Genomic DNA, 144,179 nt, shown 5'->3' with positions numbered 1-144,179 from the left:
AAGACAATACTTGGTTAATATATATGCATTAACTAAAGAGTGGTGGAGGTTGTATTTAACCCAGTAAAATACATTGTGAAAGTGTTTTTAAAAAGCATTTTAGAAACTTTTATTCAAAATTCTATCAGTATCCCTTACTGAAGTGATAACATCTTCTGACTTATGCACAATTAAGCTATCTCTTTTTCACACTCATATTTTTTCTGTGTTCATTAAGGTGCGTTGTTTAGTCACCATGTCTGACTCTTTGCGACTCCATGAACTGTAGCCTTTCATGCTCCTCTGTCCGTGGGATTTGCCAGGCAAGAATATTGGAGTGGGTTGCCATTTCCTTCGCTGTGTGCTCATTAAACATCACCTCTATTCACCTAGTTGCCTAAGGAAGTAGAATTTGTATACAACTGTTATGAAGACAAATGTAGTTGTGTGTGTGATTTGGCATCAGCGATAATCCAGGCCTTTAAATAATTTTAGTTTTCTAGATTATCATTAAGTAATTTATCCAAACCACAATAGTTTAATCTCTTATTCAATCTCTAATGTAACTATTTTTGAGATATTTTCTTAGTTTAATGTTTTCTGAAAGTGAAAGTCACTCAGTCTTGTCTGACTCTTTGTGACCCCATGGACTGTAGCCAATTCTCCAGGCAAGAATACCAGAGTGGGTAGCCATCCCCTTCTCCAAGGGATCTTCCTAACCCAGGGATCAAACACAGATCTCCTGCATTGCTGTCAGATTCTTTACCATAAGAGCCACCAGGGAAGCCCTTAATGTTGCCTAGGATAGTCTGTTAATTCATATCACTGCAATATAAAAAAAGAACCATATATATTAGAATGGAAGGATGCCTAAAATAATTTATGCCCAGATATTAAGAAATGATACACACAAACATACACACACATATGTTTTTCTCACAGGGATTTTACTGAAATACTGAAAAATACTGAAAAGTGAAGTTGAGGAGGAGTAGTTAATCTTTTTTGTTGTTGTTGAAGTATAATTGATTTACAATATTATAGTAGTTTCATGTGTAGAACATAATATTCAATGTTGTTACAGATTGCATTTCATCAAAATTCATTAGAAGATAATGGCAATAATTCTCTGTACTATAAATTTAATATTATTATTTGTCTATTTTATACATATTAGTTTGCATCTCTTAATCTCATACTCTTAATTTCCCCCTCCCTCTTTTGTTAACCAATATTTTTTTTTCTATTTCTGTGAGTCTGTTTCTGTTTTGCAAATATACTCATTTGTATTATATTTTAGATTCCATATATAAATAATATCATGTAGTATTTGCATTTCTCTGACTTAACTAAGCATAATACCCTCTAGGTCCAGTCACATTGATGTAAATAGTAAATTTTTGTTCTTTTTTATGGCTGAGTAGTATTCCTGTGTGTGTGTGTGTGTCAGTTCTTTCCTATTCATTCATCTGTTGATGGGCATTTGGGTTGCTTCCATAACTTGGCTTTTGAGAACATTGGCTGTTTTCAACATTGGGATACATAAATCTTTTCAAATAAGTGTTTCTGTGGATTTTTGAAATGTATATACCTGAAATTGGAATTGCTGTATCATATGGTTGTTCTATTTTTAGATTTTTGAGGAACCGCCATACTGTTTTCCAAAACGGCTGCAACAATTTACAATCCTATTAAAAATGTATAATTATTTTCTTTTTTTTTTTTTTTTTTTTCTTCCAATTTTATTTTATTTTTAAACTTTACATAATTGTATTAGTTTTGCCAAATATCAAAATGAATCCTCCGCAGGTATACATGCGCTCCCCATCCCGAACCCTCCTCCCTCCTCCCTCCCCATACCATCCCTCTGGGCCGTCCCAGTGCACCAGCCCCAAACATCCAGCATCATGCATCGAACCTGGACTGGCAACTTGTTTCCTACATGATATTTTATATGTTTCATTGCCATTCTCCCAAATCTTCCCACCCTCTCCCTCTCACACAAAGTCCATAAGACTGTTCTATACATCAGTGTCTCTTTAGCTGTCTCGTACACCAGGTTATTGTTACCATCTTTCTAAATTCCATATATATGCGTTAGTATACTGTATTTATGTTTTTCCTTCTGGCTTACTTCACTCTGTACAATAGGCTCCAGTTTCATCCACCTCATTAGAACTGATTCAAATGTATTCTTTTTAATGGCTGAGTAATACTCCATTGTGTATATGTACCACAGCTTTCCTATCCATTCATCCGCTGATGGACATCTAGGTTGCTTCCATGTCTTGGCTATTATAAACAGTGCTGCGATGAACATTGGGGTACACGTGTCTCTTTCCCTTCTGGTTTCCTCAGTGTGTATGCCCAGCAGTGGGATTGCTGGATCATAAGGCAGTTCTATTTCCAGTTTTTTAAGGAATCTCCACACTGTTCTCCATAGTGGCTGTACTAGTTTGCATTCCCACCAACAGTGTAAGAGGGTTCCCTTTTCTCCACACCCATAATGCAATAAGTGAAATTAAAAACACTCTGGAGGCAACAAATAGTAGAATAACAGAGGCAGAAGACAGGATTAGTGAATTAGAAGATAGAATGGTAGAAATAAATGAATCAGAGAGGATAAAAGAAAAACGAATTAAAAGAAATGAGGACAATCTCAGAGACCTCCAGGACAATATTAAACGCTACAACATTCGAATCATAGGGGTTCCAGAAGAAGAAGACAAAAAGAAAGACCATGAGAAAATACTTGAGGAGATAATAGTGGAAAACTTCCCTAAAATGGGGAAGGAAATAATCACCCAAGTCCAAGAAACCCAGAGAGTCCCAAACAGGATAAACCCAAGGAGAAACACCCCAAGACACATATTAATCAAATTAACAAAGATCAAACACAAAGAACAAATATTAAAAGCAGCAAGGGAAAAACAACAAATAACACACAAGGGAATTCCCATAAGGATAACAGCTGATCTTTCAATAGAAACTCTTCAAGCGAGGAGGGAATGGCAAGACATACTTAAAATGATGAAAGAAAATAACCTACAGCCCAGATTATTGTACCCAGCAAGGATCTCATTCAAGTATGAAGGAGAAATCAAAAGCTTTTCAGACAAGCAAAGGCTGAGAGAATTCTGCACCACCAAACCAGCTCTCCAACAAATACTAAAGGATATTCTCTAGACAGGAAACACAAAAATGGTGTATAAACTCGAACCCAAAACAATAAAGTAAATGGCAACGGGAACATACTTATCAGTAATTACCTTAAATGTAAATGGGTTGAATGCCCCAACCAAAAGACAAAGACTGGCTGAATGGATACAAAAACAAGACCCCTACATATGTTGTCTACAAGAGACCCACCTCAAAACAGGGGACACATACAGACTAAAAGTGAAGGGCTGGAAAAAGATTTTCCATGCAAATAGGGACCAAAAGAAAGCAGGAGTAGCAATACTCATATCAGATAAAATAGACTTTAAAACAAAGGCTGTGAAAAGAGACAAGGAAGGTCACTACATAATGATCAAAGGATCAATCCAAGAAGAAGATATAACAATTATAAATATATATGCACCCAACACGGGAGCACCACAGTACGTAAGACAAATGCTAACAAGTATGAAAGGAGAAATTAACAATAACACAATAATAGTGGGAGACTTTAATACCCCACTTACACCTATGGATAGATCAACTAAACAGAAAATTAACAAGGAAACACAAACTTTAAACGATACAATAGACCAGTTAGACCTAATTGATATCTATAGGTCATTTCATCCCAAAACAATGAATTTCACCTTTTTCTCAAGCGCACATGGAACCTTCTCCAGGATAGATCACATCCTGGGCCATAAAGCTAGCCTTGGTAAATTCAAAAAAATAGAAATCATTCCAAGCATTTTTTCTGACCACAATGCAGTAAGATTAGATCTCAATTACAGGAGAAAAACTATTAAAAATGCCAACATATGGAGGCTGAACAACACGCTGCTGAATAACCAACAAATCACAGAAGAAATCAAAAAAGAAATCAAAATTTGCATAGAAACGAATGAAAATGAAAACACAACAACCCAAAACCTGTGGGACACGGTAATTATTTTCTTTTTTTCCACACCCTCACCAACATTAGTTCTTATGGACTTTTGATGATAGCCATTCTAACAGATGTGAGATGATACCTCATTGTGGTTTTGATTGGCTTTTCTCCAATGATTGGTGATGCTGAGCATTGTTTCATGTGCTTCTTTCTCATCTGTATGTCTTCTTTGAAAAAATGTCTTTTCAATTCTTCTTCCCATTTTTAATCTGGTTATTTTATTTTTTGATATTCAGTTGTATGAACTGTTTACAAATTTTGGGTATTATTCCCTTGCCAGTCACATTATTTACAAATATTTCTTCCATTGTCTATGTTGTCTTTTCATTTTGTTAATAGTTTCCCTTAGTATACAACTTTTTAAAATTTAGTTAATCCCATTTATTGACTTTTGTCATTTTTTCTTGTGATTTAAGAAATAGATGAAAAAATTAGTCGTAAAATGTATATCAAAATGTGTTCTGTCCATATTCTTTTCCAGGAGTTCATGGTTTCAGGGCTTATATCTGGTCCTTAATCCATTTTTGTGTTTATTTTTGTATATGGAGTGATGTAGAGTTCTAATCTCACTCTTTTACATGTAGCTGTCCAATTTTCCAAGCACCAGCCATTGAAGAGACTGTCTTTTCTCCATTGTATATTGTTGCCTCCTTTATTAATTTACCGTGTGTGTGTGTTTGTGTGTGTGTGTTTTCTGGGATCCCTGTTCTGTTCCATTGATTTGTGAGTCTCTTTTTAATGCCAGAACCATGCTGCCTTGATTACTGTAGCTTTGTAGTATAGTCCGAAATCTGGGATGATGATGTCTCCATCTTTGTTCTTTTTTTCAAGACTACTTTGGCAATCCTGGGTCTTATGTGGTCCCTTCTGAATTTTATGATTATTTTTTTCTAGTCCTGTGAATATGTCATGGGCATATTTTTGCTGCTATTTGTTATTATTTCTATTGTATATTGCAGAAGAGTGTTAATGCCATGTAATTCATTGGTTCATGTGCAAATGTTGGCATATCTTTGTGACACTGAAATAAATTCAAATTGATCATGGTCCTTTTTTATATATTATTAGGTACACTTTGCTAATGCTTTTTTTTTTTTTAATTTTGCCTCTTTAGTCACCCAAGTTATTGGCCTATAATTTTTTTTTCTTTCTTTCTTTTTGTTTGCAGTGTCTTTGAATGGTTTTTGTATCATGATAATGGTGGCCTCATACAATGAATTTGGGAATGTTCTGTCCTCTTTAGTTTTTGACCTAGTTTGAGAAGATAGTTTTGGCTATTCTTTATAAACTTGGTAGAATTCTCTTGTAAAGCTAAACAGTCCTATGGTACTTTTGTCTGCTGGGAGGGTTCTTTTAATTATAGATTATTTTACTACTAGTGGTGAATTTGTTTAGCTTATCTGTTTCTTTTTTATTCAATTTTGGCAGATTTTATCTTTCTAGAAACTTGTCCATTTCTTACAGGTTGTCCAATTTGTTGACATTTAATTGTTTGTTGTGTTTTTTTATGATTGTTTTTGTATCCTTGTGGCACTGTTTGTTATTTCTCCTCTTTCTTTTTTTTTCTTTTTTTTTTTTTTTTTTTTTGTGTGTGTGTGTATGTGTATGCATATGTGTGTATCTGTTCTCTTTTCTTCTTGGTGAACTTCTATAAATCATTATCAATTTTGCATTTTTTTTTTCAAAAAAAAAAAAAAACCTCTTGAATTTAATGATCTTCAATCTTTATTATACATTTGCTTTTCCTGGTAGAATTTTCCAATTCCTATACATTCTTATTTCTTTTCAATTTAGAGAAGACCCTTCAACATTTCCTTTAAGGTAGGCTTTGTATTGGTGAATTCTCTGTGTTAGTATTGATGAATTCTCTTATTTGTTGCATGTCTGAGAAGTTCTTTATCTTTCTTTGTATTCTAAATTATAATCTTGCTGGGTAGAGTATCCACGTTTATAGTCTTTTCCCATTTCACACTTTGGATATATCCTGCCAGTCCCTTCTGGCCTGCAAAATTTATGCAGAGAATTCAGCTGATAGCCTTGTAGGGATTCCCTTGTATACGACTCTTTGTTTTTCTCTTGCTGCCTATAGAATTCTTTCTTCATCTTTAACCTTTGCCATTTTAATTATGGTATATCTTGGTGTGGGTCTGTTTGGGTTCATCTTAGTAGGGACTCTCTGTCTGTACATGGATATCTGTTTCCTTCTTTAGGTTTTGGAATTTTCAGCCATAATTTCTTCAAGTACATTTTAATCTCCTTCTCTCTCTCTTCTTCTGGAACCCTTATAAAAATGAAGCTTATAATGTTTAATGTTATTCACATACCCTTAAATAGCTTTCATCTTTTTTTAAAAATTGTTATTTTCCCTGTTGTTCTGATTAGATAATTTCCATTTTTCTATTTTCCAGATCACTTATCTGGTCTTCTGTATCACTTAATCTACTATTCATTCCTTCCAGTGTGTGTGTGTGTGTGTGTGTTATTTCAAATCTTAAATTTATTTTTAATTGGGTGTTTATATTTTCTGATTCCCTATGAAAATGGTCAGTATTTAGATCAATCTTTTCTCCTAATTCAATTAACACTTTTATTACTAATGTTTTTAATTCTTTATCTGGTAAATTATTTCTATTTTATTGTTTTTTTCAGGGGTTTTCTCTTTCTCTTTCAATTGAGGGAAGTTCCTCTGCCTTTTTATTTTGATTAACCTTCTATGCCTCTGTCAGTTTAGGTGAAGCAGTTACCTACTGTGGTCTTCAAGGTATATTCTTATGTGGGAACATCAATATGCACACAGTGTGTGCCCAATGCCTTTGAAGGGAGGGCTGGATTTGACATGAAGTCCAATCATCTCTTTTCTCAGGGTGTGCTGGAAGGTATCACCTTGGTGGAGGGGGTAAGGGGACTTGAAATAAAGGAGCTAGAACTGATGCTTAGTGTTAGGCTCACTGGCCACCACTGCCCTATCAGGGAGGTGGGAAGTTGCTGAAGCAATAGGTCTAATGGTTAGGCTCAATTTGGCTCTGTTCCTTTTCAATGTATGTTTTGTTTTGTTTTCTCTCTCTCCTTGAACTAGGACTTTTGCCCCATAGGAAGCGAATGCTGAAACTAGGGTTCCATGTACATATAGAGGTCTGATGCACTGCCTATATAGGCATTTGTGGCTTCTCTCAGATTTAGCCCACTGTTTAGTCTTTTCCCCATCCTGGCCACCCTAGATCCAGCTTTGCACTATGACATGGACTAAGCAGAATGGGAGTGTTCACTCAGCTTCAGCTGGGGTGGTCTGGGAGGTAATCATTAGAACCCCAGCAGCTGCTAGAGCTGAATTCTCTCTGCCCTGCCTTGGGGAAAGACCCCTTTTCTCTCATAGCTGATCACTGTCACCAACTTCTGTTACTCCCAGCCTGATTTGAAACCACTCTGCAGGGGAGGTGGGGCTCTTGTGATCCCTCTGCATGTATTGAGGGGTGAATTGAGGCACAGTAGCTGGCACCAGGAATTTGGGCTTCTTCTGTGGCACCACTTGAGTAAGTGGCAGCAATGGCCACCCTCCACTCCTAGCTCCTTCCTGGGACCATGTGGCCCCTGTATCCCAAGGTTAAGCCTTTTCCTCTGTCTTGGCTACCCCAGTTCCAGTGCTGTGCTGTGAGTTGAGTCAGCAGACCAGGGTGCTAGTTTGGCTCAAGGTAAGACATGGCATGAGGTGGTCACTGGGGACCTCTAGGGCAGACCTCTCTCTTCCCTGCCTCAGGGTCAATCCAGCACTTGGGTGCTTCTCACAAGTTAAAAGCTTCTCTAGCCTTTCTGTCTGTCCCTATGGTCCTCCAACCGTCCAAGGGGACTTGTCTCCTCTATATCAGTCCCCAGGACTAGAATGCTTGTTGGTGGCTCTGTGCTCACTCCCCAGGGTGGGTGCCCACCCCTGAAATCTACCTTTTCCTTTGCATTCCCTCCCACAAGCAGAGGTCCTAACTCAATTGCTTTTCATTCTTTCCTACTTGATTATGTGTTTATCTTTCTTATAGCCTTGTTATGCAGGAGTTCTGTTGCTAGTTTCCAATTACTTTTCATTGAGAGTTGTTCCTCATGTAGTTTTTTGTTTGTTTGTTTTTTGTTGGTGAAGGTGAAGTTCACATCCTCTTACTTCCTTTTGAAATAGTTAATTTTATGACAAAAAAGTTAAAGAACTCTTTTTTTTAACAATAAAAAAATGATTGTCATGGTGTCCTTTTCTCTCAAAAGAAGTGCAATGAAATGAAAAATACTAGAGTATTTGGAAGAGCCACTCTTTTGAATTGTTCACAGAGACAGTTTTAATTTTCTTTTAAACGTGTTTTTGAAAACTTTTAGTATTTGCAAAGAGTTTTTGGCAATAAAATTTCTAATTCTTAATGAATTAAAAATTAGTAGTTAATATTTGAACTTTTCTTTGCTAGAATATGCACCCAACTTTATTTACACAAGACTCTTTTTCAGGGAAGATTTGCTTTTCCTAGCTGGGGCAGTTGTTATCAGAATTTCATATGTATTTTCTCTTAAAAAATGTTTTATTTCAAATCATTAAAAATAGGTAAAATATGAATCTTTTGTTGCACTGAACTGTGTAACTAGCTGGGGGAAAAAAAAAAAAAAACACAAAACAAAACCAAAGAACCCTCCTGGTGACAGAACTATGAGTAAGAAGGGATCAAAATAATAGGCCCATTGTTTCTTGTGTGCATGCTAATTCATTTCCGTTGTGTCCAACTCAGTGCAACCCCATGGAGTGTACTTTGCTGGGCTCCTCTGTCCATGGGATTTTCCGGGCAAGAATACTGGAGTGGGTTGCCATGCCCTCTTCCAAGGGATCTTCCCATCCCAGAGACTGAACCCACCTCTCTTATATTTCCTGAATTGACAGGCAGGTGCTTTACCACTAGTGTCACCTGGCAAACCCCAAATTATAGTGAATTAAACAAACCTAGACTAAAAAGTGAAAGTGTTAGTCACTCACTTGTGTCCAACTCTTTGCAACCCCATGGACCATAGCCCGCTAGGCTCCTCTGTCCATGGAATTCTCCAGGCAAGAATACTGGAGTGGGTTGCACTCCAGTTGCACACCTTCTCCAGGTGATCTTCCTGACCCACAGATCAGACCTGAGTATCCTGAATTGTCTGAGCTACCCGGGAAGCCCAAGGGGTAGATATATCTGAAAAATCAGGCTCATATGGGAAATTACATTTAGCTTTTATATAACATATCTTAGTCAACAATGAAATCCTAGGGCTCAAATTTTAAAAATCTGTAATGGTAAGAAAATATCATTTGGATTCAAATGCATTTTTAAAGGATAAATTTTCCAGAAAAATTATAAAACATAAATAAACTTGACTCCATGTATAATGGTCAAAATGGAATAAAGGTTAAAAGCATCTTCTTACCCTCATACTACAATTCTTATTGATATACTCGGGCCAGGATGCATCTCTGTCTTCACACTTGTAGTAAAACAAATCCATTGTGAAAGAACTAAGAGCAGAATATTTGTTGTAGGAGAAGGCCTGTTTCAAATTGTCACTCTGATTATGCAGATTCCCTAAATAGACCCTTTCTCCCCAAATATTGTTTAGCAAATATTTGATTGCAAGAAAAAGAACCCACCTGAGGTAAGGGTCAGTTCAGTTCAGTTCAGTCGCTCAGTCATGTCTAACTCTGTGACCCCATGGACTGCAGCACGTCAGGCTTCCCTGTCCATTACCAACTTCCAGAGCCTGCTCCAACTCATGTCCATCGAGTTGGTGATGCCATCCAACCATCTCATCCTCTGTCCTCACCTTCTCCTCCTGCCTTCAATCTTTCCCAGCATAGGGTCTTTTCCAGTGAGTCAGTTCTTCACATCAGGTGGCCAAAGTATTGGAGCTTCAGCTTCAGCATCAGTAGTTCCAGTAAATATTCAGGACTGATATCCTTTATGATTGACTAGTTGGATCTCCTTGCAGTCCAAGGGACTGTCAAGAATATTCTCCAACACCACAGTTCAAAAGCATAAATCCTTTCTTTATGGTTTAACTCTCACATCTATACATGACTACTGGAAAAATTATAGCTTTGACTAGATGGACCTTTGTCGGCAAAGTAATGTCTCTGCTTTTTGATATGCTGTCTAGATTTGTCATTGCTTTTCTTCCAAGGAGCAAACGTATTTTAATTTCATGACTGAAGTTACCATCTGCAGTGATTTTGGAGCCCAAGAAAATAAAGTCTGTCACTGTTCCCATTGTTTCCCCATCTATTTGCCATGAAGTGATGGGACAGGATATCATGATCTTAGTTTTTTTGAACGTTGAGTTTGAATCCAGCTTTTTCACTCTCCTCTTTCACCTTCATTAAGAGGCTTTTTAGTTCCTCTTCACTTTCTGCCATAAGGGTGGTGTCATCTGCATATCTGAGTCTATTTATACTTCTCCCAGCAATCTTGATTCCAGCTTGTGCTTCATCTAGCCTGGCATTTTGCATGATGTACTCTGCATATAATTTAAATAAGCAGGGTGACAATAGGCAGCCTTGTACATAAAATTAAACAGAGTGTGTTTCAAAACTAAAAGAAGACTATCATGCTTCTGTGTACATCAAGTGCTTAGGAGGAATTGAAGCCAACTGCACATCATTCTCTGTTGAACTTAAACAAAGACCCAGTATGGCCATTTCGGTCTCACTTTTAAAGTATGTCTCAGAATTTATTATTTAGAAATAAATGAAATTTTCTGTATCTCAAATTCAAATTTCTAAGACATAATCTTATTGGCTTGGCTTGGATCAGCAATTGATCTCTGGCCCAATCAGCTATAGGCTAAGCCAGAATTCAGAAAGAGTCAATGAGGGGAATCTTTCTGAGAGATAAGAAGAAGACAGAGTGGGTAGGGTAACAATTTGTCAGAGAAGTCAATATAAAAAATGGAATTCCCTACCAGGTAGAGAAGAAAGCTATTTTTTTGATGATAAGTGCTATTGATGTGGGAGAGAGGGAACCTTAGTTGATGTGGTAAAGAATCTTGACTCAGAAGAACTGTATCTATTCAGCTGACTCTTTATCTATTCATCCAAGAACACAGAGGTTCCTTTAAGAATGAAGGCACAGAGGATGTATCAGTACCTCTTTTCTTTTTTTTTTTTTCTTCCAATTTTATTTTATTTTTAAACTTTACATAATTGTATTAGTTTTGCCAAATATCAAAATGAATCCTCCACAGGTATACATGCGCTCCCCATCCCGAACCCTCCTCCCTCCTCCCTCCCCATACCATCCCTCTGGGCCGTCCCAGTGCACCAGCCCCAAGCATCCAGCATCATGCATCGAACCTGGACTGGCAACTCGTTTCCTACATGATATTTTATATGTTTCATTGCCATTCTCCCAAATCTTCCCACCCTCTCCCTCTCCCACAGAGTCCATAAGACTGTTCTATACATCAGTGTCTCTTTAGCTGTCTCGTACACCAGGTTATTGTTACCATCTTTCTAAATTCCATATATATGCGTTAGTATACTGTATTTATGTTTTTCCTTCTGGCTTACTTCACTCTGTACAATAGGCTCCAGTTTCATCCACCTCATTAGAACTGATTCAAATGTATTCTTTTTAATGGCTGAGTAATACTCCATTGTGTATATGTACCACAGCTTTCCTATCCATTCATCCGCTGATGGACATCTAGGTTGCTTCCATGTCTTGGCTATTATAAACAGTGCTGCGATGAACATTGGGGTACACGTGTCTCTTTCCCTTCTGGTTTCCTCAGTGTGTATGCCCAGCAGTGGGATTGCTGGATCATAAGGCAGTTCTATTTCCAGTTTTTTAAGGAATCTCCACACTGTTCTCCATAGTGGCTGTACTAGTTTGCATTCCCACCAACAGTGTAAGAGGATTCCCTTTTCTCCACACCCTCTCCAGCATTTATTATTTGTAGACTTTTGGATCGCAGCCATTCTGACTGGTGTGAAATGGTACCTCATAGTGGTTTTGATTTGCATTTCTCTGATAATGAGTGATGTTGAGCATCTTTTCATGTGTTTGTTAGCCATCTGTATGTCTTTTTTGGAGAAATGTCTATTTAGTTCTTTGGCCCATTTTTTGATTGGGTCGTTTATTTTTCTGGAGTTGAGCTGTAGGAGTTGCTTGTATATTTTTGAGATTAGTTGTTTGTCGGTTGCTTCATTTGCTATTATTTTCTCCCATTCTGAAGGCTGTCTTTTCACCTTGCTAATAGTTTCCTTTGATGTGCAGAAGCTTTTAAGGTTAATTAGGTCCCATTTGTTTATTTTTGCTTTTATTTCCAATATTCTGGGAGGTGGGTCATAGAGGATCCTGCTGTGATGTATGTCGGAGAGTGTTTTGCCTATGTTCTCCTCTAGGAGTTTTATAGTTTCTGGTCTTACGTTTAGATCTTTAATCCATTTTGAGTTTATTTTTGTGTATGGTGTTAGAAAGTGGTCCAGTTTCATTCTTTTACAAGTGGTTGACCAGATTTCCCAGCACCACTTGTTAAAGAGATTGTCTTTAATCCATTGTATTTTCTTGCCTCCTTTGTCGAAGATAAGGTGTCCATATGTGCGTGGATTTATCTCTGGGCTTTCTATTTTATTCCATTGATCAATATTTCTGTCTTTGTGCCAGTACCATACTGTCTTGATAACTGTGGCTTTGTAGTAGAGCCTGAAGTCAGGTAGGTTGATTCCTCCAGTTCCATTCTTCTTTCTCAAGATCGCTTTGGCTATTCGAGGTTTTTTGTATTTCCATACAAATTGTGAAATTATTTGTTCTAGCTCTGTGAAGAATACTGTTGGTAGCTTGATAGGGATTGCATTGAATCTATAAATTGCTTTGGGTAGTATACTCATTTTCACTATATTGATTCTTCCAATCCATGAACATGGTATATTTCTCCATCTATTAGTGTCCTCTTTGATTTCTTTCACCAGTGTTTTATAGTTTTCTATATATAGGTCTTTAGTTTCTTTAGGTAGATATATTCCTAAGTATTTTATTCTTTCCGTTGCAATGGTGAATGGAATTGTTTCCTTAATTTCTCTTTCTGTTTTCTCATTATTAGTGTATAGGAATGCAAGGGATTTCTGTGTGTTGATTTTATATCCTGCAACTTTACTGTAGTCATTGATTATTTCTAGTAATTTTCTGGTGGACTCTTTAGGGTTTTCTATGTAGAGGATCATGTCATCTGCAAATAGTGAGAGTTTTACTTCTTCTTTTCCAATTTGGATTCCTTTTATTTCTTTTTCTGCTCTGATTGCAGTACCTCTTTTCTAAGAGAAGACAAGGACCTCATGGTACCCTAGTGGTCTGGCTCTCAGGACTTAACATCTTTCACATATTTCATTTAACAAAACCATATGTCTATACTAGCATACAAAAATACAGAAAAACACCTTGCTGTTTTCACATCTTTCAAAATACCATAGGCTTCCCCTGCAGCACTGACAGCTCTGGCTGCTTCAGAGAAGCTAGTTAGGGACTCAAACCTCAGCAACTTCAGTATTGTGATTACATTTGACCTTGTCTCATCACCTGGGTATTGGTTAAAAGAATTCCCCAACCATTTGTCTTACATGCACAATAGTGTTATTAGAATGGTATTCATGGACTTTGAGGATGATAACTAAATCTAGGTTCCATATGCCAAATATAACCTGGCACCAGCTGGTTACAAATCTGTTCTCATCTCTCTGAGGAAGTCATTTTAAAATTCATGACTTAAAATAATTCCTTGTACACTGTGAATGTGTATTCATATACAGTTGTACTTAACCCACAGTGTTTATTCTACTAATCTAAATTATATTATTTTAAAAAGAAATAAAAATTATCAAGATAATATATATGCAGCAAAGGATATCTCTAGCTTTCATCCCTGATTTGTCATTACATTGCTTGAACTCAGACTCAGTTCCCAGAAGGATTAGACAGGTGGTCTATAGAATAATATATGGCATTTTTTTTCCATAATTAGTCCTCTGCTCTGAGTCCAAGATAACTGGTCTAAGCTTATTTGAGCTTAGCTTATTTGAGCTTCTTCTTTTAGCTGAGTTTTCTGCTAGGAGATTTATTGCATTATGAACAAAATATGAAGGCAGCATCATAATAAAATAAAACCCTTGTTGGATATTGAGACATAAGCAACACTACTTTGAAAACTTCCCTAAAGAACATAACCCACAGAGGATAATCATTCTTGTGTTCCTCACATCAGAACACCAGGATTTTTTTTTTTTTTTAAAGTGAACTTAATTTTAGTGAAATTAAAATGGAATCACAGATAAATAGCCTGGAGACAAGGATTGAGAAGATGCAAGAAAGGTTTAACAAGGACCTAGAAGAAATAAAAAAGAGTCAATATATAATGAATAATGCAATAAATGAAATTAAAAACACTCTGGAGGCAACAAATAGTAGAATAACAGAGGCAGAAGATAGGATTAGTGAATTAGAAGATAGAATGGTAGAAATAAATGAATCAGAGAGGATAAAAGAAAAACGAATTAAAAGAAATGAGGACAATCTCAGAGACCTCCAGGACAATATTAAACGCTACAACATTCGAATCATAGGGGTTCCAGAAGAAGAAGACAAAAAGAAAGACCATGAGAAAATACTTGAGGAGATAATAGTGGAAAACTTCCCTAAAATGGGGAAGGAAATAATCACCCAAGTCCAAGAAACCCAGAGAGTCCCAAACAGGATAAACCCTAGGAGAAACACCCCAAGACACATATTAATCAAATTAACAAAGATCAAACACAAAGAACAAATATTAAAAGCAGCAAGGGAAAAACAACAAATAACACACAAAGGAATTCCCATAAGGATAACAGCTGATCTTTCAATAGAAACTCTTCAAGCCAGGAAGGAATGGCAAGACATACTTAAAAAGATGAAAGAAAATAACCTACAGCCCAGATTATTGTACCCAGCAAGGATCTCATTTAAGTATGAAGGAGAAATCAAAAGCTTTTCAGACAAGCAAAAGCTGAGAGAATTCTGCACCACCAAACCAGCTCTCCAACAAATACTAAAGGATATTCTCTAGACAGGAAACACAAAAATGGTGTATAAACTCAAACCCAAAACAATGAAGTAAATGGCAACGGGATCATACTTATCAGTAATTACCTTAAACGTAAATGGGTTGAATGCCCCAACCAAAAGAACACCAGGATTATGTCTTCCTTTTTTTCATGAAAAATGACAATGTCTGATTGCAGGGCATCATTCATGATACATGCCCTGAAAATGAGATGGGCCCAATTCATAAGCAGTAACAGTGCCAAGAAGTGGCAGCACATTTGCTAATGGAAACAGGAACTAAGAATAGGGGGAACTGTCCTAGAAAATAATTGCCAAATTGGAAAAAGGAATATAAATCATAGAACCCCAACATACTGTAACTGAGTTCTTTATGAAACTACAACACACTGAGTGGAAAAAACAACACTGAAATGTCTTGGAGTCCTGATGTAACTGGAAACAAAAATAGATAGTGGAAAATAAATGAATTCTAAAATTAATTTTAAAACTTACATTATTTCAGTGAAATAATATAAAAGAAAAACAGACTCATTAGTAGTCAATAGAAACAAAGGTTAGGAATTTGATACAGTTAAGAGAGATTTTGTTATAGAAGCAGTCACTATATATAAATATATACATATCAGTTCAGTTCACTTCAGTCGCTCAGTCATGTCCAAATCTTTGCGACCCCATGAACCTCAGCATGCCAGGCCTCCCTATCCAACACCAATGACCAGAGTTTAGCCAAACTCATGTCCATTGAGTCAGTGATGCCATCCAACAGTCTCATCTTCTGTCATCCCCTTCTACCCCTGCCTTCAATCATTTCCAACATCAGGGTCTTTTCAAATGAGTCAGCTCTTTGCATCAGGTGGCCAAAATATTGGAGTTTCAGCTTCAATCAGTCCTACCAATGAACATACAGGACCAATTTCCTCTAAATGGACTGGTTGGATCTCCTTGCAGTTCAAGGGACTCTCAAGAGTGTTCTCCAACACCACAGTTCAAAAGCATCAATTCTTCGGCACTCAGCCTTCTTCACAGTCCAACTCTCACATCCATACGTGACGACTAGAAAAACCATAGCCTTGACTAGACGGACCGTTGGTGGCAAAGTAACGTTCCTCCTTTTTAATATGCTGTCTATGTTGGTCATAACTTTGCTTCCAAGGATTAAGCGTCTTCTAATTTCATGGCTGCAATCACCATCTGCAGTGATATTGGAGCCCCCCAAAATAAAATCAGCCACTGAATCCCCATTTATTTGCCATGAAGTGATGGGACCAGATGCCATGATCTTAGTATTTTGAATGTTGAGCTTTAAGCGAATTTTTCCATTCTCCTCTTTCACTTTCATCAAGAGAGTCTTTAGTTCTTCTTCACTTTCTGCCATAAGGGTGGTGTCATCTGTATAGCTGAGGTTATTGATATTTCTCCCGGCAATCTTGATTCTAGCTTGTGCTTCTTCCAGATCAGTGTTTCTCATGATGTACTCTGCATAGAAGTTAAATAAGCAGGGTGACAATATACAGCCTTGACGTACTCCTTTTCCTATTTGGAACCAGTCTGTTGTTCCATGTCCAGTTCTAACTGTTGCTTCCTGACCTGCATACAAATTTCTCAAGAGGCGGATCAGGTGGTCTGGTATTCCCATCTCTTTCAGAATTTTCCACAGTTTATTGTGATCCACACAGTCAAAGGCTTTGGCATAGTCAATAAAGCAGAAATAGATGTTTTTCTGGAACTCTCTTGCTTTTTCCATGATCCAGTGGATGTTGGCAATTTGATCTCTGGTTCCTCTGCCTTTTCTAAAACCAACTTGAACATCTGGAAATTCACGGTTCACGTATTGCTGAAGGCTGGCTTGGAGAATTTTGAGCATTACTTTACTAGCATGTGAGATGAGTGCAACTGTACGGTAGTTTGAGCATTCTTTGGGATTGCCTTTCTGTGGGATTGGAATGAAAACTGACCTTTTCCAGTCCTGTGGCCACTGCTGAGTTTTCCAAATTTGCTGGCATATTGAATGCAGCACTTTCAAGATCATCTTTTAGGATTTGAAATAGCTCAACTGGAATTCCATCACCTCCACTAGCTTTGTTCGTAGTGATGCATCCTAAGGTCCACTTGACTTCACATTCCAGGATGCCTGGTTCTAGGTGAGTGATCACACCATCATGATTATGATGGATAGTGAAGATCTTTTTTGTACAGTTCTTCTGTGTATTCTTGCCACTTCTTTTCAATAGCTTCTGTTTCTGTTAGGTCCATACCATTTCTGTCGTTTATTGAGCCCATCTTTTCAGGAAATTTTCCCTCGGTATCTCTAATTTTCTTGAATAGATCTCTAGTCTTTCCCATTCTATTGTTTTCCTCTATATCGTTGCATTGATCACTGAGGAAGGCTTTCTTATCTTTCCTTGCTATTCTTTGGAACTCTGCATTCAGATGGTATATCTTTCCTTTTCTCCTTTGCTTTCTTTTTTTTTTTTAGTAGTAGTTCACCTTACTTTATTTGGTTCCATTGCAAATTATGTCTGTAATGGAATAGTAAAAGTAATTTAAGTATAAGATATATACCTTTCCACATCTCCTTTGCTTTCACTTCTCTTCTTTTCACAGCTATTCGTAAGGCCTCACCAGACAGCCATTTTGCCTTTTTGCATTTCTTTTTCTTGGGGACGATCTTGATCCCTGTCTCCTGTACAATGTCATGAACCTCCATCCATAGTTCATCAGGCACTCTATCTATCAAATCTAGTCCCTTAAATCTATTTCTCACTTCTACTGTATAATCATAATGGATTTGATTTAGGTCATACCTGAATGGTCTAGCGGTTTTCCCCACTTTCTTCAATTTCAGTCTGAATTTGGCAATAAGGAGTTCATGATCTGAGCCACAGTCAGCTCCTGGTCTCATTTTTGCTGACTATATAGAGCTTCTCCATATTTGGCTGTAGATAATATAATCAATCTGATTTTGGTGTTGACCATCTGGTGATGTCCATGTGTAGAGTCTTCTCTTGTGTTGTTGGAAGAGGGTGTTTGCTATGACTAGTGTGTTCCCTTGGAAGAACTCTATTAGCCTTTGCCCTGCTTCATTCTGTACTCCAAGGCCAAATTTGCCTGTTGCTCCAGGTATTTCTTGGCTTCCTATTTTTGCATTCCAGTCCTCTATAATGAAAAGGACATCTTTTTGGGGTGTTAGTTCTAAACGTGAGGAGGTGCGGGAGGAGCTACCCCACATCCTACATGAGGTGTTAGTTCTAAGTGTGAGGACGTGAGGAGCTACCCCACATCCAAGGTAAGGCTCAGCGGCTGCACTTTACTGGAGCTGCCATGAAGAGATACCACACCTCCAAGGTAAAAGAAACCCAAGTAATGGTAGGCACTGAGAGAGGGCATCAGAAGGCAGACAGACTGAAACCACAATCACAGACAACTAGCCAATCAGATCACACGGACCACAGCTTGTCTAACTCAATGAAACTAAGCCATGCCGTGTAGGGCCACCAACACGGACAGGTCATGGTGGAGAGGTCTGACAGAATGTGGTCCACTGGAGAAGGGAATGCAAACCACTTCAGTATTATGCCTTGAGAACCCCATGAACAGTATGAAAAGGCAAAATGATAGGACAGTGAAAGATGAACTGCCCAGGTTGGGAGGTGCCCAATATGCTACTGGAGATTAGTGGAGCCATAATTCTAGAAAGAATGAAGGGATGGAGCCAAAGCAAAATCAATACCCAGGTGTGGATGGGACTGGTGATAGAAGCAAGGTCCGATGTTGTAAAGAGCACTATTGCATAGGAACCCGGAATGTTAGGTCCATGAATCAAGGCAAATTGGAAGTGCTCAAACAGGAGATGGCAAGAGTGAATGTCGACATTCTAGGAATCAGTGAACTAAAATGGACTGGAATGGGTGAATTTAACTCAGATGATCATTATATCTACTACTTTGGGCAGGAATCCCTTAGGAGAAATGGAGTAGCCATCATGGTCAACAAAAGAGTCTGAAATGCAGTACTTGGATGCAATCTCAAACATGACAGAATGATCTCTGTTTGTTTCCAAGGCAAACCATTCTCTCTCTCTCTCTCTCTCTCTCTCTCCCTATATATATATATATATATATATATATATATATGTATCAGTTCAGTTCAGTCGCTCATCGTGTCTGAACTCTTTGTGACCCCGTGAATTGCAGCATGCCAGGCCTCCCTGTCTATCACCAACTCCTGAAGGTCACTCAAACTCATGTCCATCGAGTCAGTGATGCCATCCAGCCATCTCATCCTCTGTCGTCCCTTTCTCCTCCTGTCCCCAACCCCTCCCAGCATCAGAGTCTTTTCCAATGAGTCAACTCTTCACATGAGGTGGCCAAAGTACTGGAGTTTCAGCTTTAGCATCAGTTCTTCCAAAGAACACCGAGGACTGATCTCCTTTAGAATGGACTGGTTGGACCTCCTTGCAGTCCAAGGGACTCTCAAGAGTCTTCTCCAACACCACAGTTCAAAAGCATCAATTCTTCGGTTCTCACCTTTCTTCACAGTCCAACTCTCACATCCATACATGACCACTGGAAAAACCATAGCCTTGACTAGACAGACCTTTGTTGGCAAGGTAATTTCTCTGCTTTTGAATATGCTATCTAGGTTGGTCATAACTTTCCTTCCAAGGAGTAAGCATCTTTTAATTTCATTGCCGCAATCACCATCTTCAGTATTACATTTTTTACATTTAAAAAATAGGATTCTTATTTTGAATTCTAGAAATTTCTAATAGAATTTAATATTCTCATAACAAATTTTAACAATATGGTCAATTCTGAAATATAAGATAGTTTACATTTTCTTATCCTAACTCTGGACTTTTCACATGGCTCAGTGGTAAAGAATCCACCTGCCAATACAGGAGACACAGGAAACACGGGCTTAATCCCTTGGCCAGGAATATCCCCTGGAAAAGAAAATGCCAACCCACTCCAGTATTCTTGACTGTAAAATCCCATGGACAGAGGAGCCTGGTGGGCTACAGTCCATGGGGTCACAAAGAGTAAGACACAACTGAGCACATGTGCATCCTGACTATACCCTTTTTATACTGTATGACCTGGTACAAATAATTTCATATGTACAAGACTTACAGGAGTGAATTCCCTTGTCTGTAAAGCTAGTGGGTGAGGTAGAATATTTAATGTTGGACTTTAAAAACTATTTCAACAAGATCTATTTCTCAACCAATGAATGATTTGTTTGAAATTTAATCCATGTGGTTCCAAAAGTCAGTCAATCAATTAGGTAAAATTCCATTCATAAAAAGAGTAGAACTTTTGATGCTATGATATGTATGTAAAAGTTTTGAGTGGTATTTTGTCAGGCTCCTCTGTGCATGTGATTTTCCAGGCAAGAATACTGGAGTGTGTATTTTGTAGGCTGATAGACAAATTATTAGATTTAAATATTGTATTAGCATTATAAGAGTAGATAATATATTTCAACTGCTATTCTTATCTTTTAATCTAAGACAGTAATGAACACTACTTAATTAATTTGGATCATGGTGGCTATATTTCTACTGATTATAAAATGGATTTTAATCTATAAGCTTTAAGAGCATCACCATGCCCCCTGAACAATGTAAGACAGTTAATTTTAAACTTGAAGAATAACCTCTTCTCAACCTGTATATGATCCATGAAAGCTTTTCATTACAAATACAAGACCTTGTGTTCTCAAGATACTCTTTTTGTTCATCAGTCAATCATGTCTGACTCTTTGTAACCCCATGACTGCAGCATGTCAGGTTTCCCTGTCATTCCAGTGAGTTGGCTCTTCACACCAGATGGCCAAAGTATTTAATACTAGGAGCAGACAGATATCCAAGAATAATTCTTTCTTCTCTTCTTTATGTTTTTTCCCTAAAGCAAAGAAAGAGAGGAAAACAATAGAATGGGAAAGACTAGAGATCTCTTCAAGAAAATTAGAGATTGCAAGGGAACACTTCACACAAAGATAGGCACAATTAAGGACAGAAACACTGTGGCCCTAGAGAAGCAAAAGATATTAAGAAGAGGTGGCAAGAATACACAGAAGAGCTATACAAAAAAGATCTTAATGACCCAGATAACCACGATGGTGTGATCACTCACCTGGAGCCAGATATCCTGGAGTGCAAAGTCAAGTGGACCTTAGGAAGCATCACTATGAACAAAGTTAGAGGAGGTGATGAAATTACAGCAGAGTAATTTCAAATCCTGGTCCTAAAGTGCTGCACTCAATATGCCAACAAATTTGGAAAATTCAGCAGAGGCCACAGGCCTGGAAAACGTCAGTTTTCATTCCAATCCCAAAGAAAGACAATGCCAAATTATTTCCAAACTGCCACACAATGCACTCATTTCACACACTAGTAAAGTAATGCTCAAAACCCTTCAAGCTAGGCTTCAACAGTATGTGAACCAAGAACTTCCAATGTACAAGCTGGATTTTAAAAAGCAGAGGAACCAGAGATCAAATTGCTAACATCCGTTGGATCATAGAAAAAGCAAGAGAGTTCAAGAAAAACATTTACTTCTGCTTCATTGACTATGCAAAAACTTGGACTGTGTAGAGTAGATCACAACAAACTGCAGACAGGGAAGCCTGGGGTGCTGGAGTCCATAGGGTCACAAAGAGTCGGACAGGACTGAACAACTAAACAAGAACAACAACAGTTCTTTTTAGTAAAGAGTGATGCATTTGTTGTTGTTGTTGTTGAGTCACTCAGTCATTTCTGACTCTTTGTGACCCCATGGACTCCAGCATGCCAGGCTTCCCTGTCCTTCACCATCTCCCAGAGCTTGTTCATACTCATGTCCATTGAATCAGGGATGCCAACCAATTATCTCATCCTCTATCATTCTCTTCTCTTCCTACCTTCAATCTCTCATAGCATCAGGGTCTTTTCTAATGAATTGGCTCTTTGCATCAGTTGGCCAAAGTATTGGAGGTTCAGCTTCAGCTTCAGTCCTTCTAATGAATATTCAGGATTGATTTCCTTTAGGACTGACTGGTTTGATCTCCTTGTAGTCTAAGGGACTCTCAAGAATCTACTCCAACATCACAGTTCAAAAGCATCAATTCTTCAGTGTTCAGCCTTCTTTATGGTTCAACTCTCATATCCATATGTGACTACTGGAAAAACCATAGCTTTAATTATATGGACCTTTGTTGGCAAAGTAATGTCTCTGCTTTTTAATATGCTGTCTAGGTTTATCACAGCTTTATTCCAAGGAGCAAACATCTTTTAATTTTGTGGCTGCAGTCACCATCTGCAGTGACTTTGGAGCCCAAGAAAATAAAGTTTGTCACTGTTTTCAATGATGGATTCTCTCTTATTTATTTCTCAGAAGTTCAAAGAAAGAGTATATTTGTCAAACATGGTTTATTGATGGTTACAATTAACATTAACAAGGCTCTGTTGTGTCAGAAGTTTATGTTCTTCTACATACACTTTTTAAGCCTGAAACATAGGTATTTAATAGTCTTATTTTGTATGAAAATATAATCAAAGAGTTTAACATAACACATAACAACTAATAAACACAGAAAATAAATAGAAGAATTAAACTTCAAAATATGGCTTGATAACTCTAAAAGCCATCCCACAATCAACAGGCACCAACAACTGTTTGTTAAACAGATATTTTTTCCTAGAAAGAATCAGAAGAAAATGTATTTGGTCACAGAGGTTGGTTTAAGTTTCAGCTCTAATATTTACTTGTGAGTAACCTTGGGCAAGTCTTTAAGCTATATTTTAGTTTCCTAATTTTCCAGTTAATTTCCCAACAGTTTTGAAATAATATAACACTGATATATTTCCTACATTTTAAATACTATCATTATCAATATAAATAGCAATGGATGTTGTTGTTGTTTATTTGCTAAGTTGTGTCCAAATCTTTTGTGATCTCATGGACTGTAGCCCACTAGCCTCCTCTGTCCATGGGATTCTCCAGGCAAGAATACTGGAGTGGGTTGCCATTTCCTTCTCCAGGGGCTCTTCCCAACCCAGGGATTGAACCTGCATTTCCTACATTGGCAGGCGGATTCTTTACCACTGAGCTACCTGGGAAGCCCCAAATAATAATGAGTGAAATCCAGACAAAGGCTATCAAATAGGAGTAATGGGCAGCAAGATGGTCCCTTGTGTGGGAAATTTTGTTAGGCATGTGCATGACTTTTAAGTGCATCATCTTTGAAAACTTCCCCCAAAAGGGATATTTGAGGACATTTGAGTCATCACAGACAAGTCTTATACTACATGTGGCCCTGTGATATACTGTGCTGCAGTCCAAAAAAAAAATATTTTTTGTATATTCAGGAAAGGAAGAAATATATGCTTATTTTTTAGAATTCACTTAATAATAAGTCTACTGTAAACAGAATCCAGGACATATCATTACATTTAAAAGCACAAATTTTAAAATAAACAGGCAACATTCAAATCCTAGCTACACTTCTCAATGATGGCATGAATTTGATAAATTACTTAATCTTAATTTTAATGTGTAAATTTTGAAGTTAATAGCTTCCATAACTATTAAATTAGCCAGATTTATAAATCAATTAGCACAGGACTTGGTTACTGTGCAGCAAAAATTTAAGTGCCTTTGCCATTACTATCTTTATTTTGAATTTCCATTGAATTAGAATAATATTTAAGTGTAATAGCAAGCAAAAGCTTTTGGTAACTGAGAAAAATAAACATTCCTCAGCCCTTATCTAGGCTACCATTTTTAAAAAGGCATTTAAAAAGTTAAGACCAAACTCTCAAAGATGTGAAAAGACTAATATTATTCTTCATCAAAGACCTTGTTACCAGCAATACTCTGCATAAAATGTCTATTTCTCTTTTAGAATGAACTTCATAATGATATTTAACATGTAGCACAAAACCTGATGCCATTGGAGAATGCTATAGTATCTTCCAATATCATAAGTGAACCAGTAACAAAATAAGACTGATTAATATCAATTGTACTGTTTTGCTTAATTCTTGGATTGTCTGCTTACCAATTGAATTTATTAGATTTCTTGAGGGAAATGAGTTAAATCAAGAAAACTATTTGCTTAAAGCTATTTTATTTCTTATAATTCTTCAATTTATAGATATTTCTTATTCCTCAGCTGCTATGTGGTTGATGATTCAAGAGGGTCTTGCTTATACATAACTGCAGGCAGATTGCTTGGTCTAGAAGAGTTCAGAAAGGAGAGCTTGTGTCTGTTCCATGTGGTTTCTAATTCTCCAAGAGGAAATCCTAGACTTTTTTTTTACATGAGCAAACCCAGGATTCCATACAGTAGTAGAAAAGCAAGACCCAATGCACAAACATTTTCTAACCTCTACTTGGTCTCATTTGCTAATGTCTGTTTGGATGAAAGCAAGGCAGATGGTGAAGCCCAGATACAAAGGGTGGAAAATTTGACTTTACTTCTTGATGGGACAGATGGCAAAGTGATAGTACAGCTGTGCATAAATAAAGGGATGTGAGGAATCTCTGGTAATTTCTGTATTCTCCCATAGTAACTGAGCCTGTTGAAATTGTGTATCTGAGTTATGCTGCATTTGTGTGCATGTTAAGTCTCATCAGTTATGTCCAACTATTTACGACCCTATGGACTATAGCCTGCCAAGCTCCTCTGTCCATGGGATTTTCCAGGCAAGAATACTGGAGTGGGTTGCCATGCCCTTCTCCAAGGGATCTTCCCAACCCAGGGACTGAACCCACATGTCTCACATCTCCCACATTGGCAAGCAGGTTTTTACTACTAGTGCTACCTGTGAGGCCCTGAGTTATGCAGCATATATTATTAATTTTGAGGTTTTGATAAAATATTTAAGGGGAAATACAGACTTATGCAAACTTGTACACAGACTAAAAAGCATATCATAGGCAATAATCTAGGAACAGAGAAAAATGAACCATACACTGATTGATGGTATATAATTGTGAAAGGAAAAATTATTTAAATAGGTGGTTTCTTAGTCACTTTATCTTCACTATTTTACCTTATATGTAACCTAACCCTATATATACTTGTTTCTTTCTTCACATTTTTTCCCATAGGACACGTGGCTTTGAATAGAGATTTCTGAGTATATGTAGTGCTATGTGCTAAATATCACTCTTATTCTGTGAAAATTAATTATGTATTAAGCCATTCTTCCAAATGACCTTTGTGGAACATGCCCTTGGAACTGTATATAAAAAGAAAAACATGGCTCCTTGACTTGCAGGTTTCACAGTCATGTGAAAAATATATATGCAAGCAAGTAGTTGTAGTAAAGCATGGCACACTTAACTTATCCATCTAACTAGAAAGGTTGAACATAGGAACTCAGTCAATGTTTGTAGAATTAATGGATGTTGTATGGATGGAAAGGCTCATTCATTTCAGAGAAGATAAGTAGACTATTGAATAGCTACTCCTGTGAGAGCAGAAAGTAAGCCAATCTGAAAGAGTATCCAGGGCACATGTGCTGAGTTCTTGAAACATGTCATTTTCAAGGTAATGATTTAATCAAAAAGAACTTTATTCCTGACAACAATGATTCATTCATCTTCAGGAAAAAATAAAATAAATTTACTACAAAGGAAAAGTTCTAAAAGTAAATATAAACCTGAAATGGAGTGGCATTAATGAAATATTTTTAAATGTATCAATGAACAGATGATCAAACCTGGGTTTTGGCAGGAGAGATAACAATTACAAAGAAAAGGATCAGAATTTCATTAATGAAGTTGTAGAAAATAGTCATGGGGTCCAGAAAAAGGAATATGACAAAAGAAATGATGATGAGGCAGTAGATAATATTTCAATATTTGCACACGTAAATCACAAATGAGACTGAAGATTTAACTAAATTTTAAAATATTTAGTTAAAGCTCATTATTTCCTTAAATTGCAGTTAAAATGTACTATCCACCTAAATTTAGTGCATGTACTGGATTACATGGATTAGGTTTGTAAGGAATGACATTAAGGAGAAGAAGAAACAGTATTATAAATTCAAAAGAATAAATGTCCCCATCTGCCATCAACAGCAGTTGCCCTGCGAATTTAATTTAAAAGTGAGCAATGACACAGGAAATCCAGCAGTTTGTGAAGTTACCTCTCTTGGAACTTTTCTGATTTGAAATAAAGTGGAGATATTTTTGGTTTGAAAATTTTAAATAGACTATACTACACTGTAAAGAGCTTCCACTCCTTTAAAAGGAGATTTAAAAAACATGTATAGTCTTCACCAAAACTAAATAATGTTATTTCTAATAATTTTAGATAATTGACATCCTTAAATAGTCCCCTGATATGAGAGCAAGTGTGTTTCTTTTTCTCGGCAAAATATTATGTAAGGTAGTAGATTTCTGTGATGCACAATTTGGTTCTTAGATGTATTTGTTCCTTAAAAAAGTACTCTGGTATTTGTATTTTGCTTACTGCTGTAGAAACACTGAAAAAAAAATGTGTTTACTTTGAAGTAATTCTGTTTTATTTGTGCATTAAAAATGTGGTGCATGCTAATGTGGAGAATTTAGTCTGTCACTTTAAATCAATAGTGATCTACAGAACTAAGCAGGTCAAGCATTGTTCAGGATAACTTCGCAACAAATCATAATGCCACGTTAAATACTTACAGGGTGTTATTAAGGAAAGAAAACCCCATAGGGAAAAGAGATTTGTTGAAGACAGTGGAAGGAAAGCTCCATGCTGCTGCTGCTGCTAAGTCGCTTCAGTCGTGTCCGACTCTGTGCGACCCCATGGACTGCAGCCTACCAGGCTTCCCCGTCCCTGGGATTCTCCAGGCAAGAACACTGGAGTGGGTTGCCATTTCCTTCTCCAATGCATCAAAGTGGAAAATGAAAGTGAAGTCGCTCAGTCGTGTCTGACTCTTAGCGACCCCATGGACTGCAGCCTACCAGGCTCCTCCATCCATGGGATTTTCCAGGCAACAGTACTGGAGTGGGGTGCCATTGCCTTCTCCCGGAAAGCCCCATAGGCAGATACTAAAAAAGCATTGTCTCAGAATTTAGAGCTAATGCAGCAGGACATGAAAAACTGAAATGATAAACAACACCAGGTGCTAATAGATGTTTTAATCATGTGCACATTTCTTTAGAAAGGCTTTCATTTTTATATAAAAAAAAAAGAAGAAGAAGAAGAGGGGAAAAGACAACTCCTGAAGAAGGAAGTTGCTAATCTGAATAACTAAATGTGTCTGACGTTCCTTAGCCAGCTATCAGAAATACTTTTATCATTTCAGATTGTAAAAATGAAAAGAACATGAGGTGGGTAATTGTGTGTGTGTGTGTGTGTGTGTGTGTGTGTGTGCATGCGTGCGCATGCACCTAGTACAAAATAAGATTGGACCTATTTGTAATCTACTTTTTGTAAATGTCATTTGCTGTCGGTTATATTTTAAGGTGAATTCATTTATTAATTATCACATATTTCAAAAAATGTTATCTACCATAAGCCACATATAGGGCCACAAATTGAATATGCAGTGCAGAAAAAAACAAAACAAAAAAGAACTAGATACAGTTTTGGTCTCTGTTCTCATGGACATTCATAAAACCTGTATTCTGGTAAGGGGGATTTCTAAAGGGATATTCCTGGATGCAAGGAAGGATAAATACCCATTTGGATGGAAACACAAAGGTCAGATGAAATAGAGTGGATGGTTGCTTGGCTAACAGGATTCGACAAAGAGCAGCTCTGGTGCGCCGCAGAAGCTCCTGTGGCTCCGCCATCTTGGTTGTACTTCAGAAGCCGATATCCTCTCTGCTTCTATTCAGTGGTTCTGCTCCACCAATTTTCCACCCTTGCTTCTGATTCTTCTGACTTCTGTTTCTGTATCATATTTTTAATTATACAAAAGAGAGACTTAGGTTAGTTAGTACCAACTGTGTCAATCAGGATTTTAATTTATGGCAACAATATCCACTGTAAATATTTTAATTTAAAATTATTGTGCAACTCACAGAAAATACAGTAGGAAGCAGAGACAGAAATGGAGTAATGCATACAAAAACAGTGCTCAAGTTACCTACACAGGGCACACTTGGCAAAGGGCACAAATACTACACAATCTAAACACTGGACATTGTTCTTACACAGATGGATGTATCTGCTAGTTCCCTCATAAGAACAGATTCTCTGCCCCACATGCTTCCTCACAAAATTCTCTAAACATAAGAGGGCTATTCAGATATGGTTAGAGATCAAAAATCCATTATTACATCCACTACCTTTTTCTAAATGGAAGACTCCAACTGGACCAAGTTTTGGTGCAGGTAAGTTGCAGGTCTCTTGACTCTATAAAAATGTATTAACTTTGTTGTTGTTTTGGAACCATTACTTCACCAACTTATGGGAAATGAATGTGGCATAGTCAAAACAAAAAGTTTGCTGAAATTTATCTGTATCTCTGGGGAAAAAATACTATAGATGGTTAGGATTTCTTGGATTTGGCTCCAGTAATAATTTGGAACTTAATAATTTCTCATTTTGCACCAGGCTTATGGAACAATGAGCCTCCCAGGTGGCCCAGTGGTTAAAAAAAAAAAAAAAAAAATATATATATATATATATACACTTGTCAATGCAGGAGACACAAGAGATCTGGGTTCAATCCCTGAGTCCAATCCCTGGGTCAGGAAGGTCCCCTGGAGTAGGAAATGGCAGCCCATTCCAGTGTTCTTGCCTGGTAAATTCCATGGACAGAAGCACGTGCCAGGCTAGAGTCCATGGGGTCATAAAGAGTCGAGCATGACTGAATACACACGCATGCAAATATAATATAATATATTTTTAAAAGTATATTCTATTGCATTCCATAAAGAATATATAGCAAATTGTGAAAAATACATTCCATGCAATGATGGGGGAAAAAAAAAAAGAAAGATCAAAGGAAAGCACAAGTTGTGAAAATAAAATAAGCCCCAAAGTGAATCAAGGTAGAAAAAAAAAATCTTTATATTTTACATATGTGCTATCTGTGATCCCCAAATTCTCAAAATTATATTCTGAATATTCTAGAATACATTGCAGAGAAGGAAGCCTGACAAGTTGCATTATCTACAATATTCATAAACCCAAACAAAACAATATGGATTAGTCACATAGCAGTTACTTTTAAAATTTAAAATTTTTAAAACTTTTGTTTCCAAAAAAAAAAAAATAGTTCCCCGTGAAACTTCATGAAAGAATTACTATGAAAACAATACAGTAGTGGCAATAAAAGTTTGTTTCACGTATGTATGGGTTTCCTACAAGCAATCCTTATACCATCTATAACTAAGTTATAGGAGGTGTCAGAGCATGAAGAAGTGAAGTGAAGGCGCTCAGTTGTCCAACTCTTTGTGACCCCATGGACTGTAGCCTACCAGGATTCTCGGTCCATGGGATTTTCCAGGCAAGAATACTGGAGTGGGTTGCCATTTCCTTCTCCAGGGGATCTTCCAACCCAGGGATCGAACCCAGGTCTCCTGCAATGCAAGCACACACTTTACCCTCTGAGCCACCAGGGAAGCCCCTGTGTCAGAGCATAGTTTCATTAAATAAAATTACAAGCAATCAATGCACACACCCTATATACACAATTAACTAATGGTCTTCCCCAACAAAAGGAGAGATTTCAATTGTTACATAGTTTTGATGTTCATAAGAAGATACTCCCTCAAAGGCTATCATGATCTCCAAAGGGTACAATGCATTTTGAAACCATATTTAATACTTATATTATTGAAAAAATAAATATTATACAAAGCAATAGTTGACAGGTCTTAGTCTGTAGATCTATACAGATTAGAGAATGAATAGCATTGAAGAGAGTTTGAAAGATACTGCTGTAGAGAAAGTGATTGACCACATACTTTCAGAACAGAGTTTTTAACTATGAACCTTTTCAACCAGTTGGCAGATATGAATCAGAAGTAATTTTGGGTTATATTCATCACCAATTATTTGGAGCACATGCTTCTTTAATGTTTTTTTATGTTCTAGCAACCTGATCTTGATTTGCCCAGCCTAAATAAGACAAGAAAACTGGAAGCAATTTTCACATTTAATACAGCACAATGTAAGAAGCTCTTACTATGCACACTCTATTCCTAATTCTTAAGTTACATAACTCCATATTAGAAGGCTCCTATCATAGTTAGAAGTTGATGATTAATAGAGTTATATTCTAATCATTCACCAAGAAGATACTTCATAATAGGTGACTTTGAAGAAGTTAATGTGTTCTTCAGCCAAGTATGTGGAGGGTGTAAAATGGTCAAGAGAATGAATATTTGAAGGAGAAAGTACAGATAACTACCAAAAAATCAGGAATATTTACCTGTCCTTACTTTGGCATTGGAAATGGAACTTCAACAAAATCATTACAGTTATGGGAAGAAAAAGGAATTTGTGTATCCAGCCTAAAAAATCCAAATATTGTTATGTAGGTAAGTGAATCACAGGTAGACCTGACAATGGATATTCTTAGAATAATGGATATATTGGTGATTCTTATGAGGCATATATAGTCAAGAATGAGGACAGCTTGCTGAAGCAGCAATGTTTCATCCCACAGAAGAGGACCACCTAAAGGAATAAAACAGGCTTGAGAGAAAAGTAAAGAATCCACCTAAAGTGCAGGAGCTGCAGGAAACATGGGTTCAATCCCTGGGTTGAATCCCTGGGTTGGAAGATCCCTTGGAGGAGGAAATGTCAACCCACTCCAGTATGCTTGCCTGGAGAATACCATGGACAGAGGAGCCTGGTGGGCTATAGTCCATGGGGTTACAAAGAGTTAGACATGACTGAAGCAACTTAGCACTCAAGCCCGAGAGAAATGTTATCTTTGGATTCCTGCATTCAGCAGGAGTAAGGAACCAGTGGGAGAGGGGATAAATACAGTGTCATCACAGATACAACTGGTAAAAAGCCCTAGTTATAGGGGGTGTAATTCAAACACAAAAACAGAAGAAACATCAAAAGTAATTATTGAGAGAATGAGTCAGTTTTTAGGTATGTGCCAGGTCAGAGACTACAAAACCAGTAAACGTAGAGTGATTTTGATCAAACTAAACTCTTGCCCCAGTCCTATCCTTAATAGGGATGGAGAAAGATCTGGTGTTAAAGAAGAAAAAGTCAATAAAGTCCTCTTTCATGCTGCAGGGTGTCATGCTTCCTGACTACAGAAGTTATTTGAAAGGAGAGGGAAGAAAAGTTTTTGTTTGAATAAAAAATGAAGTGATTATTTTATGAGTCTGGGCATTTATAATTGTTTAAATGTTAGACTGTGTTCTCGGACTTAAAGGATTACAGAGCTTTTAAATTACCTAACAATGAGCATAAAAATCATGAGGGCTATAAGAATTTTCATCTAGGGACAAGAGAAAGAACAAATGCATCAAAAAATGTTAAGGGGCAACTGGAATTAAAAATATAGTTTCATTTTTACTACATCCTATAAAACATGCTTGTTTATATATCTGAGGTGTGTGTATGTATGTTTCATTTTTTTTTAATATTGGAAACAAAAGATTACACATCACAATCATTTAAATGATGAACTTATCTATGAAGTAAAGAAATTTCAGTTTCATTCAGTTTTAAAATAAATTAGCAAATCACTAAAAGTGAATTCTGGAAGAGGGTTTGCATATGACCCAGTGAGTGACCATTTAGCAATCATATTACTTATGGATAAGAAAGAAAAGAGGCTGCATTCATATTTGTTTACAACATTACAAAGTAGTAGCAGTTCACTCTTATCAAATCCCAGACATCTGTACTTATTCAAGAATATCATCCCTGCAAACACACAGATAAGTGCACTTCTATTTTTTTAAGTATCATAAAACTATTGGTGTCACACCTGAGGTCAGGGAAAGTGTTCAAAAGATTGAATTCAGAAAGACTGAATAATAAATAAAAAGGTGTTTTGCCTCTATTATGTGTTCTCTTCACACCTGAATCCAACAAAGCATGCATAATTATCTATCTCAACCAAACAGGGCACAATTTATAAACAAAATGAATTTTGTTTTTTCATTCTGTGTCTACATCACTAATTATCTTTTACTTCCAGTGCATATAACACCAATGAAATAACCTCAGGAATGAAACTTGTTATAAAAGTGGGCTTTAGGGTGCATTAAAAAATGATTGTGTGTAGACAACAGCACATTAAAATGGGTTTTCTTAGGAACAGATGCCAGCTGGCAGGGAATCAAGCACTTTATTGAGTTTTGTAACCAAGACATTTTATGTGTGTACTACAAATACAGTATTACATATAGGAAAATTTATTACCAGTATTGTTATAGAAACAATTCAAAACTTCTTGTGTAAATACATTCTTCCTTTTGCATTTTTATTTGTATCTAGTAAGGAGAGTCTATTTCAGGGTTCCTATAGCAAAATAACGGTCATTAGTAGAACCAAAAGTAGATTGTTTATGTTGAAGGCAAAACTAAAAAAAAAAAAAAAGAAAACATAGTGAGAGAAATATTTGTATAATATACTCGGAGGTGAATGACTTATAAGTGAAAGCTAATTTTAAGTAATGTTTCTCAAGTGTAATACATTCTCTATATGCTTTACAAAGTTTCTGTATCATTACAAGTAATAAAAAATGTTGTATGTTGGAAACTTTGGTTCTATTAGTGGTCCAAGAGGCATGCCATTTAGAAAAGATGTAGAAACACAGAAACAGGACAAGTACCACCTTCTAAAATCACCATATCAAAAATTTAGATAGGCCTCCATGTTCCATTGAAGTTTACTCTTCCATATTGCTGCTGCTGCTGCTGCTAAGTTGCTTCAGTCGTGTCTGACTCTGTGCGACCCCATACATGACAGCCCACCAGGCTCCTCCATCCCTGGGATTCTCCAGGCAAGAACACTGGAGCTAACTCCTTAAGAAAGTCTAATCTAACATTGTAATTGGACCACAATACAATTTTGGCAATGATCTTAAAATAGGATGTTATCAGTGTATTATAGAATACTTGGCCCTTCCCATTCTTCTTGAAATGTAAAATTATTAGTTATGTTAGCAGATATGAGTTATCTCAATAAGATGAACGAAATATCCTGAAAAACATTTTCAGTTGAAAAGGAACAAAACCAAAATAAAATAAAATCTACCTCTTGAAAACACTGAATACATTATTTTGGAGTCTTTAAAAACGTATATGCAGATTTGTGGCCTTCTCAGGTGGTGCTAGTGGTAAAGAACCTGCCTGCCAATGCAGGAGACATAAGAGCTGCTGCTGCTAAGTCGCTTCGGTCGTGTCCGACTCTGTGCGACCCCATAGACGGCAGCCTACCAGGCTCCACCATCCCTGGATTCTCCAGGCAAGAACACTGGAGTGGGTTGCCATTTCCTTCTCCAATGCATGAAAGTGGAAAGTGAAAGTGAAGTCACTAAGCCGTGTCCGACTCTTTGCGACCCCATGGACTGCAGCCTACCAGGCTCCTCCATCCATGGGATTTTACAGGCAAGAGTACTGGCGTGGGGTGCCATTGCCTTCTCTGAGACATGAGAGGCATGTTCAATTCCTGGTTCAGGAAGATCCCCTGGAGGAGGAAGTGGCAACCCACTCCAGTATTCTTGCCTGGACAATCCCATGGACAGAGGAGCCTGACGGGCTACAGGCCAGGGGTCTCAAAGTGTCGGACACAACTGAAGCAACTTAGCACACTTGCAAGCATGAACACACGCATGGCACGCACACATGTAAGATATGCAGAAATGTGAACTCCACAGGAGCCCCAGTAAGCAGCAGTAGGATTCCACAATGGAAAGCTCTTGTTAAATTATGCATACCCTGAGGCACTGGTCAATCTTTCTAACCTTCAGTCTTGGGTAGTGATGTCTGCATTGATTGTATGGTCAGAGCATAAGGTTTTTCCAAGTCATTGCTGTTGCTGCTGTTGCTGTTGCGTCGCTTCAGTCGTGTCCAACTCTGTGGGACCCCATAGACGGCAGCCCACCAGGCTTCCCCGTCCTGGGATTCTCCAGGCAAGAACACTGGAGTGGGTTGCCATTTCATTCTCCAGTGCATGAAAGTGAAAAGTGAAAGTGAAGTCGCTCAGTTGAGTCAGACTCTTCACGACCCCATAGACTGCAGCCTTCCAGGCTCTTCCGTCCATGGGATTTTCCAGGCAACAGTACTGGAGTGGGGTGCCATTGCCTTCTCCGGTAACCCCATATTACTTTAGTCTAAATGTCTACTTGGCTAAACTAAACAAGTTTAGTCCCACTTCTCTTCTCAAGTGTAATACATTCTCTTCTTCCAACTCATTGCCCTTGGAAAAATGAGCACCGGTATCCCATGCTTCCTTATCAGAGGCTACATGCCCTGTAGTTATACCTGATACTCCCAGGAATTTGAGTCCTACTTGCCTCATGGATTGAAACTCACAAGTAGGTGCTTCAGTTCAGTTCAGTTCAGCAGCTCAGTCGAGTCCGACTCTTTGCTACTCCATGAACCGCAGCATGCCAGGCCTCCCTGCCCATCACCAACTCCCGGAGATTACCCAAACTCATGTCCATTGAATCAGTGATGCCATCTAACCCTCTCATCCTCTGTCGTCCCCTTCTCCTCCTGCCTTCAATCTTTCCCAACATCAGGGTCTTTTCAAATGAGTCAGCTGTTTGCATCAGGTGGCCAAAATATTGGAGTTTCATCTTCAACATCAGTCCTTCCTTAATCAGCTATAAATTGATTCCACAAGCAGACACTGGGTGATAAATTTTTTTTAAGATGTAAAGATTCTTTTGATAGAAAAATAGGACAGGGGCACTGAATAGATGAAAGACAGAACCTTTTGATACAGTTTCAAAGGAAAGAAAGCTGTCAAGCAGGGCCACAAGGCTTTCCAGGTGGGGCAGTGGTAAAAAAATCTGCCTGTCAATTCAGGAGACACAAGAGACGCAGGTTCAATCCTTGGGTGGAGAAGATCCCCTGGAATAGGAAAATGGCAACCCTCTCCAGAATTCTTGCCTGAAAAATCCCATGGACAGAGAAGCCTGGCCAGGTACAGTTCATGAAGTTGCAAAGAGTCAGACATGACTTAGCCACTAATCACACATACACACAAGCAGGGACACACAGTGGATTGCACCCAGGGATAGTGATAGTAGCTCAGCCAAGTCCAGCTCTCTGTGACCCCACGGACTGTATCCACCAGGCTCCTCTGTCCATGGAATTCTCCAGGCTAGAATACTGGAGAGGGTAGCCATTCATTTCCCCAGGGATCAAACCAGGACTCCTGCATTGCAGGCATAGGCTTCCCTATCCCTGGGAAGCACTCAGGGATGGGCTAACATCAAATGGCAACTGTGTGGGACAGTCTGTGTATGACAAGCAGTCTGGGGTTAGTTGGGTTTTGTGGGCTTCCTGTGGATGGACTAATTTGAATAATTTCTGGAGGAGGAAGATAGAAACTGCCTTTAGTTGTCGAGTACATGGCTCTGGGGCAATTGGCCTAGAGTATAAAAACCCTCATAACCAAAGTGGTTATGTTCCTGATGAATTATAGTTCTTTCTTCATTGTCAAAGACATCCAAGACAAAGCAAGGAGGTTAAGGAAATAAAGCGAGCATTTATTTAACAATAATATGCCCTCAGAGGGAGATAGGGTATACAGGTGAGAAGCTGCTGCCCTGGGTTTCTTTGGCAAGCCTGTTATGAGGAACATGCAAATGAAGGGGTGGAATACTTATTGGAGAAGGAGGAATTTGGGGATCAAATTCACAGCTCCATTTTCCTGAGGTGAGGTGGGATTTTTGTCCTTATTTAGCTTTTATTGGAAGTTATGGTGCTGGTTCATGGTGGGTACTTCTTTTCTGTTAGGCTAATTTTATTGTTATGAAGGCATAATGAGCAACAAATTACATTCAAACACAGGAGAGTCCTACTTTTCCCACACCTTTCTTTGTCTGCTTTCAGGACTCTTATCACCCAAAAGGTATGGTTTCCTGTCAGTCTGAAGGTTCCTATTCTTTGTCTGTTCCTGCTATTTGAAAGATACATATTTTCCTGCCACCTGGCCCCATCTTTATTTCTTTGCTCATACCTAGCTTGTGCTTCTGCCTACTCAGTCATGTCTAACTCTTTTGAAACCCCATGAATTGTAGACTGCCAAGCTCCTTTGTCCATGGAATTGTCCAGGCAAGGATACTAGATTGGGTTGCCATTTCCTCTTCCAGGGGATCTTCCCCACCCAGGGATTGAACTCACACCTCTTGAGTCTCATGCATTGGCAGGCAGATTTTTTTTTTACCGCCGAGCCAGCTAGCTATCTGCCCACTATAACAGCTGGAGTGTGCATATATTCTGATGCTCAAGAAAGGGAACTAATCTGTCTAGCTAGGGTCTCAATACTGGGTCAAGACAGCATTTAATAAAGCAAAACAAAACAAAACAAAAAACTGTATTACAGTACTTCCATAGTCTAAACAAAGGGATAAAATTAACAGAGCATTATGATACAGTATGAAATCAGGATTATAATTATTTTTTAATCTTGTAAGTAAATTCATAGAGGAGGAATGATGATATATTAAAAACTATGTTAGGAGGTCTGTAATATGATGACACAGTGTTCTTCTTTCCATTCATTTAAGAGTAATGGAATTCATAAGATCCAGCCATGGGCTTTTAAAGTAGAACATTTTGCAGTGACATGGCTGAACTTGCAATTCTGTCTTCCTGTCACCTTGCTAGTATGGGATCTTTAATTATGCTTTTGACTTTACTTCACATTATTTCTCATGATCAGTTCCAGAAGTTTGGCCTCAGTTCTTCTCTATGCCTACCTATATCACCATTCCCCCTGTAAATTATCCCAGAACTGATTGTCAACATCTATAATCCTAAGTGTATATAAAAGTTTTGAAGATATCCCTTTGTATACTCAGTAAAAGTATTGGCATATAGTGTTAAATCTAGACAATGGTCATAGCTTATAATATGAATATTCTCATTATTTTGTTACCACTAATTAATAGCCAGAATTATTGGTTTTATAGTAATATTTCCTTTCTAATCCTCACTGTATTTATTCAGTACATATATATGAAATTTAAATTCTTAAAATAAAATATTTTCTTTTTAGAATAAAACAGTGAAAAATATTTCAGTGTATGAGGAAGTTCATAGTCACTAGTTTTCCCTTTTATTTTTTAATTCATCTTTAGCTTTTCTCAGTAAGTCTTCTTTCATTGGTTTAATCTTCTTTGTAATGCAATAAGTTTTCTAGGAAGGTTGAATTTGCTAGTCTAAAAATATGTATGTAAGAAAAGGTGAATAAACAAGAATTTCTGAAGATTTAAAGAGATATGGACAATTCTAAGGCATATAGCAATTTCAAGCTATGTTAATAGCATGATAATCTATATTTCTGCATAATGATAAACATAACATCTAAGATGGTTACTAAACACTGGTCCAGTATATTGTTACCAAATGTGATCTTCAGGTATGGGGTGAAATCTGCCCGATTTGTCCAAGGTACTGATGTATATTCTTATATCACTAGCTTTCCCTGGAACACACCAAATGCATCTTTAGAGAAAGATCTACATTACCAGATAAGGCTTGTTGTTGTTGTTCAGTCCCTAAGTTATGTCTGACTCTTTTTGACCCGATGAACTGCAGTATGCCAGGCTTCCCTGTCCTTCACTATTTCCCTGAGTTTGCTCATACTCATGGCCATTGACTCAGTGAATCTATCCAACCATCTCATCCTCCGTCACCACCTCTTCTCACGCCCTCAATCTTTCTCAGCATCGGGATCTTTCCCAGTGAGTCAGTTCTTCACATCAGGTGGCCAAAGTAGTGGAGCTTCAGCTTCAGCATTAGTCCTTCCAATGAACACTCAAGACTGATCTCCGTTAGGATTAAATAGTTTGATCCCTTGCTATCCAAAGGACTCTTAAGAGTCTTCTCCAACACCACAATTCAAAAGCATCAATTCTTAGGGGATTAGCCTTATTTTGGTCCAGTTCTCACATCTATACTTGACTACTGGGAAAACCAGAGCTTTGACTAGATGGACCTTTGTCAGCAAAGTGATGTCTCTGCTTTTTAATATGATTTCTAGGTTTGTCATAGCTTTTCTTCCAAGGAACAAGCAGCTTTGTATTTCATGGCTGCAGTCACTGTCTTCAGTGATTTTGGAGCCCAAGAAAATAAAATCTGCCACTGTTTCCAATTTTTTCCCTTCTATTTGCCATTAAATCATGGGACCAGATACCATAATATTAATCTTTTGAATGTTGAGTTTGAAGCCAGCTTTTTCCACTCTCCTCTTTCACCCTCATCAAGAGGCTCTTTAGATTCTCTTCACTTTGTGCCATTAGAATGGTATCATCTGTATATCCATAAGTGCTTGTGGCTCAGATAGTAAAGAGTCTGCTTGCAGTGCAGGAGACCGAAGTTCTATCCCTGGGTCAGGAAGATCCCCTGGAGAAGGAAATGGCAACCCACTCCTGGAAAATTTGCCTGGAAAATTCCATGGACTGAGGAGCCAGGTCTGCCACAGTCCATGGGGTTGTAAAGAGTTGGACACGACTGAGCAGCTTAACTTATCTACATATCCTATTTCTGCTGGCAATCTTGATTTCAGCTTTTATTCATCCAGCCTGGCATTTCACATGATTGATATCATTCTTTAGGCAAATTGATAGTCCATTGGGCCCAGTCACGTCATCACCCATGTCTTGGAATTTATGGCTATTTGGAATTTATGAGCAGTTACCTAAAACAGAAGGGAGAGCTGGGAAACTGGTTTAATGGTAACAGAGGAGCCAAAGAAATAGGCTCCTTGATGTTATCAGGAGACCAACATTCATTACAAGATCTAAAAGAACTGACCTAATGTTAACTGTCCAATCCTATGCAAAAGCTATTTTTAGTAACAGGGCAAAAAGTATATAATGAGATGTCTTAAAGTCCTAAGTGAGTCTCTTCCTACCCTCTTCTGGTTTCTAAGCCATAAGATGTCTCTGTTTTTTTCTGACTTTAAATAAGATTGTTACACTGCTGTAAAGACTTTAGCAACTGCATTCCTTTTGTCCTGCAGTGAATTCTTTTCCTTCAGAGATCATGAACCCGTAGCTGACACCAAAAATCATGGGATATGATGTACTCTGAATATAAGCTAAATAAGCAGGTGACAATATACAGCCTTGACATACTCTTGTTGCAATTTTGAACCACTCCATTGTTCTATGTCTGGTTCTAACTTTTGCTTCTGGACCTGCATACAGGTTTATCAGGAGGCAGGTAAGGTGGTCTGATATTCCCATCTCTTTAAAAATTTTCCACAGTTTGTTGTGATCCACTCAGTCAAAGGCTTTTGCATAGTCAGTGAATACATAGATGTTTTTTTCTGGAATTCCCTTACTTTTTCTACGATACAAAAAATGTTGGCAATTTGTTCTCTGGTTCTTCTGCCTTTTCTAAATCCAGCTTGTACATCTGGAGGTTCTCAGTTTACATACTACTGAAGCCTAGCTTCAAGGATTTTGAGCAGAACCATGCTAGCATGTTAACTGAGTGCAATTATGCAGTAATTTGAACATTCTTTGGTGTTGCCTTTCTTTGGGATTGGAATGAAATCTGACTTTCTCCAGTCCTGTGGTCACTGCTGAGCTTTCCAAATTTGCTGGCATATTGAGTGCAGCACTTTCACAGCATCATCTTTTAGGATTTGAAATAGCTCAGCTGGAATTCCATCATCCATCTCCACTAGTTTTGTTCATAGTAATGCTTTCTATGGCCACCTTGACTTCACATTCCAGGATGTCTGGCTCCTGGTGAGTGACCACATCATCATGGTTATCCAGGTCATTAAGACCTTTTGTGTATGATTCTGTGCATTCTTGCCACCTCTTCTTAATCTCTCTGCTTCTGTTAGATCCTTGCCATTTCTGTCCTTAATTGTGCCTGTTTTTGTATGAAATATTCCATTGGCATCTCTAATTTTCTCAAAAGAGATCACTAATCTTTTCCATTATATTGTTTTCCTCTATTTCTTTATACTGTTCATTTAAGAAGGTTTTCTTATGTCTCCTTGCTATTCTCTGGAACTCTTCATTCAGTTGGGTATATATTTCCCTTTCTCCTTTGCCTTTCACTTCATTACTTTTCCCAGCTATTTATAAGGCCTCCTCAGACAACTACTATGCCTTCTTGCATTTCTCTTTCTCAGGGACAGTTCTGGTCACCACTTCCTATATGATGTTACAAACCTCCATCCATAGCTCTTAGGTACTCTGTCTACCAGATCTAATCCCTTCAATCTATTTGTCACCCCCAGTGTATAATCATAAGGGATTTGATTTAGGTTATTTCTGCATGGTCTAGTAGTTTTCCCTACTTTCTTCAATTTAAATATGAATTTTACAATAAAGAGTTCGTGATCTGAGCCCCAGTCAGCTCCAGGTCTTGTTTTTGCTGGCTATATAGACCTCATCATCGTCAGCTGCAAAGAATGTAATCAGTCTGATTTCAGTATTGACCATCTAGTGATGTCCATGTGTAGAGTTCTCTTTTGTGTTTTTGGAAGAGGATGTTTGCTATGACCAATGTGTTCTCTTGATAAATTAAGTAATGTCAATTTTATGGATTAGGGAATAAAGTACAAAAGAGATTTAATCACCTTGATTTGGTGATATAGTAAAACAGCATCTAAAATATATATTTTCTCAACATCAAATCCTATTCACTGAAACACTAAGCTTTCTTTATTTTAATAATGATACACTTCAAACTATTGTTTCTATATTTGAAGGTTTTTTTTTCTGTTTAGGAATAAGTTCCATTTTAAAAATATTGTATTTCTTTTTATTGTATTTAAAACTAAAGTCTATATTTTATACAACAGAATATTTTACTAAAGAATAAACATGTACCATCCCCTTTCCTTCCTTCTCCAAAAGTCATTAAGACAACTTCTTTTATGGAGCTATTATAGAAATGAAGAATACCTATATTTACAAAGAGATTTCATAATGGATTTCCAACATTAAACCCATTGCTTAGGATAAGCAATAGAATTAGCTATTTGGGTTTCAAGAGTTAAAAGTAAGGCCTCTTGATTTGTAGTTTAATATTAAGGACAAAGGTCCTAACTCCACTTAGGCTGGATGCCATGGTGGAATCTCAGGGCAAGAAATACTTGAGCAGCTCTCCATTGAAACAGTGGGGCAGCACAGAGCAAAGTGAACACTGGCCCAGCAGAACAGCATGAATCCAGGCTGTTGCAAATTGGAGCTAGAAGTCCAGAGGCAAGACCTTTGTTAACCATGTAAGTCTTTAGATTTTGATGGACTTTGCTGTAGTTTTTCATGTTTTTGCTTGCATGTGTTAGGTAGTTAGAATAGGGAAAAGGAGTTCAGAATCAGATCAGATCAGATCAGTCGCTCAGTCGTGTCCGACTCTTTGCGACCCCATGAATTGCAGCACGCCAGGCCTCTCTGTCCATCACCAACTCCCCGAGTTCACTCAGACTCATGTCCATCGAGTCAGTGATGCCATCCAGCCATCTCATCCTCTGTTGTCCCCTTCTCCTCCTGCCCCCGATCCCTCCCAGCATCAGAGTCTTTTCCAATGAGTCAACTCTTCGCATGAGGTGGCCAAAGTACTGGAGTTTCAGCTTTAGCATCATTCCTTCCAAAGAAATCCCAGGGCTGATCTCCTTCAGAATGGACTGGTGGTGGCTAAAAGACAAGGAAGGGGAAAGCCCATGAAAATAGAACCAGGGCAGGCCTAGAGGGAGAAGGAAAAAAAAAAAAAAACATATGAAAAGAGGAGCCAAAGGGCCAGGGGTCCCTCCCTCTCTTCTCTTTGAGTCTTTTGGGTCAGCATCCCCTCATGCCTCAAGGATGTATTTTCCTTTATTTTCTAAATAAAACTGAGCTGTAACACTGGTCTGTCCAAGGGCTGTAATGCTGGTCCATCGCTTCAAATTTTTGTTGTGATGAGACAGAACCAAGGAAATTACACACTCCCCCAACATTTATTTAGAATATTTAGAGCAGAATGTGATCTGAAGGATGTAATATTAAACCTCTTATCTATATGAAATTTAATTATTCCATGTTATTTTAATTTAATTCGGCAAAGGAAGAGAGATATGATCATGATATCACTCGGAGGGCAGATAAATGACATTCAATTTACATTTGTTCATTGGCAGAAGAAATCAAAAAGGGCTACAAGAAAGATTCCTATATCACAGTTGGTCCTGGTGGGGGAGCATGCCAATATACAGAGTTGAAAGTGACAGTAATAAAGAGGAAAGGAAGGAAAGTGAGCCCTAGGGGTCTTGGATTAGACAGAAAGAAGAACACAGAAGTTAACCAAGGTCAAAGAACCTGATGTAAGTACTTGATAATAGAAGGATCCACTTGTCATCCTCAAAAAAGAAGCTCAAGAAACCATTATTTGACTAAAGTTTGGGGTAAATGTCTAAAGCTCAAAATAAGCACAGAAGCAGTCATAGTGTCCACATATTTGATTTTATTTTTCTTGATAAAACAAGAGCATTTATTTCTTGATAAAACAGAGCAGAGTTGCCAGCAGTGACTTTTTACTGTTAAAAGACCCATTTACCTTACAAACCATATACTATGTTTTGAGTTTCTAGACTAATTCTGTTATACTATTTATATTAAAATATATATGACTGAAATGAGCTAATAGTCAAAATAGGAGAAAAACTTTATTCAACACTATGTTGAAATTTTAAACTAAGTAATGTAAAAGTTGCATATTAAATTACAGTATTTATTCACTTATTTAATGAAGAATGAAACTCAGTTCAAAACCAATTGAAAATGCTAATGTGAGTACAAAGTATAAAAATATAAATCTCCAACATCTAGCACATTGATAGGGCATGTAATAGTCACTCATTTATGCTTTTTGAATTTCTATTTGTGTTCAACAGGATACTTTGGTCCCATTTCCCAATGTTTTCAATGATTATATGAGAACATCTGAATACATTCAGAATAAGCAATTTCTAAAATCAAAATAAAATGTATGGTAACACAGAGATGAGGAAATAATCTGTATGGATTTTAAAGATTCATGGCTCTAAAAAATCTACTAGGTTCAATTCACAATTGTTTAAAATTGTTGGAAGAAATATAAAGAAATGAAAATTTAATGATCTGTAATATTTGCTTGGGGACTTGAGTCCCCAGGTGTACTTTGCAGGTTTGGTAAAATAAAAAGTTAATTAAACCAGTAAAACCTTATTAATGCAATGATTGCTTACAAGCAAATGAATATCATAATGTACCCATTGTTTGTTCACATATTCTGTTGAGAATGGAAAAAAATTCATTTTTAAATAGTCTTGGGACTTTAAACTATTTTTTTCCCTCAGCTATTCCAGTTAAATGATTCAATGGATTTTATATATAAATTAGATTATGTTATTCCTAAAACTTTCATGTTTTTTAAAAAAGATACATTTCAAAATCATACCTTGCCAATTTTGTATTCGTTTTTGCATTAATCTGAAAATAGTCACAAATCCATGCTTGAATATTGTTAATGACACTGTCAACTTAAAAAAAATTATATGCAACCTAAAGGTTGAGAGTTATATTTTATTTGGTGGAAATGTTTAGGACTTAAGGCTGAGAGGCAGCATCTCAGGTAACCCTGTGTGAACTCGTGTGAGGAGGTGAGTGGAGGATCAAGGTTATACAGAAGTTTTGCAACACATAATCTAAACATCAAAAGATTATTGTTAATTAAAGAAAACCAGATATCCCAAGTTGAGGAATTCAGTGCTTTTCTATGTATGGGAAGATGCAATAGTCAGCTCACTGAAGTCATTTCTTTCATATATATCTCAGTTACCCAGGGCCAGTACCCTGTGTTTTTCACATCCTGAATTCCCTTGAGGCTCACCTTAAAGAATGTTTGCAGTCTGATGGCTGCTAGATTGTAGGAATTCTTCTCCTTCCTGAGGGCCCTTAAGGCTCATCATCTCACAGTGGAGGGCTGCATTTGTTGATGACTGTGACGTTTTTGTTTACTGACTAATATGGTAGGAAATATTTCATTGTTCAACACTAATATGGATGATGATAGTAATACAGAAATTACAATGATGATCAGGGGGTTAGCTAATGTTTGTGGCATGCATATTTTATCTTGAGCTTCTCTGGTGGTTCAGAGAGTAAAGAATCTGCCTGCAGTACAGGAGACCCAAGTTCTATCCCTGAGTTGGGAAGATCCTCTAGAGGAAGGTAATGGTTACCTACTCCAGTATTCTTGCCTGGAGAATTCCATGAACAGAGGAGCCTGGTGTGGGCTACTGTCCACACTTTGTCTCACAACAAGTCATGATATAGTTGCTAGGATTTTCTCACTTCTCAAAAGAAGAGAGGAAGCTAAGATAAAATAAATAAAGTTTCCAATGTTACACATGAAATTATTGTCCACAGATGGAATTTATAACAATGCTTGACTCCTAAGCCCTTGTGCTTCCCTAAAACCAATTACAATTTCTGTGATAGCAGTTATATTCCTTTTTGCTCTGGTGATCCATGAAGAGAATTACTTTGCCGGTCTGGTTTTCAGTATTAATTCAGTAGCATTGGAATACCATGAAGTTAAGATATACAGTAAGTTACATATCAAATGAAAGACTCATAATGACTACACATAAAGCTTATATATTTCATTTTCAGATTATGAGCTTGTAAAGCTATTGAACTAAATTTACGTTGAATAAATATTAGTTAAATCTTGCTTATTTCCTAATCATACTATTTAATCATAGTTCTCTACAAATTTTACATAGGTAATGTTGTCATTGCTACTAGTTGAACTATTATTTACTATGTATGCATATGACCTAGCACTCTATTAGAGGCTCAAAAAACATTATCACTGTAACTAACCAGCACTTATTTCACTGAAGAGGAAATTAAAGCTCTGAATACTCAATATCCTTGAACTGGGGCTTCCCCGAAAGGTCAGTTTGTAAAGAATCTGCCTGCAATGCGGGAGACCTGGGTTTGATCCCTGGATTCGGAAGATCCCCTGGAGAAGGGAAAGGCTAGCCACTCCAGTTCTGGCCTGGAGAATTCCATGAACTGTATACTCCATGGAGTCACAAAGAATCCTTGAACTGGAACGTGGCAGAGGTAGGATTCAAAGACATGTATAATCAGATAATATTTACCTTTATTAGCTGGCTTATTTCACTTAGCATAATGCCTTCAAGATTTCACCCATGTTGTAGAATATGTCTGAATGTCCTTCTTTTACATAGCTGATTAATAATATAGGAATATGGTACAAGGTATATTCTTAATAGAGATAATTACATAAGTAAATAGTATCTGGCATGAAATCAGAAAAGTTACTAGTGATTCTATAGACTTTAAAGAAATAAGATGAGGAAACTATGATGATTTTTATGCCAATATATGCATCAGCTAGAAAGAAGTGAACATATATCTTGAAAAATAAACCATGAAAAATTACACAAAAATGAATATGCAATATGAATTATCCTACATCTATTAAAGAAAATGAATATGTAATTAAGGAGAAATTTAAAGAAATCTAAAAATGAATGATAATGCCTTGTAAATTAATTAAGCAAACTTACCTGGATACAGATGTATCAGCACAATTGATACAAAAATCACTTATATTTATTTATATTCTCAAAAATGCAATTACATAAACATTAGATATACATTAAAATACATAATAGAGAAAGCAATTAAATATCTATAAATAAGCCTGCAATTTAAAAAGAATTAAATAGATGCTTGATCATACCATGCCCATGTACTATAATACCCATTTCACCTGTTAACTGACCCATAGATGTACTAAAATCTTGAAGAAGGAAGAAAGGAAGGAAGATGGAAGGAAGAAAGCAAAGGGAGGGAAGGAGAGAGGAAAGAAAAAATAAACGAAGGAAAAATGGACAAATGAAAGTAGCCTTTGAGTTGTGTTCTGTTAAGGAAATATGGTCATATGATTTATTAGTAAAATTGATAAAAATCAAGAAATGAATATTAGTTAAATTCTATTTTGATGTTTTAAAACCCCAGTTGATAGATGTTAAACTGTTTTTCAAAAAGATCTCTTGGTTAATTTTTATATTTAGAAGAGGCAACAGGCTAAAATTTTGGTGTTCCTCAAACATAAATGACTCAGGTATATTCATGATTTCATGATTTAGTTGGATGACATCAATGACTCAGTGGACACGGCTTTGACCTAACTCCAGGAAATAATGAAGGACAGCGAATCCTGGCACACTGCAGTCCCTGGGGGCACAAAGAGTTGGGCATGACTTAGCGACTGAAAAACAAGTATTCATGATCAGCTACCTAAATCTGCTCTTCTGTTAATAAAGTAAAAATATTACTTAAAATAAATAGAACTGAACATTCAATTACAGTGGCACTTTACCCTCAGCATATAACCATGTTATTTATTAGAAAACCTCAAACACATCTTAATTTTCTTCTTTTAAAGATTCCCCATGACATAAGTTTCATTTTGACCTGTTTCTTACATCTATTTAATAATTCCAAGTCTTCATATTGTTTTCAGACTTAATTGATAAGTTATTTATTAGTAATTAAGAATATATTTCCCCCCTGGTTCTTTTAATACAAAAAAGATTTCGCAAATGTTAGTTAAATTCCCTGGTCAGTTCATGTAAGCTGAAATATAACTGAGTGTGTGAAGACACTGTGGGGACACTCTCCTGTCCTCCAGCCTATTATTTGTGAGGCCTCTCTTGATGAAGTTAAGTGCAGAGCAGAGAGAACCACACTGATATTTGCCAACACCGTTAAAGGGGAGATTCTGTTTCCACACACAGAAATCACTTGCTGTCTAGAATGAAAACATTTTTCTCAACCTGATGTGGAAAACTCTGTGCACAGGTACAAAACTTGACCTCAGAGACAGAGTAAAATAGAGAAAAGAATAGTTTCATTGCTTTGCCAGGCAAAGGGGGACGCAGAGGGCTCATGCTCCTCAAAAATGGTGTATTACCGCCAGGGAAGATCTGGTGAGTTTTACAACAATGATTCAAGCACAAGCGTGCTGGAATCAGACTGTGTGCAAGGCCTGCACTCCTTTAATCTTGTCTCAGGTGGTCTCCTGATAAGCTTCTCTCCATTTTCATACTGTGGTCTTCTCTGGAATGAAGAATGCTAACATCTTCCATTTGTTGGGGGTTTTAGTTCTATGCTGCTGCTGTTGCCGCTGTTCAGTCATATCCAATTCTTTGCATCCCCATGAACCATAACCCTCCAGGCTCCTCTTTCCATGCCATTCTCCGGGCAAGAATACTGGAGTGGATATCTATTTCCTACTCCAGGGGATCTTCCTGATCCAGGGATCAAACTCACATCTCCTCCACTGGCAGGTGGATTCTTTATCACCATGCCACCTGGACATAAAAGAGCTGAGATATTGTTATATGTTATGGAGGAGAACCAGGATCCTATCCCAAGGTGCACTATTGTTTCTTGACAGTTCCTCCCTTGTCTTTGTATCCTTTCCCTTTTGTGATTAGTGACTATTGAAAAGGTTTCTGTGCCCAGGAACCCTACAGGGTCCTGATTGGTTTCAAACCTAGTAAAAGTCTACCCTAACCTGTCACATCCTTAGGGCATTTGTTAGACCGCTGTCTGCATACTGGGAGATGCTTGTGTTATTAGGTTAAGAAGACCAATAAATTGATGAGAATACTATTCTGTCTTAGCAATTTTTCTAAGTTTATATTGTTTTAAATATATCCATTTATGTATATACACCATGTGTATATAAAGTGTCTGTATATTGAATGACAATTTCAGTTTACTAAAATCTGGCTATGATAAATCAGTAAAATGTTTAATTACACTTTAGGACCCTGCTGAAGAGGGGGACTGGTTACCAGGAGAACCGACCAGTGATTACAAGGCTGGAGCTTTAAGTCCCAGACTATCCCACCCTACCTCCAGGGACAAGAGAAGTACTTGAGGTTGAATCAAGTGCTACTGGCCAAGGATTTAATTAGCCATGTCTGTGTAATGAAGTCTCTGTAAAAACCCAAATGACTAAGTTCAGAGAGATTCTGGGTTGGTGAATATGTGAAGATGCAGAAAGAGTGGCACCCTTGCGAGGGCATGGGTGCTTCTTCACTTTCCCCATATTTTGTCCTATATTTCTCTTCTACCTGGCTGATTTTGAGTTATATCTTTTTGTCATAGCTAGTAATCAAATAAATAAAGTGGTTCTTTGAGTTCTGTGAGCTGTTCTAGCAAATTAATTGAAATCAAAGAGGGGAAACCTCTCATTAAGAGCCAGTAGATCAAAAGTACAAATAACAGCTTGGACTGGGAGTTGGCATTCTGAGTTGGAGGGGCTTCTTAGGACCCTTAATTTGTAGCCAGTCATCAAAAGCACTGGTCTTGCAATTAGCATCAGAAAATGGAGTTGGCTATGAATGCAGTATTGTTTTAGAGTAAATCTTTAACCTGTGGAATTTGATGCATATTAGAATTGAATTGAATGTAGAACATCAAGCTGAGAAGTGTCTGAAAAGTGTTTATGCTTGTGTTGTTGTGGGGAACTCCTTCATATTTGGTTGCCCAAATTGCCTAAGTGAATTGTTTCATATGAGTAATAAATGATAGACACAGGGGAAAAAAATTATAGTAGGAAAGAACCAGATTTTCCCTACATTTTGTTGTTGTTGTTCAGTTACTAATTCGTGTCCCTGTCTGACTCTTTGCAACCCCATGGACCACAGCACCACAGGCTTCCCTGTCTTTATTATCTCCTAGTTCATGAGTGCTAAGTCACTTCAGACATGTTCAACTCCGTATGACCCCATGGATTGTAGCCCTCAGGCACCTCTATCCATGGGATTATCTAGGTAAGAATACTGGAATGTGTTGCCATGCTCCCCTCCAGGGGATCTTCATGACACAAGGATCAAACCCACATTTCTTATGTATCCTGCATTGACAGGCAGTTTCTCTATCACTGAGGCACCAGGGGAGGCCCTATCTCCTGGAGTTTGCTCAAACTCATACCATTGATTCAGTGATGCCATCAAACCATCTCATTCTCTGTCACCCCCTTCTCCTCTTGCCTTCAATCTTTCCCAGCATCAGGGTCTCTTCCAGTGAGTCAGCTCTTTGAATCAGGTGGCCAAAGTGTTGAAGCATCAGCATCAGTCCTTCCAATATATTCATGTGTTCAATGTATTCAGGGTTGATTTCCTTTAGGATTGACTGGTTTGATCTCCTTGCTATCCAAGGGACTCTCAATAGTTTTCTCCAGCACCAAAGTTTGAAAGCATCAGTTCTTTGGTGCTCAGCCATCTTTATGTTCCAACTCTCATATCCATACATAACTACTGGAAAAACCATAGCTTTGACTAGACACACCTTTGTTGGCAAAGTAATGTCTCTGCTTTTTAATATGCTTTCTAGGTTTGTCATAGCTTTTCTACCAAGGAGCAAGTGTCTTTTAATTCATGGCTGAAGTCACTGTCTTCTGATTTTAGAGTCCAAGAAAAAAAAAAAAAAAAAGAAATGAAATCTGCCACTGTTTCCATTTTTTCCCCATCTATGTGCCATGAAGTTAGGGGACATGATGCCATGATCTTGGTTTTTCAAATGTTGAGCTTTAAGCCAGTCTTTTCACTCTCCTCTTTCACCTTCATCAAAAGGCTCTTTAGTTCATCTTTGCTTTCTGCAAATAGGGTGGTATCACCTGCATATCTGAAGTAAGTTGTTGATATTTCTACCAGAAATCTTCATTCCAGCTTGTGCTTCATCCAGATCAACATTTCACATAATGTACTCTGCAGAGAAGTTAAATAAACAAGTTGACAATATAACCCTTAACATACTCCTTTCCCAATTTTGAAACAGTCCATTGTTTCATGTCCAGTTCTAACTGTTGCTTCCTGACCTTCACGTACGTTTCTCAGGAGGCAGGTAAGGTGTTCTCTTATCTGCATCTCTTGAAGAATTTTCCACAGTTCGTTGTGATCTACACAGTCAAAAGCTTTAGTACAAAAAAGAAGTAGATGTTTTTTCTGGAATTCCCTTACTTTTTCTGTGATCCTGCATATGTTTTCAATTTGATCTCCGGTTCCTCTGCCTTTTCTAAATCTAGGTTGTACATCTGGAAATTATTGTACTGTTGAAGCCTAGCTTGAAGGATTTTGAGTATTACCTTGCTAGCATGAGTGCAATTGTACAGTAGTTTGAACATTCATTGGCATTGTCTTTCTTTGGGATTGGAATAAAAACTGACCTTTTCCAATCCTGTTTCCACTGCTGAGTTTTCCAAACTTGCTTCCCTATATAGGAAGGAAAAAAATCTGCATTTTTCTATATTTTCATGTGTTTGTGGGAGATATTTATTTTTTTTATCTCTAACCTTCTTTTGTTCCTATCAACTACAAATTGGCATTTGCCTGTCAATAACAAATTGGCACTTGCCAAGAGCATTTGCATTTGCCAGGAACTGAAAAACAACAAGGGCATTTGCCATCTGCCTGTACTGCTGCAGCTGCTTACCTTCGACACTCTCTAAAGGGAATTCAGGATGGAGAATGAGGTACTCTGTGTTCCAGTAAAACTGGTGGAACAGGTCTTTAGATAGATATTTTTAGGAACTGACTTCATGATTCCAATTCTTGCCTCTCCTCATATTTAGGAAAGCAGTAAGTCCCTTCATGGTGACATCACCTCCTTATGACTAGCAGAAAACCTTTTGTAAAATGAGTGCTTGATTGTACCAAACTCCCCCTTCATAAAATCATATATTGACCTTCCCCACTGCTTATTTGGAGCAGGGTCAGAGCTACCTGAGGTGCTGTCTCCTGGGCTGCAATACTCACTTTGCTGCAAGTAAAACTTAGTTCACAACTTCCACAACATACACCTTTTTAATTGACACTCCTGAACAAATATAATTTGTGGGGTTATAGATAATATACAATATAATAATTTATCTTCTCAAATCATTCCATTCTTCACAAGCTAACATGCATATTGTGTATATCCACATGATATTATCTGAAGTACCCACACTTTAGGTATTCTTTCCCCCACACACAGACACACACACATAAACAGACAGACATTTATGATCACACTGTCCCTCAATATCTGTTACACCTGCAAATTCCCAATGGTTACATGAGAACAAATATCATTATGATTCAGCAAATATTATGATTATCTTAAGAGAGAGTGACATGACTCTTAATCTGTTGCCAAATGCAAATAAATAAATAAATAAAATTAATTGCTTAGTAGTGTCTCTTTGTGACTCTATGGACTGTCCCCCATCAGGCTCCACTGTCCATGGAATTTCTCAGATAAGAATACTGGAGTGGGTTGCCATTTACTCCTCCAGAGGATCTTCCTGATTCAGGGATCAAATTTTCATCTCCTGCATTGGCAGGAGAAATCTTTACTGCAGAGCCACCAGGGAAGCCCAAATGCAAAATTCATGTATGAAAGGCAAAATCTGGGATGGGGTGAGGTCTGCAGGATATGTGTCTTTCTTCTGATTGCTTGGCCATGAGATAAGAAGGTGCTATTCTTGGAATCTTGTACTTAGTCTGAAGTTACCATCCTCGTTGTGGTCACATGTATCACAGCCTTGTGTAACTCAATGAAGCTATGACCCATGCCATGTAGGGCCACCCAAGATGGACGGGTCATGGTGGAGAGTTCTGACAAAACATGGTCCATTGGAAAAGGGAATGGGAAACCACTTCAGCATTCTTGCCTTGAGAGTTCCATGAACAGAATGAAAAGGCAAAAAGATATGACAGTGAAAGCTGAAACCCCCAGGTATGGAAGTGTCCAACATGCTATAGGAGAAGATCAGAAAAACAGCTCCAGAAGGCATGAAAAGACTGAGCCAAAGTGGAAATCAAACCCAGTTGTGGATGACTCTGGTGGTGAAAGTAATGTCTGATGCTGTAAAAAAAAAAATATTGCATAGGAACCTGGAATATTAGGTCCATGAATCAAGGTAAATCGAATGTTTTAAACAGAAGATGGCAAGAGAGAACATTGACATTTTAGAAATCAATGGACTAAAATGAATGGGCATAGATGATTTAATTCAGGTGACCATTGTATCTACTACTCTGGCCAAGAATCTGTTAGAAGGAATGGAGTAACCCTCATCATCAACAAGAGTCCGAAATGCAGTACTTTGGTGTACTCTCAGAAATGACAGAATGATTTGGTTTGTTTCCAAGGCAAATCATTTAACATCATAGAAGTCCAAGTCAATACCACAAATACTAATGCTGAAGAACAGGAAGTAGAAAGATTCTATAAAGACCTACAAGATCTTCTAGAACTAACACCAAAAATGATATCCTTTTCATCATAGGGGAGTGAAATGCAAAAGTAGGATGGCAAGAGATACCTGAAGTAACAGGAAGTTTGGCCTTGGAGCACGAAATGAAACAGGACAAAAGTTAACAGAGTTTTGCCAAGATAACACACTGGTCATAGCAAACACCCTCTTCAAACTACATAGGAGATGCCTTTAAACATGGACATTGCCAGATGGTTAATACCAAAATCAGATTGATTATATTCTATGAAGCCAGTGATGGAGAAGCTCTATATAGTCAGCAAAAACAAGACCAAGAACAAGACCTATGACTCAGATCATGAGTTACTTATTGCCAAATGCAGACTTAAATTGAAGAAACTAAGGGAAACCACCAGACCATTCAGATATGACCTAAATAAATCAAATCGCTTATGATTATACTATCAAATAGATTCAAGGGATTAGAGCTGATAGACAGAGTGCCTGAGAACTATGGATAGAAGTTTATAACATTATAGAGGAGGCAGTGACCAAAACCCTCCCCAAGGAAAAGAAATGCAACAAGGCAATGTGGTTGTCTGAGGAGGCCTTACAAATAGTCTAGAAAAAAAAGAGAAGCAAAAGACAAAGGAGAAAAGGAAAGATACACCCATCTGAATGCAAAGTTCCAAAGAAGAGCAAGGAGAGTTAAAACCTTCTTCAGTGAACAATGCAAAGAAACAGAGGAAAACAACAGAATGGGAAAGATTAAAGATCTCTTCAAGAAATTTAGAGATACCAAGGGAACATCTCATGCAAAGATGGGCACAATAAAGGAAAGAAACAGTATGGACGTAACAGAACCAGAAGAGATTAAGAACAGAAGGCAAGAATACACAAAACTGTACAAAAAATGGTCAGAATTACCCAGATAACCATTATGGTGTGATCACTTACCTAGAGCTAGATATCCTGGAGTGTGAAGATGGGTGGTCCTTAGGAAGCATCACTACAAACAAAGCTAGTGGAAGTGATGGAATTCCAGCTGAGCTATTTCAAATCCTAAAAGATGATGCTGTTAAAGTGCTATACTCAATATGTCAGCAAATTTGGAAAACTCAGCAGTGGTCACGGTCAACTTTCATTCCAATCCCAAACAAGGGCAATGCCCCAAAATGTTAAAACTACCACATAATTGTACTCGTTTCAGATGCTAGCAAGGTAGTGCTCAAAATCCTTCAAGCCAGGCTTCAACAGTATGTAAACTAAGACATTCCAGATATACAAGCTAGATTTAGAAATGGCAGAGGAACCAGAGAGCAAATTACCAACATTTTTTGGATCATAGTAAAAGAAAAGGAATTACAGAAAAACATCTGCTGCTTCTTCGTTGACTATGCTAAAGCCTTTGACAATGTGGGTCGCAACAAACTATGCAAAATTCTTCAAGAGATGGGAATACCAGACCACCATACCTGCCTCCTAAGAAACTTGTATGCAGGTCCAGAAGGAGCAGTTAGATCCAGACATGAAACAATGGACTGGTCCAAAATTGAGAAAGGAGTTCATCAGGGCAGTATTGTCATCCTGCTTATCTAACTTCTCTGCAGAGTACATCATACAAAATGCTGGTCTAGATGAAGCACAAGCTGGAATCAAGATCTCTGGGGAAAATATCAATAATCTTAGATATGCAGATGACATCATCTAATGATGGAAAGCTAAGAGGAACTAAAGAGCCTCTAAATGAAGGTGAAAGAGGAGAGTGAAAAGGCTGGCTTAAGACTCAACATTCAAAAATCTAAGATATGGCATCATGTCCCATAACTTCATGGCAAATAGATGGGGGAAAAAGTGGAAACAGTGACAGACTTTATTTTCTTGGGCTCCAAAATCAATATGTATAGTGACTGCAGCCACAAAAATAAATGGTGCTTGCTTCTTGGAAGGAAAGTTATGACAAAATTAGATAGCATGTTAAAAAGCAGAGACGTAATTTTGCCTACAAAGGTCCTTAGAGTCAAAGCTATGATTTTTCCGGTAGTCATGTATGGATGTGAGAGTTGAACCATAAAGATGGCTGAGCACAGAAGAACTGATGCTTTCAAGCTATGGTGCGGGTAAAAACTCTTGAGAGTCCCTTGACCTGCAAGGAGATCAAACCAGTCAATCCTAAAGGAGATCAACCCTGAATATTCACTGGAAGGACTGATACTGAGGCTTCAATACTTTGGCCACCTGATTCAAAGAGCTGACTCACTGGAAAAGACCCTGGTGCTGGGAAAGACTGAGGGCAAGAGGAGAAGTGGGTGACAGAGAATGAGATGGTTGGATGATATCATTGACTCAATGGTCATGAGTTTGATCAAACTCTGAGAGACAGTGAAGGACAGGGAAGCTTGGCATGTTCTATAGTCCATGGTGTTGCTAAGTGTGGGACATTACTGAGTGATTGAATAATAACCATCCTCCACTTGGGTAGCAGCCTTAGCTCCTGCAGAAAAGTGCAAAGATATATTGTTAGGTATATCCCTTTGGGTGAATCCAGCTTTATTGCTGCACTATTCTTTCTTGACTACTTCTCCTTGTTTCTGCATTTCCTCTCTTCCCTAATCAATAACTTTGAATGTGCTCTTAGGGACTCAGGGAAGATCTAGGAGGCTGCAGTCTTTTTCCTACAAATAAGTAACTCAGGACACAGATAGGTTGGTGTCTCCAGAAGAGCCCTACAAGGTCCTGTTCTGTTTCAAATCCAGAGAATACTTTATGGTAACATTTTCGTTTATGCATCTAAACACATGAAAAATCATACAAGAAGACATGCTGTTTTCATTACTTAGGATAATTAGATTAAACATTCATAATAAATAGGTTTATGCTAATGATTACATTTATGTTATTAGGCATTAAGTATTATGAGAAATACATGAATCTTTTGATTTGTGAAGAAATTATCAGAGGCAGGATTAACATCCAAGTTTTAATATGTTTTACTAAAGCTTTATGTCATATAAATATACTAATTGGCTAAAAGATCAAGAAATAAACCATAATAAATAACTCTTCAAAAGATTATAAGAACCTGATTATTTTTCAGTTGAAGAGTCTCTGGTATATTGGAAAAATTATGCCTCTCACATTTCAATAGGTTGAGCCACTTTTTTCAAATTATTGAGCAAATTCAGTAAGAATGATATTAAACAATGGCAGAATAAACATTTATCTTTGGTTTTGAATTTAGATCCAAGAAATAGCAACCAAGAAAGTGTCAGACATTTCCATTCTGTTACATAGAGGTTAAATTTTTGCATCTTACAAAGGCAACTACTAGATTAGAATTCTACTTTACACTGGGTTAGAATTCTACATTAAGATATCATATGAAATAAAAATACCAATGGGAAAGGTGATAAATTCTTTCTAATACTAAAGATGCTTAGGACCTCCTTTGCTCACCATTGTTTTTCTAAAGCATGCCACACTAAGCCAAGTATCAATCATTTTATAAAAGTTATCTGAATAAAAACATAAATAAGTATCTTTTGGTGAGGAATGAGATTCCAGAGGCAGAAAGATTGAGTTAATTGATGGGTTTTTTTGTTTGTTTGTTTGTTTTTACTTGGATGACTATGGAACATTAATTTCCTGAAACTTACAATTCAAGTTTTAAAAATCGACCCCATAATGTAGTGACTGCAGCCATGAAATTAAAAGATGCTTACTCCTTGGAAGAAAAATTATGACCAACCTAGAGAGCATATTCAAAAGCAGAGACATTACTTTGCCGACAAAGGTCCGTCTAGTCAAGGCTATGGTTTTTCCAGCAGTCATGTATGGATGTGAGAGTTGGTCCGTGAAGATAGCTGAGCACCAAAGAATTGATACTTTTGAACTGTGGTGTTGGAGAAGACTCTTGAGAGTCCCTTGGACTGCAAGGAGATCCAATCAGTCCATTCCAAAGGGATCAGTCCTGGGTGTTCTTTGGAAGGAATGATGCTAAAGCTAAAACTCCAGTACTTTGGTGAAGTACAAACAACTCATGCGAAGAGTTGACTCACTGGAAAAGACTCTGATGCTGGGAGGGATTGGGGGCAGGAGGAGAAGGGGACAACAGAGGATGAGATGGCTGAATGGCATCACCAACTTGATGGATGTGAGTCTGAGTGAACTCCAGGAGTTGGTGATGGACAGGGAGGCCTGGCGTGCTGTGATTCATGGGGTCGCAGAGTCAGACATGACTGAGCGACTGAACTGAACTGAACTGAACTGAATATAAATCTATCAAGGTTGTTCCAAAGATAGGGGTAAAGAGTGATGTAGGATGATGCAGTGGGCTATCAGTTAATGTCAATAATCATTAACGTGATTCATTTTTCACTATTAACAAAAACATATTAACAGCATGCTGGATGACTGACAGGTAACAGAGAGGAAACCTGTGAGGTAAAGCTACAGTAAGGGACACTATCAAAACAAACTGTCTATTTTTATGGATTCCTAAGTTACGAAACAGAGAAAGCAATGGCAACCCACTCCAGTATTCTTGCCTGGAGAATCCCAGGGACAGGGGAGCCTGGTGGGCTGCCATCTGTGGGGTTGCACAGAGTCGGACATGACTGAAGCAACTTAGCAGCAGCAGCAGCAAGTTACAAAAAAGCCAAGGTAATATTTAGGGTTCTTTTATGCACTCAAATTCAAAATTTTGTTGTAGCTTTTGCCCTTATATCACAAGAACTAGACAGGTTTGCTCAAGGAAAAAGACAAAGTTTTCCTGTTAGAGAAAGTTAAGTATTAAATGATTAAGAAATCAGGAAGTGTGGTGAAGAATCCACCTGCCAGTGCAGGAGATATGGGGTTCTAAACCTGGCCCAGGAGGATCCCACATGCCATGGAGCAGCTAAGCCTGTGCACCCTGGAGCTGGTGCTTCACAACAAGCCACCACAGTGAAAAGTCAGCGCACTGCAAGTAGAGAGTAGTCCCTGCTCCCAGCAACTAGAGAAAAGCCGATGCAGCAATGAAGACTCAGCACAACCAAAAATAATGAATATTTTAGAAAAAGAAAAACGAACCCCTGAAGACTTAGGTTCTAGAATCTCACATTGCTCTAACTGAGCAGGAAGATGTTAGACTAGAACAAGTACTCTCAGGTTTTTGGCTGTTGTACAGCACCCATCTGTCTCTAGAGTCTTCCTGTCCCCATGTCTCAGTTACTTTTTCTTGGTTACCATTATAATTTCATGGTTTGCAAGTAATAATTACATCAGTCATATCAAGACTTGTTAGTGTCTAAAATATTTTTCCATTGCAGTCTATGCATAAAGCTTTGTTTGAAGTTTATTTCTGTCATGAAGACATGGCATTTCAAAGAAAAATATTTACATTTCAAGTAGACGTTTGCAATGCTTGTACTTTCTTCAGTCATTTATAATTCAATCAGCTGGATTTGAAGTGCTGACATTGAAATGCAGAAGCAGGGAGTTTCCATTCTCTCAACTTCAAATGTATCTAAAGTAAATCTGGCACTGGTCAGTAATGGACACGCCAACACTCTGAATGCTGTCTGGATTTAAAGAGAGGCTGATTTAAAAGGTCTTGAAATTCAGAACATGTTTACACTAAACACAAAAGCAAATTCTCTCACTTCTAAAATTTAATGTGGCAGGAATATAATCCATTAATTATTAAACATGTCATTGAAGAATATGGAGCAAGCTTGTGTAAATAATTGGGCTATCATAGTGTGTGCTTTCACAGGTGTATGTGGGAGGATAAGCAGTTAGTCCCTATTTTGTGAACTTGCATTAAGTATTAATTCATTAACAAGTCAGTGCATTATATATAATGTGTATATATATTTAATATTTATTTACATTTATTTCAGATTATATTATTTATACATATTACAGTTCAGTTCAGTTCAGTTCAGTCTCTCAGTCATGTCTGACTCTTTGCAACCCCATGAATCGCAGCACACCAGGCCTCCCTGTCCATCACCAACTCCCGGAGTTCACTCAGACTCACCTCCATTGAGTCAGTGATGCCATCCAGCCATCTCATCCTCTGTCGTCCCCTTCTCCTCCTGCCCCCAATCCGTCCAGCATCAGAGTCTTTTCCAATGAGTCAACTCTTCGCATGAGGTGGCCAAAGTACTGGAGTTTCAGCTTTAGCATCATTCCTTCCAAAGAAATCCCAGGGCTGATCTTCAGAATGGACTGGTTGGATCTCCTTGCAGTCCAAGGGACTCTCAAGAGTCTTCTCCAACACCACAGTTCAAAACCATCAATTCTTTGGTGCTCAGCTTTCTTCACAATTCAACTCTCACAGCCATACATGACCACTGGAAAAACCATAGCCTTGACTAGATGGACCTTTGTTGGCAAAGTACTATCTCTGCTTTTCAATATGCTATCTAGGTTGGTCATAACTTTTCTTCCAAGGAGTAAGCGTCTTTTAATTTCATGGCTGGAGTCACCATCTGCAGTAATAAAAAATAAAGTCTGACACTGTTTCCACTGTTTCCCCATCTGTTTCCCATGAAGTGATGGGACCGGATGCCATGATCTTTGTTTTCTGAATGTTGAGTTTTAAGCCAACTTTTCCACTCTCTTCTTTCACCTTCATCAAGGGGCTTTTTAGTTCCTCTTCACTTTCTGCCATAAGGGTGGTGTCATCTGCATATCTGAGGTTATTGATATTTCTCCCAGCAATCTTGATTCCAGCTCTTCTTCTAGCCCAGCGTTTCTCATGGTGTACTATATTACATGTATATATTAAATATATAACATATATATTTAATTATTTTATATTTATATTAATTATATTATATCTATGTTTATATAAACTTATAAATATATAAATATATTTATATTATAAATAAATTATATTTATTTTATAAATATAAGTATTTTTATTTATATTGTATTTGATATATTAATATAATATATTTAATAATATATGGTAACTGTGGGATATTATATGGTAGATGTGGGATATTATATTGTTTAAAATAAAAAACAAACACATCAGCCTTGAAAATTCCCTGAGCAGACAAAGCCAGTTTAGTCATACAAATAAAGCTTAATTTAGATATTTTGCAAGACTAACTTGACCTGGGTCATTTCTAGCTTATGCCTCTTGAAATCAAGCAAAATTTGAACTGTTTCCCAAGGTTAACATGAGGTAACCACTGAAAATTCTAGTAGTATAATCAATCATTGGGAAGAATAAACAGTAACTGCTTTCTCACTATATAAGCTGCTTTATAACAGTGTACCCCTGAGCCTCATTACATATTTTGCTTTGAGTGCTGCTGGTTTACAAACTAAGTTTTTAGTGTGTGCAAAATAAACTTACTAATTATGACTTCAGTGATTTATTGTTTATACTTCAGCACTTTCTGAACCTTTGGATACAAACACGTGTGTGTGTGTGTGTGTGTGTGCGTGCATGCACACATGCATACTCAGTTGTGTCCCACTCTTTGTGACACCATTGACTGTTGAGGTCCTTTAATGCACCAGAACCTGATGGTCCGGAGTCGACCGATAAGAAAGTAAAGGAAAGAGAAAGAGGCTGATATTCCTTGGTTTACGCAGAAAGCCAATAAAGCCCCTGCACGGGGCACGATCTGTTCACGAAGGCCTCAGGTGGCCTCTCGATGGGGTGAAGGTGCAGAGCACCTTAGAGCTCGGGCAGGAAAGTGAACACAGAGGACCTCTGCACTCCAGGGGATCAGCCTGAAAAAGAGAGAGAGAGAGATAAAGCAAGACACGGGGACCAAAGCTCTGATGGAGCAAAGGTGTTTTAATCAACATGGTGTGGGCATATATACTGTAGTTATTCTCAGGAAAGACAAAGATTGAAATTCCAGACTTGCAAAACATAGGAGATCCATATTAAAGAGAAATAGAGTTGTAAATAATTACTTGTACCATATGGTTCATAAAAAGGAAGAGGGTACTTATCACCATATAGAAAAACTAACGAAGGAAAAGCCTGAATTCCTCAGCCCCAGGAGAGGCTTGCCTCTCCTCTTAATTCCTGAATATTCAGGAATTAATAAGGAACAGAGAATTCCTGACAGATCCAAAACAGCACACGGGAAGCCTCCTGTTAAAATGCTTCCTGACAATTGACAACACCTCACCAGGCTCCTCCATCCATGGAATTTTCCAGGCAATAATACTGGAGTGATTTCCCATTTTCTGCTCCAGGGGATCTTCCCTACCAAGGAATTGAACCCGAACTCCTGCATCTCCTGCATTGGCAAGTGGATTCTTTACCAGGAAGCCACCTGGGAAGCCTATATATATATATATATATGCTACTGTATTGAATCTGTCTCTTCTTGGAACTCCAGAAGTGATTTTTATCCATTCTCTTCAACTCCCATAATCCATTTGCTAATACAGAGTACGTATTCAATGAATGTTTATTGAATGAATGCTTGGTGCCCTTTTAAGTAATTTTAAGTAATTCCAGAATGGTAGGGCAATTATCCTTGATGACAGGTGGCTTGTTGTTCCTATCCACTGACATAAATTGGAGTAAATGGCCACATAAATATAAATAGAATGGTTCATATAGGAAAAAAATAATTTGACTGCATAAAAATATAAGCAAAAATGACAAAATAATACTCTGGAGATGAACAACTGCACTAGGACTCATTTCCTCCTGGTAACTATCAGTAAAATCAGTGCTGTAGTTGGAAGAAATAAGAATACAGGTTGTGTAAGAAATGTCATCAGTTCTGCGGTATAAAGTGTGCCAATAAAACTAATCTACAAGGGGCTTTTAGATTTTGATTAGATTGTAGATTGAACACATTTTGTGAAGTTTTTGTAAAAATAGCAATTGATTTCCCCTCTCACCAAGCAATTTAATCTATGGTACAAGTCGCAAAGCCAGCTGTGGAATGGTGGGTTTCCCTGCAGGATCAGTGAGCTAGAAGCAATACACCTGACACCAGGCTTCTAAAATAATCATTTGGCAAAGATAATTTTAATAGGCAGGAATAAAGGTTAACAACCTTTGTTAAGGCTCTTTAGAGCCAGAATGATTCAAGTGCCACATTCATCTCTCCATTCCCTCCTCTTTCAGTCTAGTTCCATTCATTGCTAAACAGAAATTGAGACCAGCGGGGTTTAAGTTTCACAGTTTATCATGCTAGTTCAAATATGCATGTATTCATGCAGAATATATTAAATATATGGCATTCTCTGAGCACTGTGCCAGAAAATGGGAGGTAAATACAAGAGAAGAACATCTTATACAAGCAAGGTTAAAAAAAAAGCTGAATCTGGATTGAGAGGCCAGACTGAATGAAATACCTCCTTACAGATCTTGCTTTTTCCCTTTGAAAGTGGGAATAATGGGTGCTCAGATATTGTGCTGGGCTAAAATCTGGAGATGAAACTTTTAATGAGAAACTCCCTTCCCAGCCATTTCCAAGAATATGTCCCCAGCCAGGGGCTGGAGTCTTTTTATCAGGAAAACATTAGTAATAGGTCCCACTACAAAATACTTAATGGACTGTGCAGAGGAGGAGAAAACGGATTGGAAAAGAACTACTGGAGTAAAGATTAAGGAGGAAGAGTGGCAGTGGCAGAGGAAGATATGCTGTATGAGCAGTGAGTCAAACATAGCAATCCTTGGTACCTGTAATAGTGGATTGCTTCCACTATTGCCTCTTGGCACAATATGTAAATCTACTCCTGTGGGTTTTTGCTGATAACCAGTATCACATTGTGCCAGAAACTGCAGGATGCTAGTAACAAGCCTATATATATATAAGGTGGCTCAGTGGTAAAGAATCTGCCTGCCAATGCAGGGGACACAGGAGACGTGGGTTCGATCCCTAGGTCAGAAAGATCTCTTGCAGGAGGAAATAGCAGCCCACTCTAGTATTCTTGCCTGGAAAATTCCATGGACAGAGGAGCCTGGTGAGCTACAGCCCATGGGATTTCAAAGAGTTGGACATGATATGACATGATGGAGCATGCATGCACGCTACTATTATCATATTACTGGATTCAATTTATCTCTTCTTCACACTCTAGAAGTGAATTTTTATCGATTCTCTTCAACTCCCATAAGCCATTTGCTAACACAGAGTACGTATTCAATAAACGTTTATTGAATGAACGCTTGTTGCCCTTTTAAATAATTTTAAAGTCATTTTAAGTAATTCCAGAATGTAACGAAATGCCGTTGAGTCTCCTCTCTTCCTGATATAAACTTGAGTGTCACTTTGAGTTATACAGAGCCAGGTGATAATTAAATAATTAATAATAACAAAATGACTATATAAATTATTATTTGCAATATTAAAAAAAATAACTATAATATTAAAATTATGATTTAAAATGATTAGTAAAATAAATAATTAAAAGTCGTCATGATAATTATGTTAACCTATTACTTGTTGAAAACTTAAACTGTTTCAGATATTGTTTCAAGAACTTTACTGGTAATATCTTAATATATCATGCCAAGAAAACTTATTGGTAGAAGTTATTAATATCCCTACCAACTAACATATATAAAACATTATTACTTACCTAGTGTTATGAAGGTATTAATTGTTAAAGATATAATTCAAAACCAGCTGGGTGACTCTCAAATATAAAATATTTTAACATATGTTAAAGGCAAGTAAAATATAATATTTCAATTACCATGAAAAGCATATAAAATGATCTAAATTTTCATATGGTTTTCATCTCTTTTATGTAGTAAAATATTTACCTATGAGGGATCAAGGATAGAATAATACCACAAACTCTGTTTAAGACAATTACTGGTCTATATGTTTTCAGAGGCATAAATTCTCATCACCTTCCTATCATTAATGACTCGATAATTCCCAAGTAGATTGGTATCCAGAGAAGTGTCCTTCTGTTGAGTTCCTGGTTTATTTTCTCAGGAATATAGTAGGTCTTTTCTTTTCTCCCTTGTTTTGACTACAGGGGAGCAAAGCAAAGATTGCTGATGTTTTCCTCTAGAAATTGTACCCAATATTATTGAATGTTTCCTTTAGGTAGTAATTTTATCTTTGGATTTAAATTAAATTTGCATTCTATTTTGCATTTGTCTACATGCATTTATTAATTTATCTACTTACTAAATTAAGTACATCATTTATGTTCGTGGTTGTTTTTCATTGTTCAGTTTACAGTACTGATTTTTGTCTATGTTCCGAAGATGGAGTAGCTCATAATTAAATAAATATTGCTCATCAGTTCTTTCTCTAGTGCTGGCTTGCCAGTGTTAAGTGGAAAATCTTCTTCAAAGTAATGTTTGTTTTGTTTTGTTTTTTTGGCTACCGCATCTCCTAAAGGACAGAAATGAGAAAATGTATCAGAGATTTATTCTTATCAACAGAAGTGTTTTTAGTTGTATATTTTCTAAATGGAGGATCTCAGCATTAGCTCATTCATGCTCTTTTTATGAAATAGCTTCCTACTAGAATCAAAGGCTTCAAGATTATACAGGACTTTCCTGTGATTCTTCAGATGATAAGGCCAAATACTGGCATTATTCATAAGAATTTTCAGAACACTTATCAGATTCGGTGCCTTTTAGCACATTGGTCTCTAAAATCTTTTGTATAGTCCATCTACAGCTTACATACCACTATACCAAACCTTATACAAAAATCAAAAAGAGTTTAAGCATGATGTAGACACAGGTAAACTACAAACATAATCGATTACGATTTAGTCCGGAGGTGGGAAAATAAATGTTAGAGGGCATGAAGGGACTGAAAATATATTGAATTATATTGCTAAGAGTTAGGCTATTACGAAAATATTTTTCTCTGTCTGTCAAATACATTATTTTCAACATTAATAAAGTAAAATAAATATGCATTGTCAAAACTGACAAATGTAGATTATGAGAAGAAGGAAAAATGGCCCATTTATACCATCCAAAGATAATCCTTAATATTGATATATACAAATATGTCCTATTATCCAAATCTCTTGTATCTTGAGTTCAAATAATGCAAATTTAGATAGTAATGTTTAATTATAATAAAATATTTTATCAGTATAACAAAATCTGTTATATTTCACACTGTTCTTTATGAGAAATACATTCTGCCTAACATGTGAATTAGTTTACTGTTTTAATTACTGGTTGGGTGGGTTTCCATACTCTCCCACATACAGTTTTTAACCATATGTTTACCTCGAGGTTTATAAATGAAAAATCTGTTTTTAATTCTATGTTCATTATTAAAAGGATCAGTAAGTCCAAAGTTGTTTTGGTATGGTATATAACAAAATACAAAGACAGGATTAATAAGCATAATAATCTATTAATAAAGCTCAGATTATTTGCCATTGAATAGTACAGATGATTGTTTTTCTTACAGTTAGTTATCTTGTTCCCACATCTTTTCACAATTTTTTTGGACTCTGTGTGTTAATCACTTAGATAATAGGTTAATGTGAGATCATGAACACTCAAATACATTTAGTTTATTCATTTTTAAAAATTTATTAGATAAATTGTGGAGTGTGTCAAGGTAGAAGGATTTAATACATTGTGTAAAAAGAACATGGCATAAAGAAATTGCAATTTTTATTCCTATGTGTTTACTAAAGACACTGATCTTCCTATATTTCTTGTAAGTTTTTAATGTTTTCTTAAGTATTTCACAAAGATTAGCTTATCTGTGCTAAGTGTAGTAAGAGATATATTAGAGTTTCCCTATATAAATTATTTACAAAATATACCACATGAATATTGAATATTGTAAATTATGTACTACTATTTATAATTGCAAATGTATGACTAAAAGTAACTTTAGAAATTGCATTTATTATTGACATAATATGAATTCACTTGAGTTTTCCTTGTATCACTTAAAAACATTCTTTCTACAAAGATTTCTAAATATATACCTTTGGAATAAATAATTTTTTTAACTCTGATACCCCAAAAGTTCGATGATTAGCAAATTCTGACCTGTTCCTTGACACTATTGCAAGTGTGCCTCCTCTTCTCTAATAGTTTGTCAGATTTTATTTACTATGACCTTAGTATGTCGTTTAATTATAATTATATCTCAAATTAGCACTATGTATGTTCCAAACCATCTATCATTCATGCTGATTGGTGAAAAATATTGGACTTATAAGCTATTAAAAAGTCATTCTATGCTGTGCCCTGCAATTAATTAGAAGCCAAGTAATAATGAAATGCAATTAACTCAATGACTACAAGTTTTTAAAAAATCATCTCATGAAAAAGAAAGAAAGCATAAAGTCAGAAGGAGAAGTAATTTTCACCCCAGGAAGGAATATAAGAAAAAGCAATTCCCTGCCTCCTTCAGTACATCAATTCTTATCTTTGTCAGCCATTTTAATTAACATGTTAATAAGTTCCCTGTAGTTTTAAAAGCAACTGACAATTGCAAAGTGCAAACTGAAATAAAATCTAACACAGTAAATTTGTTCCTTGTAAAAAATATCATTATTGCCTAGTCAACCATAACTTGCTTTCACTCTCTCTCTAAGGGAAAGGTTGCTCTTGGAAGATTTAAGCTTTAACCCCCACATATTAAGCAAAATTAATGATCTATTTGCTTAGAAGCTATATATTAGCTCCAGTTTATCCATCCACTGGGTAAATGGTAGACATTACTTGGTCACCATGATAGATTTGAATTCAGGCAAAAGCATCAATCAGTGTCGATGGCTGATTAGTTGTTGGTGTCTTTGACAGGCTCTTCCATCTCACTGAATGAAATTCAGCTGATTGCTCTCACTTTTCTCCACATTCATTGCTCTCCAAACTACTATATTATGTAGCCAATGCTGAGGGTGGAAAATTCTCTGTGTCAGTTAGCAGTGAATTTATCCCCTTTGCTTGTTATTACATCCATGTTGATCTCCTACTTCAAACTATAGATTGAGGGTGGTCAACAGTGTGTGGAAATGTGAACCTTTATGAAATAGTGAGTCACAATGGGTGAAAACGGTTGTGTTTTAATAATAACATCTGTTCTCCTTAAGACAGAAAAGTGACATAAAGTGAACTTCCTTTGATGACACCATAAACATTAAATATGTCAAGATTCAAAAGGTTGATAGTTGAGGAATAAAATATGTAATAAGAAGAAAACATTATTCTTTAGATGAATTCAGGTTCTGCAAGTACAGTAGTAATTAACACTAAAATGATCATTAACTTTATTTTAATTTCCTCTTAAAGTTCACTCAGACCAACATTTTATTACTAGAATATGCAGTCAAACTCCATTATGAATACTGTAGCTTATCTGTGAGCCTGAAGAACAAATGGAGTTAATTTATTTGTGGGAGTATTTGAGCAAGTGGAAATGATATGAATTTTGACTTTTTTGACACCCAGAATTATCTAGCATATGTGCAACTCTTTGCACTAAACACAAAGTCAGAAGGAACAAATGATCTGTAGTTAGAATTTTGTAAAGAATTACTTAATCATTTTAGCTTTTATTTGTTTACAGGGTCAGAGTGATGGTATCAAGTGCTAAGAAACCATTTTAAATGATTCAAATAGCATTACATAGATTTAATGGTAATGCGCGGGCAGCTGCGACCGGCGCACTTAGCGCAGGTGGCTACCCCACATCTGAGGTCAGGGGCAGAAGTCAGGAGGACCCCATGCCCAAGAGGAGGCGGCCCAGAGTGCCAGGCTGTGACCATGCAGAAACGGCCGAGGCCAGGGGCAGCAGCCAGGAGGAGCTACCCAACGCAGGAGGCCAGCAGTGGCTGCGCAGGCTTAGGAGTGCCTAGAGGAGCTATTCCATGTTCAAGGTCAGAAGGGGCCGCAGTGAGGAGATACCCCTTGTCCAAGGTAAAGAGCAACGGCTGCGCTTTGCTGGGGCAGCCGTGAAGAGATACCCCATGTCCAAGGGAAGAGAAACCCAAGTAAGACAGTAGGTGTTGCAAGAGGGCATCAGAGGGCACACACACTGAAACCATACTCACAGAAAACTAGTCAATCTAATCACACTAGGACCACAGCATTGTCTAATTCAATGAAATTAAGCCATGCCTGTGGGGCCACGCAAGACGGGCTGGTCATGGTGGAGAGATCTGACAGAATGTAGTCCACTGGAGAAGGGAATGGCAAACCACTTCAGTATTATGCCTTGAACAGAACCCCATGAACAGTAGGAAAAGGCAAAATGATAGGATACTGAAAAAGGAACTCCCCAGGTCAGTAGGTGCCCAATATGCTACTGGAGATCAGTGGAGAAATAACTCCAGAAAGAATGAAGGGGTGGAGCCAAAGCAAAAACAATACCCAGCTGTGGATGTGACTGGTGATAGAAGCAAGGTCCGATGCTGTAAAGAGCAATATTGCATAGGAACCTGGAATGTCAGGTCCATGAATCAGGCACATTGGAAGTGGTCAAACAAGAGATGGCAAGAGTAAACGTCGACATTCTAGGAATCAGTGAACTAAAATCTACTGGAATGGGTAAATATAACTCAGATGACCATTATATCTACTACTGTGGGCAGGAATCCCTCACAAGAAATAGAGTAGCCATCATGGTCAACAAAAGAGTCTGAAATGCAGTACTTGGATACAGTCTCAAAAAAGACAGAATGATCTCTGTTCATTTCCAAGGCAAACCATTCAATATCACAGTAATCCAAGTCTATGCCCCAACCAGTAACGCTGAAGAAGCTGAAGTTGAACGGTTCTATGAAGATTTACAAGACCTTTTAGAACTAACATCCAAAAAAGATGTTCTTTTCATTATAGGGGACTGGAATGCAAAAGTAGGAAGTCAAGAAACACCTGGAGTAACAGGCAAATTTGGCTTTGGAATACGGAATGAAGCAGGGCAAAGACTAATAGAGTTTTGCCAAGAAAATGCACTGGTCATAGCAAACACCCTCTTCCAAAAACACAAGAGAAGACTCTACACATGAACATCACCAAATGGTCAACACCAAAATCAGATCGATTATATTCTCTGCAGCCAAAGATGGAGAAGCTATATACAGTCAACAAAAACAAGACCAGGAGCTGACTGTGGCTCAGATCATGAACTCCTTATTGTCAAATTCAGACTGAAATTGAAGAAAGTAGGGAAAACCACTAGACCATTCAGGTATGACCTAAATCAAATCCCTTATGATTATACAGTGGAAGTGAGAAATAGATTTAAGGGCCTATCTGATAGATAGAGTGCCTGATGAACTATGGACGGAGGTTCATGATATTGTACAGGAAACAGGGATCAAGACCATCCCCATGGAAAAGAAATGCAAAAAAGCAAAATGGCTGTCTGGGGAGGCTTTACAAATAGCTGTGAAAAGAAGAGAAGTGAAAAGCAAAGGAGAAAAGGAATGATATAAGCATCTGAATGCAGAGTTCCAAAGAATAGCAAGGAGAGATAAGAAAGCCTTCTTCAGTGATCAATGCAAAGTAATAGAGGAAAACAACAGAATGGGAAAGATTAAAGATCTCTTCAAGAAAATTAGAGATACCAAGGGAACATTTCATGCAAAGATGGGCTCGATAAAGGACAAAAATGGTATGGACCTAACAGAAGCAGAAGATATTAAGAAGAGGTGGCAAGAATACACAGAACAACTGTACAAAAAAGATCTTCATGACCCAGATAATCACAATGGTGTGATCACTGACCTAGAGCCAGACATCCTGGAATGTGAAGTCAAGTGGGCCTTAGAAAGCTTCACTACGAACAAAGCTAGTGGAGGTGATGGAATTCCAATTGAGCTATTTGAAATCGTGAAAGATGATGCTGTGAAAGTGCTGCACTCAATATGCCAGCAAATTTGGAAAATTCAGCAGTGGCCACAGGACTGGAAAAGGTCAGTTTTTATCCAATCCCAAAGAAAAGCAATGCCAAAGAATGCTCAAACTACCGCACAATTGCACTCATCTCACACACTAGTAAAGTAATGCTCAAAATTCTCCAAGCCAGGCTTCAGCAATACGTAAACCTTGAAATTACAGATGTTCAAGCTGGTTTTAGAAAAGGTAGAGGAACCAGAGATCAAATTGCCAACATCCACTGGATCATCAAAAAAGCAAGAGAGTTTCAGAAAAACATCTATTTCTGCTTTATTGACTATGCCAAAGCCTTTGATTGTGTGGATCATAATAAACTGTGGAAAATTCTGAAAGAGATGGGAATACAAGACCACCTGACCTGCCTCTTGAGAAACCTATATGCCGGTCAGGAAGCAACAGTTAGAACTGGACATGGAACAGCAGACTGGTTCCAAATAGGAAAAGGAGTACGTCAAGGCTATATATTGTCACCCTGCTTATTTAACTTATATGTAGAGTACATCATGAGAAATACTGGGCTGGAAGAATCACAAGCTGGAATCAAGATTGACGGGAGAAATATCAATAACCTCAGATATGCAGATGACACCACCCTCATGGCAGAAGTGAAGAGGAACTAAAAAGCCTCTTGATGAAGGTGAAAGAGGAGAGTGGAAAAGTTGGCTTAAAACTCAACATTCAGAAGATGAAGCTCATGGCATCTGGTCCCATCAGTTCATGGGAAATAGATGGGGAAACAGTGTCAGACTTTATTTTTTATTACTGCAGATGGTGACTCCAGCCATGAAATTAAAAGACGCTTACTCCTTGGAAGAAAAGTTATGACCAACCTGGACAGCATACTGAAAAGCAGAGATAGTACTTTGCCAACAAAGGTTCATCTAGTCAAGGCTATGGTTTTTCCAGTGGTCATGTATGGATGTGAGAGTTGGACTGTGAAGAAAGCTGAGCGCCAAAGAATTGATGGTTTTGAACTGTGGTGTTGGAGAAGACTCTTGAGAGTCCCTTGGACTGCAAGGAGATCCAACCAGTCCATTCTGAAGGAGATCAGCCCTGGGATTTCTTTGGGAGGAATGATGCTAAAGCTGAAACTCTGATGCTGGAGGGATTGGGGGCAGGAGGAGAAGGGGACGACAGAGGATGAGATGGCTGTATAGCATCACTGACTCGATGGATGTGAGTCTGAGTGAACTCCGGGAGTTGGTGATGGACAGAGAGGCCTGGTGTGCTGCGATTCATGGGGTCGCAAAGAGTCGGATATGACTGAGCGACTGAACTGAACTGAAGTGAATGGTAATGCAATCCCATATTCTTCCTATTTCCTTTTTTTCTATATATACCACGTGTTTATGTTCAATGTTTGAGGTTATTCCACAAATAAATGTGGGTACCAACAATTTTCAGTATGCAATCACATATGCCAGTTTCTCCTCAATAGACTGTGGCTAAAATAACACAAGATAAGTTGCTCAAAGTCACTTATTATTAGAGAAATCAAGTCAAACTACCAGTTATCACCTTACACTGGTAAGAATGGCTATCATCAAAAAATCTACAAACAATAAATGCTGGTGAGAGTGTGGAGAAAAGGGAACACTGTTGGTGGGAATGTAAATTGATTCAACTGCTATGGAGGACAGTATCAAAGTTCCTTGAAAATCTAAAAATAAACAAAAACAAAAAACTTATCATATGACCTAGTAATTCCACTAAAGGGTATATACCCTGAGAAAACCATAATTAAAAAACATCCATGTACCCCAATGTTCATTGCACCACCATTTATAATAGCCAGAACATGGAAACAACCTTATCCACTGACAGATGAATGGATAAAGAAGATGTGGTGTAAGTATATATGTGTATGTGTGTGTGTGTGTGTGTGTGTGTGTATATAATTGAATATTATTATATATATATAATTGAACATTCATAAAAAGAAATGAAACTAATTTGTAGTGATGTAGATGGATCTAGTGTCTGTCAGAGTGAAGTAAGTCAGAAAGAGAAAAATAAATATTGTATATTAATGTATACATATGGAATCTAAAAACATTTTACAAATGAGCCTGTTTGCAGGGCAGGATTTGAGACACAGACATAGAGATTGGACATGTGGATGCAGGGGCAGGTGGGAGAGAAAGTGAGACAAATTGGGAGAATAGGATTGACATATATACACTACTGTTTGTAAAATAGATAGCTAGTGGAAACCTACCATATAGCACAGGGAACTCAGCTTATTTTTTTGTAGATGACCTTGATGGGTAGAATCAGGGGTGGGAAGGAGGTTCACATGGGAGAGAATACATATAGCTGATCCACTTTATTGTTCAGCAGAAACTAATATATTATAAAGCAATTGCACTCCAAATAAAAAAGTCAGACTAATTGTTTAAAATTTAAACAATAACATGTCAAAGAACTCTAAAATTTTTACAAAGATTTGTTATCATAGGAATTTATATAATTTTTAAAAAGGTAGAATTAACTACATTCTTTTGTTGTAACAATCATCATGACTGTCTAGTGAAATAAAATGTGAGAGATACAGAATGCTAAAATAAGTAATTTGTGCAATCCAAGGGCTATAAATGTCAGATCAGTAAATATTGAATCCTTAATATTTTCTAAGTAAAGTACTATGTGGCTTTGGACTAGAATGATAATGTAATATTTAAATTTATTTCAACATGAAATAAAAGCTACACAAAGACTTAGATGTGTGTTAGTGCAGAAATACATTGGAAAACTTATTGTTTTCCAATATATAGTCAACAATCTCCCTGAAGCAATAACTGTATTTAAAGGGTGATTGGAAACCTAAAAGGCTGAACTACATTTCAAAGTGTTTGTTTGTGTTTTTCTTATAAAAGAAAGAAAACTTGTAATTTATATACAACTAAACTCAGAGTTCCTAAGAACAGCACAGAGAGACAAGAAGGTCTTCTTCAATGAACAGTGCATAAAACTGAAGAAAACAACAGAAGGGGAAAGATTAGAGCTCTCTTCAAGAAAGTTGGAGATATCAAGGGAATATTTTGTCCAAAAATGGTCACAATAAAGGACAGAATGGTAGAGACCTAGTAGATGCTGAAGAGATCAAGAAGATAGGAAAGAATACATGGAAGAACTGTACAAAAAATATCTTCATGAACCAGGTTGCTACATGGGTGTGGCCAGTTACCCAGAGCCAGACTTTCTGGAGAGTGAAGTCAAGTGGGCCTTAGGAAGCACTGCTGTTAATAAAGCTAATGGATGCAATGGAATTCCAGTGAAAGTGAAGTCGCTCAGTCATGTCTGACTCTTTGCGACTCCATGGACTTTAGCCTACCAGGTTCCTCAGTCCATGGGATTTTCCAGGCAAGAATACTAGAGTGGGTTGCCATTTCCTTCTCCAGGAGATATTCCTGACCCAGGGATTGAACCTGGGTTTCTCACATTGTAGGCAGAAGCTTTACCATCTAAGCCACCAGGGAAGTCCAATGGAATTCCTGGAGAACTATTCAAAACCCTAAAGGATGATGCCATCAAGGTGTTACATTCAATATGTCCGCAAATCGGGAAGACCCAGCAGTGGCCACAGGACTGGAAAAGGTCAATATTCATCCCAATTCCCAAGGAAGGTAGTACTAAAGAATATTCAAACCATCAGACAGTTGCACTCATCTCCCATGCTAATAAGGTCATGCTTAAAATCTTGCATGCTAGGTTTCAGCATTATGCAAACCAAGAACTTCCAGACGTCCAAGCTGGATTTAGAAAAGGAAGTGGAACCAGAGATCAAATTGCCAACATTCACTGGATCATTGAGAAAGCTAGGGAATTCCAAGAAAACATCTTCCTCTATTTCATCAACTACGCCACAGCCTTTGACTGTGTGAATCATAACAAACTGTGGAAAGTTCTTAAACAGATGGGAATACCAGATCATGTTACCTGTCTCCAGAGAAACCTATATACAGGTCAAGATGTAACAGTTAGAACCCTTAATGGAACAACTTATTGGTTTAAGATTGAGAAAGGAGTAGGACAGGCCTATCTGCTCTCAACTTGTTTGTTTAATCTATATGCTAAGCACATCATGAGAAATGCCAGGCTGGGATTAGTTACAAGCTAGGAATCAAGATGCCAAGCCTTTGACTGTGTGGATCACAATAAACTGTGGAAAATTCTGAAAGAGATGGGAATACAAGACCACCTGACCTGCCTCTTGAGAAACCTATATGCAGGTCAGGAAGCAACAGTTAGAACTGGACATGGGACAACAGACTGGTTCCAAATAGGAAAAGAAGTATGTCAAGGCTGTATATTGTCACCCTGGTTATTTAACTTATATGCAGAGTACATCATGAGAAATGCTGGGCTGGAAGAAGCACAAGCTAGAATCAAGATTGCTGGGAGAAATATCAATAACCTCAGATATGCAGATGACACCGCCCTTATGGCAGAAAGTGAAGAGGAACTAAAAAGCCTCTTGATGAAAGTGAAAGTGGAGAGTGAAAAAGTTGGCTCATCATTCAGAAAATGAAGATCATGGCATCTGGTCCCATCACTTCATGGGAAATAGATGGGAAAACAGTGGAAACAGTGTCAGACTTTATTTCTTTGGGCTCCAAAATCACTGCAGAAGGTGATTGCAGCCATGAAATTAGAAGACGCTTACTCCTTGGAAGAAAAGTTATGACCAACCTAGATAGCATATTGAAAAGCAGAGACATTACTTTTCCAACAAAGGTCCATCTAGTCAAGGCTATGGTTTTTCCAGTGGTCAGGTATGGATGTGAGAGTTGGACTGTGAAGAAAGCTGAATGCCGAAGAATTGATGCTTTTGAACTGTGGTGTTGGAGAAGACTCTTGAGAGTCACTTGTACTGCAAGGAGATCCAACCAGTACATTCTGAAGGAGATCAGCCCTGGGATTTCTTTGGAAGGAATGATGCTAAAGCTGAAACTCCAGTACTTTGACCACCTCATGTGAAGAGTTGACTCATTGGAAAAGACTCTGATGCTGGGAAGGATTGGGGGCAGGAGGAGAAGGGGATGACAGAGGATGAGATGGCTGGATGGCATCACTGACTCGATGGACATGAGTCTGAGTGAACTCCGGGAGTTGGTGATGGACAGAGAGGCCTGGTGTGCTGCGATTCATGGGGTCGCAAAGAGTCGGACATGACTGAGCAACTGAACTGAACTGACCTGAGGAATCAAGATAGGTGTGGAAAACTTCAAAACCTCAGTTATGCTGATACCAGTCTAATGGCAGAAAGCAAAGAGGAAATAAAGAGCCTCTGGAGTGTTAAGAGAAGAAAGAACCAGCTTAAAACTAAATATTAAAAAAAGTTTAAGATCATGGCATCTGGCACCATTACTTCATGGCAGTAGAAAGGGAAAAAGTGGAAGTAGTGACAGGTTTTCTCTTCTTGGGCTCTAAAATTACTGCATATGGTGACTCATCCTTAATATCAGAAGATGATTGCTTCTTGGCAGGAAAGCTATAAGAAACTTAGGGAATGTGTTGAAAAGCAGAGACTTTATTCTGCTGACAAATGTCCGTAGAGTCAAGGCTATGGTCCTCCCAGAGGTCAGGTATGGTTGTGAAAGCTGGACCATGAAGAAGGCAGAACACCAAAAAATTGATGCCTTTGAACTGTGGTCCTGGAAAAGACTCCTGAAAATCCCTTGGACAGCAAGAAGATCAAACCAGTCAATCTTAAGGGAAATCAATTCTGAATGCTTGTTGGAAGGACTGATGCTGAAGCTGAAGCTCCAGTATTTTGGTCATCTGATATGAACAGCTGACTCATTGGAAAAGTCCCTGATGCTTGGAAAGATTGAAGGCAGAATGAGAATAGGGCACCAGAGGATGAGACGGCTGGATGGCATCATCAATGCAGTGGAATAAACTTCGGCAAACTTTGGGAGATGTTGAGGGACATGGATGTCTAGCGTGCTACAATCCATGGGGTTGCAAAGAGTTGGACATGACTGAGTGACTAACACTTTCACTTTCATATATATATGTGTGTGTGTGTACACATATAAATGACTATATAAAAACAAACAAATATATATATATTGTAATTAGTATAAGGCTATATATATGATCTCATCATATAAAATGTTGCATTGGAGAAATCAACATAAAATAGAAAATTTGGGAATATTCTTAGGATGGTTCTGACATGATAAATTAGATAACAGCACATTTATCAGATGAGAAGCCAACAGATGATATTTATAAAGCTGAAAATCAAATACTTCTTTACTTTATCAGACTTTGTAGTGAGGAGAGTACTTCTGTTATACCAAAAAATTCCTCTCTGTGGTTAAAAGCTGTGTCCTTTGTTCATCTTATGCCCATAAGGAATTTCCATTGGTCATTTCTATCTTCTTGCTTAGAAATTTAGAGAACCAACTAGTCCTGCATATTTAAAATAGAAGGAAGTTTGAGAAAATTAGTCTCTCATTTATCTATTTAAAGCTAATGAAAAAAAAAAAAAATCTTGTGGTACTCAAAGGTGTTCCTCTCATCTGCAACTTGATAAGGAAGTGGTTGCGTCCAGTATTTCACGTAAACATCAGGACACATTTAGACATAGCAAATCGACGTCAGTATCTACCTTAGTTCTTTACTCAAAACTGCTTTTACTTTACATGACTCAAGTTTCTACCTTGAAAATAAACATATAATCTACTTTGGAACATGATGGTTGGAACATTTGATACTGATCCCAACTTCTAATGGTTCGGAATTCTAAATATTAACAATGTTTAACAGAAGCAAGATTTTTAAACAGTTAAAATTACTCTCTCATTTAACATTCCATGAGCAGCTCAGTTGTAGAAACTATCAAAATAGAAGGATGAAAAAAACCTATTGATGCTAATAGGCAATATGATCTTTAAACATGCATGTCTTAGTTGAATGGTGGAGGTAAGAACAGCTTGTAGGAAAATTGTATTTTTAAGAGCAGAAACCCAGATTCAGTCAATATTTGTATTTACAAAAATCACTCATTGGTTATACATATATATTTTACCTAGCAAAAGCAATGCATTTGAGCTCTATCATCTATATCCATGTGTTTCTGAAATCTCAGAGCATGTATTCATGTGACGACTTTCAGACAGTATTCTCTAGTATATCCAAAGAACAAACTAATGCTAAATGGTCTCTTTGGGAATTACTTATTCGCCTTAGCGTCAGTGTCATCATTCTGTAAACATTTGAATTTACTAGTTAAAATTTGAAAATAAAATACTTAAAAAGCACAATCAAAACCAGAACATGTGACAGGTAACAAATTTTACAATTGCCATAAAACTCTCTTAGCATTCCAGTCCATCCTGTAAATTTGGTGCCTATTCTTTTTTTTTTTTTAATTTTATTTTATTTTTAAACTTTACATAATTGTATTAGTTTTGCCAAATATCAAAATGAATCCGCCACAGGTATACATGTGTTCCCCATCCTGAACCCTCCTCCCTCCTCCATCCCCATACCATCCCTCTGGGTCGTCCGAGTGCACTAGCCCCAAGCATCCAGTATCGTGCATCGAACCTGGACTGGCATCTCGTTTCATACATGATATTTTACTTGTTTCAATGCCATTCTCCCAAATCTTCCCACCCTCTCCCTCTCCCATAGAGTCCATAAGACTGTTCTATACATCAGTGTCTCTTTTGCTGTCTCGTACACAGGGTTATTGTTACCATCTTTCTAAATTCCATATATATGCATTATTATACTGTATTGGTGCTTTTCCTTCTGCCTATTCTTTTATTCTACGGTTTCTAGAACATTCTCCTACACAAACACTCCAAATATACATGTGATTATAATGGAAGCAACCCAGCTTACAGATATGACCCAACATATTTAGACTTAGGGATTTGATTAGTACAAGCCTCCAACCTTGAGAAGGGCCAATCAGGGCTGATTCTCCAGAAATCTGAAATTGATCATCTCTGGACTCATTATGCTACATGAACTAGCAATATATAGAAAGCCAATATGCGAAAAATAAAACCAAGCTGAAAATGAGACAGGCAACTTCTGGGACTATACTCAGCTCATACCTGAGATCCGACAGAATTAATTGCTGTTCTGTGAGACATATTTTTACTTATAATAAAGTTTCTCTTTAGTTTTAAGATAGAAACCTTGGTATCTGTTATTTGTAACAAAGTTTTAACTAACAATGGTACTTCATATACTAGGTAAGTAAACAAGTATAAAATTTTGTTATCAAAATTATAATTGGAGTCAAACTGACAAATGAAATTGTGATAAAAAAGTGTGTGAAAAGTGATAAAAAAATAAGGACAAAATGTTATGCATTTTTATGCAGATAAAAAGTTGAATCAAATCAGGACTGTATGTTTCATTCATTTATCATTTGTACGTAATTATTTAAATAAAATTAATTATTTAGAACTTTCTTACTTAAAAAAAAAAAATACTGTTGTTTTTCTCTTATAGCCATGGCAGAGCTTCTGTTACTGGAATTGCTGTCCTCTGTCAAATGCTAGAAAACTAGTAAATATATATGAAAGAATGGATTTTAGACTATGAACAACAGACAGCGAAGAACTTTGACCTGGAGAGATCTGAGTGAGTTCTATAATTTCCTTGGTTTTCTCTCTGGAGGTACTTTCTAGATTATGATGCTGAGAGGTGAACCCAAGCAAAGAGGATGGATTTTTGAGTTAGAGATACTTAAGTAGAAGTTAAAGGAAGTTGAGGCATCTGAAATTCACAGGGCAGTATATAAGAACAGAGGAAGCTACACAGGAAAATGCCTCCTGAAGTCTGTATAAGTTACCTTGTGTCTTTTGCTCAATATCAAGCTGTACATACTCAGTGCAGTTTCATAAGTCTGGCAAGGTACAGTGGCTAAGAATAAATCTAGTTTTTCTCATTCTCGGTGTTTACACAGAATGAGAGAGTTCAATTTCCAACCAGCCAAAGTTGAGAGACCGTATTGAACACCTCAGATATTCAGTGGGGATGACAAAAGAGTCATTTATTAGTATTTAGGGCTTGGGGAAATGATACTCTGCTGCTGCTGCTGCTGCTAAGTCACGTCAGTCGGGTCCAGCGCTGTGTGACCCCAGAGACGGCAGCCCACCAGGCTCCCCCCGTCTCTGGGATTCTCCAGGCAAGAACACTGGAGTGGGTTGCCATTTCCTTCTCCAACGCACGAAAGTGAAAAGTGAATGTTAAGTCGCTCAGTTGTGTCCGACTCTTAGCGACCCCATGGACTGCAGCCTACCAGGCTCCTCTGTCCATGGGATATTCCAGGCAAGAGTACTGGAGTGGGGTGCCATTGCCTTCTCTGAATGATACTCTAGCCCTGCCTTAACATAGCATAAAAAAGAAGTCTTGGAAGAATCAAGATGATCTGTAAATAATTTAAATGCGTGGTGTAGAAAATGCCATGACCCTTTAAAGGGAAGTAAAAAAATCCAGATACTAAAACAATATACAGTGTCTAATGATCATCATCCAGTCAAATATTACTAGATATGTAAATAGTAATTATGTCTCATAGCCAGGAGAGAAATTAGTCAACAGAAACAGAGACAGAATGACAGAAATAATAACATCATACATATGAATTTAAAACAGCTATTAACAATATGCTCAAGAATTTAAAGAAAGCATGGACATAATTAAAGGAGAAATTAAAGGAGAAATAAAACCTATGGGATAACATTAAAAGGAACAACAACAACAAGATCCTGTTTAAAAAAAACAAACTTGAAGCAACCTCCCAAGAAGTTTCAGTATGGCTAAAATTCAAAGGAATGACATTATCAAATGTTGGTGAGGATGTGAAACAACCAGAATTCTCAAACACTCTTGGCAAGACTCTAAACTGGTTCAGCAACTTTGGAGAGAGTTTAGGCCATCGTGTTGTGTTAGAAGCAAGGATGTATTTAAAAGATGATTAGAATATGTCGAAATTACATAGACACAGTCTTTAAAAGGAGATCCTTACAGCACAAAACTGATAATTTCAGGATGAGAAGAAATATTGTATGATATTATTACCCAGTAAATAAAGTAGAAAACAGTTAGTCCATATCTACACTGGTGTTTTTCAGTTGGCAAGTAGTGTCTGACTCTTTCATCATCCCATGGACTATAGCCTCCAGACTCCTCTGTCCATGGAATTTCCCAGGCAAGAATACTGGAGTGGGTTGCCATTTTCTTCTCCAAGGGATCTTCTCAACCCAGGGATTGAACCTGTGTCTCCTGCATTGACAGGCCGGTACTTTACCACTGAACCACCAGGGAAATCCCCATATTTATAAAACTCAATCAATCAATAAATTGAAAGATTGGTGAGGCATGGAATATACACGTAATTTTCAGATGCTATTGTTTACACACTAAGTTGTTTCTGACTCTTTTACAACCCCATAGACTATAGCCCCCCAGGCTCCTCTGTCATGGGATTTCCTAGGCAAGAATACTAGAGTGGGTTGTGATTTCCTTCTTCAGGTGGTCTTCCTGACCCAGGGATTTAATCCACATCTTCTGCTTTGGCAGGTGGGTTCTTTACCACTGAGCCACCAGGGAGCTGATTTTTCAAATAGTTCTCTCCCAAAATACATATTGCTTACAAAGAGTAAAAGAGTAGCTATGCAATGGAGAATCCTAGCAGACACTATCTTAATCAAGTGATCAGTGTGAATGCTTTCTGTATTAGGACAAACTGAAATCATGTGCCACTTGATAGGATGCAATTAGAAGAACACAGGGTTACTTTTCTATGCCTCATTAAAAGATTCATGAAAAACCTGAATCTAATTGGGAAGAGAGAGTTAAAAATTGGCATTCTATAAATCACTGGCATTTAAGCTTCAAAAAATATTAAAAGTCATAAAAGTCAAGTAAAAAACAGGAATGTGTCCAGATGAAAGTAGATTAGGGGTAAAAGACAATTGAATGCTGTGATGATTCTTCTCTGAATTATTTTACTGTAAAGAACTTTGGGGAATACCTGAAAAAACTCGAAGGGGGTCTTAGGATTGTTGGGGGAGTGTGTAATTTCCTTGGTTCTGTCTGGCTGCAACAAAAAATTGAAACAGTGGACCAGTGTTACAGCACAGTTACTGCTGCTGCTGCTAAGTCGCTTCAGTCGTGTCCAACTCTGTGCGAGCCCAAGGACGAGGCAGCCTACCAGGCTCCCACTACCACTAGACACTGTCCATACCCACAAATGGCTAACATTTCTTAAATGTCTGACAATTCTAGGTGTTTGAGTGGGTGTGAAGCAACTGTTACTCTCACGTTCTGCTGGTTTCCACTTTGGAAATAACTTTACAGTGTCTTATAAAGTTAAACTGACTTTTGCTATCTGACCCATTGATTTTATTCTTAAGTATTAACATTTACAAAGATAATGAAAACGTACATTCACTCTACAGTGCATATTCATATTCATAATACAATGCATATTCATAACAGCTTTATCCATGTTAATCCAAATTGAAAAGAGTACAAAAGTTCATATCAGGTAAGTGAATAAACACATCTTGGTGTATTAATATGATAAAATATGAGGTAGGAATAAAAAAGCACATTATTCATTTCATAGAACTATTTTTGATGAATCCCCAAAATACTGTGCTTGGTATAAGAATCCAGGAATGAAAGAGCTTTTATTGTATGTTTCTCTTTACATAAAGGTCTAAAAATGGGAAAGCAAATAAATAATGGCACAACACAGATTCGTGTTTTTCTGGTGGGGTTGAAACTTTTGGAGTATATGGACATACCTAGAATGATTGAGAGGGTGCGTATGTGAGTGTTGATATTTGCCCAAACTCATCAAAATACAGAGGGAAATGTGTATTTTGTTTTATATAACTTATATGTCAATAAATAGACAGGAAAAGAAAAAGATTAGTGTTACATATCATGATATAGACTACAATTCAAAATATATAGGTTATATGGAATCAGTGCTGCAGTCCATGGGGTTACAAAGAGTCGGACATGACTGAGAAACTAAACTGAACTGATGGAATCAGTAATGAAAGTTCACCTATTAAAACCCTGTAGCTTTTGTTTTGTTTTTCTGTGGGACCAAAACGCTGCTTGAAGCTTAATTTTGCAGTTGTGAATTCCCTGCTGGATGCACAATACTCATCATCATTCATAGACCTCATTCTAGGGCTTAATCTTACTCACTGAATGTGATCATTGTTCCATCACTTGATGTTAGTAGAAAGCTACAAAGGAAACCTTTGTGGAAGATGGATAGACTTTCCTGTTAATGCTCATGGATAATTTGATAAAAAAGCAGATTCCTGTTTTTGTTTTTTTTTAATTAGGACTTTGCTGCTTTCTTACAATCTAGTCAGAGCTGCCATTAGTAATGGAAAACCTTTGGCAACAAAATTTACAGTAGGAATATTTATATTTGCACATAACTAGCCTAAGAGCATTTAGATGAAATTATTTCCATCAGTGTGCATGCTGGAGCATTTATCCCTCTTAAATGAAAGTGAAAATATGTCAAGGTCTATTGGAAATTTGCCTTTTAGGTTTAGAAAAGCCAAGTTAGGAAAGGTAATAAATGATATTAGAAATGAAAACGCATAACAAAAGATTTGCTAGAACTCATGTGGAGAGAGACAGAACAAGAGAGAGAAACCATTGTATTTATTAGAGCTTTTATTATTTTATACATTATTCCATTTAAGTTCTATATACTTACCATGTAGACATTAATATGGTATTTTGTAAATATTTCACTTATTTTACTGTTGTATTTTCTTTTAAGAAATACAAAGTGAATTTCAAAAAGCATCATGATGAGCTAAAGTCTCCTTAAAAGTAACTTTTATTGTAGATTTCTTTATATATATACATATATATATAGCAGCTGATTCTTGTGTTATTTCTCCTTTCCAAGCCCTCAAAGCAATTTTTCTTATTTCCTGTTTTTTTTCAAAGGACGATTCCCACTTGGTGACTCAAAGTGATAGAGCTAGCGGTTGCTTTAACAGCCAGCGGATACTTGGGTCTGCTTGGGTGAGCAGCAGAGATTGGAATTGCAAACAGCTATCTTCTTTTTCCCTTTTTGTAGTTTGCCCATAACTACTGTTTTACCAAAACAGAATCATTGCTTTCCCAGACCTCAAACACATTTCCCCCGATTTTAGATACTGCAACCATATGTCTGACAGTATAACAAAGAGACCAATACTAAGACTTAGTTTCAAATGTTAACCAAATATTGAGATCAAAAGGATGCAAAACAAAAATTTAAAGAAAGAAGCCAACAGATACTCCTGTCAATCAGGAAAATTAAATTCTTATTTCCTGTTTTGCAAATTTTATTCCTAGACAGATATTTGGCACTCATTACTTGGGCCTTGTCTGTCCCTGTGTAGGAAATGTGATGGGTGAAAGAGAGAAAGAAGTTAGGTTGAATAACATGGCACAATTACTGAAGGGGGAAAAAATGACCAAAAATAACTGATTTAATTTATTTGGAAGTTTTTTTTAAAGAATATGGTATTTTGTAAATCATACATATAGTATCACAGTCAGTTTATTGGAGAGAAAAAAATCCTAATTTCTGTGTTGCACATCAGAAGAGAGTGCAATTTGGAAAAATTTATATAATTTGCAAGAATGCAACACGAATACAAAGTGACCATAGAGAAAACACTGCTGGGAGCATATCTGGATGCCAAAATGGCAAATTTTGACTGTGTGTTTTCTTTCAAGTGAGAAAATACATTTTCAAGTTTAGACCTCAATGAAATAGAAAAAGACGTCTTAACTGCATGCCAAGAATGCAAAGTTAGCAAAACAATGATCATAAAGAGCATGAAATGCTTATAGACATTAGTTGTGGTATTCAGCAAACAGAGAAAGAAACAAACAAGAAAATGTCCCCAGGCAATGATTTAGTGTAAAATACTCTAATGCATAGCAAAAAGGGTCAATTTAGAAAGAGTACTTAAATCCCTCTGTTTAAATACAAAGGTTAGGTCTTTTGTAGTAAGTAAGCATCATTGCAGAAAAGACCTCATGGAGATATAGTAGAACCTCAGAAGTACTGTAATCAGAGAAATTCAAATAAACAAGAATCATGTCTGCTCTCTTACTCTAGACAATTCCATTTGTGAATATGAGCCAAAAGCTCATTCCAGGAAAGCATTATTAAATACTTTCCTTTCATCCTTCCAACAGTGCTTTCTTTTTTTCTTTAGCCAGATACTGTCCTATATCTACTGATTGAAATCTTGTACAAGACAGATAAACTATTTCCTTCAAAGAACTTACTTTTATCTTGGAGTTTACTAATCATACCAAACAGAAGGCCAAGACAGCCTCTCAGGTTGATTAAATTTTGGCAGCCGGGTTCCTGCCTTAAGGCCCAGATCTCCCTTCTTTAGAGCATTTATTGTGGAAAACTCACAACTTTAAATCCCTCCTCCACCTGTTGAGATGTAAAAATATTTTAAAATTCTCCTGCTAGTTTTACAATCCAGAAGGGTTTTTCTCAAGGACCTAGGAACCATCTCTTTGAAATGTAAGCACTAGGGAAATTAGCGCCCATATCTCCAAGTCTCTAGAAGTGTAGGAGGCGAACTTTTTTTGGCCACCTCTTCTCCAAGTTGTCAACCTAACCTGGGTCATGAATATACTAGAATGTTCACTTTCCCTTTGTGTAAAGCCAGTTAGCAAACACAGATGCCCTAAGAACTCCTCATTAAGCTCAGACTACCTACCAGAAACCTTGGGAGAGACACAGAACCAAGACTTACTTACAGTGCCCAGAAATAACTCATCCTGCTGACACCTTGATTTCAGATTTCTAGCTTCTAGAACTGTGAAGCAAAGAAAAAAAAAAAAAAAAGTCTGTGGTTTATGCACCCAGGTTGTGGTAGTTTGTTTCAGCAATCACAGCATATTAATACAAAATAATTCATGCGCACCTAACAGGATTTTTGTGAGGATTGAATGAGGGTACATTAATATTGTAGCATAATTTTACTACCTTTGTCTCTGAAGTTTCTACCAGGATGCTTGGCCTGGTTTATTCATGTAAGAATTAATTGAAGCCCATTTAACAAATTAGTGAATACAAACTAAGCAGTATGTTTGGAATAGAATTATCAATGTATAAAAGCATAACAAAGACTTATGACATGTTAACTCTTTGTTACTCAATTTTGAGTTTTCCATGATTTTCTATTTATAGCATAATTTATTTCTCTAATTTTGATCACTTGAAAGCTATGTGTTAAAGATAGTAACCTCAACTTGTGCTTAAAGGTTTAAAAACATTTGCATCACTATTAACAGGTCAACTAATTAAAATACCTCCAATCACAAAACATTTGCAATTTCTAAGAAAAAACATGTTAACTTAGAAAATAAACTTCTTAGGATGAAATTTAAAGAATCATAACCAGTCAAAGCCAAAGGTATTCATCACAGTCTTTTCTCTTTTTTTCTTTTATTATTATTTTTTTTAATTTTATTTTATTTTTAAACTTTACAATATTGTATTGGTTCTGCCATATATCGAAATGAATCCACCACAGGCATACATGTGTTCCCCATCCTGAACCCTCCACCCTCATCCCTCCCCATACCATCCCTCTGGGTCGTCCCAGTGCACTAGCCCTAAGCATCCAGTATCGTGCATTGAATCTGGACTGGCGACTCGTTTCATATATGATATTATACATATTTCAATGCCATCCTCCCAAATCATCCCACCCTCTCCCTCTTCCACAGAGTCCAAAAGACTGTTCTATACATCAGTGTCTCTTTTGCTGTCTTGTATACAGGATTATCGTTACCATCTTTCTAAATTCCATATATATGCGTTAGTATACTGTATTGGTGTTTTTCTTTCTGGCTTACTTCACTCTGTATAATAGGCTCCAGTTTCATCCACCTCATTAGAACTGATTCAAATGTATTCTTTTTAATGGCTGAGTAATACTCCATTGTGTATATGTACCACAGCTTTCTTATCCATTCATCTGCTGATGGGCATCTAGGTTGCTTCCATGTCCTGGCTATTATAAACAGTGCTGCGATGAACAGTGGGGTACACGTGTCTCTTTCCCTTCTGGTTTCCTCAGTGTGTATGCCCAGCAGTGGGATTGCTGGATCATAAAGCAGTTCTATTTCCAATTTTTAAGGAATCTCCACACTGTTTTCCATAGTGGCTGTACTAGTTTGCATGCCCACCAACAGTGTAAGAGGGTTCCCTTTTCTCCACATCCTCTCCAGCATTTATTACTTTTAGACTTTTGGATCACAGCCATTCTGACTGGCGTGAAATGGTACCTCATAGTGGTTTTGATTTGCATTTCTCTGATAATGAGTGATGTTGAGCATCTTTTTATATGTTTGTTAGCCATCTGTATGTCTTCTTTGGAGAAATGTCTATTTAGTTCTTTGGCCCATTTTTTGATTGGGTCATTTATTTTTCTGAAGTTGAGCTGTAGGAGTTGCTTGTATATTTTTGAGATTAGTTGTTTGTCAGTTGCTTCATTTGCTATTATTTTCTCCCATTCTGAAGGCTGTCTTTTCACCTTGCTTATAGTTTCCTTTGTTGTGCAGCAATCAGAGCAGAAAAAGAAATAAAAGGAAGCCAAATTGGAAAAGAAGAAGTAAAACTCTCACTGTTTGCAGATGACATGATCCTCTACATAGAAAACCCTAAAGACTCCACCAGAAAATTACTAGAACTAATCAATGATTATAGTAAAGTTGCAGGATATAAAATCAACACACAGAAATCCCTTGCATTCCTATACACTAATAATGAGAAAACAGAAATTAAGGAAACAATTACATTCACCATTACAATGAAAAGAATAAAATACTTAGGAATATATCTACCTAAAAAAACTAAAGACCTATATATAGAAAACTATAAAACACTGGTGAAAGAAATCAAAGAGGACACTAATAGATGGAGAAATATACCATGTTCATGGTTGGAAGAATCAATATAGTGAAAATGAGTACACTACCCAAAGCAATTTATAGATTCAATGCAATCCCTATCAAGCTACCAATGGTATTCTTCACAGACCTAGAACAAATAATTTCACAATTTGTATGGAAATACAAAAAACCTCGAATAGCCAAAGCTATAGTGAGAAACAAGAATGGAACTGGAGGAATCAACCTGCCTGACTTCAGGCTCTACTACAAAGCCACAGTCATCAAGACAGTATGGTACTGGCACAAAGACAGAAATACAGATCAATGGAACAAAACAGAAAGCCCAGAGATTAATGCACACACATATGGACACCTTATCTTTGACAATGGAGGCAAGAATATACAATGGATTAAAGACAATCTCTTTAACAAGTGGTGCTGGGAAAACTGGTCCGCCACTTGTAAAAGAATGAAACTAGACCACTTTCTAACACCATACACAAAAATAAACTCAAAATGGATTAAAGATCTCAATGTAAGACCAGAAACTATAAAACTCCTAGAGGAGAACATAGGCAAAACACTCTCCGACATACATCACAGCAGATCCTCTATGACCCACCTCCCAGAATATTGGAAATAAAAGCAAAAATAAACAAATGGGACCTAATTAAACTTAAAATCTTCTGCACAGTCTTTTCTTATGAAATTCCAAGTACGTTATTACATTCAGGATGTTTCTACTTCCAGGTGTATAATAAGACATAAAAACCAATTGTGGAGGTAAATGAATTCTTTGTTGAAAAAAAAGGTGTTATGGATAACCTTTGCATTATATTGAAGAAGGATGTCACAAAATTAGATAAGAAACCTCAAATATGAAAACAAACATGGACATTTGCAAGAGAACGTAGCAACAACAAAAAATGAAGAATAAATGGACAGATTTTACTTATTTTGTGAAAGAAAATAAGAGACAGCCTCTGCTAGACTAGGTTTTGAAGTGCTTTGACCTCGCTGGAAAATGAATTTTAGTCACAATTTCATCAGTCAATGGTCCTTAGGTACTTTTAAGTCTTACTGTATAGCTCTTAGCTGATGCCAATGATTGCCAATTAATTAAAATAATTCTGACCTTTGGGCTACAGAAAAGGAGGAAACAAAGTACACAGAAGCTTTGATATAATTATGCTAGTTTCAATTAAACTTTCACTGAATAACGTATTGGAATATGTATTGAAAGGGCTTCCCTTGTGGCTCAGCTGGTAAAGAATCCCGCTTGGAATGCGGGAGACCTGGGTTCAATCCCTGGCTTGGGAAGATTCCCTGGAGAAGGGAAAAGCTACCCACTCCAGTATTCTGGCCTGCAGAATTCCATACAGTCTATGGGGTCGCAGAGTCAGACACAACTGAGTGACTTTCACATACACACAGTAGCTCTCAACACAGATATGATGAAGTTATATAAAATCATAATTTAATTTTCTTTTGAAAGTGGAGAGAAATCTACACATTTTTTTAAAAGGGATACATCGCAGTCAAATTTTCTGTATTGCATTTTGTTGTTTGCATAATCAAAACTCGAGTGTTCAGGAAAGTATATTAAAATTAAATACAGTGAACAAATGGATTACTTAGAATTTAAATGCAAGCAGTAAAAGGATTTATTCTCCATTGCTAGTAAAAAGAATGCACATTACAATGTATAAAAATCACAGACATCATAGATAGGAGTAATACATTGATGATACTTCAGAAAACTAGAGACTTGGTATACTCCTGAAAGTAGATTCAGATCAATATTAAGATATATAGTCACATCATAAAATAAACAGAGACTTCTATATTCCCCTGGAAAACAATTTAGAACCTGACTATCCCACAGTAATGCTTATGGCATGTTTTAAGGTGATTTACATTACTTAAAAATTTGAAAAGTAATATATTTTATTTATGCTTAAAAGTAAAGATAGAATATAAAAATTTAAGTGCTGACTGTTTTCTGTTGATTGAATTATAGCACAGTTTCACATTCTAATTGGTGTGCTGTATAATGTAATATCTTACAAATTTATCAATTATTTGTAATAACACTCAGTTGGTGTGGAATGCCAACATGAGAATACTTTGTTACATATTATGTATTAATTAATTGTTTTTTTAAGATATGAAAGCAAGAAAAAATAAGAGTTCAGCTCCATACAAAGAAAGAAAGTGGTAAACCATATCCCATTCAAAAACAACAGAAAACTTTGGGTGTTTTAAATATTGTGAGTTTGATTTCTCTGTGTAATATATATTGTTTATTTCACTGTTATTAATGAATCATCTCTACCAAAATACAGAATCTTTATAATACAAGTAAATTCATTTAGCTGAACCAAAAGTATCAAAAATAATGACAATGTTACTGGAAAATAATTCATAACAATTAATGTAGTTTAAATAGATCATCACTCTAGCTTATGTCCTTGTCTTATTTTTAGTTTTAATTAACTGGCCATAAATTCTGGTGCTAGGTATTTGTGTGTGTTTATATATGCAAATATGCAAATGTTTGTGTATATCTATATGTGTTTGTTTCCTGCATATTTAAAAATGTGAAAATATGAAGTTATATTGTTTTCTTCCTATAGTATTCAGATATTAGAACAATAGTTTGCATTTGATTTTATAAAGCTGTTTGTAGATCTACTAAAAAGGACTTTTTTGGCTTTTAAAAATACAAAAATACTTTCATTGGCTATTAAAGTTAAAATATAAGAGTTATATGATTTAATTTTCTTTAAATTTTCTAAATTAGTTTTAAACATCAGGTATTCTTACACAAAGTTTGACAGTGCAAATAATATATCCTGGTCCAACTTAAAAAGTAAAATGTTTAGATCTTAAACTATTGGAAAGCATAGACATATAGAATTTCAAATTATTCTTTTTCATGTCTTTAATCCACCATTTAATATACTCTACAGAAAAATATTTTTAAAAAGAACCTTAAAATAGGATTTCATGTCCTCTGTCAAACTGAGGAAAGATAGTTACTGTACACAAAATTTGGTTTTTGATTCTTTGAATGTTGAGGTAAAGTTGTTGACTACCATAATTGCCTTGGGATATTAGGAATGCATTGCTCACTTCAGATGCTAAGTATTAGGTGGTGGACTTCTCATCACTCTGTGTTAAACCATGTCAACTTCTCCCAAGAAAATACACTAGAGCCCATCAGAGTAATGTACTTTTTATTTCTTCACTCAGGGAAGAAAAGTTCCCAGTGAGAATACCTAAGGCTTGAATCATTCAAATAAATTGCTTCAATTCTCTCTCAGTTCATAGTCACTATGAACTGACTCGGGCTTTCTTGATTCAGACCTGTTAATACTGAGATACTATGTTAGCCATGTATTTTGAGAACTCTATGGCTCCAGGGGACAGTATTTACATAGACTATGATGGGAATGGCATCACTGGAGTTATTTAATGCCACAGTCTCACATTTTCTATATGAGACTTGTCAAGAAAGACATGATGGAGGGATGCCGTACTAATTAGAATGTAAAAATCACAACAGAATGTTTCTACCAACCTTATAACAAAACATATGAGGAAAAAAAAATCAATTTCATGACAATTGGAGGTGAAGGTGCAAAAAAAAAAGAAAAAAACCTGAGTGAACTGAATTCCAGAAAGTGGCACACCCTTCCTAAGAGAAAAGAGATACCCATGACTGATTCTAGTAGAGTGTCAAAATGATAAAAAATAATAATAATAATAATGACTATATCTAGTTGCCATACCCGAGTGACTGACAAGATTCTAATCAAGTGAAAGGCAACATCTTTGGTAAGCAATCATGGGGGGAGGCATGGGAACTGGACAAGATATCACTCCAAGCTCATGACTATCCCCCTTAAACTGAAGGCAGAGAGCTCTTTTGAGTGCAAGGCAGCTGCCCATTGAATGCTGGAGAAGGGTAAGTGAGATATCCTTATCTCAGGAATATCTCCCCAATAGTTAAAGAAATGACCCTCCAATTAAAATGCAGTGACCTGACCAAAGATGGGAACAGAACAGGAGTCCTGAAAGAAATGCAGTCCTCCAAATCTCTGCAAGACTGCAATGAGTGTGTTGTATCATTTCTCTGAAGGACAGGTGTGTGGCAGGAAAGCAGTATCATGTCTTAAAGTTTTGGGGTTCCTAGGTGGTACTCGGAGAAGGCAATGGCACCCCACTCCAGTACTCTTGCCTGGAAAATCCCATGGACAGAGGAGCCTGGTAGGCTGCAGTCCATGGGGTCGCTAAGAGTCAGGCATGACTGAGCGACCTCCCTTTCACTTTTCACTTTCCTGCATTGGAGAAGGAAATGGCAACCCACTCCAGTGTTCTTGCCTGGAGAATCCCAGGGACAGAGGAGCCTAGTGGACTGCTGTCTATGGGGTCGCACAAAGTCAGACATGACTGAAGTGACTTAGCAGCAGCAGCAGCAGGTGGTACTAGTTATAGAGAACCCACCTGCCAATGCAGGAGACATAAGAAACTCAGGTTTGATCCCTGGGTCAGGAAGATCCCCTGGAGGAGGGCATGATAATTCTCTCCAGTATTCTTGCCTGGGGAATCCCATGGACAGAGGAGCTTGGCAGGCTACAGTCCATAGGATCACAAAGAGTCGGACATAACTGAAGTGACTATGAACACATGTACCAAATTCACATATTAACGTCATCACCCCTAGAACCTCAAAATGTACACTTACTACGAAGTAGTGTCATTGCAGATATATAGCACTTATATAGTAGCTACCATAAGATTCTTGCTTTTGTCTAAAGTAATATATTCTCATTTGAATATACTGTGAAAAGTAACTATTACATGGTATAATCTCTAGAGCAATTACTATAAATAACACTAAGAATAAATGGTAAAAAGTCATTCATAAAGTAGAATCCGAAATTTTAAAAAGTTGTAATCAATGTCAAAATATATTTAACCAAATTTAACATCTACTTAAAGTATCTTAGCAATTGCAGAATAGAATGGCATTTTACCAATTTTATAAAGGGCATCTATTTTTAAAAGTTCTCAGGTAACTTCATATGTAGTAGGGGAATACTGAACAATTTCTCTTAAGATTGCAAATAACACAAAGATAACCACTATAATCCTTTCTATACAACACTGTACTGAAGTCGTAGCCAGTGTATGAGAGCAAAGATATGAAATAACAAACATAATATTTGAGAAAGAAGTGAAAGTATCACCACTAGATTATGTCTTATAGGTGTCTCAAAGAGGACACAATTGATACCACATCCAAAATATTTTTTTAGATTTGACACTTATCCCATGTATGTGGCATAGATTAATATATCAATTAAAATAGTTATTAATTATATAATGAATCTTTCTGGAAAACAGAACACAAGCAATCAAATCAATGGAACAGAAGAAAGGCTAAAAATAGACAATCTATTGATATTTTTAAAAGAGATAGTTCAGTTCAATAGGGAAAAAAAGTTTTATTTTATTTTTTTAATTTATGGTGCTTAAAAATGGATACCAAATGGGAAAAAAAAATTACTCATCACTCACTCCACACACAAGAATGAAATAAATATGTATTGTAGGCTTAATCATAACAGGCAAAGTCATAAAGTTTGTAAAAGGAAATATGAAGTGTCTTAAGACTTTTGAAGTAGAAAAAAGATTTATTATTTAGAACATGGAAGAAATTGACCATAAAAAATTACTAAACTTAACATTAAGTATTGGCAATTTCTTATCAAAAGACCCCAAAAAGAAAATGATGCTGCATGTAACAACTTGTGGCAAGATATTCACAATACAAGTATTTCTTATAGGATATATTAGTATATAAGAATTATGAATCAGAAGCAAAAATAAAATATGTGCAAAAATATTTGAATTGATGCTTCACAAAAGAAGACATAAATTGAGTAATAGATCCATGAAAATTGTGCAATACAATTAGTCTACAAGAATGGCAAACTAAAACAGTAAATAACTGAGTAGAAAACTAGAAGTTATTAATAGGGCAATGGATAAAGATATTGTGGAACATTAATATAATAGACTTCCACTCATTAAAAAGGACCAAAATATTTATACATGCAATAACATAGATGAATTGCAGAAATCATGATTTGTAAAACAAACCAAATATAGAAAAATACAAAATGTATTTTTCATTTCTGAAGTCCTAGAATTGGCAAAAGTAATCTTCAATGACGGAGCTATCTCTCAAAAAATTTACTGAAAAGAAACACAAGAGGATCCTCTATAATAATATGTTTAGTTTTTGTATAATGGACAAAGAGTATATAGTTGTCAAAACTTACTGAATTAAATATTTACAATCAGATGATTTACTCTATGAAAATTATACCACAAATAATTACAAAACCCTGTATCTATCTATTTATCTATTTAGCTATCTTTCTAAATACATACATGAACACACACACACACACACAATCAAATCTTGTCTGCAGTAGTTGTATTCTATTAAGTTGCCTTGTACACTGAATTAGCAAATACTAAACTATTGATCATCTGACAAGGCGATGACACCCTACTTCAGTTATCTTGCCTGGAAAATCCCATGGACGGAGGAGCTTGGTAGGCTGCAGTCCATGGGGTTGTGAAGAGTCGGACACGACTGAGCGACTTCAATTTCACTTTTCACTTTCGTGCATTGGAGAAGAAAATGGCAACCCACTCCAGTGTTCTTGCCTGGAGAATCCCAGAGACAGAGGAGCCTAGTGGGCTGCCGTCTATGTGGTGTTACAGAGTTGGACACGACTGAAGCAACTTAGCAGCAGCAGCAGCAAACAATTGATCTTAAGAGAATGAAGGACTAGGTTCCTGTGAACTCTGGTCACAACCTTTTTATCAACTGATCAATGCACAACCTCATTTTATATGTGTTTCAGTTAAAGGTAATTTAATATACGTTGTTGATTCATTCTGACTTGCAGCTAGGACACTAACCAGCACCTCAGCACAGTGGGGAGGGCATATTTTCAAGAGCAAAATCACCAACCAAAAGCCCGAAAATGTGGGAAACATAGCACTAAATAGACCATGAAAAGGACACTTGCTTAGATCATGAAAACTGAAATAAGAAGGCTTTTGTTTGTCCTCCACTGAAACACAAACCAGGGACCTCAAATTTTTTGCCACTCTGTGCATATCCATGAATGATTGCAAAACCACCTGTAAGTATTAATTTGAACCTTACAAAAACATTTTAGCAAGTAGGTGAAGTTGCAAATTAGACATCCATGAATGATGAGGATTGAGAAAAACATACAAATCGAAGATGTGATTACCGACTCTTTCCAACAGGCGGTAAGGGAATTCTCAGTATTTGGCTCTGTTTTGATTTTCTCTTAACTGAAGATGCAGACTACAGGAAGATTTGTTACTTATGTTGAAATGTTGGTATCAAAGTGGTTGAAAGTGGAAGTATAGTTCCTCTCCCATATAAGTTGAAATAGAAACTATTATTAAGGTTCTCTGGGGACAACTTTCTTCCCCATATCTTGCTCAGTATGTCTCACTTTCATTAAAAATTAGCACAATTTTTTTTTTTTAGAGATCATCTCATTCTCTTTTTTTAATCTATGAACTACCTACTCAAGTGAAATCTGAGCCCAGAATGTAGAACAAGGCTTTCTTAGGCAATTAACCCCTGATATACCAGTATTACACTCTCTTTCTCCCCTCCATCAAATAATTTCCTAGCATGAGATTTGTAATTTCTTTGCTTATTTTTGTTCTTTGGTTTTCTTGTGTGTGTGTGTTTCCCTGGCTGGTCAATTTAGCTTGGTTGATCTCATCCTCCTTAAAACAAGAGATTTGATTATATAATCTTTACATAGAATCAGTTCAGTTCAGTTCAGTTGCTCACTCGTGTCCGACTTTTTGTGACCCCATGAATCGCAGCACACTGGGCCTCCCTGTCCAACTCCCAACCAACTCCCGGGGTTCACTCAGACTCATGTCCATTGAGTCAGTGATGCCATCCAGCCATCTCATCCTCTGTCGTCCCCTTCTCCTCCTGCCCCCAATCCCTCCCAGCATCAGACTCTTTTCCAATGAGTCACCTCTTCGCATGAGGTGGCCAAAGTACTGGAGTTTCAGCTTTAGCATCATTCCTTCCAAAGAAATCCCAGGGCTGATCTCCTTCAGAATGGACTGGTTGGATCTCCTTGCAGTCCAAGGGACTCTCAAGAGTCTTCTCCAACACCACAGTTCAAAAGCATCAATTCTTCGGCCCTCAGCCTACTTCACAATCCAACTCTCACATCCATACATGACCACAGGAAAAACCATAGCCTTGACTAGATGAACCTTTGTTGGCAAAATAATGTCTCTGCTTTTGAATATGTTATCTAGGTTGATCATAAATTTCCTTCCAAGGAGAAAGCATCTTTTAATTTCATGACTGCGGTCTCCATATGCAGTGATTTTGGAGCCCAAAAAGATAAAGTCTGACACTGTTTTGCTGTTTCCCCATCTATTTCCCATGAAGTGATGGGACCAGATGCCATGATCTTAGTTTTCTGAATGTTGAGCTTTAAGCCAACTTTTTCACTCTCCACTTTCACTTTCATCAAGAGGCTTTTTAGAGTTTCTCTTCACATTTTGCCATAAGGGTGGTGTCATCTGCATATCTGAGGTTATTGATATTTCTCCCAGCAATCTTGATTCCAGCTTGTGCTTCTTCCAGCCCAGCGTTTCTCATGATGTACTCTGCATATGTTAATTAAGCAGGGTGACAATATACAGCCTTGACGTACGCCTTTTCCTATTTGGAACCAGTCTGCTGTTCCATGTCCAGTTCTAACTGTTGCTTCCTGACCTGCATATAGGTTTCTCAAGAGGCAGGTCAGGTGGTCTGGTATTCCCATCTCTTTCAGAATTTTCCACAGTTTATTGTGATCCACACAGTCAAAGGCTTTGGCATGTCAATAAAGCAGAAATAGATGTTTTTCTGGAACTCTCTTGCTTTTTCCATGATCCAGAGGATGTTGGCAATTTGATCTCTGGTTCCTCTGCCTTTTCTAAAACCAGGTTGAACATCAGGAAGTTCAAGGTTTATGTATTGCTGAAGCCTGGCTTGGAGACTTTTGAGCATTACTTTACTAGCATGTGAGATGAGTGAATTGTGCGGTAGTTTGAGCATTCTTTGGTATTGCCTTTCTTTGGGATTGGAATGAAAACTGACCATTTCCAGTCCTGTGGCCACTGCTGAGTTTACCAAATTTGCTGGCATATTGAGTGCAACACTTTCAGAGCATCATCTTTTAAGATTTGAAATAGCTCAACTGGAATTCCATCACCTCCACTAGCTTTATTTGTAGTGATTCTTTCTAAGGCCCACTTGACTTCACATTCCAGGATGTCTGGCTTTAGGTCAGTGATCACACCATTGTGATTATCTGGGTCATGAAGATCTTTTTTGTACAGTTCTGTGTATTCTTGCCACCTCTTCTTACTATCTTCTGCTTCTGTTAGGTCCATACCATTTCTGTCCTTTATCGAGCCCATCTTTGCATGAAATGTTCCCTTGGTGTCTCTAATTTTCTTGAGGAGATCTCTAATCTTTCCCATTCTGTTGTTTTCCTCTATTTCTTTGCATTGATCACTGAGGAAGGCTTTCATATCTCTTCTTGCTATTCTTTGGAACTCTGCATTCAGATGCTTATATATTTCCTTTTCTCCTTTGCTTTTTGCTTCTCTTCTTTTCACAGCTATTTGTAAGGCCTCCCCAGACAGCCATCACTGCAGATAGTGACTGCAGCCATGAAATTAAAACACGCTTACTCCTTGGAAGAAAAGTTATGACCAACCTGGATAGCATATTAAAAAGCAGAGACGTTACTTTGCCAACAAAGGTCTGTCTAGTCAAGGCTATGGTTTTTCCTGTGGTCATGTATGGATGTGAGAGTTGGAGTATGAAGAAGGCTGAGCGCCAAAGAATTGATGCTTTTGAACTGTGGTGTTGAAGACTCTTGAGAGTCCCTTGGACTGCAAGGAGATCCAACCAGTCCACTCTGAAGGAGATCAGCCCTAGGATTTCTTTGGAAGGAATGATGCTAAAGCTGAAACTCCAGTACTTTGGCCACCTCATGCAAAGAGTTGACTCATTGGAAAAGACTCTAATGCTGGGAGGGATTGGGGGCAGGAGGAGAAGGAGACAACAGAGGATGAGATGGCTGGATGGCATCACTGATTCGATGGATGTGAGTCTGAGTGAACTCAGGGAGTTGGTGATGGACAGGGAGGCCCAGTGTGCTGCGATTCATGGGGTTGCAAAGAGTCAGACACGACTGAGCGACTGAACTGAACTGAACTGCATTTTGAACTTTTTTGTTGACCATGATGGCTACTCCATTTCTTGTGAGGGATTCCTGCCTGCAGTAGTATATATAATGGTCATCTGAGTTAAATTCACCCATTCCAGTCCATTTGAGTTCGCTGATTCCAGAATGTTGACATTCACTCTTGCCATTTCTTGTTTGACCACTTCCAACTTGCCTTGCTTCATGGACCTGAAATTCCAGGTTCCTATGCAATAGTGCTCTTTAGAGCATCAGACCTTGCTTCTATCACCAGTCACATCCACAGCTGGGTATTCTTCTTTTTGCTTTGGTTCCAATCCCTTCATTCTTTCTGGAGTTATTTCTCCACTGATCTCCAGTAGCATATTGGGCACCTACTGACCTGGGAAGTTCCTCTTTCAGTATCCTATCATTTTGCCTTTTCATACTATTCATGGGGTTCTCAAGTCAAGAATACTGAAGTGGTTTGCCATTACCTTCTCCCTTGGACCACATTCTGTCAGATCTCTCCACCATGACCTGCCCGTCTTGGGTTGCCCCACGGGCATGGCTTAGTTTCATTGAGTTAGACAAGGCTGTGGTCCTAGTGTGCTTAGATCGACTAGTTTTCTGTAAGTATGGTTTCAGTGTGTCTGAAACCCTCTGATGCCCTCTTGCAATACCTATCGTCTTTCTTGGGTTTCTCTTACTTTGGGTGTGGGGTATCTCTTCATGGCCGCTCCAGCAAAGTGCAGCCTCTGCTCCTTACCTTGATAGAGGGGTGTCTCCTCACCACCGCCCTTCCTGACCTTCAACGTGGGATAGCTCCTCTAGGCCGTCCTATGCCTACGCAGCCACTGCTCCTTGGATGTGGGTTTGGTCCTCCTGGCCGCCGCCCCTGGCCTCGGACGTGAGGTATCTTCTCCCGACTGCTGCCCCTGACCTTGGACGTGGGGTAACTCCTCTTGGCTGCCACCCTTCTGGCCAGGAGTCCTCCCAGCTTCTGCCCCTGACCTCAGACTTGGGTTAGCTTAGTTCACCGGTCACAGCCGCCCGTGCTTACATAGAATAGCCTGAGTTAATTTCAACATCAATAGCTTTCCTAAGAAATATTATGACCTGTCATTCCAAGATGATCATTCTAAGATAACCTGAATATTCAAAACAGATTCCCTACCTCCTATTAAAATTATTTATTTATTTACTTATTATTTGGGTGTATTGGGTCCTAGTTGTGGCATGCAGTATTTTCTGGTGTGGCACCATTTCTCTCTAGCTGTGGCATAAAGGCTCTAGAGAGCACAGGCTCAGTAGTAGCTCTGTAGCATGTGGGATCTTAGTTCCCCCATCAGGGATCAAACCTGTATCCCCTGCATTGGGAAGGCAGATTCTTAACCACTTGACCACCAGGGAAGTACCTCCCATTTCTGTTTTTAAGAGAAAATTTAGTTTGATCTTCTAACAAAAATTTGTTTAAAAAATAAAATCTAATCTTTAACAGGGCATTCTTTCTTTAAGGCATTCAATTAAAATGATTAAGTATTTAAACTACATAAAAATGAATTTTTGTATTGATTGTTGCTATTATTTGAAAAGTTTCTCTTAAGTAGATACAAATTAATCCTCATATAAACCTTAGTCATAACACAATAAATTGATAAGTAATTGGGATTAGAGGGCAGTAGCAACTGAATTATATAATGCAATAACTTAGTCTGGTTCAGGAAAGCATTTACTCCCTAAATTTCTTCATTAATTCCCTCATGGCTTGAATTAAGGCTTCAGTGCTATAATAGAAATGATATACTTAAGGGATTATATGCACTTCTCTGCAAGTGAAGACTACAATGAGGTATTACCTCACACGGTCAGAATGGCCATCATAAAAAAAACTACAAACAATAAATGCTGAAGAAGGTATGGAGAAAAGTGAACCCTCTTACACTGTTGGTGGGCATGTAAATTGATACAGCCATTGTGGGGAACAGTATGGAGATTTCTTTAAAAACTAGGAATACAACTACCATATGACCCAGCAATCCCACTGCTGGGCATATACTGAAAACCATATTTGAAAGACACCATACCCAATGTTCATTGCAACACTATTTACAGTAGCCAGGACATGGAAGCAACCTAGATGCCCATCGACAGATGAACGGATAAAGAAGTTGTGATACATGTACACAATGCAATATTACTCAGCCATAAAGATGAATGAATTTGAGTCAGTTCCAGTAAGGTGGATAAGCCTAGAGTGAAGAAAGTCAGAAAGAGAAAAATATCATATATTAATGCATGTATATGGAATCTGGAAAAATGGTATTGATGAACTTGTTTGCAGGGCAGCAAGAGACTCAGACAGAGAACAGACTTGTGGACATAGCAAGGGAAGGAGAAAAAAATGAAACTGCTCAGTCGTGCCTGACTCTTTGTGGCCCCATGGACTATAGCCCATCAGGCTTCTCTGTCCATGGAATTTCCCAGGCAAGAATATTGGAGCAGGTTGCCATTTCCTACCCCAGGAGACCTTCCTGACCCGAGGATCAAACTCGTGTCTCTTACGTCTCCTGCATTGGCAGGCAAGTTCTTAACCACTGATGCCACCTGGTTCTCTAACAAAGGTCTCAGGGGACAGAGAGGGTGGGATGAATTGAGAGAGTAGCATTGAAATATGTACATTACCATGTGTAAAATAGGTAGCTAATGGAAACTTGCTGTATATCCCGGGGAGCTCAGCCTTGTGCTCTGTGACAACCTAGAGGGGTTGGATGGGATGGGAGGTGGGAGGGAAGTTCAACAGGGAGGGGACTTGTGTATACCCTGTGTGTATACCCTATGGTTGATTCATGTTGATGTATGGCAGAAACCAACACAACATTGTGAAGCGACTATCCTCTGAATAAAAATAAAAACATGTTTAAAAATGTAAAAAGAAAACTTATGCATTTCTCATAGTGTTAAAATAAATATATCATACAAAAACAATATCATACTTATTATTTATTGGTCCTGATACATAATCAGATAAATTTAAATGTGATACTTTTGGCCCTCTAAACTTCTAAGATAAAAAATTTGAAATTACTCCCATTAAGAAAATCAAAATGTTTGGGGAATCATTATTTTCTTTCTTCTTAGCTTAGCTTTAATATTAGTTTTCTTACTGGCTAGTCACTGAAATAGACTGTAGTGTAGCAAACTCCATTTTGGCCAGTGGGTGAAATTGATTAGGAAAAGAGTATTGCAAATTCCACACTGGAAACCCACTTAAGGGGTGTCATGGTGATAAATGCTAAAGTTTAAAACCTTCAGGATTTCCCTTGGGTCTCAACAACTTACTAAAAAATTCTGAGAATTTAGATGAGTAAAGCAAAATGTTTTTAATCTGTGATAAATTTTACATTCTCTCAGAAATGGTCCCTTGTTACTGTTTTTTGTTTTGTTTTGTTTTTGTTTTTAACTTGTCAGTGGTTCTGTACATTCCAGCTTTTCATTAATGTGAAGTTAGTCTTTTCCTCAGTCATAATGTATGGGCTGTTTCTCTTAGATTGTCTCAGTTTACTTACTTCTATAAGGCGTAATAATGAAACAGCAAATAAAACAGCAAAGCAAAATCCCCATTCTTCTTTCTATTTAACACATATCATCAAAATAACATTTATTATCTGATTATTATTTACTAAAGAGTATCATTATTGATTTTAAAATATATGATCTTTTGTAAAGTATTTTGAAATTTTGTTTAGCTCTGTGCTATAAGAATTGCAAGATTTTTTTTTTAATTTTAGCTACAGAAACTAGCTTTACTAGAATTACCTACAAAGCAACCAGGTACTAAGAATTTGAATACTGGCAAATTGATAAGTAACTTCCTTTAAGTTAGTGACTGTAAGTAATATGGCTAAAGATCAAAATTTGCAGGCCTTGGGACAAGATAATGTATGAATTTATAACTTTCATGTGTCTGGAATTTCTGACTAAGAAGAAAACAGGAATAGCACATCTTTCTCACATTTCTTATCTGAGAAACAATATTGAGTATCAACTCATAATATCACCCATGTAATCAATGACCAAGAAATTAGTATAGTTTTTACATGCTTGGATTTGCCTATAACATTATGCTAAACAAATTTAGTAGTGATATGATATCTATTGTTTTATAGGATTTTTGTCTCAGGAAAATAACAAAAATAATCTAGATACCTCAAAGTCTTTCATTATTCTTCAAGTAAGTAGCTTAAATATATTGGATACTTTAGATTTGGATACTTAAAAATAGATGACTAATGAACTGCCAGAGATGTCCATGGCTTGATTCAAGGCAGCTATGAGTATAATGCTTTATATGGCAAAGGAAATTTACAAACATAATAAATGTTAAGGACCTTACAATAAGGAGAGTGGTCTGGATTATTCAGGTAGGCCCAGGCTAATTTGATGAGCCCTTGAAAGCATCGGGAAAAGAAGAAAATCAGTGAAATGAAGCAGAAGTCTGGTGAGATGCAGTAGCAGGAAGGTCAAGGAGATGGGTTCCAAATGTTGTTGCTTGTTCTGAGATGGACAGGGCTGCAGACATGGCCTGGGGACTCCTCTGGACATAGTCAGTCCCTAGCTGATAGCCAGAAAGAAAACGAGGATCTGTCTTTGACTTCAAGGAACTGAGTGTTGTCAACAATGTGAACTAATTGCAAGTATATTCTTCTCTAGATCTTAAAGAAAGGAATGTAGCCAATGAACTCTTGATTTTGGTCTTGTGAGAAACAGAGCAAAGGAAACAGCTGAGTCCCACTGTGCTAGGACTTTTAGCCCAGAAAAACTGAGATAACAGATGGGTATTTTTTAAGCCTCTAAGTTTGTGACAACTTTTTATGGCAGCAATAGAAAACTATGCAGGCATAGAAATATTTTAAGTATTTTATGTGAGGTGTTATAATGGGCTAAAGGCTTTCCTGGTGGCTAAGATGGTAAAGTGTCTGCCTACAATGTGTGAGACCTGGGTTTGATGCCTGGGTTGGGAAGATCCTCTGCAGAAGGAAATGGCAACCCACTCCAGTACTCTTGCCTGGAAAATCCCATGGATGGAGAAGCCTGGTAGGCTACAGTCTATGGGGTTGCAAAGAGTCAGACACGACTGAGCGACTTCACTTTCACCATAAGCATTAACTATAAAGAGCTTCCCTGGTGGCTCAGTAGTAAAGAATCCACCTGTCAAAGCAGGAGATGTGGGTTCAATCCCTGGGTTGGGAAGATCTCCTGGGTAAAGAAATGTCAACCTGCTCCAGTATTCTTGCCTTGGAAATCCCATGGTCAGAGGAGTCTGCTGGGCTACAGTCCACGGGGTCACAGAAGAGTTGGACATGATTAACACATGGGTTAAAGGCAGGATAAATCACAAAGTGGCTAAAAGTAATATAGTGACCTGACTGAGGGGTCTGGAGAATGGAAAGGGCAGATCCCACCTGCAGTGCCTAGTCCAGGTTTTCCCACTATCTGAAAGCAGAGCACTCCTAGGAAGCCTTTCATAAGCCAAAGCAGCATAAAGCAAAGAAGCAGGTACCCGAGGACACATTCTGCTAGTCGATACATAAAATGAATATGCACAAGTGAAGCACAGGTGCTCCCAGACAGGGACTATAAAATGACTGATACCGTAAATAAATCAAATGAAACATAGTGTGTTCTTTTTTATTCAGGCATAGTTGATTTATAATATGTTAGATTCTGGTGTACAGCAAAGTGATTCAGTTATTATAAGCATTATAGGATATTGAATATAGTTCCCTATGCTACACAGTAGGACCTCATTTGTCTATTTTATATATGAGTAGTTTGTATCTGCTAATCCAAAACTCCAAATTTATCCTCCCCTTTCCCCTTTGGTCACCATAAACATGGTTTCTAGGTCTGTGAGTCTGTTTCTGTCTTATAAATGAGTTCATTTGTATGATATTTCAGAGATCACATCTAAGTGGAATATGGTATTTGTCTGTCTTTCTAACTTCACTGAGAATGACAAACTCTAGGTCCATCCATGTTGCTGCAATTGGCACTGCTTCATTCTTTGTACAGGCTTCCCTAATCTGCCTGTAATGCGGGAGACCTGGGTTCAATTCCTGAGTTGAGAGGATCTCCTGGAGGAGGGCATGGCAACCCACTCCAGTATTCTTGCCTGGAGAATCTCATAGACAGAGGAGCCTTGAGGGCTACAGTCCATGGGGTCACAAAGAGTCAGACACTGCTGAGAAACTAAGCATGCACACATTCTTTTTATGATTGAGTAGTATTCCAGGGTGTGTGTGTGTGTGTCCATTGTTTATCCTAGCCATGTCTCAATAGTTTGATTCCTCCTTCCCAGGGCTGCTGTCATCACTCAAGAAGAATTTATCCATTCATCTGTCAATGGACATTTAGATTGCTTCTATGCCTTGGCTATTTTAATAGTGCAAGCCAAGTGTGTTCTTAACGTGCATTGGAAAAGTTAGTTGAAAATAACTCATAAAAGTAAAACACCAACAGAAAATGCAACAGATTTATTTTAATGTAGTGTTTAGCTCTATTCCCTTAGATATGTATTATTTAATGAATACATCTCAAATATTTTTTGCTTACATTACCATTTGAGCAATGTGGTCACAAATGTGCAAAGGCTGAAAAGTGAGAAAATCCACGAGTACATGTAAAAAATGAAATATATGTCCTATATTATAATGAGACAGAGCTTTGAAATTCTACACATTTTTCCAATTTCTGACATGTTCCATTTTTTAGAAATTTCCTTTGTGTGTTTAATTCTCACATTAAATCATTTTTTCTTGGAACTCATTCTACGCATGTTCCAAAACATGGCACTTGATATGGATGGCGTTCAGAAAATAATGCACTGTTTATCCTGCTGCTGCTGCTACTAAGTCGCTTCAGTCGTGTCCAACTCTGTGTGACCCCATAGACGGCAGCCCACCAGGCTCCCCCGTCCCTGGGATTCTCCAGGCAAGAACACTGGAGTGGGTTGCCATTTCCTTCTCCAATGCATGAAAGTGAAAAGTGAAGTCGCTCAGTCGTGTCCGACTCCTAGTGACCCCATGGACTGCAGCCCACCAGGTCCCTCCGTCCATGGGATTTTCCAGGCAAGAGTACTGGAGTGGGTTGACAGTTTATCCTAGCCATGGCTCAATAGTTTGAGTCCTCCTTCCCAAGGCTGCTGTTATCACTCAAGAACGATATTTCTTTCTTCAGAAGCAAAAGAAACAAAGTTCAAGTTGCATAGTACAGGTATGAAAATCCCTTCCACGAAAAACCTATACAGGAAGTCTCTTTTAAAAAGGGCTGGGCAAAATTATGAAATCAAGCATTGGTGTAAGTTCCTAGCTCAGTCATTTTCCTTCAGTGTACTGAAAGTGAAAGTTGCTCAGTCGTGTCCGACTCTTTGCAATCCCATGGACTGTACAGTCCATGGAATTCTTTAGGCCAGAATACTGGGGTGGGTAGCCTTTCCCTTCTCCAGGGGACCTTCCCACCCATGGATCTCACCCAGGTCTCTCACACTGCAGGCAGATTCTTTACCAGCTGAGGCACAAGGGAAGCCCCCAAAAGTTCTTATACTAAGATCACAAACGCCTATACCATCATCCTGTCCAACTGAGAGGTTACTTTCTCAATGCTGTGATTCACTGGTTGTAAATATTTTTAAATATGTTTATATAGTGTCTTAAAGTCAGAAATATTCTTCTAAATACAGGACAGTTATTCAAATTGTGAATTTATGTTGAATAACATAGCACATAAGTGCTTAATTTTGCTTCTTTTCTAATATAAGCATTTTGGGATATATATTTTCTTGATATATTGTTTTACATTTGTCCCAAAAATATTTATATGAAGTGTTTAACTTATTTTTTAATATAAATTTATTTGTTTTAATTGAAGGCTAATTACTTGACAATATTGTAGTGCTTTTGTCATACATTGACATGGATCTGTCATGGGTGTACATGTGTTCCCCATCCTGAATCCCCCTCCCACCTCCCACCCCATCCCACCCCTCTGGGTCATCCCAGTGCAACAGCCCTGAGCACCCTGTCTCATGCATTGAACCTGTACTGGTGATCCATTTCACATATGATAATATACATGTTTCAATGCCATTCTCATATTTTAAAGTTCAGATTATTCTCTAATATCTGTTACAACTTTTTCTTTGGCCCATATGTTCTTTTTCTTTAATTCATTTTCTAATTGGAGGAAAATTGCTCTACTAGGTTGTATTGGTTCTTTGGCCCATATGTTCCTAGTTTCCAGATTTCTGGCTGTGTCATTAAATAATTTTTCAAAAATGTTGCTGTTTACCTGATAGAGTATCCTATATGTTATCTACTGTTGGAAATGTGTTCTTGTTTGCTTTACTGCCTGTAATGTGGTAAATTTTTGTAAATGTTGTGTGTACTTGAGAAAAGCAAGTATGCATTTTCTACCTAATTGTTGAAGGAGAAGACTGTACATGTTAATTTGGTTATAATCATTAATTATATTATTTATACTTTATATACCATTAGCAATATTTTATGTTTGAAGTCTATTATTTTAAAGAGAAATGAGTGCTAAATTATTCAATTATATTATTGCTTTGTCAATAGCTTTTGTAAATATGTCACTTTTTGCTTCATATAATTTGAGTTGATAATATAAGCTTTATACAGGTTAGAATTTCACTGGATATTTGATTCTCTCTAATTTGAATAAAAATTTTTGCCATAAAGTTAATCTGATTAACTTAAATATTAATTATTAACTTAATTATTAATGACAGTAATATTAGCTGATAACAAAATTATTATTATTAAAGATTAATAGCTTCTTTTGATTTTATGTATTTTCCATATATATATTCTCTCAAATTCTTTTGTTTGAGTCCTTATGTCTACATATGTGTCCTGAAAAATTGGCTCAACAGGATGTTTATGTATGTATGTATGTATCTGTCTACCTATCTATCAATTCTAAGAAACTGACTCACACAATTATGAAGGCTAAGCAATCCCATATTAAGGAGCGTAATTTTCTTTAATCAGTTCACCAGTTTAGATGCTAAATCTCTCATCCAAAACAGATCCCTAACAGATACATTCAGGATAATATTAACCAAATATCTGAGTTCCCTGTGGTCCAGCCATGTTGACAAAAGTAACCATCACAGTGTGTCTCATAAGTGGCATATAAATGACTTTTTTATCCAAGTTAATCAAATTAGTCAACATACATATTTTTAAATATTTCAATATTTAAATTTATATTGATATATTTGGAATATTTGTGTCATTCTCTTCTGTGTTGCCTCTGCCATAATTTTGTTATTTGTGCATGGCTGCGAAGTCACTTTAGTCATCTGACTCTTGGCAACCCCATGGACTATATAGCCTGTCAGGCTCCTCTGTCTGTGGGATTCTCCAGGCAAGAATATTGGAGTTGGTGGCCATGCCCTCCTCCAAGGGAATCTTCCTGACACATGGATCGAACCTACATTTCTTACATCTGCTACATCAGCAGACAGCTTCTTTTCCACTAGATGTATCTTGGAAGCCCTTTGCTATATGTACTTCTCTTTAATTTCATTTCATCTTTTGTATTGATTTTTTTTTAAATTTTCTTTCTATATCTTGATCCTGATCTGAAAGTTAAATATTCTGTCTTTAAAAAATTCACCTAAGAATGCTGTGCTGTGCTGTGCTAAGTTGCTTCAATCATGTCTGACTCTTTGTGACCCTGTGGACTGTAAACTGTCAGGCTCCTCTGTCCGTGGGATTCCCCAGGCAAGAATACTGGAATGTGTTGCCATGCCCTCCTGAAGGGATCTTCTTGACCCGGGGATCTGAACCCATGGCTCCTGCAGCTCCTGCATTTCAGGCAGATTCTTTATCGCTGAGCCACTAGGGAAGCCCAACCTAAGAATACTTTAATTGAAATTAATTAATATACCTTTTTTTCATTATAAAGTACACATAATAATAGAAATAGCTGTTTTCATCCATATTTTCCAGATAAAGACACTGAGGTTGAAAGAGTTTCCCTGGCCTGCATACAATTTATAAATGATAAAGTTAGGGTTTGAGGTCATGGTCCCAGTTTTAAAGCACTTAAGTTTTTTTCCTCTGCATATGTGTGTGTGTGTTTATTTTGTTTGTTTGTTTTACTTCCCTGACATTACACTTGAACTGTACTTTTAAGATTGATGATGAAAACAATTTCTACATCATCTACTTCATAGTTTGATACTGTGTAACAACAAAATGTGTGCAAAATTTAATATATATATATATATATATATTATATAATATCCTATATTGTTACTCAGATTATCATTGTTGCATTTCTCATGATTATTATTGCAAAATTTTTAAATTCAGTTGTGCTGTATTTGAATTTAGTAAGGAAGATGGCCTTTGAGGATGTATACTCCTTTGAGGATGTCCAAGGATGCCCCAGTGGTAGTTCTAACTGAAATAAATTATATACTGTGTAACAACAAAATGTGTGGAAAATTTAATATATATATATATATATAATATATAGATACTGTGTAACAACAAGATGTGTGCAAAATTTAATATATTATATATATAATATCCTGTATTGTTACTCAGATTATCATTGTTGCATTTATCATGATTATTATTGCAAAATTTCTAAATTCAGTTGTGCTGTATTTGAATTTAGTAAGGAAGATGGCCTTTGAGGATGTATACTCCTTTGAGGATGTCCAAGGATGTCCCAGTGGTAGTTCTAACTGAAATAAAGCACTTATCTAGCTATAACAGCAGAGTGTTTTCTAATATTGCACACACACCAGTGGTGTACTCACTGAATTGTAGCCATCAAAAACACATGTTCAAAAAAATGACTTTCTTTGCCTTTATTCTTTGTTAGACAGACCACCCCTCATAAGGGACTGGGCTTATTTGTACATAGTTCATTTGCTTGACCCAAATGATAAAGTCTAAATGTAATTGCAGTATTAGCCTAAATTACCCCATACTGTTGTGGTGACTCACATGTGCTGTATGATACACAGTTAATAAGAATAAAGCAATACTGAATTCAAATGTTTTCCAAAGAAGTGAACACATGGGGCAGAATTTGGATCTGGATTCACAGAGAACACTCATTAAAACCATTAAACATTTTGCACGAGTAAGGAATTTGGTACCAGGCCTGTGGTGTCCATGTTACTGTGGCAATAACTATTATCACAACAGCTAATGCATTTCTAACCTATAGTGTTTAATAACACTCATTTACCTCAAAGAGATGTAATAAAATTTATTAATTTTTGTAAAACACTATCAGTTTTAAGGTGCAATGTAATATCTAAGAATTCATATATATTTTCTCAGTGTAACTTAAAAAAATTACTTTGTGACAACATTTTATATGCCCCACAGAATCATTTAAAACTTAATATCTTTGATACTTCTGCTTTTTTGGCCTTCCTTTTAAGTAAGCATCTTCAAAAGAAGAGCTCTGCAGTTTCTGGTCCTTTACTTATTTCAACTTTGCTTTCAATACTTTTTTATCCCCAGTTTTTCTTATCAGGGAAAAAATGAGAATATTCTTTTGAAAAGTATGGGGGCTTAGTCCACTTTTAAAGAGCAATATTTATAAGATGCAGCACTTGTCATAAAACATTACAGTTTTGATTTAATATATAAGTGCAGTTCTTTATCCTAGAAAAAGCAAATTCTCTTTATAAATTACTGATGACACTGGTAAGTCACATATTAAAGAACAATGTGTTTGAAACTTAAATGAAATCTCACTTTGCTGCCTGACAGGAATTAATGTAAAGTATATTAAACTGTTACAGAGTATAGCATTTAGTTAAGCTCTGTAAGATTTAATTTACTTAAATTTATATTTGATACCTGGGTACAGTCAACTTTTGAACTTATTTTTATAGATTAGCTAAATTAGCAATGATCTCAGAAAGTTTCCTCTTTGTCTGTTGCTAAGCATCAAAGATATCAGCACCGGTTTCCAAATTTCTGGCCAGGAATTCAGAATAAATGTCAGGAGTACTTTGTGGTAGACCAAGATATTGTTATTGCTCAGTTGCTCAGTCAAGTCCTACTCTTTGTGACCCCATGGACTGCAGCACACTGGGCTTCCCTGTCCTTCACCAACTCCCAGAGCTTGCTCAAACTCATGTCCATTGAGTCAGTGATGCCATCCAACCATCTCGTCTTCTGTCATCCGCTTCTCCTCCTGCCTTCAATCTTTCCCAGAATCTGCGTCTTTTCTAATGAGTCAGCTTATTCCAAGATATTAGGGAATCCAAGATATCAGACCAAGGTATTAGGGAATCCTAAAAGACCTACAGATGTGAATAAGAATATCTTGGTTATTAACATTAGCTCTGTGTCTAGCCAACATAATGCTTTTAGAGAAGTCACTGTTTCCACAACTGTATAATAAAGTTTATCTTAGAAATTTACTCATTTTAGCTTTAAATTCAAGGGATTCTGCTCATGGTATGAAGGAGAACATGGGGATATCCAGAGATTTAAAGCTAGAGGATAGGAAAGGAAATTTAAGTTCAAAATAACATTCACACTTGACCATGTGACCTAGCCACTATATTGTTATTGCTCAGTTGCTCAGTCATGTCCTACTCTTTGTGACCCCATGGACTGCAGCACGCCGAGCTTATTGTTATTGTTATAGCACACTGTTATTATTATTGTTATCCAAGTGCTGCTGGCAAAGTCTTAGCATTTGTGCATGAGACTAGGAATGTTACTGCTGTAGATGTTCTAGATCTCCTGGGATACAAGACTAAGGAGCTAAAACTTATTTTAGTGGAATAATAACAAATTGGAAGGTTGGAAGTGGTTGGCAGCCTTGAAGTGTGAACTGGATGATCTGACTACTCTGCAACTCCTTTGGCAAGCTCTAAATTTATGTTTGGAAATGAATCATTAACAATTGCTGATTTTATTAGCAAGTTCATATTTGGTCTGCTTACTTTAAATCTAAGACTGTAACTATATGATATCTTTATGGAATAAAGTACTTTATTCTTTATTGTAGATATATGTATATAAGTATATGGGTATCTCTGTCTTTATATACATCTATCTTTCTATCTCTCTCTCTCTCTCTCTCTCTCTCTCTCTCTCTCTCTCTATATATATATATATATATATAAAACAGGCCACAATATGATTATGTATCAAACAAAATCTCACTGATATGCCACATATTAATAGTAAATCATGTACTTGTAGATGAGTTTATAGTTGGCTCAGTTTACTAATCAGCTAATCTATGTTTGGTCTATTCTCACTTTTGTGCAGGCAGGCTGGAGGTCACCAGACCTAGCTAGGCTCAACTAAGGGGGCTTCTGCTCCACATGTCTCTCATCCCTATTCTTTAAACCAACCATTGGGCTAGTCTGTGCAAGTTCTTCTCATTGAATTGGCAAAGAATGTGGTATTTACTGGGCTTCCCCGGTAGCTCAGATGATAAAGAATCTGCCTGCAATGTGGGAAACCTGGGTTGGATCCCTGAGTTGGGAAGATACTCTGGAGGAGGGCATGGCAACCAACTCCAGTATTGTTGCATGGAGAATCCCCATGGACAGAGGAACCAGGCGGGCTACAGATCATGGGGTCACAAAGAGTTGAACACAACTGAGCAACTAACCACAGACATAGGTCATCAAAGTTGTTCATTTTTTCAAGGTTGGCTTGACTATTCTTCACCTTGTGTTTCTCAGTATAAACTTAGAAATCAGCTTGTTCATGTCCAAAAGTCTCATGCATGGATTTACTTAAACTTTGTTGACTCTATATATGGATATTGAGATAGTAAATAGTATATTTTTGCCTTATGTCTTTATTAATTTCTGTAAGTAATACTTAGTAGTTTTAGGATATTGAATACTTATTCAATATTTCTAATATTGTAATAGTGTATAAAACTGATTTCTTTATTTTGGAACCAATTTTTAGAGTGTACATTCTTTTTTATTTTTTTGCAAACAAATATATCTTCTAGTAGTTAACTTTTAAATTATTTTTTTCCATTATTTTATCTTTTATTTTTCCCTCTCACTTTTATTTTCCTGTTTTACATTGGCTAGAGTTTCTATTGTAATTATTAGTGAGGTTGCTTAGTCGTGTCCAACTCTTTGTGACCCCATGAACTGTAGACTACCAGGTTCCTCCATCCATGGGATTTTGCGGGCAAGAATCCTGGAGTGGGTTGCCATTTCCTTCTCCAGGAGATCTTCCCAACCCAGGCATTGAACCTGGGTCTCCCACATAGTAGGCAGACACTTTACCATCTGAGCTACCAGGGAAGTCCATTGTAATTATTAGTAGAAGTACAAATGGCAGGTTCCATTCTCTTGTTTCAAGTCTCTTGGTGAAAAGATTCAATTAGTGAAAATTAAATATAATGTTTCTGGTAGATTTTTTTTTAATTTTTATTATAACTCTATGTAACTATAAGATACATATGGTAGAGTGTACAAATATTAGTGAAAATTTTATGAAGTGAACATTTGTAGAGCAACCTACTGATTCAAGGTATAGAATATTTCTAAAACCCCCCAAACTTCCTTCATGCTACTTTTCAATCTTTATATCTCCTTAAATGGAAGAATTTATTTTTTTTGTTTTATCACAAAGTATTTATTTTTAGCTTTATTAACATTTATATATGTAAAATCATCCACTAAATATTCATTTATTTTGGCTGGTTTCCTTAATAGTCCTTAATATTATATCCGTCTGAGTGACCCATGTTAATGCATAACTCATATTTTATTCTCTTCCACCTTAGTATTGATTTGAAACTATACTAAGATGAAAGATTTATATAATATGAATAGATCATATTTTATCCATTCCACTGCTGATTGTAATTGTCATTTAGATTGTTTTCTGTTTGATGCTACAAGAACAAAATAAAATGCTGCCATAGGATTTCCAATTCTGAGATGAAGAAGGCATACTTTTCCCTATGCTTCCTACTAAGTACAACTGAAATCCCTGGACATTCTATATAAAACAAATATAAGATGACTCTGAACTCTTAAAGGTGAAGAGAGGAAGACAGGTTAATGATCTCAGGATCCAAGGAAAAATAAGTGGTTCCCTGGTATTTCCAGTGATTTCCCTAGTGATTTCCTAGTATTTCTTTCTGTCTCATATACCCCAGAGTTGAAGATAAAGAAAATGGCAACTCTGAAACATTTATTGCAGACAAAAAAATCCCCAACAAATGTGTGCTCTGTAGCTAAAGATGAAAAAAGGGGTAACTTAATAGAACAGAACATTTAAAGATAAAGATTGCCCTATTTCAGCATAATATTAAACTTTTAAAACAGCAATAACCCAATTACTTAACACTTAATGAACTCATTAGTGACTGTGTTTGTAGTTCTTGTATATTACAAACTCCTGTACATTATCAAATACAAATTGTATTTTCTCTTTGCACATCATCATGCATTGCAATTAAAATGAAAAAAAAAAAGTAATAATGATCCTAAAGATAGTGTCTTCACTGGGTACAGATTGATGTTATTCTCAGAAGTACACTCTGAAATCTATCAAAGACTAAACATCAGGGAAAAGATGGAGAAGAAGATAATAACACAAAATGTATTTAAATGGCATGAACAACAAATAGATGCCTACTGGGAGAAAAGCTGATATGTAACTACAGTGCACTATACATGCTCTTTTTGTGGACTTACACAAAATGTTTACTTCCTGGCATGCATGCAGGTTGATTACAGCTGAGTTTTCATTCAGACATTGAATTTTTGAAAAAAAAAAAAAAAAGAAATTATTTTGATATTGAGAATTTCAATAGCAAGATGTGTATGTATTTTGGGAAAGTGATTTTATGATTATAATTTATTTCACCATCATTGCCCAGAAGTATTAGTCATTCTTACATGCTAATAATGAACAGGTGAAAAATGGTTACTTAAATAGTTGATGTAGTCAAATATATTTGCATTTCTGAATCTCCTAATCCCTGGATTGGATTCCTTGAATTAATGTTTGACCACATAACTCAAACCAATCACTTATAAGTGGATGCCTTAATGAATGTAATATGCTTATGGTGTATAACTGAAAGAATTTTGAATCTAAAGTCAGAGCAATGAAATTAATTTTGTGACACAAGATCTCCAAATTTGCAAAAGTCTTTTAACTTCTTGGAGTTTCTGTTTCTCTAATATTGATGGAGTCATTCCTGGAACTTACATAATTTCCATGGCAATAAAATGAAATGAAGTAGAAGTATATTGCCTATTAGAAAATATTAGATAAGTGTAGCATGTTAATAGTATAATGATGATACACTTTCAGTCACACATGAGATGAGAACTTGTTTTTCTGTGTAACTGATACAACCTCTTTTTGTCTTGAGCATAGTGCACACCAGAGATGGAGACTGAATTTTAGTCGATTTAGAAAACAAACCATGCATTACCTAACAAGGGTCTTGTTGGATGACATAAGAAATATTGCATGTATCTCTCATATTTCTAGGAATTTGAACCCTTCAAAAGTCAAATATTAGAAAGTTAACATCTTAGCACTGTGTTAGGCAGAGTTGCATATTTGAAAGTATAACTTGAAAAAAAATCAGATCTTCTATTTTTATTTTTATATTAATCTCAATAATTCTCAATCATGAGATGTTCTCTGACTAAATGAATACTGACAGTATTTAAAATCTAATCACCTAACCACATACATATCAAAGTTTTTTAAAGAGATGAAAAGCCATTCCTATAATATTTTATTTTAGTCACACTTTAGTTGTTGAGGTTATCTTTAATGTTTTTCTTAAAAGGACAATAACATTTACCTTGTATTGTCTCATATACAAACTCAAAAACTGAAAATTATGGAAATTTCACTCAGTCAACTATAACAGATATGACTTGTCATAGCCCTAAAATCTCTCATAAAATTTATCCTGAGCTAGCAAGATGGAGATCATGTTTTAGGACTTGCATCTGATTTTAGAAGCCCATTCTCCTCTGGTTTTCAGTCTGATGGCAGATATATAGAGTCACATTTTTCAGGTATGGCTTTAAGAATGCAAGCAGAAGACTCTTAAATCCACCTCGCTAACAGGTTCACTCAATTGAAAATGGTTCTACATTGAAATTCGGAAGTTTCATTAATATTCCAGGGTCAACAGTAGCACTAATACATTGAACTCAAATTTCCTCTACTTCTTTTATACAAAACAATTTCATTGTGCATTATGGGCCAGCACCACACCTCTGTAATTTAAAGCTAATTTACAGTTTTCAATATGAGAAACTAGCACACAAATGTTTTAATTACTGTTGTCTATTGTAATAGTTCTTTTTTAGATTGTTAAAGATCAGGTCCCTTATATTTGGATGTAGTTACAAGATTTGTTCTGGCCTATGGTTTGTGAGTATAGAGTGGTGCATGTAACTTTCAGCCTGGATACTGTAATTATCAGTGTGAGGCAGTCCAGAACTTTTTTTTTCTTTTTTGTACTGTACTTTCTCTATTAAGGAAATGTGTATCATAGTGCCCAGAAGACACAAAAAAAGCATGTAGTTTAACCAAGAAAGAAAACTCTGCTTTAAACCAGTAAGATGATGGTGTTGTTTATTATCTCAACAAAACCTACCCTATTTCAGCTGATTAATTACTAGAATTGTTGCACTGCCATAACAAACACACTCTACAATCTATAGAATTGGCTTGGAGATTGACAATGAGCAATAAAGGATATTTTTGTTGCAAAACAGAAAGATAGTTATCTGTGTTATGCAGTTATAAAAACTTTTGAGTCACAATATTGATTTACACATGATAATATGGAAGCCATTTAATATAGCCAATGGACTTCTACCTTCAAGGGTAGATACTGGAAGACAAAAAGCTAACTATATGCACTGATTCCTATAGGCTACACCTGAAAAAAAAAATTGCAAGCTTTAGAGGAATTCTCCAGAGTTCAGTGAAGATGTTTCAATTTAAGAAATGTAGAGAAAATAGAAAAGATCTAGACATTATGGGACATTTTAAATGGGAAAGACACAATAGGTTGCAATTTGTAAAACCTTTGATAAACATCAAATTAAGGAGGTAGCAGTCACTTAGATTGTTGAAATCTCAGCATGTATAAAAGAGAACTATGTATGAACAAATATGACTAAGATGGCCTTAACATTCTCTTCAGATTGGTTAAACTATAGACAGGTTTCTTCCTTACTCTAGATTCCATATCTTTTTTCTTTCTTTCTTTTTTTTTTTTTTGATAAGAGTCCTTACTTTAGAAAACTTGCAATCAAAAATTAATTCTCTACTTTTTTGAGATTTGCATCTTTTCTCAGCACCTTGCTAGTTCTAGAACTCAGGAATGTCTTTCTCAAATAACTTGGAGCCATCCTTTTGAAATGTCTTCATCCTCTTAAGTCATATATAATTTTTATTTATTATTTGATTATACCTCAAGGCTGGGAAAAAATAAGAAAGAAATATATGGCCCCTATCTTTTAGTATTTGTTGGACAATAGAAGCCTCACTTTGGTAACCACCAATTAGCAAAGGCAGGTGGCCTAATCACATTGACAAAGTTCCCTGCTAAAATCCTCCAGAACATTTTTTACTAGCTCAGCTCAATGCTTAAAAACTCTCCTGCTTGAGTTTAATCTCTCTCCCTTCTTGTAATAATATTGAATGAAGACTTCATTGCCTGTTAATGTGCCTGGCACATTTTTTCCTTGACAGCTATACAAAATAACTGAAGAGAAGAATCTGAGAAATATGAGATGGAAGATAAAATTTGAATAATGAAAAAGATGTCAGAGAACACTTCAGAACTTACATAGAAGAATTAATGGGCACTGAATCTATTTGACTTGACTTGTAGCATCAATCTTCAGAGACAAGTTACAGAAACTACATATTACAGAAATTACAGTAGCCAATCAACTATTTGGATGTTTCTGGCTTAACCAAAATTATGACTTGTGCATGGTCAATTATACCAATAATTATCAAATGCATTTGCACTATGATAAAAAGCTTTCTTTTAGAAATAGACATATCTCATAGTCCTGTGAAATTTACAAATGTAAGAAACAGGAAAGTAAACAAACTCCATCTTGCAATTTATTCATTTATTCGAAAATAGGATTTTTCAAGAAGAGTTCTGCCTAATGCTAGGATTCTAGATGTCCTTAGGTGACATGGGTGATCCTGATGTGAAAAAAACCTAACATTTGAACTTCAAGTGCTTACATGATGCTAGTATAGTAACTATGCAGTCCTACTTACAATTTTATGTTTCATCCTCATATGGCTGTGCACAGTCAGACCATGTTCTTGTATTTGAATCTATTTTTATTTTTGACATGAAAAAGGAGAGACCACAAATAATGGGTAAGTGCTGAATTACACAGAGGGAAAAATAGTAAGCTTATTACATAGCTGCTGCCTCCTAAATTGCCTCTTTCACCAGTCTCTTATATCCAACTGAGAGACACACTACAGTAAGCAGTCTCTACTAGTGTAATAGAAAACTGGAGGAAACTTTTATTATAAAGAAGGAATGTTTATCTATTGCAACTCAGCTCCTCCCCTGTAACAATGCTGTTTTGCAGATATGGCAAAGCATAGAATGGGTAGGTTAGAAGATATAGTGTAATGTTGTTATGTTTTTTTGTAATTTTTCATTAACTTTTCATTTGTATTATATTTTATATGATACTGAAGTTTATATTTTATAAAATATCTAACCATTCAAATGTAAACAACATGAAAGTAAACAAAATCCATTTCACATATTTTCTGAAGTAAATTGATGAGTTGGAAAAGGAGAATTCTAATCCTAAGACATGGACAATTCTAGTGAGGTGAATGATAGGTACATAATGAAGAATTAAAACATACTTATTAGTGTGTAAAATTAGGAAGAGTGAAATACTAGGAACAGTGCAGAATGATAAATTGAAAGATTTCCTTTTTCAAACAATAAAATGAATCAGTGTGTGAATAATATGTCACATATGCTGGAAATGTTTTGTATATTAAACTGAAAAACAACAGGTCCTTTATCTTGGCTGATTATCAACAAATTTCACCAATATATTTTATCCTGTAACATTAATAAAGTCTATAAATGACTGTGAAATTAAAGAAAATGTTTTCTGTTATAAAGAGTTGACAGAAATAAGCAAAGGGCAAGATATATTTAAAGTTTTCTCTTTATATCAGAAAAGAAATGTTCTAAGAGAAACTATGTTGACATTTATACTGAGGTTGCCCATCAATGGTTTTCTATGAGAGTTGTTGCCTCTATTATAATATTAAAAAAAAATTCTGAAATTCTGATAAATTCCAAACGGTTTTCTTCACAGAAAAGCATTGCTGCATAAATTCTTAGAGATAGAATGAAAACTCCAGAAGGTGCTACAGAAATGATCATCTTTATTAAACCAAGATCTGTTTATTTGAAACTGTTTAAAATTTTGTGCAAAAGCCAGGATTTAAAAAAAAAATGAATTTCATAGTACATAGAAAAATCTCATGGCTTTACAGGAAAAATTCTCAAAGAGTATATTTTAGGGAAAAATGATTATGGGAGTACTTTTAAGGAAATTATAGGCAAAAATGTAAAGGTAGCACAAGTAAGAAATGAATCCCTTCTAGTCTAAGCTAGTAAAACTGGAAGGTTATTCATTACAACAGTGTAATTTAGTTCACATGTATCTAAACACGATATAAGAAAGATAAGAATTACAAATATGATCAGATTACTTTTCCAGCATACTAACCTAACAGAATATTCTTTCAAACATAGGATAGCATGTTATTTTAAGTAGAGGAATGACAAAAATGTTTAAATAAAACCAGGGCCTTTATAAGTAGTGACACCTAGAGTTGTCAAGTTAATTTTTAGGAAATATAACAACAGAAACAAAAGAAAAATGCAACAAATTACAGCATATATGTCACAGTTCAAGCTACAGCAACAACTTCAAATAAACATATATTTAGAAACAGAAAGAAGTAGACTGCTATCACCTAGCACAACTGCTGTTTTAGAAATTGTTCCTCCAAGTTGAAAGCTACACTTCTCTTTATTGAAATTCATAGTCATGCATAAACGGAATATTGAGCCATAGATCAAAACAGAAAAAGTCAAACTACAGAGAAGGTGTGGTTACATTCAAACTGGTCTGCTTGATTAAATATGTAACTTTCAAAAATGAAGTATTACCTTGTCATGATTAGTTTCACAAAGCCATTATGCTTAGTAAAGCTTCCTAAATTCTCAAATGCAACATACCGCTTTTTTCAAAATGTGGTATTTTTTTTTTTTTCTCATTTATCTGCACTTACCCAATACATTCCTGGAGGATAAAATTTTAATTTAAAAAATTAAATAGCAAGTGTACCTAAGAGAACCCTGGGATATTAAAGGCTAGCTAAACTAACGTAGCATCGGCGGCTCAGCAGAAGGGCTGTGCGGCCCCTGAGCGGGCTAAAGCTAGCCTGGTTAGAGCCGGTGCGTCCCGGGATGGGCCCCTCATCCTTACCACCCTGCATTCCCCGGCTCCAGGATTGGGTGCGCGCACTTCCAGCGGACCCTGGGTGAAATTGGGTTCCTGCTGCAGTTGCTCGGGCTGGTGGTTCTGAGCGCTCAGGAGGCGCGGCCCGGCAGTGTCAAGAACAGCTACCACCACAACGTTAACGGCGTCTGGCAGAACACCAGCAACCTGTTCCAAGTGCCACGTGCGCGCAGCTCTGAAATTCTTGACAAGGCTGACTGACAGGTTCCTGTTGGGAGTGGTTATGGTTGTGGAAACCCTGTGAAAAGTTTGGGCAGAGCTCTTGGAAGTTCTGGGACTTGACGGTAGGTGTGAGGAACATTGATCTGAAGGCGCTCTTCATTCCAGTGCGTCTCAAATTATGAGAGGGGTACCCAGGAGGGGTAGCACTTTCCTGGTGGCTCAGCGGTAAAGAATCTGCCTGCCAATGCAGAATACAGGTTTGATCCCTGGGTGGGAAGATCATCTGGAGAAGGAAATGGCAATTCATTTCAGTATTCTTGCCTGGGGAATCTTATGGACAGAGGAGCATGAGGGCTACAGTCCATGGGGTCGCAAAAGAGTCAGACGCTACTTAGCAGCTAAACAACAATAATCCAGGGCGGGTAGGGCTTCAGTTCTTGTGGTTGCAAAAAAGACTTGGACACGACTTAGCGACTTAACAACAAGACTAACAAAAGCCTTCATAGGTAGTGATACATGTAAAGAGATTTAGAGGTATTGCCAGTAGCCTTGATTATCTGAATACAGACATGACTGAGAAGATATGTCTCCAATTCAGTAGATGGACAGATTGGTAATATAAGTGATTACAATTGTTAATTTTATAAATTAACTCTCGTTAATGATTTTTAATATTAATTATTCTCAATAATTATTAATTTATCATTGCTGCCTGTGTCCAATTTTTTTGTTTGTTTCTGTTTTTTAGGAATGCTCCATTTCATTAAAAATCATATACCTTGGAAAACTGAAGAAAAGGAGACAAGGTATGGGTCTTTTCTCTACAAAGTCTGTGGGTATTGGAGCATGGGAATATTATATAGACTTTCTTAAGTAGATCCCCTACTAGGATTCTCTTAAGCAAGTGAGGCAAAATGATTATAAAAAATGTTGGGAATAGTGTGATATTAGATTCTCGTTGATGGTATTGTCATCAGATAATAATGGTCAGGTCCTATCCAAACTGTTTCTGCTGTACATCCGCCCTTGGTTCCTCCTCAGTAGTAGGGCCCAATCCAGTTAACTAATCACTCCTTTTGCTGACAGCTAAGAAATTCAAACAGAACAGTATATATTTAAGAAAAACTAATGCTAGAGCTGTGTAAAACAAAACATAATTCAGAACATAAAAGAAAAGGTCTGAATTTCACACAAGCACAATTCCTTGAACTCACCAAATTGGTCTACAAAAATCTCTGATAACTAGTTTATAAAAGTGTATAGTTTACTATATCACAGCTATACTTATACACTAAGTAACATGCAGTTGTTTTAACACCCAGAGACTGATTATTTAACTCTAATACAAAGGCTGAAAAATTTTTAACTCCTTTCAGAATGCCAGGACATAATTCAGTTGGACTGTTGCTTGATTATCTTATTTTTAGTTATTCGTTATATCAAGTAGTAAATTTAAATTACATGTTAAGATAATGCTAGCTGTTGTAAGAAACAACATTTAATATGGTTCAAACATGATAGAAGTTAAGGTTTCACATACATAAATTCTAAGATGTTATGTTCCTGAAACCCTCCAAAAAATAATTGAGGGGCCCAGACTCTTCTTGGAGCTCAGTCTTTTTTGACACTAAGCTAGGAGAAGGAGAAAAGAATTATAAATTCCTGCTTGTGAAAGGCTTTTATACTCTGACCTGGAAATAGCACAGACTCATAGTTCACTGGCCAGATTTCAGTCATATGATCATATCTAACTACACACAAGCTGGGAAGTATAGTTCATTTGTGTTCCCAGAAAAAAGGGGAAATTGGTTTGATGAATAGCCTACCAGTATATATCACATGGTAATTCTATTCAATCAGTTATTCACCCTACAGTCAGAATGAGCATCATAAAAATGCAAATTTGCACATGCAACTCTCTGAACTTAAAATCTGTAATGTCATTCCATTGTCTCCCACATAAAGTCTAAACTCAGTTAACAGTATTGAGGAAGCCCAATAAAGTCAAGAATCTTATAAGTTCTTTAACCTCATTCCCTCTGCATATCAAACTCCAGTTTTGCTAAACTAATCAATAAATACATAAATTTACAATCTATATCCTCAAATCTAGCCTCTTGCAGATACTATTACTTCTATCTGCAGTGCCCTTTACCCTCGATCTCACCTTACTAACTCCTATTTGTTCTTCATCTGTTAGTTCAGAATCATAATATAGCAAACATGTATAGATTACATTTCTTTCCTATATGTTTCCATAAGGTTTGTGTTTACATTGTATCATGCAACTTCCTGTGTAATGAAACATAAATATTAATAGTTACTTTTGAGTGTACCCCAGATCTCTTTTCTTCTTCAACACTAAAGAAGATTCCTACCCACTAAAATGTAAACACTGGCATTTTAGGAATCAGTGAACTAAAATGGACTGGAATGGGTGAATTTAATTCACATGACAAATATATCTACTACTGTGGGCAAGAATCCCTTAGAAGAAATGGAGTAGTCCTCATAGTCAACAAAAGAGTCCAAAATGTCTTGGGTACAGTCTCAAAAACGACAGAATGATCTCTGTTCATTTCCAAAGCAAACCATTCAGTATCACAGTAATCCAAGTCTATGCCCAAACCACTAATGCTGAAGAAGCTGCTATGAAGCCCTACAAGACCTTTTAGAACTAACACCAAAAAAAAAAAAAAAAGATGTACTTTTCATCATAGGAGACTGGAATGCAAAAGTAGGAAGTCAAGAGTTACCTGTAGTAACAGGCAAGTTTAGCATTGGAGTACAAAATGAAGCAGGGAAAGGGCTAACAGAGTTTTGCCAAGAGAATGCACTAGTCATAGCAAATACCCTCTTCCAACAACATAAGAGAGAACTCTACACATGGACATCACCAGATGGTCAATACTGAAATCAGATTTCTTATATTCTTTACAGTTGAAGATGGAGAAGCTCTATACAGTCAACAAAAACAAGACAGGAGCTGACTGTGGCTCAGGTCATGAACTCCTTATTGCAAAATTCATAGTTAAATTGAAGAAAGAAGGGAAAACCACTAGGCCATTGAGGTATGACCTACATCAAATCCCTTATGATTATACAGTGGAAGTGACAAATAGATTCAAGGGATTAAATACAATAGGCAGAGTGCCTGAGAACTATGGACAGAGGTTGGTAACATTGTAAAAGAGGCAGTGATCAAAACCATCCCCAGAATATGAAATGCAAAAAGGCAAAATGGTTGTCTGAGGAAGCCTTACAAATAGCTGAGAAAAGAAGAGACACAAAAGTCAAAGGAGAAAAAAGAAAGATATATCCATCTGAATGGAGAGTTCCAAAGAATAGCAAGGAGAGATAAGAAAGCCTTCCTAAGTGACCAATGCAAAGAAATAGAGGTAAACAATAGAATGGAAAAGACTAGAGATCTCTTCAAGAAAATTAGAGATACCAAGGGGACATTTCATGCAAAGATGGGCTCAATAAAGGACAGAATTGGTATGGACCTAACAGAAGCAGAAGATACTAAGAAGAGGTGACAAGAATAGACAGAAGAACTCTACAGGAAAGAACTTAATGAAATAACCACAATGGTATGATCACTCACCTAGAGCAAGACATCTTAGAGAAAGAATTCAAGTGGGCATAGAAAGCATCACTATGAACAAAGCTAGTGGAGGTGATGGAATTCCAGCTGAGCTATTTCAAATTCTAAAAGATGATGCTGTGAAAGTGCTGCATTCAATATTCCAGCAAATCTGGAAAACTCAGCAGTGGCCACAGGACTGGAAAAGGTCAGTTTTTATTTAAATCCCAAGAAGAGCAAAGCCAAAGAATGTTAAAACTAGTGCACAAATGCACTCATTTCACATACTAGCAAAGTAATGCTTAAAATTCTCCAAGTTAAGCTCCAAAGGTATACTAACTGAGAACTTCCAGATGCCCAGGCTCGATTTGGAAACATCAGAGGAACCAGAGATCAAATTGCCAACATCCATTGGATCATAGAAAAGGCAAGAAAATTCCAGAATACATCTATTTCTGCTTTATTGACTACGCTAAAGCCTTTGACTGTGTGGATCACAACAAACCATGGAAAATTCTTAAATAGATGGAAATACCAGACCACCTTACCTGCTTCCTGAGAAACCTGTATGCAGGTCAAGAAACAAAAGTTAGAACCGGACATGGAACAGCAGACTGGTTCCAAATTGGGAAAGGAGTATGTCAAGACTGTACACTGTCTCCCTGCTTATTTAATTTATATGCAGAGTATATCATGCAAAATGCCAGGCTGGATAAAGCACAAGCTGGAATCAAGCTGGGAGAAATATCAGCAACCTCAGATGTGCAGATGACACCATTTTTATGGCAGAAAGAAAAGAAGAACTAAAGAGCCTCTTGATGAAGGTGAAAGAGAAGAGTGAAAAAGTTTGCTTAAAACTCAACATTCAAAAAAACAAAGATTATAGTATCTGTTCCCATCACTTCATAGCAAACAGATGGGGAAACAATGGAAACAGTGACAGACTTTATTTTCTTAGGTTCCAAAATCACTGTAGATGGTGACTACAGCCATGAAATTAAAAGACGCTTGCTCCTTGGAAGAAAAGCTTTTGAACTGTGGTGTTGGACAAGACTTTTGAGAGTACCTTGGATTGCAAGGAGATCAAACCAGTCATTTCCAAAGCAAATCAATCCTGAATATTCATTGGGAGGACTGACACTGAAGCTCCAATATTTTGGCCACCTGATGAGAAGAACTGGCTCATTAGAAAATACCCTGATGCTGGAAAAGATTGAAGGCAGGAGGAGAAGGGGATGACAGAGGTTGGATGGCATCACTGACTCAGTGAACATGAGTTTGAGCATGCTCCAGGAGACAGTGAATGCCGGGGTCCAGCCCCAGCTGATCCAGGGTATTCGAAGGAGAGACGGCTTCGGCGACCTATTCAAATGATAATTAGAGATATAAAGAATAATAGAATGAGGATAGCTCAGTAGGAAAATTTAGTGCAGAAAAGAAGCTGAGTAGCTTGGTTTATGCGGAAAATCAATATAACCCGTGACACCAGGTTAGCTCTGACCACGGAGGCTGCAGGCGCCCTCTCGAATAGCGGAAGGTGCCTCACCTTAGACACCTTCTCTAGTGGGTGTTAGAAGCCCAGGCAAATAAATGGTCGCAGAGGATTTCCGCACTCCAGATGGAGACTCAGCTGGAAATTAAGGAGAAAAATGACATGGGGAGACCAAGCTTTGGTGAGCAAGGCCCGTAGCTTTATTTTCAATAGGGGCTTTTATACCCTAAGTTACACATAGAGGATAATAGGGGATGCAAAGTCAGCAGTCTTTGATCCTTATCAAAAACCAGGGTTTCTTTCCTGAAAATTTATCGTATACAAATGGTTTAGGTGATTTACATCATCTCCTGGCCAGAAGGCCTATTAACATTTTATGACTCTTGATAAAGACTTATTTTCTCTAAGAGTAATTATTTTAAGGTTTGGCGCCATCTTCCGAAGGTGTTAGATAAAATTGCATTCCTATAGGGCGGATGTGTAATGGGTTTACAACAAAAGAGAATTTATTACCTTAAGGGTCTAAAGTTACTAACACCAAGGCCACTACTTATTTTTTTCTACATACCAACTATATTAATTAATACACATTCAAGGATACAATACAGGGGATGTGAAAACTTGGCAACAAGCATTGGCTCATCAATGAAATCTTACTAGTTTTATTCTGACAGTTTCTAACTCTCTGAGAGGCTCTAAGCTATTTGAGTATCTTAAGCTTCCCGTGCCTCTCAAGGCTGGGAGACTGTAAACAATTGTATGCATAGCTGTAGGAGTCCGGGTAAACTTGTCAGGTGAGTTAGAGAGCTATCTGAGGGGTTTGGATTTAAACATTCCTAATTGCCCAGGAACTTCATTAATTGGAGCTGTAAGTTAACTCTTTGACAGAGAGAACGAGATGGTGGTGGGGGACAGCCCCCAGTAAAGTCAGAGGTGAGAGCACAAAGCAATAAAGTAGGCAAACTCTGGTTTTTGGGGGTAGATGCTCAAGAATATCCAGGGGGACTCCTGAGACTCGATCCCGCCTTTGCGTATGCCGAGCCTCCTTCCTCATGACCTTTGTCACGAGTGGAATGTCTCTTGCCGGCTCCCGGCAGGTGAAGAATAGGGAAGCCTGGCATTCTGTAGTCCATGGGATCACAGAGTCAGACATGACTGAGTGACTGAAAAACAACAAAAGAAGATTCTGGGTTTATGTCTTCACTTACTTTCCCTTTCTCTTCTTTGAGATAGAATTTCACCAATCAAGAAGGTATCTAAAGATTTTTGAGAGTAAAATCAAAAACTGGAAAAAATGACAATTAGGCATATTCTCTCAAGAATAATTGAGAGAAAAAAAGATATTTTCATTACCCAATTACTAGTAGATGATAGATACAAGAGGTACCATGTAATGATAGCATATTTGGAAAAGAAGGGAAGATGTGGTGGAGAGATGGCAATTGTGAACCAAAGGCATGTGGCATGAGAAACCCTAAAGTGATCTGGTGCTAGAAGAGATTGTTGCTGCCTTTGTTCTTGCAAGTTCCTTCAGGGGTGGGAAGGGAAGTAAATATCAGAATTAATATTAATATGCTCCTTGAACAGGAAACCACTCTGCAACTGATCTACATAGGTTATGACTTCATTTGTAAATGAATAACTTTTTAACATTTTATTTATTCATTTAGTTTGTTATTTTTTGGCTGTGCTAGGTCTTTGTTTCTATACATAGGCCTTCTCTAGTTTCGGCGAGCAGGGGCTACTCTCCAATTACAGTGCATGAGCTTCTTATTGCAGTGGCTTCTCTTGTCGTGGATCACGGGTTCTAAGGCACATGGACTTCAGTAGTTGAGACTTCCAGGCTTTAGAGTGCAGGTTCAGTAGTTGTGGTGCACAGCCTTAGTTACTCTGCAGCACGTGGAATCTTCCTGAAGTGTTTGTGTGTGTGTGTGTGTGTGTGTGTGCGTGCTACATTGCTTCTGTCACATCTGACTCTTGAACCCATGTCTCCTGCACTGCCAGGCAGACTCTTATCCATGGATTACCAGGGAATAGACTTGTTAAACTTTTTTCCTTTAGACCCCAGTGTAGTTGAATTCTAGTGCATCGCCCACTTGAAACTCATAAAAATTCACTGAGATTCAAAACAAAAGACTTTTAAGGAGAGCTAATATCATAGATTAAAAAATGCAAATATAAGTGCTGCTGCTGCTAAGTCACTTCAGTCGTGTCCGACTCTTAGCGACCCCATGGACTGCAGCCTACCAGGCTCCTCCGTCCATGGGATTTTCCAGGCAAGAGTACTGGAGTGGGGTGCCATTGCCTTCTCCAAATATAAGTGCAGTAGCCTTAAAGCTACATGTGCAAAGAAAAACATATGCATGGATTTTGTGGGAAGCATTTATTCCCTCTCATTTTTATAGAAAAGATGGGTATTGTGCCCTCTCTCAAGAATGGATTATTGGAAGAATAGTATAGTATTATACTGGAATACTATTGGAAGAATAGAATAGCATTGGAAGCATACCTCGAATCTAGCCTTCTCTGTTCATGGCTTGCTCTTTGTCACAGAAGGATTGATTCATAATTGTTGAATCTGAGATAGGGTCCAGCTTGCTTACCTCAACTACGTTTCAATACTGACAGAAATCTCTCTGCAAGTGATAGTTTTCTTTCTTCCCTTATTTTCCATGCAATAAGTACTGGCAAAGTTTCAGAAAGAAATTCTAAAATACTCTTCTGCTTATCCTGGGAGCATTGAGAAGAAATAATAGAAAACTTATTTTTTCTTTGGATTCAAGCAATATTCTCTGACCTAGATTTAAAGGTAATAGAGCTAATTTGAGTATATATTTTTTTCCTTTTGATTAGAAATAGGTGCAATTTATGACCAATTATTATCATCAAACTCCCCCCACCACAATATTGTATGTACAAAGCCAAAGTTTTAAATTATTAAATTGTAATTGGAGAGGGACTTTCTACTTTGATCTGATTGTAAAGTTTTCCACATTTCTGAGTGATATGGAGTCAATTTCATAATACATCTCTAGTTGCTTAACACCTTTCGTTTAAGAAACTCAAAATTTGTATGAAAAAAATGTCTGCCTAATGGTGGGCTAAAACAGTGGATATGGCCTACTAGACTGAGGGAACAATGTGGCTGACTGGTAATTCTCCTTCTTTTGGGTAAAGCTTCTGTTGCTCCTATCAGTAGAATCTCTAGTAACAACTCTTATTTGCAGTGTTTGTTGTAATTATACTGTGTTAATTCTAATCCCTAACAATTGTGGACATATGATAATGAAGAATAAGTTTTTAAAAAATAATTAATATGAAATCGGAGAAGGCAATGGCACCCCACTCCAGTACTCTTGCCTGGAAAATCCCATGGACGGAAGGGCCTGGTGTGCTGCAGTCCATGGGGTCGCTAGGAGTCGGACACGACTGAGCGACTTCACTTTCACTTCTCACTTTCATGCACTGGAGAAGGAAATGGCAACCCACTCCAGTGTTCTTGTCTGGAGAATCCCAGGGACGGGGGAGCCTGGTGGGCTGCCTTCTATGGGGTCGCACAGAGTTGGACACGACTGAAGCGACTTAGCAGCAGCAGCAGAAGCAGTATGAAATCACTCATTATCAGAGAAATACAAATCAAAACCACAATGAGGTACCATTTCACGCCAGTCAGAATGGCTGCGATCCAAAAGTCTACAAGCAGTAAATGCTGGACAGGGTGTGGAGAAAAGGGAACCCTCTTACACTGTTGGTGGGAATGCAAACTAGTACAGCCACTATGGAGAACAGTGTGGAGATTCCTTAAAAAACTGGAAATAGAACTGCCTTATGACCCAGCAATCCCACTGCTGGGCATACACACTGAGGAAACCAGAAGGGAAAGAGACATGTGTACCCCAATGTTCATTGTAGCACTGTTTATAATAGCCAGGACATGGAAGCAACCTAGATGTCCATCAGCAGATGAATGGATAAGAAAGTCGTGGCACATATACACAATGGAGTATTACTCAGCCATTAAAAAGAATACATTTGAATCAGTTCTAATGAGGTGGATGAAACTGGAGCCTATTATACAGAGTGAAGTAAGCCAGAAAGAAAAACACCAATACAGTATACTAACACATATATATGGAATTTGGAAAGAAGGTAACGATAACCCTGTATGCGAGACAGCAAAAGAGACACTGATGTATAGAACAGTTTTTTGGACTCTGTGGGAGAGAGAGAAGTTGGGGTAATTTTCGAGAATGGCATTGAAACATGTATAATATCATATAAGAAACGAATCACCAGTCCAGGTTCAATGCAGGATACAGGATGCCTGGGGCTGGTGCACTGGGATGACCCAGAGGGATGGTATGGGGAGGGAGGTGGGAGGGGGGTTCAGGAAGGGGAACATGTGTACACCTGTGGTGGATTCATGTTGATATATGGCAAAACCAATACAAAATTATAAAGTAAATAATAATAATAATAATAAAGAAATGATAAATGGTTTAAAAATAAATAAAAGCAACAATAACAACTTTATTTTTGTTGTTGTTTCAGGAGGAAAAAGAAAAGAAAAGAGATAGAGGTTTCCCTCTTCAACTTGGAGATAACCACACTTCTAAATCTAAAGAAATTAAAGCACTAAAAATAGGTCTTTCATCTCATGTATCACATAGAATGAGAAATTTTTCCAGCAATTCTTCACTTCTTTCCAATTTCTGATTTTTCTATCTAAGAATTGGAACAGTATCTAGAGTGTGAATTGAAATAAAATTGAAAAAGGTACAAGTGCCTTTTCTTCCTATATTGAGGTTCACTTTTTTATACATAATATATTCTATGTGATTTGCCCTAAACCCAAAGACAGTATTAAAAAACTCAAGATTTATTCAGTTAACTTACTAAATAGTGATTAGCTAACAAAGAAATGAGAGATATAACAAAAATTATTAATATTAACTTGTCTGAAAAGTATTATAAGAAAATTACTACTTTGGCATTAATGACTTTATCAGAGCCTAATCTGAGACTATAAGGATGAAATTATTTGATACTATTAGCTAATAAAAACAGAATTTCATATATTCTGATTTTTCTCAATAACCTCTCCAACATGAGATATTTTTAAATATTCCAAAACTGAATATATCCCTACTACCCTCTGATATATTTGGATATGTTATATACTTGCATAATATAATCTACTAAAATATTAATTTTCTATTCACATATATGTTTGGTAGAAGTTCCTCAATCTAGTTGTTTCTGATCATAATAAAATTTATGAAAGCACATAATGGAGTAACTAATTTTTTTAATTGACTATAGTCTAAGGTACTGAATATGTTAAATAAATTATTTGTATATATATTATTATGGTATTCCACATTACCAAAACGTTACCTAAAAGGGTCATGATATATTGATATTTAAAAGTATTTGAAGTATATGTTGTAGAGAATTTAATAATATATGCCATCCTACCCAAATGCAATTCACTTTTAAAAGGAAGAACTACAAATTTTTATATCAATATCAGAGGGAAAATAGCACAGCACCTGTGATATTAGAATAGTGAACTATTCAATAAAATCCAAAAGGTAATTTTAAAAGAAAGATAAAATGAAAGTACCCTCTATTATTTAACTGTGATAACACAGATAATGTAGAATGAGGCTGTTAAATATCAATACAAAGTTGAACACAACACGACTAGTCTATTGACATGTACAAAATTTTGCAAGTAAAAACAACGCTTCAGAAAAGGATTTCACACATCCTAGACATCAAACACTTGCACAGAGTCAAAGGTAGATTATAGTACACTGTGACACATCAGTTAGCACTCTGTTAAAAATGAGCAATTAAAAGGCAATTGTGATTAAAAAAAATAATTTACTCATCAAGTCTTACAGTGATTGAGAGGTAGCAGAAAAAATACTGGTCTTAGATGTGGGATGAATATGTGTGGATGTGGATGTGGATGTGTGTATACACATATGTGTACACACATTGTATATAGATATGTTGTGTGCTGTGCTACGTCACTTCAGTCGTGTCTGACTCTGCAACCCTATAGCCCGCCAGGTTCTTCTGTCCACAGGATTCTCCAAGCAAGAACATTGGAGTGGGTTGCCATGTTCCCTCCAGGAATGGAACCCATGTCTCTCTGTCTCCTGCATTGACAGGTGGGTTCTTTACCACTAGGGCCACCTGGGAAGCCCAGTATATAGTTATAGGACACTTTTATTCCATTCCTGTTGTTTGGCATCTGCATATTTTTTATGGATGGAAAGTCAGTAGATAATAACATACTAAGCCTCAGAGAAGTTAAGGAGTTTAACTAAGACCGCCCAATACACATTTAGTAAATTGCAGACCCAGTAGTTGAACTAATTTTAATCTGACTCAAATATCTTTGACTTTTTCTGCTATGTCACTCAAACACTAATGACAATTCTGTCATTGGTTGACTCGCAAACACTTGCTAACATGTAGATTCCACATTTTGGGATGGTCCCGAATGGCCATAAAGTAAGCAACTTGGAATTAGGAGGAGATATGGACAAAAGACCAAATTAGAAAGAGGTTGAATAACTATTAGTTAACTCTTTTCTTCTACTGCCAAATACTCCTATCACCAAGGAATTGTGCCATAGAAAGCTGCAAAAATTTTCCCATCTTATCTTCCTCATACATCTCTGAGATGTTTGCTACATCATACTTAGCCTTTTCAAGATGCTCTCTCAAATTCATGTTAAGCAGATATCATATTGAGATTTTTTTTTTAGGGGAGGGCACTGGCAAAAGACATTTTAATTCATTCAATAGGTAAGAATCTAGTATGTGCAAAGCACTGCAATGTAAGAGAGAACCATAGTCCAGAATTTAAAGTGTGTGAGATGTTAGATATTAAACAAGAACTGAAAAATAAGCTGCAATGCTATCTTATTATGGGCTTCCCTCATAGCTCAGTTGGTAAAGAATCTGCCTGCAATGCAGTAGACCCTGGTTCCATTTCTGGATAGGAAGCCCAAGAATAGCTAAAAATTCCGTCTACAACGTGGGAGACCTGGGTTTAATCCCTGGGTTGGAAAGATCACCTGGAGAAGGGAAAGGCTACCCACTCCAGTATTCTGGCCTGGAGAACTCCATGGACTATATAGTCCATAGGATTGCAAAGAGTTGGATACAACTGGGTGACCTTCACTTTCATCATATTATGTTATGGACAAGTCAATTACTTAATTTCTTGGCCATCAACCCACACATCTAGGGCTATCAACCTACATATTCTGGCCAAAAACATTTTCAGAAATATTTTCTTTCTTTTTTTTTTTTTCTGAAATTGGCCCACACCTGGTACCAATTGTGCTTCACTGAGCACAGAGCCATCTCTGGAAGATAAAAAAAAGTACTAGGAGAAGAGAAAAGTTGCCATGGGATATAGTCTCAGCAGAAAATCTAAGCTAACTTGTCTGATGCTGGATAGACTTCCACAGTTATCCCCATATAGGGTGAGGGTGCTAGGCCATCATACATGTGATTTCATGTGAGCTACGCTGAGTGTAGGGAAAGGTCCTGCGAGTGCTGACTTGTTTCAGATGAACCAGTTCTTAAAAGACCTGACAGCTGAGGGTTGTTTTCCACTAGGCATCCTGGGAACCAAATAAATACGTCTCTCCTTCCTAACGTGGTATTTGGCAGAGCCTCAGCATCTCCTTCACGAGGTGTCTCACAGAGCATCAGAGTGTTCTTTCTAACTGCTAAGCCAAGATGGACAGGATGTCTGGCTGTTTGAGTTTGGAATGTCAGCAGGAGGATCTGTGCCGGAGGTCAAGGTAAGTGAATTATCTGTGTACATATGATCAGTAAAGCCATGACCTGATTATCTCTCTTTCCAAAGGGAGAAGGGAGAGATACTCAGAAAGAAAGGGTCTCAGACTAGGACTTGGAATCGCAACACATCAAGGAGGGCATTCTGCAAAGGAGAGCAAGAGGAAGATTCCAAGAGAGAAGTTTAAAATTATCCTACTTGAATTCAGATTTTTCTTTTGAATATTAGCTCTCTATTTCCTTTTTACTATTTTTGTTCTTGAATCATGTGGGTGGGCACTTAATAATTTGGAGTTCAGAGAACTTCAGGAACAGAAAAATTAAATAAGAAATGCTATATTTACCTCAGGTGGAAATGAGGTTTCATTTCAAAGAACATGAATAAGTTTAAAAGGTGAAATGATCATATAAATAGAGGATAAGTGTAGTGCCTTTCAGTGACTGAGTCTGAGAGATTTTAATCTGAATAGGTAAGAAAGGTAACAACAACAAAAAAGAATTAATATTAGTATCAAATGGATTGTATTGTTGCTTGACATATACATTCTTAAAATTATGTATGACTACAATCCTGACAAACTCATTTTGAATCTTTTCCCCATATATTTAGAAAAAATGGATTCAGGTATTAGGGAGTTCAGAAAGAACTAGAATCACTCTTGGTGCTCCCTCAAATTATATTTTAAAACAAATGAATGGATTCTTATTTCACAACCTAATGTAGCTACTTTTAGAATTAAGGGAGGGATATGTTTACCAGAACGACAGGATAGGTTTGATGGGCAGTATAGAGGGTTTTTGGCATTATCTGCACTCTATGTGTCACATCATATATATATATAATATCTTATATAAAGAATTTTTAAATTTTAATTGTGATATATCTTTATATATTATATATAAATCAGATTTTTAACTTTTCATTTTGAGATAATTATAGTTTAACTTGCAGTTGTATAAAATAGAGAGATCAGCTATACTTGCTATCCAGTTTTTCTCTATTGTAAGATATTACATAGCTGTAGTAAATATCACAATTAGGATTGACAGCAATACAACCCACTCACCTGATTCAGATTTCACCAGTACCACTTGTGTGTGTGAGAGAATGCTTGTGTATGCATTTAGTTCTGTGCAGTTTTACAATGTTTTTAACATGCCATTATGTTTTTACAAGTATATGTAAATGAACTTGTATTCTGACCTTTGAAATTCAGTTGAAATGCTTTCTTTTTGAAGAAAGAAACAAACTCCATGTAAATTTGATGTAATTCACTGATAGCTCAGTTGGTAAACAATCAACCTGCAATGCAGGAGACCCCACTTCCATTCCTGGGTCAGGAAGAACCACTGGAGAAGGGATAGGCCACCCACTCCAGTATTCTTTTGGGCTTCCCTTGAGCTCAGCTGGTGAAGAATCTGCCTGCAGTGCGGGAGACGTGGATTCAATCCCAGGGTTGCTAAATCCCCTGGAGAAGTGAAATGCTACCTGCTCCAATATTCTGGCTTGGAGAATTCCATGGACTGTATAGGGGTTCCAAGAGTTGGACACTGAAAAGTGACTTTTACTTTCACTTATGATTATAAAAAGTAATTTATAGAGGACATACCTAGGATGAAGGGAACTTTTTAGTTTATGATATGTAGAGATATTATTCCAAGGTGATTGTCTTCAGCTTTTTATCATGCATCTATGCAAAATATGTATTATTTTAAAGAAAGAAGGTAGTTACACCTAATGCCTATATTTTAGTATCATTCTAGCTTTTATCTTAGTAATTGCTGGTAGGTAAAGATGCCCTGATATTTTAGTTTTCCAAATCTTATATCACTGTTCAGATGAGGAATATGTGTAAATCCATTCTAGATGGTTCAAAGAGGAATCTTGTTTAGTTTTCTCAGGACACAGTTCTTACTACAAATTTTGAAGAACAGAAGTAAACATACCCACTTGTGTGTGTGTATGTGTATGTATATACACCACATATGTGTATTTGTATGCACATGCACATAGACACACAAACTTCAGTAAGCTGTTTCTTCTATTTCATGTGACAGTCAATGTATATGTGTCAGTATAATGCATAATTTTCTGCTGAGTGCACAAAATATATGTGAGGACATAGATCTCAAGAGCTAATATTCTAATGTGACAATAATAGGGCACATGCTGAAGCTCATTATTTAGACTCTAATTAACTGCCTTAAAGGTACCAAAGTATTCCATATGTTTCACATAGTGTATTTTCCTTTCTTTTTTCATATGTGACTAGTACATTTTCCTGTACCTAATTCCTTGTAAAAATAAGTTTCTTAGTCAAAAATGAGGCTTGTATATTTTAAGTCAGCATAAAGAAATTTGATTATCAAATTTGATAGTACTTAGAGACTTACATCAATACATTTCAACATCTTACTGTTTCTAAACCATAAGTAAAAATCAAATACACTTTTGTGTATATCTTGCCTGCCTTCTAAAATCATAAAGCAAGAAGTAGAGAACAATAATACTGTTTCTAGTGAGTGTTTTCAGAAGTTAAAAATTAGATGAACTATAGAATTGCCATAGATTATAACATTAATGTAAGTTCTTAATTCATGAGTAGGTTAAATTTTTAAAAATAAAATCTTTAACTGCAACTTATTTAAAATTCTCTTTAGTTGATACATTTGAAAAATATTTATAGTATTTTGTGTCCAATATTTCAAATATAATATTGACATGGTAGCAGTTTCTTGTATCTTTGAGATGAGAAGGAAAACAAAAACATTCAAGATATTATTTTAACTTTCTTTTCGAACTTCTATAGATGAACGTCATCATGAGAAATCAAAAAGCACTTCATGTGTTGAGAATTTTCATACAGTATCTGGATATCACAATAAAGAGATTGTGCAAAACTTTGGATCCCCATTTTTATAACTTTGCATATTGCTGAAAATATCTAGTAGGCTATTTAATGTAGTTTGTAAAATTCTTTAATAAATGGATGATTAGACTGATACACATTTGAAGAGAATTTTGGCTACCATTCATGTCTTCACAATCTCCATATATTTAGGCTCTGTTATATGTCAGTGAGTTAAAATCTTATGCAGAACTACAGCCTCATAAAAACTAAATATATTGACTGTGTTTTTCTGCATTATTGACATTATACTTGTTTATATGTTGTTAGCAATTATGTGTTGCTTATAGAGGAGATTATATAAGATGTAAATATATATTTAATTTAAAATTCATGGGGAAAGCCGTATGATTCAAAAGGAAAAGCAATCTTGACATTCAGTTCGGTTCAGTTCAGATCAGTCGCTCAGTCATGTCCAAATCTTTGCAACCCCATGAATCGCAGCACGCCAGGCCTCCCTGTCCAACACCAACTCCCGGAGTTCACCGAGACTCACGTCCATTGAGTCAGTGATGCCATCCAGCCATCTCATCCTCTGTCGTCCCCTTCTCCTCCTGCCCCAAATCTCTCCCAGCATCAGAGTCTTTTCCAATGAGTCAACTCTTCTCATGACGTGGCCAAAGTACTGGAGTTTCAGCTTTAGCGTCATTCCTTCCAAAGAAATCCCAGGGCTGAGCTCCTTCAGAATGGACTGCTTGGATCTCCTTGCAGTCCAAGGGACTCTCAAGAGTCTTCTCCAACACCACAGTTCAAAAGCATCAATTCTTTGGCGCTCAGCCTTCTTCACAGTCCAACTCTCACATCCATACATGACCATAGGAAAAACCATAGCCTTGACTAGACGAACCTTTGTTGGCAAAGTAATGTCTCTGCTTGACATTACTGAGTTATAAAAAGACTATAAATATGATTCTTAAAAACATGGATGCACAGTACATCATGAGAAACGCTGGGCTGGAAGAAGCACAAGCTGGAATCAAGATTTCCAGGAGAAATATCAATAACCTCAGATATGCAGATGACATCACCCTTATGGCAGAAAGTGAAGAGGAACTCAAAAGCCTCATGATGAAAGTGAAAGAGGAGAGTGAAAAACTTGGCTCAACATTCAGAAAACTAAAATCATGGCATCTGGTCCCATCACTTCATGGGAAATAGATGGGGAAACAGTGGAAATAGTGTCTGACTTTACTTTTTTGGGCTCCAAAATCACTGCAGATGGTGATTTCAGCCATGAAATTAAAAGACACTTACTCCTTGGAAGGAAAGTTATGACCAACCTAGATAGCGTATTGAAAAGCAGAGATATTACTTTTCCAACAAAGGTCTGTCTAGTCAAGGCTATGGTTTTTCCAGTAGTCATGTATGGATGTGAAGTTGGACTGTGAAGAAAGCTGAGCACCAAAGAATTGATGCTTTTGAACTGTGGTGTTGGAGAAGACTCTTGAGAGTCCCTTGGACTGCAAGGAGGTCCAACCAGTCCATCCTAAAGGAGATCAGTCCTGGGTGTTCATTGGAAGGAGTGATGCTGAAGCTGAAACTCCAGTACTTTGGCCACCTCATGTGAAGAGCTCACTCATTGGAAAAGACCCTGATGCTGGGAGGGATTGGGAGCAGGAAGAGAAGGGGACGACAGAGGATGAGATGGCTGGATGGCATCACCGACTTGATGGACATGAGTTTGAGTGATCTCCAGGAGTTGGTGATGGACAGGGAGGTCTGGCGTGCTGTGATTCATGGGGTCACAAATAGTTGGATACAACTGAGCGACTAAACTGTAAAATATGGAAATATAATACAGACCTGAAGAATGACCTTGAGTGAGCGAGTGAGTGAGTGATGTTGCTCAGTCGTGTCCAACTCTTGCGACCCCATGGACTGTAGCAGACTACCATGCTCCTCTGTCCATGGGATTTTCCAGGCAAGAGTACTGGAGTGGGTTGCCATTTCCTTCTCCAGAGGATCTTCCTGACCCAGGGATTAAACCCAGGTCTTCCGCATTGTAGGCAGAGGCTTTACCGTCTGAGCCACCAGGGAAGTTCAAAGAATGACCTGATTTACTATTAAATTATTTGCATAATGCTGATAAAACATTGGCTAAGTTTTAACTCACATACAGAGTTAAAATGCTCTCTTAAAAAAAAAATTATCTGAATCTCTTGTCCTACTGATTTTTGCAGAAGAGTGAATGCATTTGCTACTGGGCAGAAGCTAAATGTGGATCTGAAAATGCTATGAAATTCACTGTTCATTTGGATAAAGTTTGAATTTTAATTTCAATAACCTCAACTGAGAAAAAGGAATACTATTAAATCATGATATTATTAGGTTTTTGTTTAATTTATGTATTCACCTACTCTTGCTGATTAACTGAGTATTTAAAAGCTGTCAGGAAAAAAAAAAAATAAAACTGAGCACAAATTAAATGTGTTTACTTGAATTCTGAATTCATATCAGTGTGTTTTATTTTTACAGATATAGAAATGCTTCAATAAATAATAGAGCATTGATTATAACTTAATTCTTATGGGACCTGTATGAATATATAATACTAGAGGCTATGTTTTCCTTTTCACTATTAATGGTACCAAGCCAATTCTTTTTCATTGTTTTTTGTTTGTTTGAGGGAGGTTGAAGAGGGAAGGTTACTAGTACTCAAATAACTTACTGAAAATTAAATTTAATAGAATCTAAAATGGAAATATATTTCCCAGAGGAAGCAAGAAAGGTTGCTTTCTTTCAAGCCCGAGATCTTGGGCTTCTTAAGGGCTGAAAACTTACATACGTTATGTAGTTACATGGTAATTTATATCAATCATGGTACATAACATAAAGTTGTTGTTTAATATTTATATAATTGAATTTTAAGTCTTCAGTAAACATAATTGTGGAATTAACATTTGTTTATACCGTAATTTGAACGTTGCCATCAAAAGACAATCTGTAATCTTCGTAGTGTATTTTCTACCTAACTCAAGTTCTTTAGAGCTATGACTGATTCAGCCATGTCCTTTGTAACCTATGCAGATAGATAAGATTATCATAATCTTTCTACTTATAACTTTATTTTTTTCATGGTTAGGCTAGTACCATGAAATTATTAGATTATTTTAAAATTATTAGAATATAGTTGATATATTAAAACAATGTTGTGTTAGTTTCAGGTGTATGAAGTAAAAGTCACTCAGTTGTGTCCGATGCTTTGTGATCCCATGTGCTATATAGTAGATCCTTATGAATTATTTATTTTATATGTAGTAATGTGTGTATGTCAATCCCAATCTCCCAATTTATCCCTCTCCCTCACCCTCTGGTGACCGTACTTTGTTTTCTACATCCGTGACTCTGTGTTTGTTTTGTAGATAAGTTCATTTATACTTTTTTTTAAATTTTTATTTTATTTTTAAATTTTACAATATTGTATTGGTTTTGCCAAATATTGAAATGAATCCCCCACAGGTATCCATGTGTTCCCCATCCTGAACCCTCCATATCAGTTCAGTTCAGTCGCTCAGTCATGTCCAACTCTTTGCAACCCCATGAATTGCAGCACACCAGGCCTCCCTGTCCATCACCAACTCCCGGAGTTCACTCAAACTCATGTCCATCGAGTCAGTGATGCCATCCAGCCATCTCATCCTCTGTCATCCCCTTCTCCTCCTGCCCCCAATCCCTCCCAGCATCAGAGTCTTTTCCAATGAGTCAACTCTTCGCATGAGGTGGCCAAAGTACTGGAGTTTCAGCTTCAACATCAGTCCTTCCAATGAACACCCAGGACGGATCTCCTAGGATGGACTGGTTGGATCTCCTTGCAGTCCAATGGACTCTCCAGAGTCTTCTCCAACACCACAGTTCAAAAGCATCAATTCGTCAGCGCTCAGCTTTCTTCACAGTCCAGTTTCCAGTAAGGGAGTTGGGAGAGAGCAGGGAGGGACTTAGATTGCTGGCAAAAGTAAACACAAATACCTGTGTGGTGATAAGTGGTGAAATCTTCAGGGAGTCTAGGATGCCAGTGTTGATTCTTGCCTGTCTTCAGTGACAGAAACTCTGGAGTTGTCTGCAGCGTAGATACCTGAGAACTGTGGTCATTCCCATTGTTTGGCTAATATTGGTAATTCCTATTTTTCTTCCTTACTCCTAGCCATCTCACTTATGTCTCTGTTTTGCTGTTTTGTAGCTAAGTTAAAAGTCAAGTAAGGTGAGGGGAGCTTCTTGGCTTTGGGTAATGCTGGAATGGGTGATGAGATGGTGCAGGCAAAATAAGGTATTCTTCTTATTTTTAGGTGGTTATTCTTAAGTTTTTTGTTCCACAGCATTGCTGTGTTTCCTAAGTAGATTCCCAAATTCTCAAAGAACTGTTTTATGGTCATGGTTAGCTGTCTAATTGTTAATATCTGTGTGGAGATGGAGGCCAGAGTCTACTGTTTCACTATCTTAATAACAAGAGTTTTCATTTCCTTTTTAATCACCTTCCTCCCATTCACAATCCTTCCTAAATCTTGGAAATCACTAATTTGTTCTCTTGAACATTAATTTGTTCAAGAATGTCAAAAATGAAATCATTTGAGATGTAGTATTTTGAGATTTTTTTCATTCAGCATAATTCCTTTGAAATGCATCCATGTTGTTGAGTACATCAGTAGTTTGTTCCTTTCTATTGCTGAGTAAGAGAGTCCCTTGGACTGCAAGGAGATCCAACCAGTCCATTCTAAAGGAGATCATTTCTGGGTGTTCTTTGGAAGGACTGATGCTAAAGCTAAAACTCTAATACTTTGGCCACCTCATGCGAAGAGTTGACTCATTGGAAAAGACTCTGATGCTGGGAGGGATTAGGGGCAAGAGGAGAAGGGGACGACAGAGGATGAGATGACTGGATGGAATCACTGACTCGATGGACATGAGTTTCGGTGAACTCTGGGAGTTGGTGATGGACAGGGAGGCCTGGCGTTCTGCAATTCATGGGGTTGCAAAGAGTCGGACACGACTGAGCGACTGAACGGAACTGAACTGAACTGTCTTCTAAAATGTCTGGGTCATTTTTATCTTTCCACCAGCAATGTATGAGTGATTCAGTTTCTTCATGTACTTGCCAGCATTTAGTATTGTCACTAGTTTTTAGCCGTTCTGATAGGTGTAAACCGGTGCCTCATTGTGCTTAAAAAGCCAGATAGCCATCCATATCTGATGGCTACTGATGTTGAGCCTTTTGTTTACATGTTCACCATGTGTTCTCATTTATGGGAAATATTGGTTTATGAATTTTGCTAATTTTCCCAATTATTTTATTATTCATTTCATATTTGTTTCCTGTGTTTCTGATTATTGTGAATTATAAAACATTTTTAGGATTCATGATTATTAATTTGTGGTATGTTTTAATTATAATATTTCTTTATATAGTTTTCCTAGTATGAAGATACACACACACACACAAAGTCAGTCTACTGTTATAGCTTTACCACTTCCATTGAAGGGTAAAAACTTTATTTCCATTTTGGTTCCTTTGTATTTGCCACTTTTAAAATATCATTGCTTTGATATCAGATGTTATTTTATTTTTTATTTGTATGAGTATTATTTAGAAACCTGATGGAAATAGTCTGCTGCTGCTGCTGCTGCTAAGTTGCTTCAGTCGTGTCCGACTCTGTGCAACCCCATAGACGGCAGCCCACCAGGCTTCCCCATCCCTGGGATTCTCCAGGCAAGAACACTGAAGTGGGTTGCCATTTCCTTCTCCAATTCATGAAAGTGAAGAGTGAAAGTGAAGTCGCTCAGTTGTTCCCGACTCTTACCGACCGCATGGGCTGCAGCCTACCAGGCTCCTCTCCATGGATTTTCCAGGCAAGAGTACTGGAGTGGGGTGCCATTGTCTTCTCCGGGAAATAGTCTACTACATGTCTATTACATGTACTTATATTTGTGCTCTTTCCATTGTTTTTTATTTCTGATCCTTTGAGAATTCATCTTTTATCATTTTGTTTCTGTTTGAAGAACTTCCTTAGCCATTCTTCAACAGTAGGTTTTTGAATTTCCTTCATCTAAGGATGACTTTGTTTTTCCTTTGAGAGAGTGAATATCTAGACAACTGGCATGCAGTATTTTAAGATAGAACTCTACCCACAATATGAAGTAATAAGTCTAGGAATTTAAACCACAACCTCTGTAGCAGACAGCCCCAGTCAAGACTTGATCAATAACTGACAGCTTTTTTTTTTTTGTCCCTCTTTTCAATGTAGGACTAAGTGGTGAAAACCACGTGTGTTCTTCTAAGAAGAATCATTTAAGATCCCCTGCTACTAGTTAACCTGCCTCTAGTTTCCCCATGTCAAAAGTTTTCAATTAGGGCCTACCTGAAGGCTTCCTTTCTTGCCATTATGAAGTTTTTAGCTTCTTGGAGTCTCTGCCAAATGTAACTGATGTTGTCAGACTCACTTGCTATATAACAAGCTCTGAACAAATAGCTTTGATCATTCTCATTTGGATAGTCTTTATTTAAACATCTTCATTCCTGAAGAATATTCTTGAAAGATGAAATTGACAGTTCTCATTTCTTACTTTTCAGTATTAAAAAATGTTGTGCCACTTACTCTCTGATTTCAAATGAGAAATTTGCAGTAATCTGAACTGTTTATTTAACTTATATGCAGATTACATCATGAGAAACGCTGGACTGGAAGAAACACAAGCTGGAATCAAGATTGCCGGGAGAAATATCAATAACCTCAGATATGCAGATGACACCACCCTTATGGCAGAAAGTGAAGAGGAACTCAAAAGCCTCTTGATGAGAGTGAAAGTGGAGAGTGAAAAAGTTGGCTTAAAGCTCAACATTCAGAAGACTAAGATCATGGCATCCGATCCCACCACTTCATGGGAAATAGATGGGGAAACAGTGGAAACAGTGTCAGACTTTATTTTTCTGGGCTCCAAAATCACTACAGATGGTGACTGCAGCCATGAAATTAAAAGACGCTTACTCCTTGGAAGGAAAGTTATGACCAACCTAGATAGCATATTCAAAAGCAGAGACACTACTTTGCCAACAAAGGTCCGTCTAGTCGAGGCTATGGTTTTTCCTATGGTCATGTATGGATGTGAGAGTTGGACTGTAAAGAAGGCTGAGCGCCGAAGAATTGATGCTTTTGAACTGTAGTGTTGGAGAAGACTCTTGAGAGTCCCTTGGACTGCAAGGAGATCCAATCAGTCCATTCTGAAGGATATCAGCCCTGGCATTTCTTTGGAAGGAATGATGCTAAAGCTGAAACTCCAGTACTTTGGCCACCTCATGCAAAGAGTTGACTCATTGGAAAAGACTCTGATGCTGGGAGAGATTTGGGGCAGGAGGAGAAGGGGACGACAGAGGATGAGATGGCTGGATGGCATCACTGACTCGATGGACGTGAGTCTCAGTGAACTCCGGGAGTTGGTGATGGACAAGGAGGCCTGGCGTGCTGCGATTCATGGGGTCACAAAGAGTCGGACACGGCTGAGCGACTGATCTGATCTGATCTGAACTAGGATTCTCCTATAGGTAATGTCTTATTTCTGTGGCTGTTTTCAAGATTATTTTTATTTAGTTTTCAGAAGTTTAATTTTGCTGTATCTCAGTATGGACTTATCCTATTTGTGGTATTTCTTGGTTCCTGTAATCTGTAGGTTTATAAATTTCACTAAATTTGAGCTCAGTCATTATTTTAGCATCTTTGTATTTCCTTACCTTCTGAGATTATAATGGTGTGAATGTTGTTTTTTACTGTCCTATAAATTGTAGAAGATGTATTTTTAAAATTCTACCGTTTCTCTAATGTTCCAGTTGGGTATATTTTATTGATCTGTCCACAGGTCCACTAATTCTGGCACCTCTATACTTAGACCCAGTGACTTTTTTTAAGTGTAAGTGTTTTTCAGTTTTATAATTTCCTTTTCATCCTTGAAATTCCTGTTTTTGATATTTATTTTTATTTGTTACAGAAGATTAGCAGTTTCATGTTTAAATTTTGTTATCATTGCTGCTTTAAAATCCTTGTTGTATAATTCCACCATCGGATTACTCTTGGCATTGATATCAGCTGTCTTTTCTCATTCCAGTTGTGATTTTTATGTTTCTTGGAATGACAGTTATTTTACAGTTGTTTTCCTGGGTATTTTGTCAAGTATGTTATAAGTCTCTGGTTCTAATAGAAGTCTTCTATTTCAGCAGTCATTCTGTTTAGGTTTAGCATACTAGCATACAGATCTTGACATGTTTTTATGAGGTATGTTTCAGTTTTGTATTTGTTTTCTTTAAACTGAAGTAAAGTTGATTTACAATTTTTTTAGTTTTAAATATACATTATAGTGACTCAATGTTTCATATTATACTCCATTTAAAGTTATTATAAAATATTTATTATATTCCTTGTGTGGTACATTATATCCTTGAATCTTACTTACCTAGATTCCCTTTCTCTATGTTGTTCCTCCCTCTCCTCCTCTTCCTCTCTTAACTATTGGTTTGTTCTCTGTATCTCTCTGTGAGTCTGATTCTGTTTTGTTATAGTCATTTGGTTTTCTTTTTATTTTTTTGGAGTTCACACATATGCAAAAACATACAGTATTTGTGTTTCTCTGTTTGACTTACTTCATTAAGCATAGTACCTTCCCAGTTCATCCTTGCTGTTGGAAATTGCAATTTTTTTCCTTTTAGATGAGTAATATTCCATTGTATGTATTCATGCATGTATGTGTATGTTATCTCCAGCTTTGCTCACCCCCCCGCCCCGACCCCCTGAGAATTTTTGTGGCAATCTTTTCATTTTTCCACATAAATTTTAGAATTATTAGTTCTACTTCTGTGAAGAATACTGTTGGTATTTTGATAAGGATTATACTGAATCTGTATTGTCTTTAAACCATATAAATTATTCTAATCTTTGAACACAGTATCTTTCCATCTGTGTCTTTTTCAGTTTATTGCATCAGTGGCTTATAGTTTTGAAGTAGAGGTATTTTACCCTCTTAGATTTATTCCTAAGTATTTTATTCTTTTTGATGTAATTCTAAATGGAATTGTTTTCTTAAAATCTCTTTTTTGAAGGTTTGCTGTTAATGTATAGAAATATAAGACATTTCTGTGTATTAAATTTGTATCCTGCAACTTTATTGAATTTATTGATGAGTTCTAGTAGCTTTCTGCTAGCATCTTTAGGATTTTCTAAATGATATGTTATTGGGACACAGTGAAAATTTTACTTCTTCCTTTCAAATTTGGACCCCTTTTATTTCTTTTGATTGCTGTGACTAGGATTTCAAAATTATTTTGAATAAAGGTAGTGAGAATGGCACTCTTGTTCCTGCTTTTATAGGAAGTTCTTTCAACTTTTCACTGTTGAGTATGATGTTAGCTGTGGGCTTTTCATATATGGCCTTTGTTATGTTGAAGTATGTTCCATACATATATATTCTTGCATCCTTGGGATAAATCCCACTTGATTATGATGTATGATCCTTCTAATGTATTGCTGAATTTGGTTTGCCAATACTTCTTTGAGGGCTTTTGCCCTTATGTTCATTGGTGATATTGGCCTGTAACATTTTTCTTTGGGTGACTTTGATATCAACGTGATGTTGGCTTGCAAAATGAGTTAAGAAGTGGTCCTTCCTTTGCAATATTTGGAATAGTTTGAAAAAAATACGTGTTAATTCTTCCCTAAATGTTTGGTAGAATTAACCTGTGAAGCTGTCTTGTCTTGGACTTTTTTCTTTGGGGGATTTTTTTTTTTTTAATTACTGATTCAATGTCTTTATTGGCAACTGTTATTCCTATTTTCTATTTTGCCTTGGTTCAGTCTTGGGAGATTGTGTATTCTAGGGC

The sequence above is a fragment of the Bos indicus x Bos taurus genome, chromosome 8 (assembly GCF_003369695.1).
Source record: "Bos indicus x Bos taurus breed Angus x Brahman F1 hybrid chromosome 8, Bos_hybrid_MaternalHap_v2.0, whole genome shotgun sequence".
Taxonomy (NCBI): domain Eukaryota; kingdom Metazoa; phylum Chordata; class Mammalia; order Artiodactyla; family Bovidae; genus Bos; species Bos indicus x Bos taurus.
Note: the sequence above shows the minus strand (reverse complement) of the source record.